Here is a 144179-nt window from a genome sequence, read left to right on the forward strand (position 1 = left end):
GCTCCAATCCTGTACTTGCAGTTCGCAGGCAACTCTTTGATGACAGTTAAAGGCTCGCAGTACTGTATTAGGATTGTAACTTATCAAAGAAGAACAAAAGTGTCCGTTGCAAAAGCGGAAACCACTGAGCTTATCCAAGTAGCCAGAATCGAAATTATTATCCGGTATTTTATGGCCCGGGCGAGACGCGGGTAAGACAACGCGGCGCAATACCCAGTTCCACTTTGAATAACATACCGCGTACAATTTGGCACAGAAGAAATGCATAGCTACATTGATTCGCTGCGGACTAGCAGGCCGAAGCGTCCCGATCGTCATAACACCCGTTTGAGCTGCCACTGGTATTCAGAGGGCCAAAATACTGCCAGGAATAGGAGTACCGTCGCATGCAACCCAGACCCCCAGCCCGGCCTACGAAAGGCCTCGTGCATTACGCCAAATCCCTCGCACACACTCGACTCCATCTTGAGCCAACCCCCGATGCATAGTTGATACATACCTCGCAACAAAGGCTGAAACAGTGGACCACCGCGCAGCCCGAGGAGTGCGAGGAAGAGGGGGGGGGGGGGGGGTGCTCGGCGTGCCGGCCGGACCTGCAGCGGGAGGGAATAACACAATTTAAGAGATGCCGCGCGCAAATTAAATCCGTTCCGCGATTGGGCCTCGAGGTGCGATGGCCCCAATGCTCCCTTGTAATACCGACCACCATCAACTAAACTGTGCATGGGATAGGCCTACCCTCGCACAGAAGTTACCATGCAACGCGTAAATAAATATGTCACACGAATGGGCCTCGAAGTAACATGGCCCCACGATACTAAACTCGCATTTGAAACAACACAACACAAAGAAATGCAGAGAACGGAAGTGAGAAGCCAGTGAATGCCGACGGGCGCTCACTGATTACTGCCCGGAAAAACCCCTTTTGCAAAGCCTGTCCCCAGCCCGACAATGATGCACAGCAGACATGCATAAACATTACTCGATACTCGACCCCGCCTACTCTAGCCCCCCCCCGACGGGGGGCGCGGGCACGAGAGGGGATAAACTACCCAGATCCCCGGGCACCAGGAATTAGAGCCGTCCGTTAAACATCGCGTCAGCGGAGGACACCCTGCGACCCCCAAATAACAAATTGAAACATGTAGCGGGCAGCTACTACACCGATGCGTGAAGAGAACTCATAGTCAATTAAAATAGCTGTGAGTGTTCGTGCCAAACCGAAGCTCACCAAATGCCACTACCTGGACCCGATAAAGAAATGTGACTTTCGGTTTCCAGACTGAGATAAGGCGAAAATAAACACGCTGAGTTATCTACAGAAATGCCTACAAAATGCAGATAAGGCTCGGGGGAAGTCGAACTCTGGCGTCTCCCCCTCGAAGTGTGGACCCACCCGAAATAAACTACGGCCCATACACATGAGATCATACATACAAGATGTTAATGTAACGGTGACACCGGTCATATAGCTAAAATTGAAAACATGTCCTATAAGTCAAGCTTGCAAGAGGGGAAAACCGAAGCATCGCCCAGGCCATGTGATGAAGGCAGCTGTACCAGTGATGCAAAATACTAAACGCGTGAACAGTACATGATACCTATCAAAGAATGAAAAGAAATCCCTCAAAGACGAAAATTATTGCAGTCATCCAGGATGGCTAGAACCCTGTTTCCCTGCACTAAAGACGCCAGCTTACAAGTGCAGCCACCTCCTCGCGCCAACAATAGAAGAAACACCAGGGGATAGCTTTCCAAGCCCGACCAGATGCAGGCTGGACACCACAAAGTTCCGCACCCGGCAGGCCTCCCAGGTTCTCCAAGATCCCCCTATAAAATCATGCACGTAAGGATTAGACACGTGGGGATACACCCGGAGGTCACTTTTCTGTGAGCTGTGTGCAAGGCGGGCAATACTGAAAGAAAACAACGCTCACTGATCCGCAGTAAACATCCATGCAATGCATATAACTGCCTAGTGCCTCTAAAACATTCACCCATAAATGCTATTGATATAAATTCCAACTAGCGAACACCTAAAATGTTCGTCTTATATGCCATTTAAACAATTAATCAGCCAGTCTTGCGGATCAATCGCCGAGGCGAGTATCAACCCTGCCGCGCCGAGACTCGAACCTTGGTCCCAGGCCCATTCACTGTTTCCGAGTCAGCCGCTCTAACCCGTGAGCTACACTTCTCCCCGCCACCGCCGAGGGCACAATGCACCTACCAAACCGCTCCGTTCCTTCTGGAAAACCCTCTCTATTGCCCAAGAACCTGCGAGGAACCGGACGGGCACCCAAATGCCAATAAAGCACAAGAAAGGCCCAAATTTAACCAAAGACCGTCCAACACCGGCCCGGCCCGCCCCCCCACCAAGACGGGGGACGACGGAAGGAGGCCGAGATGCCCCGCCACTCACCACGTGTACGAGACAGACCCGACGTCTTAAAATCCCGGCAACTCCTCGACGCGACCCAAGCAGAAAGACGAGGACAAAAGAGTGTCCCAACAAGGAACTACAACGTCCGGAGCGGCAAAGAGGCCTCCCCAGCGGGGTAGAGGTCAGAAATACTCTCGCCGGCTCCTCCCAGCCGCCCCGGACGTGCATCACCTACACAGTCTCCACCAACCAGGGGAGACTGCCATGGGTGAGGAACTGCTATGTCATGTGGGGGCGGGACAGCCCTCCATGACTAGGAGCCCGCCCTCCTAATGGCCACTGCGTGGCCTCGGGCAGGCGCAAATGGTCTTTAAAAGATGTGTGAAGTACCCGGGTGCGGCTGTGTGTGTGCGCCCGGGAGCTGTCTCAGCCGGGGCTGACACACACAAGGGGGCGGGGGGAGCCCTTTGATCACAATGGGTGTTGCTCGCCATAGCAAATCATACCTGCTCCGGCCCGGCCTCCTAGTCATGGACACTGCAGAGGGCACAGCAGGACTTTGATCAGTAGCGCATTTGCGCGCTACACTAGATTGACAACAATGGACCGGTAAGTCCATTAGAAAGTTAGAGGCATCCGTGCTGGCAAGTAACTCACCATCGTAGATATGCCAGCTTTTGAGCAGGGGGGATGGCGTCCACCCTGTAAAATAAGTGGGGGGGGGGGGGGGGGGGGCGCCGTCCACCCGCGTGGTCCCCCCACTCGAGCCCTGCTTGACCCTATGTAGGCAACACAACACAGGTCTGCCAAACCAGCACAACTTTACAACCATTTGTGACACCCCCAAGAGCTGGAAACGTGTGTCAGTACCTGGATGCGGAAGGCCACATTTTGTGCGTGACACTTTATTTTCTTTTAAAGGAGCCAGCAAGACACATCTTTTCAAGGCTATGTAGAAGACCCTCGCCATGGGAACTCAACTCTGGGAGCGTGTGTACGTGTCATTCATTCACGCATTCAATAGCATTGTATCTTCATTGATTTTCGATTGTTCTTTACAAGCTGACATGCAAGTCAAAGATTCTTTCTCTCTCAGTCAGTCATGAATCTCAGCAGCCTTTCATACGCAGTGTGTGAACCTGGCCGAGCAGCTGCCTGCAGTGGCTTGATGACCCTTTTCCTCTTCCTGTCAGTCTGCTGCATTCATAACTAACATGGCTATTATTGACAGATAAATACTTTTTTTCAGTCTGGGCCGGGCTCTCCACAGTCACATAGTTCTAAGGCAATGGATTCCTTTTCAATAGGTCCCTCTGGTTCGGTGTGAGTAGGCATTCCACATCTCCTCTCCAGATGGAGCAGCAGATGAGAGGTACAAGGAGGCAGATTATTAGTCAATCTGCCGAGGGGTAGAAGGATGTTTTAGTGCAGTGTTTTTTTATTGTTTTTTTTACTTTTGTTTGTTTGCATCTGTATTCACATTAATTTATGGAGTTTGTAAAATGTGGTAAATATGAGACAAATACAATATGCCAGTTCAACTTTAATGTTGCCTTTCAATTATTTCTTCTAGAGCAGAAATTATAATTATAATAATGCATAAGCCCTTGAAAACATCAGACTTTAGGTTGCCTACCACTGTATACATACCGTCTGACTAGGCCTGGGCGGAGTTTGTGGAGTTTTACTCCGCAGAACCCAGCGAAGTTCTACCAGCTCCAGAGTCTGTTAAGTCACGCTTCTCACTCCGATTTTTAGCGTCAGGAGTTTGTCCCATGCTGAAAAGTCAGCATGAACGTCACTATGTGTCACGCCAGAATCGCTGCTGCTTTCTGCCGTTTGAGTAGACATTTTACTCTATCAGCAGTGTCCTTAATGTGAGTGGCAGATTTCTCAATGCGAGTGGTTGTGACCTGCCGTGAGCGCCCACATGTAGAAATCTCACCGGGAGGAGGTCTAGCGCATGTAATTATTTCTCTCAAGTTCTTGCCAATTTAACGTTGGTGAGCAGCTCAAGAGAACAAGCATTTACAATGCAACGGTCTCGCCTTTGCAAAAGTTAGAGCTATTAGCATTTTAAATGACAACATTTTTATTTATGTGTTGGTTTTAAAAAACAAAACAGATAAATAAATGGCATTGTCATTTACAATGCCAATAGCTTTATCTCTCGCAAATGCCACACACACACAAAGAGCCCCCCCCACACACACAGAGCCCCCCACACACACAGACAAAGCCACACACACTCAGAGCCACACACACACACAGAGCCACACAGAGAGACACACACACAGAGCCACACACACACACACAGAGCCACACACACAGACCCCCCACACACAGAGCCCCACACATAGACAAACACAGAACCACACACACACACACAGCCACACACACAGAGCCACACACAGAGCCACACACAGAGAGCCACACACACACACAGAGCCACACACACACAGAGCCACACAGAGGGCATGGACATTCAGCAGTCTGAGAGGGCAGAAGGAGGCTGAATCATCACTCCTGAAAGAAACCCAACTAGCTGGCCGAGCTGCCCAGCTGACTCACAACCTCCGATAATGTTCGGCCACTATACGATAGACCCAGATGATCAAGTTGGTGAATCTATTCATTGCTCAAAATGCGAATCGAAAAAAATTAAATTGCCATCATCGCTTTTTTCCTCCCATCCAAGGCTACGCTCGTACGAGCACTGAGGAATACGTCCTGTCTTGGTGAGAAACATCATGCCCTGTCACCCACCTGGTGGCAGCGTAATTCATGCGGCTACTGAATGCGTGTGGAAGGGATCTGTGCATCAACTGGTTACTGCAAAATAACCACAAAGTGTGGCAGTACCTTAACACTACTACTCACAACTCCGCCTCTCGGACAGCAATAACTAGAACACCTTACAGACAGCAACAGCAGGGGCGTGCCTGCCAGCCGCAGCCGGGCACAGATGTGCCACAGCAACACCGATGACATCTGAGATGGTGACAGCTTCCAGAACCTATTAGACAGTGCCCGCCACCCGCGTGCCCATAAACTGGCAGAGGGCACAGCCAGGACTGCTGTCTCCACCAGCCCAGCGTGCCCACAGACAGCTTGTTCCACGACCATACCCCTGCACCGTGCTTGTCCCCGACCAGAGACGACACTGCTCCCCGTCCACCAGCTCTCAGTGTGCTTCCTGGCCGACGGCGTAGACTCCACCCCGTTGCACTTGTTCGCAGACCGAGTTTTGGCTGCCCCGCTTTCCACCCTGCACTTGTTCCCAGGATCACATTCCGCCAGTATCGTTCCGGCCCCCGGGGCTCAGCTCCACTCTCACCAGAGCCCAGTTTCGTGATGTGAACATGGAGGGGGTGGGGGCTGAACAACAGTGAAAGCTGCAGCCCCGCCCCTGGAACAGAGGAGGCGGGGGGACAGAAAAACTATCTGAGAGGGAGGGGCAAGTCTGAGGCGAGGAAGGAGAGGCAGGGCGGCAACATTGGCAAAGGGATGAAGAAAAGAGGGAGTGTTCAAAGGAAAACCAGCATTGGCAAAGCCAATCGGCCTGACTTTAACTGACAGCTGATTAGTTTCGTTAATGCGCGTTGTAGTAATGAAGAAAGAATATGGTGTTTGGAAAGCTTTATTGTTAGGGAAGATGCCGGGCCCACCTCACCCTGAAAAAAAAATGACGCGAAAAGAAACACCGATAAATAAGAGCGGAAAGAGGAGAATGAAGGGTTGCAGAAGAGTATTTGCAATACAGAGCGCTACAGAGGGCAAACAGTTAGGAGACAAAGACAGAAGGGAAGGATACAGGAGTACATAACAGAGACCAATAGAGAAGGGAAGGGAGGAAGTAAAAGGTGACTAACAGTGAGGCAACCGAGCACGAGACTGGTCAAATTACGTGCAAGGGAAGAGGAAAAGCAAGAGAGGTGGCCAAAGACAGCAACGGAGAGGATTAAGACAAAAACAAAGTGAACAAAGAATTAGAAGAGAGGTCGACGGGCCCCGGCGCCATCTTCGGAGGAATGAGAAAAACGAACCTTTGTGCAAAAAAAAAAAAAACAACCGCCCACCGACGCATGACGTACGAAAAGAGGCGGAGAGCGAAAAAAATCACCGAAACGTCCACGAATCTGCTCGGGCAATGACTGACGCATCTCTGTTCCAATGGCTAGCCTCCATTTATGGAGCTAGCCAAAGGAACAGAGAGGCGGGACAAAGCCGCATACTGCTTCTCAAAATATTTCGCCTGCGCGAACGCTGCTGCGCAGGGGACGCCAGGCGAAACCTAAAAAACTCTGCTCTGTGTCACTTTGCAGAGTTTTCCAGAACTCTGTGCTCTGTGTGGAGTGGGCAATAATCTGCGAACTCCACCGGCAGGGCTGAATTCTTTCCCCACCCCTACTTCTGACTCTGCCTTGCCTGATTCCGCCCCCTTTAGCCTCACCTCAACAGTGTCCCTATTTTAGGGTTCCCACAGTTATTGTGTTTCAATTCCATCACTGTTTGTAATGTAAAATAAAAAATAAAAATTGCGAGGGAACGGGCAGAAACTGGAGAATTATTTTGGAGATGCCACATTAATTAAGAAACGTATTTTTTATATTTCATAGCAGCCCAGGGAAAGAAAATATGGGTTGAAGAGAGTTGTGCTTACAATTAACCAGTATGTAATGATGGGGTAAAGGAATGGGAAGAGAAAGGAAAGGAGTGAAGCTAGGGTGCACGAACAAGAGGAGAATGTCAAAGAGAGCTCTATAAATAGGAAGAGTAGATTTAGTGCTTAAGGTGTAAAAAAAAAAGGGGGGCATCAAACTTATCTTACATGGCCACTGATCACTTCTACCACTAGTGCCTGCCATTGCCATCATTGGTGCAGTCCACTTCCACCACAAGTGCCACCCTGTTGCATGTCATTTATTATATTCATCATATTGTGCATGTATTCAATGTTATCTTTGCCTTTAGTTCAATAGCATGCGCTTTGTGTATTTGTTCACCTGTGTGCTACATTCCCTTAGGATTGCTTGTAATTTATGGTTCCACTCGGTTGCCTGCAGTTGCATCTGGAAACCAACCTAGGCGGACGCCTCAGCCGTGCTGCAATAAACCTACTTGTTTATATTTGGATTTTGCATCGTTTTAATACACCCATTACCTGCATTGACACTGCCCACATCCTTCACTGCTTTCGCAGCTCCATAGGCTGTTCCATGGGGTAGGGGGATCCCATGTGTGGTGAGGCGTAATACCTGGCCTGAATTCAACCTTGAGTGCAGTTAGTCTGACTTTCTCGAAGGACGAATGTTGTGGGCTAGTGCATTGTTCACCATGGGAATTTCTAAAATATGAAGTCAACTAATTTTAAAGCACAGTCTTTCAAATACTTTTCAAAAAAGTCATAGGTTTTGAAAGAACAAGACACATTCCAATACTTTCATGGTGTTCCAGGCCTTACCAGGTGTTTTGTAGATTCCCTGCCTTAAAGATAAGTTTGAGAAAAGGTTTCATTTTTAGCACAGAATCACTAAAATGTCTAAAATGCACACGTCATAGGTCATACAGGCGTTTTCTAAAGAAGCACATAGAATGTATCCAGTCTTACCTTCAATGGTGCATTTATAGAACATAAGCCCAGCACACACTTTCCAGAGGATTTTGGTAAATGAAAGAGATGTGGGCACTTTGCCATTTGAGATGAGAATGTCATGCTGGCTGTAGAATATTCCATTTTTTCTCCTCCCCTTGTCTCTTTATTGCTCAATTTTCCTTTTCTTTTTTTTTTTTTTATTAGCAACATAAGAATCAACAGTATACAAAAATGAGTCAGATTAAGAAAAATAATCTAGACATCTACAAGGTTAACGTTAGGATGGCATTAGATTATTTAACAAATTTCTAGTTAGATCCAAACAAAATATATACATGTATCATGACACATATAAAACAGAAGACAGTAATGATCTAGATTAAACATGATTTTTTAGATTAAAATATGAGAGACCTCCAGATCTTATTAAATTTAGCTAGAGATTTAGTACCCCTAATCCTGGCCAACGCTAATTCCATACTATGAATTTCATTAAGGAGAGACCACCATTCCATTATATGTGGGGGTTTAGGGGAAATCCAAGCGCGAGCAATTATAAGTTTAGCACAGGTTACCATAATAGTATATAAGGGTTTGTGTTGGATATTCCTACCATTAGTGTCTAACATAACTAACGCAGAGTCTAAGGGGGGTATATTCCCTAATTTCAGTGTTAATATAGTCGGAAAAGGTGTCCAGAATTCTGAAAGTTTAGGTCAGGTGTAAAATATGTGCACCAAATCTGCTGCGACCAACGCACATTTGGGGCACTTAGTACGTTCACTAAATATGCTAGTCGAGGCCCATTTGGTTATTCTTTCAGGGGTATGATAAAGCATACAGGTGATTTTGAATTGCAGCAATTTTAAGCTTGACGATGAGACCAAATTATTAATGTTACGTAGAGATGAACTTATTACTTCCGGAGTAATATTAGTCCCTAACATCCTACTCCACTTCTCTGATATTATATTGCAGTCTATGTTTCTATAAGTGTTGAGAGATTTATAACTGCTACTAATTAATGATTTAGTTTCCTGTGAATAGAAATTATCCCATATGCTTGAATCAGAAATATTCTTTAGTTTCATTTTTCAAGAAAAAAAGTCGAATAGCTGCAGGTACTTGAACTTCGTAGAGTCAGGGATATTATATAGTATTTTGAGTGTTTCAAAACTTAGGAGCCCTTGTGCTCCATACAAATCCCCTATCTTTTTTATTCCATGTGTTCCCCAAATGTTAGTTAATCCATCGTTGAATATTCCCGGTAAGCCGGGGTTTCCACACAAAATCAGATTAGAATGGAAAAAATTCATGTTACAGTAGGCCTGGATATTACGCCAAATTATGACTAGGTCCCTCGCTATCTTAAAACGAACTCTTTTGTAATAGTTGGGGTCATTAATTCTCCATAAGAACATTTTTGCATCTAGATCAAACATAAATGTAAGGAAATAAGGTTGCTTTTCTGTACCTTCAGAATTAAGTATCGTAAGCGCCCAACGAATGCTGCCCAAAAGTACAACTTAAAGTCCAGGAAGTTCAACCCTTCCATATCGATAGCACCTTTTAATAGTGTCATTGATCTGCGTGCTTTGCAATATCCCCAAATGAAACTACTCAATACCCCGTCTAATTTTTTTAAAAAGGAATTGCATAATGCCAAGGGAATAGAACGAAAAAGGTATAGAAATTTAGGTAAAATTATCATACGAATCAAGTTGATTCTGCCAATGATATTTAAAAAAAGTTTATGCCATTTTTTTAGCAAAATTATAGTATTTTTAACTAGGTCATCATAATTTAGTTTAATTAGATCCTTAATATTTGCAGATAGTTTAACCCCTAAGTAAGTAGCTGCCGAACACAGTCCAATTGTAATTAGCAATTATTTGGGTTTTGTTTAGATTTAATTTATAGCCAGAGACGTCCCCGAATCTATTGGCTTCTAATATGATGCCCTGCATCGCCTCACCGATATGGGTTGAATATATGGTGACGTCGTCAGCATAAGCTGTAAGATTCAATAAGTGAGGACCAAACTTAAAAGGGATAATAAGTGGTTGTATTCGTAGAGCGTAAAGAAATGGTTCAATTGATAAGGCAAATAGGAGAGGTGATAGGGGACACCCCTGGCGGGTTCCCCGAGCAATAGTAAACGAAGCTGATGATAGACCAGCATAGCTGATCCTAGCCATGGGATTATCATACATTGACTGTATCCAGTTCAGATATGTGCCCCCAAAACCAAGACCAGTCATAACTAGCCACAGGTAGTCCCACCCCACTCGGTCAAAAGCCTTTTCTGCGTCGAGCATAATCATACCGAGTGGGGTGGATTCCTTTTCAGCAATATCAAAGGCTGTAACAGCCAGATTGATATGTGCGGTGGTATCCCTGCCAATTACAAACCCATGTTGATTTGGGCTTACTATTTTTGGTATTATCGGGGCTAATCGAGTGGCTAGCACTTTAGCGAATATTTTAGCATCCACGTTAATTAACGAGATGGGGCGGTACGAACCGCACTGATCAGGTGATTTCCCCTTTTTTTTAAAAAAGACTAGTTTTACCTTATTCCAAGATTTCGGGGCTACCTTATTTTCCCCAATATAATTAATAACTTGGGAGAGGAGAGGTATAAGTTCCTCGGCACACCCCTTGTAAATTTCTAGTGGGATCGTGTCTTCTCCGGATGCCTTTCCAGCTGGTAAGGAGAAGATAGCCTTTCTTATTTCACTTGGACTGATGGGATTAGATAGTTGTTCCAACTCAAGGGAGTCAGGTTTCTCCTGAAAATCGTCCAAATATTTCTGAATATCCACCTCTGTCGGATGATTTTCTGGAGTGTATAGTTTTTTATAGAATGCAGCGAAATGTTCTAAAATTTTATTGGGTTGGTCAATTATATTATTATTAGGGCCCTTTAAATTCTTGATCAGAGTATTAGCTCGTTCATCAGCTATTTTATAGGCTAATAACTTTTCGACTTTATCGCCGCTCTCATACTGTGTCACTTGAAATTTGTGTAGTTTAATGCTACTTGCATCCCAGAAGATGGTTTTTAGGGCAGATTTCAGTCGTCCTAATTGTAGTTCCAATTCTGTTATATTCGTGGCTTGTCGACGAAGAGCCTCCGCTAGTAACAGTTCAATAGAAAGTATATCATTAACCAACGCTCTGTCCTTTTTAAACCGCTCGGAATTTTGATGATATAAAAATTGCTGGGTAAAGCCCCGGATACTCGCCTTACAAGAGTCCCATACCATTAAACATGTCGTGGAGTTAAGATTGATCTTAATAAATTCTGCAATATGTAGCTTGAGTTGTGAAATAAATAAGATATTGGTGAATAAGTGCCTGAGAAATGAAAATGTTCGGGGTGTTATATAACTCTTTTCAGTGTCAAAAGTAAATAAAATAGGGTTATGATCTGAATTAATTCTGGGGCAGAGTTCGATGGTGCTATTTCTCATCACTCTATCTGATGCCCAGACCATATCGATGCGTGAGCAGAGCTTGTGAGAGGCAGAATAGTATGTAAACCCAGGTGTAGTAGGATAGGCAGCTCGCTAGACGTCTTTAATGTTATGAATGCGCCCTATTTCAAGGATAGCAGCTCGTGTTTTCTGCATTCTATAATTTACATTGCCCCTTGTAGTATCAATCTTGTAGTCCATTATGCAGTTAAAATCACCCATGATGATTAATTCGCCTGCCCACTGCAATAATTCCATATTCAACTGATCAAAAATGTAAGCGTCATCAAAGTTTGACCCATAAACTATACAAAAAACATATTTAATTTTTTCCACCATTAGTTGAACGATAGCCCACCTCCCTTTTTTATCACAAACACTCTTCCCAACTTCTAGCTTAACACGTTTATCTTTCAAAATAGCAACCCCCCTTATAGATGCATTGAATTTCGAACAAATTAACACCTCAAGCCCCAAATATCCCAAGATTTTTCTATCAGCATATGCAACATGTGTCTCAGATAAGAAAACCAAATTGGGCTTATACAACAGAGCTATTTCTTCCCGGACTAAGCGTCTTTTTCTTTTACTATTCAGGCCAGCAACGTTCCAAGCCAAACATTTTATTCGAAGCATTTTAAAATAGAAAAAATTATAACAAGTATTTTGCCAGTCCTAACATTCCATGTCATTGCTATATTTGATACATAGCTCCTTAAGTGCTCTAGAGTTTCAGTTACATTTTCTTGTGTTGCTTTTTTTCCCCCTATGACCTCACCACCCCTCCATCCAGAAAGAACCCCCCCAAACATTCCTGACCCCCCACCCCTCCTACCCCTTCCCTCCTCCTGAGAAGGAGTACCCCTCCCAAATATACTAACCCAACTGCCGCTGTACTGGCAGCAAAAGAGACGGAGCTGCGGCCCGAGGGTCCAGCTGTATAATATTACCAAATCCAGACCATGTATCTAACTTTAACTTTTATCACGATATAGTAATATATAGTAATATATTCAGATTCAGCGTTTGATTCACTTAATTAATGTACACAATACGATCAGACTAGACAATGTATGCCTTAGTTCAGTCTAGTTTTGATTGCTGATCAGACATTATTTCATTATTTATTTTCCGATTTCCATTGATCCATTATTTGCTCGACCTCCCTTTCTTCCATACAGAAAAATGAGCGCCCGTTCTTTAGGACTTTTAGCTTAGCTGGTTCTTGCAAGTAAGCCTGACCTCCCAACTCTTTGATGGGGTCAATGTATTGTCGAAGTTTCCATCGACGATCCATCGTAAGTTTACTCAGATCCGATCGTACGAAAAACGTGACTGAGTCACTAGTAACCGGGGTGTTGGGTCTTGCTTTTGATGAGACTGCTTGACGAAGAAGAAAATTACCCAGAAAAATCAGGATAGGGTGCGGGTACTGACTGTTTTTATTTCTTTGGGTCAGGGGGAGTCGGTGGGCACGTTGTATCTGTGAGTCCCAGTCCCAATCTGATACCTCTGGGAAAGCTCTCTGAAACAAGTGGACGATGTATGCTCCTGGATCAGCTCCCTCGGCCCCTTCCGCAATGCCAAAAATGCGTAGATTTTGTCTACGTTGCCGATTTTCGAAGTCTTCAAGTTTGACTTGCATTTGGCAGATCCGAGCCTCGTGTTTGTTCACTATTGTTTCAGAGCAGGTTGTTTTTTCTTCTGTTAAGACGACCCTTTGTTGTAATTCTTCCATCTCTTGAGATATAGCCCCTAATTTCTGAGACATTTCATGTAGTGTTGATTGGGTCTTATTACTGTCATCCCGCATCTGCTGGTAGTGGGATTGCGCTTCATGTTTCTGCTCGTTGAGCAGTTGCAGGATCATTTGAAAAGACGAGACAGCCTCCCCATAATGATTACAATCAGTGGATGCTTCATTTCGAGATATATTTAGGGGGGTATGCCATTAGTACAGTCTACCCCAGTGATGCCATGACTAGCGGTTGTAGCTAAAGCTAGCGCAGGTATTCCGGATATTCCAGATACAAAGCTGGGGGTGGATATCACCCCTGGTATTGACATTTTGGAGGTAGGAGGAGGAGGAGAAAGAGCACCCATTGTTTCAGCCATAGCAATCACACTATCAGTTCCTTTCACCAATGACACCACAGAGATAATTTCATCTGCGGGGCAGTTTGTCTCCCCTGGAATAGCAGCTGCACCGGAGAGACTGTCCTCAGAGGGCTTTAATGCCAAAGGTTTAGCCTGTGCCCATTTCCTTATAGGGCTACTCTCTGCTATTGCTTTTATTGTAGTAGTTTTAGTTTTGCATGTAATCTTCTTCGTCTTATTCTTGTTTTTACCTCTCCCTTTCCTTATGCCACTCAGAAATTCCTTAGATGAACACGGGGGTGTGCTATTACCAAGTTCAGGGTAGTCAATATAATCCTCATCCGTCTCAGTATCTTCCAAGTGTCCCGTGAGATGCTCGAACAGAAGCTCAGCCGGTGTAAGTTGTTCACTCTCAGCTACTCTCTTCACATCTTGTATTATATTTTCCTCTCCTACAGCTGACAGCTGCCCTACCGGCCTTATCATCTCTTCTCTATCAGCTGTTTCTTTACCAGCAAAGTCATCCGATATCACTGCCGCTGATATAGGAGCCAACATAGATGGAAGAGATTCGGTGTTGGCTTTGGCAATAGCATTAGCGTTAATGTTAGTGTCTACAAGGGCCTCTAGTTGGACCACTGACTGAGCCTGTACAGAGCTTTTTAGTGGTGCTATATTTGCGCTGTTCAAAGTGTTGAGTGCACTCTCTAAGACAGTATCTGAGACAATAATTACAGCGTTATTCTCCCCCTTTGTTTGATTCACTAGGGTTTTGCCCTGTGTCCCAGGAGAGATGTTCAGTGACGTTATAGAATCATTAGAGAGTGCCTTTGATGCATTCTTATCAAGTACTGCAATAGGTTTGACAGAGGTTAGCAAAGTTTGAGAAGCTGGTAGACAGTTAAGTGGCTTACCGACGTTTGGTGCAGGTTTCTCCAGTTTACCTGGTTTCTTTCCGCCATCAGGTGTTTTTGCCTCGAACGTCTCCATGACAGTTCCTGCAATTGCAGGTACAGGTACAGGTACAGGTACAGGATTGCTCTCCGATCCTGTAGTCACCCCTGTCTGTTTTGTGGTACGTGTAATCCTGGTAGTCGTCGGGGGCTTTGGTGCCATAGCGAGTCTCTCTGAGGTAGGTACAGATCCAAAGCCTGAGCCCAGGCTTAGCCCCCAGTGAGTCTGTCGATTAAATAGACCAAACGCCGTCCAGCCCTTTGAAGTTATAGGGGAGATATGTCGTAGTCGGATGGTTCTAAGTATTGCCTTTACTCGGCTTTCAATCAGCCGCAGACGCCACATCCAGCCCTCACTGTTTAGATATCCGTTTTGGGTGTCCCCAGGATCAGTGCCTTGGCCCCTCTCGCAGTTCTCACTTTCTCCCTGGAGGGTCATTTTGCCAATTCTTTCTCGTATCCTGTCTCGTATGGCTCGTTCAGCTCGCAATCAGCCTCACTGCTCTCTGCGCAGAGCCTCCTCTCTGCTTCGCTCTGCTCGTCTCCCTTGGAACCTCCACCTCCGCCTTCGTCCCAGAGAACAGGTAGACTGTCACTGCTGCACTTCAGCCGGTTCCAGTATTTTTAGTATTAAGTGTTTTGCCGTCGTCACAGCAGCTTGCCGCCGCCAAAGCAACTTGCCCCAGGATTCCTCTGCCGGTCTCGGTACCTTAGTTAAATCTCCGTGAACCTTCAGCTGCCATTCTCTGTTCACCCACGCCACTACCAGAGCTGCAGCCGCAGCCGTAGCCGTAGCCGGGACCGCCCACACAAACAACCGGCACAAACAGTTGATCCAGGCCGGGCTCGCTTTTGTTCTTTTGGAGAAAAAGTCACATTAAATCATTCCTTTCAAGTTTGTTGAGTCTGTCTCACGTTTGTTCGCTTCAGAAAGGGAGCGTTTTTAGCCGTAGCCGTTTCATGTAGCAGTTCATGGTCAGAAACAGCCAGACAGAGCCAGACCCTCGCAGTAACCGCTCTCCGTATTGGCGGCGTCCGTCAGTCCGCCATCACTCGAGGATGCAATTCAATCAATTAATTTTCCTACAAAATAATTATCTTTCACTGTATTTTTCTCTCTACCACTCTCCCAGTTTTAAGCCTCGCCTGTGACAGAGCATGTGCTGCAGCATATGCTCTTGTTTGTGAGAGATATTGTTTACTAGAAATGCTTACCATTCGTGGACTTTATTGTCACTCTCATTTGCTACCTCCTCCTTAGGGTAGCGCATGCTGGCTTCACTTCTTCTTTCGGATGGAGCAAGGGCCAAGTATTGATCGCTTAATCTTGATCAGGGTCCTTCCACTGCTGGAGATGTGATTCAGGTACTACTTTTCTTTCTTCTTCCTCTTTCATATTTGTTGCTTCTTCCCTCCCTTCCACCTCCTCTTTTTGTCGGTGTTGCTTCTTCCTTCCCATTCCTTCCCATTTCCCCCCCCCTGTTGTCTATGCTGCTTTTCCCCTCCCACTCCTTTTGTCCGTGTTGATTTTTCCTTTCCTCCTCCACCCCCATTGTCTATGTTGCCCTCCCACCTACCGTAAGAAAGAAAAAGAACTACGATGTGGTCAGCGTGGGCTGCATCGCAGCATTTTTGTTTTAGCTTCCTGCATCATAGCACCTTATTTTTATAATGTTTACACATGCTGCACAGCAGGCAAAAAGCTATATAAGATGGCTAAAAGACAGCAGCAATGCAGATATCTGTCATACAGGCGAGACCTGTTGGTTTATACCAATGCTTGTTGTATGTATGGCACTTGAACTACCCTAAGGCTGCCTCGAAGTGCAGAGGGAGTTCAGAAGAGGGAAGAGAGGCAGTCTCAAAAGTGAGAATGAAACCAGGAGCAGGAAGTGTGAGAAGTTGACCTGGTGTATGATGTTCACTATTCTAGTGAACTATTCTAGTGAACACCTTGCACCAGTCCAAACAACCCTTATGGTGATGGTTGTAAAGTCAATCTTATAGACCAGCTATCCTAGAGGTAGCGTGGACAGAACAGTCTTAGGCTAAAAGACTCTTGAGGGCGTGTAAAGCCAGCTGTTTTACCATATGTACAGTGGCGGTTTTACCATTTGGGCGGTGGGGCGTTGCCCCACTAATAATTATCGGGAAATTTATTCGAGCGGCGTGTTAATAAAAACTTTTATTAATTAACGCGCCGCTCGAATAAATTGCAAGATAATTATTAAAACTGCGGGCGGCGTCATGTCTTAAATCACGTGACGTATGTGACATGGCTGGGACGGAGTCTGTGCTGCTGCTGCAGGTGCGCACTGCGCATGTGGTGTTTGCCCGGCTACCTTTTTCAAGCTAAGAACCCAGTGGGCTTTGAAAAGCAAGCACCGCTGAGTACGGGGTTTGCCTAATGCCACAGACCCATGTGGTCCCAAAATGAGCGGTTTTTTTTGATGCTCACTCCAATCCTTATGCTGCTCTCTTTAGAGAGCATCTCTCCTCTGAAGAGAGCAGCGTCAGGATTGGCTACTACTGGGCCGTTGTTGGGTTGTTGCAGTCTAGTCTGCACCGCGGGGGTGGGAGCATCCAACGTGGGGCAATAGCAATGCCCAATCACTGTAATGGCTTAGTGTTAAGCCATTCAGTGATTGGACAACATTCTGCACTCTGTAGTTGCTGGGAAAATCGGCCCGGCCCACGGCCAGTCACCCTTCCTCCTCCTCTCCAGCACAAGAGCACGTGCAGCACTGCAGTCGACTCGTGGTGGAGATCTTGGAACTTGGAGATTTAGAAGATCATCCCCCGACATCCAGTTAGTGACTGTGTGGTGGTGGTCCCGTGCGTGTCAGTGCTGGGCAATTATTGACAATACTGTTGTGATATTTTATTTGGTAGTCAGCATGGTGAATGCTAACAAAATATAAATGGTACAGTATACTTAATGTGTGTGTGCTATGAAAAGTAAAAATATAAATGGTACAGTATACTTAATGTGTGTGTGCTATGAAAAGGGCCACTCGAACTCTGACATTCTGCGGCTACAGCATTTTCCACAGACATAATTATAGATTTGCTCCACTTGCCACAGTATTATGCATGATTTTTAGCTTTCAGCAAAGAAAATTGTTTAGAGCTCAAACGGATCAAAAGTTACAGAAAAAGAAAAACTAGGCGAGTGTTACCACGCAGTGGCAGGCCTTGTATTGTGCATAGGCAGGTCCGAGTTGATCATTGCTGTATTTAACCATCAAACTCAAATTATTGAGGTGAAACAGTGAAGTAATACTGCTTCAAAACAAACCCTATAATTTGCCTTCTCTTGCCCTATAATTCAGTTAACATTGCCGCATAATTTGGTCCTCCGCTGGTACATAATTCTAGTGGCCCAAACTATGAGTTACAGGCCCATCAACCCAAAAGAAAAGTATTTCTGAATTGGTGACAACCCCATTCATAGCAGGAAACCACGCAGGTCTATTCGGAGACACTACTTTTCAATGAAATATTTTCAAAATAACTTGTCCCGCTTCCTAATTTTAATACATTTCAACATTTGTCATGATATGGTTGGAGTATTCTGATAGATTTCCATAATTTACAAATAACTTCTATGTGTTAAACATTTTATTTGTATTTCGTCCTCTTTTCTTTGCTGTTAAGGGGTTCAGTTTAGCATCGCTTGAAGAATATTAATACAGGGATTTTACCAGGCTGACGGTCCTGGGAAAGGAGATTGGGCAATGTAACGCTAGGGGGTCGACCTTAAATCTGGGGAACCGGGTTAGAGTCTCGGCAACCATGCTCAACAACATCCTGTGATTCTGGGCAAATCTCCCCGTGCCTAACAAAAATAAACGTGTCCTTGTGAACACATTGATTGATTGACCACGGGTGCTCATGCAAAGCGCTCTTATACCTGATTTCTTGGGGTCAAGTTCACGCTAAAACTAGAAAAATATATATATACATATTAATTCGATACCTGTTTAGAACCACACTATAGACAAAGCCTACATTTAGAGCGTAAGTTATGTCAAAATTGATGCCTATTTATTATACAGTCCTATTGTGTCTAGTGTATTATGTGTTCTTTTAAGACAGTTATATTTTTAGCAGGATTTTCTGATTGAAGCTGTATGTATTTGTGATGATTTTATAATGCAAATGCATCCCCATAGAGAGCACGGCTATAACTTCGCACGCCTGACTCTTGCACAAACAAGTTCCCAGGCACCTTTGACCTTTAATTCCGCATTACCATTGATGTTTTAAGTAACGTACAGACGTATGACGTGTTATTATTGTGGTGATCCTTTGGCACCCTTCCAGGTTACTGCTGCTTTGATCTCTAGTGATAATGATATAACTGCGCATCCAGATGTCGGTGACCTGGGGCAGTCTGGTTTAAGCATGGGCGGAAAATCCGTTACGCTCGCGGATTTTGCGGATTTTCGGGAAATCCGCAATCCGCGAGATTTGCGGATTTCCCGCAAAATCCGCAAATTCGCACGCAGCGGATTTTTTTGGCGGCGCGCGGCGTTGGTGATACAATTTTTGCGGCGCGCAGCGTTTATCATCGTTTGCCGAGTTGTTTTTTTTGATAGTTTGCGAGTGCTGTGCCATTTTGGATCTTGCTGTGTGATCCCGGGGGAATTGGCGAGCGCGATTACGTCATCGCGGCTTGCCAGCGATAGTTTGTCAACGCGAGTACGGCGAGATCACGTCTCGCGGTACTTCGCAATTGCGAGATTTGAGATGCGGCGAGCGAAAATATAAATTTGCAATTCTGCACAAGAAATCCACCAGCAAGCAGCATAAACCTTCTAGAAATGATGATTTTTATCTGAATAACTCCTTAGTTTGACATTTGCCTGCACTTTTTTAGCGAGGAGTCCATTTTGGGGAGGGGGGGCAGGGGGTGGGAGGAAGGAAGTGCCCCACAGTCTTCAACTTCCTGTTCCTGTTCAGCAGGCTCCTCCCAGTGCTTTGTCCATCTCCTGGTCACTTTTCATTTGGGTCTGGAGCTGGAAGGATTACTTTTTGTGGATGCTGCTGGATATTTGGATTTGAGGCCTTTTTGACTTTCTTTGGATCACTGTTGGATTAGAAATTTTACAAGTAAGTTTGTTTGGGGCAATACAGTTGCTGCAATTAAAATTTTGGAATTTTCGATTTTTGGGCTGTTTTGGGGCCTTTTGCCCAGGGGTACTCAGTGGTGGGTGGACTGAGTCTTTCTGTGGGGTGTCTTGAATTTAAACATCATGGAGGGGCTGGATGGCTTGGGATTGTGCTTATTTTTCAGTGATTTTCGTTTTTTTGGGCTGTACTTGTGGCCTTTTCACCAGGGGTAGTGAGTGTTGCATGGGCCTAGTCTTTCTGTGGGGTGTCTTGAATTTAAACATCATGGAGGGCATGGATGGAATGGGATTGTGCTGATTTTTCTGTGTTTTTCGATTTTTGACCTGTTGTTGGGGCCTTGACCAGGGGTAGTGAGTGGTGCATGGGCCTAGTCTTTCTGTGGGCTGTCTTGAACTTTAACATCATGGAGGGCATGGATGGAATGGGATTGTGCTGATTTTGCAGTGTTTTTCGATTTTTGGGGGTGTTCATGGGGAGGGACATGCCATGTGGCTGGTGGCCATTTTGAGTGCAGCTACAGGCACTGGCCATGTGCTGGCAGGCAAGTGGCCATTTTGAATGCAGGCTTTGTTGTTAGGCCTCCAACCATTTTGCCTACTTTTCAACCTTTATTTATGCCCAGGGGTAGTGAGTCTTGCATGGGCCTAGTCTTTCTGTGGGTTGTCTTGAATTTAAACATCATGGAGGCCATGGATGGAATGGGATTGTGCTGATTTTGCAGTGTTTTTCGATTTTTGGGGGTGTTCATGGGGAGGGACATGCCATGTGGCTGGTGGCCATTTTGAGTGCAGCTACAGGCACTGGCCATGTGCTGGCAGGCAAGTGGCCATTTTGAATGCAGGCTTTGTTGTTAGGCCTCCAACCATTTTGCCTACTTTTCAACCTTTATTTATGCCCAGGGGTAGTGAGTCTTGCATGGGCCTAGTCTTTCTGTGGGTTGTCTTGAATTTAAACATCATGGAGGCCATGGATGGAATGGGATTGTGCTGATTTTGCAGTGTTTTTCGATTTTTGGGGGTGTTCATGGGGAGGGACATGCCATGTGGCTGGTGGCCATTTTGAGTGCAGCTACAAGCACTGGCCATGTGCTGGCAGGCAAGTGGCCATTTTGAATGCAGGCTTTGTTGTTAGGCCTCCAACCATTTTGCCTACTTTTCAACCTTTATTTATGCCCAGGGGTAGTGAGTCTTGCATGGGCCTAGTCTTTCTGTGGGTTGTCTTGAATTTAAACATCATGGAGGCCATGGATGGAATGGGATTGTGCTGATTTTTCTGTGTTTTTCGATTTTTGACCTGTTGTTGGGGCCTTGACCAGGGGTAGTGAGTGGTGCATGGGCCTAGTCTTTCTGTGGGGTGTCTTGAATTTAAACATCATGGAGGGCATGGATGGAATGGGATTGTGCTGATTTTGCAGTGTTTTTCGATTTTTGGGGGTGTTCATGGGGACAGGCCATGTGGGTGGGGGCCATTTTGAGTGCTGGTACAGGCAGGCCCTGGCCATGTGCTAGGAGGCAAGTGGCCATTTTGAATGCAGGCTTTGTTGTTAGGCCTCCAACCATTTTGCCTACTTTTCAACCTTTATTTATGCCCAGGGGTAGTGAGTCTTGCATGGGCCTAGTCTTTCTGTGGGTTGTCTTGAATTTAAACATCATGGAGGGCATGGATGGAATGGGATTGTGCAGATTTTTCAGTGTTTTTCGATTTTTGGGGGTGTTCATGGGGAGGGACATGCCATGTGGCTGGTGGCCATTTTGAGTGCAGCTACAGGCACTGGCCATGTGCTGGCACTGGCAGGCAAGTGGCCATTTTGAATGCAGGCTTTGTTGTTAGGCCTCCAACCATTTTGCCTACTTTTCAACCTTTATTTATGCCCAGGGGTAGTGAGTCTTGCATGGGCCTAGTCTTTCTGTGGGTTGTCTTGAATTTAAACATCATGGAGGCCATGGATGGAATGGGATTGTGCAGATTTTTCAGTGATTTTCGTTTTTTGGGCCTGTACTTGTGGCCTTTTCACCAGGGGTATTTGAGTCTAGCATGGGCCTAGTCTTTCTGTGGGCTGTCTTCAACTTAAACATCATGGAGGGCATGGATTGAATGGGATTGTGCTGATTTTTCTGTGTTTTTCGATTTTTGACCTGTTGTTGGGGCCTTGACCAGGGGTAGTGAGTGGTGCATGGGCCTAGTCTTTCTGTGGGGTGTCTTGAATTTAAACATCATGGAGGGCATGGATGGAATGGGATTGTGCTGATTTTGCAGTGTTTTTCGATTTTTGGGGGTGTTCATGGGGACAGGCCATGTGGGTGGGGGCCATTTTGAGTGCTGGTACAGGCAGGCCCTGGCCATGTGCTAGGAGGCAAGTGGCCATTTTGAATGCAGGCTTTGTTGTTAGGCCTCCAACCATTTTGCCTACTTTTCAACCTTTATTTATGCCCAGGGGTAGTGAGTCTTGCATGGGCCTAGTCTTTCTGTGGGTTGTCTTGAATTTAAACATTATGGAGGGCATGGATGGATTGGGATTGTGCTGATTTTGCAGTGTTTTTCGATTTTTTTTGTGCTCTATAACTGAACTGATGTTCCTCTGTCTTCCATTTTTTTTAGGTGCACAAGACTCAAGAGAACCACCAGTGCCAGGAAGAAGTCCTGCAGCGGTGTGTGTGTGCAGCATAACGTCACGCGACGTCACGTCTGGCCTCAGACAACTCTACAATTCGTGCAACTGCGGCCTGCTGTCTGACCTGCTCTGAAGAAGATGGCCCCGCCCCCAAAGAAAGTTCTCCGTAGCTCCTCTAGCAAGAAAGTTGCTAGTAAGGAGCAGAAGAAGCAAGTTACCAAGGAGGCTGGTGTGCCACCCGCCACGTTTTTTGGGAGCAAAAAAAAAAGTACGCCTGCAGCAGCAGGTTCTGCTGGGGACCAAGCTGGGAGCAGCACCCCTGCTCCATTGGGTTCAGTGCCTCCACCACCACGCCAACTTAAGTCAAAGCCCTTGAGTGCTTCAGAGGCAGTCAGTGTACTTCTCCAATCACCATCGACCAGTGATGTTGGCTCATCGCAAGAAAGTAGCAGCAATGTCCCTAAATCAACACAGGTTGTTGTAACTCATCTGACAAGTGTTGAACAACCACAGCCACAACAACAACACCATGTGCAAGTACACGCCCAAGTACATGTGGAAGGAGAGGCAGCAAAAGGAGATGCGCAAGCAAAGGTGCATGGAGGTTCACAAGTGCCCACAATAGTTGTTCCTCCCGAAGTAGGGGCACATCAGGAAATCGACAATGAAGCCGAGGTATCATTGGAAGCCACTCCTCCTGATGATCATTCATTGTCTTCCACATCCCTAGCAAGGAAAAGATCAAGGGGGGTGTCTACATCTTCTTCAAGCCCACCTCGTTCTGATGCAAGTGATCTGTCTTGGGAACCACAACTGCGGTCTGACAGTGAGGCACACCATGATCTGACACCGGTACCTAAGCGTAAAAGGAAGGTCGTCCAAAAACTCAATCCTATGGAGTGTGATGAGGCTCAACAAGAAGTGACAGATACTGCTGGTGATGAAGCCTCTCACGATGACGACGAGCCAGTCATCACAAAGGTCACTGCAGCCCCACCGGGCATGCAGCAAAGAGACATTTTGACCCTATCCCGAGAAGCTGCTGAGCGTGATGATGATGTCGGCGAGGAGGCAATGGAAATGGAATCATTAGATTTGGAGTTAAGTAGTACACCAAAACCTACCGCTTCCATATTTCTTCGCAAGAAGGTACCCACCTCGTCCTCGACCTCAATTCGTGGTGGTGAAAGTGCAAAACGTACTGAAGTTCGGCAATCCACATCCTCCACTTCATCTGGCATTAGCAGCAGGACCACCACCACCAGTATCGCCGCCTCCTCCGGCCCCCGAAGACATTTCAAGTCTCCAGTTTGGGACTTCTTTAGTGTTTGCCCAAAAAAGGAAAACGTAGCCATTTGTAGCCTTTGTAAGCTTCGATTTAGTCGTGGTAAGCTTGGTTCTAACTATGGTACCGGAGGCCAGAGAGGTCATCTTGAGAGAAGGCACGCTGTCCAATGGTTTCCGCACCTAGAGGCGGTCAAGAAAGCCGGAATTGCACGTAATGAAAACGTTGATTTTTCATCTGCTGATGACGAGGAGGTAGAAGAAGACGATTCAAACACTTCACTTACACCCAGTACCCATGTCAGCAGCACACCCCATGGGAGCCACACTAAGAGTGTGGGAGAGAGTGAGACATCAATGCGGAAAAGTTCATCAGCGAGCGTAACTGGGTCGAAGAGATCATCATCATCCCGTAAATCATTGGTCCAGGGCAACATTAAAAAGATGTTGTTTACAGAAGCGCAATATGAACGCAACCACCCAATGACCCGTCTGTATAACACTAAGCTGGCTAAAATGCTAGCTCTGGACCTTCTCCCTTTTTCTTTTGTAGAAGGGGTTGGTTTTCTAGAATTAGTGACAGCGCTCTGCCCTAAATGGAAGGTTCCTAGCCGGTTCTATTTTGCCCGAGTTGCGGTTCCAGCACTACATGAAGATGTTCTGAAGGTGATTGGGGCAGCTTTGCAGAAGAGTGCTGTTCACACTATACATCTGACAACAGACATGTGGGCCAGTGGCGCAGGCGCTGATTACATGTGCATCACTGCACACTGGGTCTCTTTTTCAGGGGCTAAAGCAAAGCTAAACTCAGGTGTTGACACTAACATTGTTTTTAAAGGTGCTCGGAAACATGCAACACTAGCCATGTTTGGTTTGGAGAAACGTCACACAGCAGAAAACATTTTGGATGTCTTTAACACAAAGGTCCTTAACTGTCTGTCCCCACTAAAACGCAAGGTTGGTTATGTTTCCACGGACAATGGCGCCAATATAGTTAAGGCCATGAGGGACGGTTACTATTTCAGAGTGCCGTGTTTGGCGCACTGTATAAACCTGGTTGTCCAAAAATTCTTGGGTAATAAAGGCAGTGCAGCGTACAGTGTATTGGACACCTGCCGAAAAATGTGCAAGCATTTCAGCCATTCTTTTAAGGCCCGGAAGCAGCTGAGGAGCCTGCTATATCAACATCAAATGCCAGTGAAAGCACTCATCCAGGAGGTGGTAACACGTTGGAACTCAACCTTCTACATGCTTGAGCGTCTGTATGAGCAGTATACGGAACTCGATCAATATTTCCTTAAAGAGGGTGCAGAGGAGCTGAGGATGGGTGGGCCGCAATGGAACATAGTTGAAAGCCTGACACGCATGCTTCGTCCTTTTGAGTTCTTCACGCGTGCAGTCAGCAAGGAGGACTCTAATTTGGGAAAAGCTATCCCATTGTTGTACATGCTGGAGGACCAACTGAAGGAGGTGTGTTCTGTGTTTGGAAAAGATAAAAACCAAGACTCTTTGCTTCTGGCCGAGCAATTATTAGAGCTCCTACAAGGTGATGAACGTCTTAAAAAGATCCACTCAGAACAGCATTACATTTGTGCTACTATTCTGGATCCACGCTACAAAAAGGCGCTGGCAGGCCAAGCATTCTTTCCTTTTGATGATGAACATGTTCTAAAGTACAAACGTTGGCTAGCCTTGTCAGCCAAGAAGTTTGAAACAGAACGGCTGGAAATTGAAGGAAATGGCAGTACATCAGCAGGCCATCCCCAGTCAAAACAATCCACTTCTGCACCTGTGGCTGTGGCACAAGTGACCTCTCAGCCGTTAAAGACACCGGCAACCGGATCATCTGCACGAAAGACAACAGAAACATTGGAGGCTGAAGAGGATTGGCTAGCTCTGCGTGGGTTTGGTTCTCAAAAGGTCAGAGGCACAGCAAGAGCTAAGCAAAGTGGAGGAACCTTGGATGAGGACCTTGAGTCGATGGTGAAGGACTATCTGAATGACTCAACAGAGGTCTATGTTAATTCTGACCCATTGGCGTATTGGCATGGGAAAAAAGAATTGTGGCCACAGCTCACCAACCTGGCTTTAAACTACTTGTCTTGCCCACTCGCAAGCGTGTCTTCTGAACGGGTTTTCAGTGCGGCTGGTGGGATTGTAACTCCCAAACGGAGCCGCCTCTCGCCCAAAAATGTGGAGAGGTTAACAATGATCAAGATGAATCAGCACCTCATACCACCAGATTTCAGAGTACGAGAGAGCGTGCCGGATGAAGAGGAGGTGGCCAGCAACATAGATGAGGGAATTTCTACTCTGTCAGGTGACACTGAGCTCTCCCTGCCTGAATTCGCAGAGTATGATGACGAAGCCTTATTCTTATTCCTGGACCGTGATACCGACTTCGAGCCCTGAAAATGAGACAACGAATCAATAACTTTCTTTTTCATCCTTATTCACTTTTATTCCTGTGTGTCTGTCTTTCTTTGTTGTGCACAGTTAATATAATTCAAACTTTAATCAGATAATCAAAAAAACAAGCCCATCAGCAGAACTGTCTTCACTTGTTTGCTAATTTATTTGAAGGTGCCGCAGTCTGCATTCCTCAGGTTCACAAGTTCAGAAGAACATGCTCCTCTATCCTCCTCCTCCAGACTCCTATTTCCATCAAAGCAGAGGGCTGGTTTACGCCCAATGAAGAAAGACTCAGCACTTGTGGGGGTGTTGTTCTACCTCTTTGCAGGTGAGTTGACGGGTCTGGGGCCATTGCTGGGAAGCACTAAAAGTGGTTTGGACCAAATCCGAGGCGGAACATTTTTTGTGTTTTTGATGACTTGCTTGCCTTTGAGGTGCTCTTAGGGGGGGTTCCGTCTGTTTGTGGGTGAGTTTCGTGGTCTGGGAGCATTGCTGGGACACTCTAATCTTGATTGCATTTGCTTTTCAGGAAATCCTTCGTGCCAACCCCGACTTATGGCCTAGCTACGCAGCGCGTTTGGACCGAAGGCCCAGAAATATTGCAAGTATGAGATTTTGCTTTTGGCCTGTTTGGGGGTGTTATGCTTCTTGGCGGGTGGGTTGCCGGGTCTTGGGGCATTCCTGGGAAGGTCTAATACCGGGTAGAAGTGGTTGGGACAAAATCCAGGCCGATTTTTTTTTGTGGCTATTTCTGACATTTTGCTCTATGTAGCGTTTTCGGGGGTCCTGTTTGGGGGGCTTCCTGGTGTTTGTGGGTGAGTTTCGTGGTCTGGGAGCACTGCTGGGACACTCTAATCTTGATTGCATTTGCTTTTCAGGAAATCCGTCGTGGCAACCCCGACTTATGGCCTAGCTACGCAGTGCGTTTGGACCGAAGCCCAGAAATATTGCAAGTATGAGATTTTGCTTTTGGCCTGTTTGGGGGTGTTATGCTTCTTGGCGGGTGGGTTGACGGGTCTTGGGGCATTCCTGGGAAGGTCTAATACCGGGTAGAAGTGGTTGGGACAAAATCCAGGCCGATATTTTTTTTTGCTATTTCTGACATTTTGCTCTATGTAGCGTTTTCGGGGGCCTGTTTGGGGGGCTTCCTGGTGTTTGTGGGTGAGTTTCGTGGTCTGGGAGCACTGCTGGGACACTCTAATCTTGATTGCATTTGCTTTTCAGGAAATCCGTCGTGCCAACCCCGACTTATGGCCTAGCTACGCAGTGCATTTGGACCGAAGGCCCAGAAATATTGCAAGTATGAGATTTTGCTTTTGGCCTGTTTGGGGGTGTTATGCTTCTTGGCGGGTGGGTTGACGGGTCTTGGGGCATTCCTGGGAAGGTCTAATACCGGGTAGAAGTGGTTGGGACAAAATCCAGGCCGATATTTTTTTTTGCTATTTCTGACATTTTGCTCTATGTAGCATTTTCGGGGGCCTGTTTGGGGGGCTTCCTGGTGTTTGTGGGTGAGTTTCGTGGTCTGGGAGCACTGCTGGGACACTCTAATCTTGATTGCATTTGCTTTTCAGGAAATCCGTCGTGCCAACCCCGACTTATGGCCTAGCTACGCAGTGCGTTTGGACCGAAGGCCCAGAAATATTGCAAGTATGAGATTTTGCTTTTGGCCTGTTTGGGGGTGTTATGCTTCTTGGCGGGTGGGTTGACGGGTCTTGGGGCATTCCTGGGAAGGTCTAATACCGGGTAGAAGTGGTTGGGACAAAATCCAGGCCGATTTTTTTTGTGGCTATTTCTGACATTTTGCTCTATGTAGCGTTTTCGGGGGCCTGTTTGGGGGGCTTCCTGGTGTTTGTGGGTGAGTTTCGTGGTCTGGGAGCACTGCTGGCTATATATACTTTACTTTGCAAGAGGTTTGAAGCAAATCCATGGTGGCAGAGGGGACTTAGGGCCTAGCTGCAGAGCGCGCGCGGAGTGATTTGGGAAATTTGTGAAAAATTGACTAAGTCCCCATTTTTGTACTTTTGCTCTTTGGCTGTTTGGGGGTCTTCTACTCGTTTTCTCCTGGGTTGACGGCTCTGGGGCCATTGCTGGGAAGCTCTAATACCGGATAAAAGTGTTTTGGACCAAATCCCAGGCGGAATTTTTTTTGTGTTTTTGATGACTTGCTTGCCTTTGAGGTGCTCTTAGGGGGGGTTCCGTCTGTTTGTGGGTGAGTTTCGTGGTCTGGGAGCATTGCTGGGACACTCTAATCTTGATTGCATTTGCTTTTCAGGAAATCCGTCGTGCCAACCCCGACTTATGGCTTAGCTACGCAGCGCGTTTGGACCGAAGGCCCAGAAATATTGCAAGTATGAGATTTTGCTTTTGGCCTGTTTGGGGGTGTTATGCTTCTTGGCGGGTGGGTTGACGGGTCTTGGGGCATTCCTGGGAAGGTCTAATACCGGGTAGAAGTGGTTGGGACAAAATCCAGGCCGATTTTTTTTGGGACTATTTCTGACATTTTGCTCTATGTAGCGTTTTCGGGGGCCTGTTTGGGGGGCTTCCTGGTGTTTGTGGGTGAGTTTCGTGGTCTGGGAGCACTGCTGGGACACTCTAATCTTGATTGCATTTGCTTTTCAGGAAATCCGTCGTGCCAACCCCGACTTATGGCCTAGCTACGCAGCGCGTTTGGACCGAAGGCCCAGAAATATTGTAAGTATGAGATTTTGCTTTTGGCCTGTTTGGGGGTGTTACGCTTCTTGGCGGGTGGGTTGCCGGGTCTTGGGGCATTCCTGGGAAGGTCTAATACCGGGTAGAAGTGGTTGGGACAAAATCCGCGCGGAAAAGCCTTTAGTTTTGGCACTTTTTGTAACTTAGGGTTCGTTAGGGTTAGCCCTAGCAGCAGGATTGCATGTGTTTCGGGGTGTTCTAGATTTTTCCAACTGAGTTCTGGGGTCTTAGAGCACTCGTGAGAATGTGTAATTTTGGTTGCAAGTCATTTGAAGAAAATCCATGGTGGGAAAGGGGGGATTTGGCATAGTTAAAGAAAGCCTTTGCCACTATTCTTAACTTAGGGTTCGTTAGGGTTAGCAGTATTTCTATTGCATGTGTTTGAGTGGGGGGGATTTCGAGTCTTGGAGCGATGCTGGCTATGGCTACTTTTGCTTGGTTGCTTGCAAGTGGTTTGAATGCAATCCACGGTGGGTAATGGGTAATTAGGAAGGGGGTACTTCGGCCTACTTTTACTTTCAAAGTAAGTTTTGTCACCAGTTTTCTGCTAGGCCTCGTTTTTTGAGATTTGATTGGGGGTCTTCTACATTTTTGCGACTGGCTTTAGTAAGGGTCTGGGTGGGAGCACTGCTAGGAAGATCTAATTTTGTTCTAAAACACAGTTTACAGTACACCTAGCTTGAGGGGCAAGATCCGCTACATTAATTTGCCCATACTTATTTATCCTTCAAAAGGTGACTCAGAGTACGCACTTTCAAAAATATTGTACTGTCTACTAGGAAAATCAAATTGTGAATTTTTGCACTCCACAGCCTACATACCTTATATTTATTTATCAGTGGTGTTGTAATATTATATCACTTCCTGTTTTTCGTTGAATAATTACAGGCCGGGTTTCAGTCTCTGCAATGGGGAAAAAAGGATGGAGTCAGGCTTCACAGTAGTGAGCCACAATTCAGCATCAGGCAGGCAGTGGACAGGGTGTCTTCTGGTGACCAACATCGATGGACGAAGCGTCGGCTGCAATGGAGGAGTGCCGCTAATAGGAGGATTTTTTTTCTGCAGGCAACTTACTTACCACTTCCAACAGGACCACTACAACCACATAGATACAGTATCCCTTGCCTTTTTCTCTGACTGTGACTGCATTTCTTGGCTCTCTCTCGGCTTCTACATTGATCCCTTAACACATCACTTAGTCCACTCCACTATCACATCTGCACCACACATAGTCATTTGTAAGTGCTCCTACGTAATTCGCAAGTCGCAGCACGCCCCAGGCCGTAGAGGACTGGGATGGCCCCAATGATGAAGCATGTCACCAAGGGGCAACCCTGGTGAGTGAGGGGACACCTAGAAAAAAAGCAATTTCTCCTTTTCTATCTACTATACCTTCCAGACCAACCCCACTGAGTGTTGTTGTGAATGGATTTATAGTGACCAGCAAGGCTCTCGGGTATCTGGCTACAGAGACCTTATGTTGAATATCGTTATCAATAATTTACACATAGGCCCTTTACTGTTGCATTCTTTCTTCCACAGTTGTCGAATGTACTACTTACTTTTCACTGACATGCATGCAGTAGTGCATGCACTTTCAAAGATTGATGGATAGGTTTGTACCCAAAGAATTGTTTATGTTCAATTGTTTGTCTATGCTGTGCTTTTTTTTACAGGGTGTCTTCTGGTGACCAACATCGATGGACGAAGCGTCGGCTGCAATGGAGGAGTGCCGCTAATAGGAGGATTTTTTTTCTGCAGGCAACTTACTTACCACTTCCAACAGGACCACTACAACCACATAGATACAGTATCCCTTGCCTTTTTCTCTGACTGTGACTGCATTTCTTGGCTCTCTCTAGGCTTCTAAATTGATCCCTTAACACATCACTTAGTCCACTCCACTATCACATCTGCACCACACATAGTCATTTGTAAGTGCTCCTACGTAATTCGCAAGTCGCAGCACGCCCCAGGCCGTAGAGGACTGGGATGGCCCCAATGATGAAGCATGTCACCAAGGGGCAACCCTGGTGAGTGAGGGGACACCTAGAAAAAAAGCAATTTCTCCTTTTCTATCTACTATACCTTCTGTCAGGTTACGCAGCCCCTAAGCGCCTACCGTACTATGAAACTACATTTCCCATGAGTAGGCGGGAGACTTGCAGGAAGTTTATCTGGGGAACAGACGCGCTTCCTGTTGCGCGTTATTCTGGTTTCTGTTCTGCACCGGCATGAGAGCGGACGCTCTGCATGCTTTTCTATCGTGTCTCCTGTGGACTATCACCTTCCCCCCCCCCCGAGGCTCAGTGGGGAGCGCTTCCGTGTTCTGTCCTTGGCGGTAGACGGACTTCACGCGTCTTCAGGTAAAGCCGCTCTAAACTCTTCGGCCGCCCGTGCGGTCAGCTGATTACTGCCTGAACGGATTGTTAAGGGAGGTTCTGTGACTGTTTTCTAACAGAATTCTACCTTTGATGAATTCCTGTTTGGTTGAATTGTGTGTGGCGGAGCACAGTGGCGGTCTATACCACGTGTTAGCGTTCACATCGGGGATCGTTTTTGTACTATTAAAACGGAGCGCGGTAGTAAGGACAACTACGCGTCTCCGTTGTATAACTGTGTATTTCAAAGGACCTCCATAACTGGGCATGTAGTGAGGTAACTACAGGCTACCCCAGTTCTCTTTGTGTAGTGCACCGTGGGGTGTGTTGTTGGAAGAATTCAGTGGTGGTCGCAACTACGTTTTTCTGTTTGACCTTCACCAAAGATTCTCTACTGGGTCATTACTTAGAGAGCGCAGTGTTGTAGTTCTTGCTTCCTACACACTACCGTTTCCCTCTTCCTTTTTGTTGGACCATACATCTTTGCTTTGACTATTTGGAACCCCCTTTGTACATTGAGTCCTCTACCATGTTTGTGGTATGTTGTGAGTAGTGGGTTTGATGTCTTAGTATAACGCGAGTGTGTTTGGTGCGACAGGAGTGTGTTCGTTAACTATATGTTTATGTGTTTCTTAGGCCTTCCTCACAGATTGTGGCAGAAGGGCTATAGTATTTCCTATCCAAGGTCATGTTTTCTTGGTGCTCAGGTACTTGTCTACTTCCTTGGTTATTTAGTGAGACTATATGAGAGTACCCTTGTATGTTAGGACAGCACTTCACTGATGCCTGTCTTGTCTTCTGTTACAGGTATCCTTTCCCTGCTGACCCTACCTTTACCCATCCCACATTTTTTATTTTAGTTTGTTATTTTTCTCCCCCGCCTAATGGCTCGAACACCCTGTGTTTACACTTCTGGGTGTTGGTGACATTTGGAGGTGGAACCATATTTGCATCGACTGGATCACGGCGAGTAAACCTGACACCTTCCAGACCAACCCCATTGAGTGTTGTTGTGAATGGATTTATAGTGACCAGCAAGGCTCTCGGGTATCTGGCTACAGAGACCTTATGTTGAATATCGTTATCAATAATTCCACACAGGCCCTGTACTGTCGCATTCTTTCTTTCCACAGTTGTCGAATGTACTACTTACTTTTCACTGACATGCATGCAGTAGTGCATGCACTTTCAAAGATTGATGGATAGGTTTGTACCCAAAGATTTGTTTATGTTCACAATAGTTTGTCTATGCTGTGTTATTTTTTCTTGTCTCCCAAAACCTTTCCCAAAAACCCCCGTACCCATCCATTTTTCAAACCCTAACCCTCTTCCCCCGGGCTGTGTGGTTTTGATTGATGTGTGACTAAATTATTATTACAGCAATAAATCCACACACTTGCTGGGGAGGATAAGGTGATAGCAACAGGCTGGTGAAGAAATCCGAGGATATATTCTTACTCTGCTTGACAAAGAACCATTGCTAATGTGAAAGAACTTCAACCGAATTAGTAGTTATACTTTACCATTTGTTAGGCTACAATGTGGCACTGCTCTACTGTACTTCTGTCACCTGCTATATTCTCAGTTGTACCGTTGAATTGCTCAGGAGGACAAACCAGATTTCATTTTCTTTTTTTTCATAGGCATGCAACTGCCACTGTGTCACACCACTAGTACCACCGCTATGAGGAAATTTTATCTGACCAAGATTGCCAACCTTATTCGGTGTTTCCCGTGGAGCCAGCCCTGGGTCTAGCCCTACTTTCAAACACAAATTACAGGTAAGATAAGCGTTTGGTGGTTTGGGGGTATAATGGAGTATTAGTACGAGAGACGAGAGACTGAAGGTAGTACTACTAAAGTCCTAGGACTCTTGGATTCACTTCACTTAGTCTGTGAGAGGCACTTAGTGTTGAAAACATTTGGGCATTTACACTTAAAGGAAGAAAATGGAACTAAACTTTCAGGAAAACAGTCAACGTTAAACCCCCACCCACCAGGCAAGCAGTAAAAAACAGGTATGCTCAGATAAAGTTTGAAAAAGTATATTTATATCCCTAACAAAATAATCTCCCGCAAGACCCTCCCTAACCCCAACGATTGTCCTTCAAAAGTCCCCAAAAACCCAACTCCCAATTCCCACCCCCCAAAAGTCTCTAAAAAAGGGGCAAGGGACACTATGGGTGGATGCTGTTAACTTTTTGGGCCAGGGCATCATGCTCCTCGCGGAGCAAGGCGAGCTCCTGCTGAAGGCGGGACACCATCAGGGTAGTGCGGCGCAGGCGTGCCTTCACTGCCTTGCAGGTGCAATGCCTGTGAGAGGCAGCTGTTGGCCTTGCTGCTCGGCGGTGGCGTTTGCCTTTGGCAGCCCGGCTCAGTCTGGGTGGACCACTGTGCTGGGTGGCAGCCCGTGGGGCCACGGAGGCCGATGCAGACGACGTTGTTGTTGTTGTCGACTGCACACTTTCCTCGTCCTCCAGGGCCACCAGCCGCCGATATTCCGCAACAGTGGCCTCGATCCTCCGTTGCCGGGCCGCTCTAGCCAGCTCCTTCCTCCTTGTTCGTTTGGAAGGAGAACCTATATGAAGAAAGAAAGACATAGTCTGTAACCAATGCTCTTTAAGATTAACTCAATCATTCAGCAGAAATTTGTGTTGCAGTACAACTAGCAACTTGCAAGCGCATTACATAACTATTGAGGCCAGTATCTATCTAACCTCACACTTCTTCATCCTTGCTCTAACATTAGTGGGAGTTTAAGGAACAAATTCTACGAGCACTGTGGACTTCCATTGGAGTCGACTATGAAAGTACACCAGTCTTATTCTTCTTCTTATCTCTTGTTTTGGAAAATTGGTACGTTATTTTCTGCAAGCCGGCATAATGCCAGCGCAGTAAACTTGCACCCGAGAAAAAGAGACGCACGCCATGAGGAGTGACCTAGACTTGCGTTGCCGTTGCGTTACTGTACCCGTCCAGTACATGCAGGTGGTGAAGCTCTTACTTTTCTATTACGGGTGGCACTGAGAATACTCTGTTACAACTCAAGGGCTACTGCTTAATTAATTTAACTTTCACCCTACAGTGGAAATGAGTACTAGAAATGGAAAATTGAAGAAGATAAATAATCTGATTATCTATCACTTCACATGGGATGTTTTTGCTTATATATGGGATGACTTTAGGTGCTTTGCTTTTTATTGAGTGACCAGTGATACATCCACACATGAATGACTGAGTACTACTAAACTTATTAAGAGAGGTAGGGAGTGGCCACCATAATAACCGGATCTATGCAGTGCTTGCAATACAAACTACTGCTACTATTTATGGTAGTATTTGGACAAAATTAAAAGTTCTTTTCCTTGCCTTTCCTACACTGGAACGGACGTGCGGGTGCAGTGTTACATGCTCTTCAAAGTTACACTTAGTTCATCCACTGACCATCTACTCTCTCTAGATCATGGGTACTCACAAACTTTCTCTCAGGGGCTACATTTACAGTGTAGTTTGGGGCCGAGGGCCGCACTGGTGGGGGCGGAGTCAGAGGGGGCGGGGCTAAAGCAAAACGATAACTTGTGACCATGAGGTTGCACACAGGTCCCTGCAGCAGATGCCCTCATCCACTGAGCCACCAGACCCAGCATTTACATACATCTCTCTCCCTCCTGCTCTCCCTCCTGCCCTCCCTCCATCTCTCTCTCCCTCCTGCCCTCCCTCTCCCTCCCCCTCTGTCATCTCACTGTGTGTGTGTCTATCTGTGTCAGCCTTCAGCCCGGGTTGAGACCGCTTCCTCAACGCGCACACACAGACAACAACACCAAAGTACTTAACAGGTCTTTAAAAGACCATGAACATATTATTGAGGCTTTGTTTGTTGTAGCGCCCCTGCTTCTCCACCCTGACAATCATTGCTTGCCCGGCCCCACAGAGCAGAGGCTTTGTTCTATTTCACCTCTTTGTGGCCTTGCATCTCCACTCTGCTCTGTGGGGGCCGGGGGAGCAGTGATTGTCAGAGTGGAGATGCAGGGGCGCTAACAGGTGAAATACAAAAAAGCCTCTGCTCTGTGGGGGCCGGGGGAGCAGTGATTGTCTGCAAGGTCTGCGCACCGCCAAGAAAGGCTTGCCGGGCCACCACCGGCCCGCGGGCCATACTAGGAGTACCCCTGCTCTAGATACACATATGCTATCTAAGAGTCAGATAGTAGCATGATCCAGGTATATGGACACATACAGTTTCTGTGTCACCCACCCAGGCTGTTGTCCTTCCACCCATCATTGCTTCATCATTCACCCAGCCATGCATCTCATATTCTTGCCTTCCCAGCTAGTCTTCAATCTCAATAAGTAAGGAATATATAAGAGCTTACCTCTGGCCGCCACCACCACCGTCTCAACTCTCACAGCCGCCGCCTCCTCCCCTGAAGAATCGCCCTCCGCCTCCGTGTCGAGCACCACCACCTCCACACTGGCCCCGCCACCAGATGTTCCACCTACAAAGTACATTTAAGAATGTTAGAATAAAGCACTCACTAGTCTTTGGTCTAGGAATGAAGACATGTGAAAACAATGTAATTTGTGACTGTCTACGTTAAAGTTAAAAAAAATGTCCCTTTTTCCAGGGAAGGTTGTCTTGCTGCACTTTTTGGCACAACTGATGAAGGCTGTTTTTTTAACACGCACCATTTTTCTCCACACAGACAGAAGATGGACTTCTAACAACAAGATCAAGTTGAAACCAGGTGAGAGCTCGGCTCGACCACAAGAAATGTCTTCAATTAATCGTCAGCACTAACCACTTTTCCATTATCAGTTAAACGTTTAGTTTTATTATGACTTCATTTTAATAAATGTGTTTACTTTTAATAAAGCTTTTAAACTTAAATACAATCTGTGTTTTTTGGTCCAGACTAGAGTGACTGAGCGAAAGGTTTTGCAATTTTTGCAAGCATGAGTCCAGATAGAACACTTCAAAAGACATTATGGACAATCCCAGAGGACTGCACTAAGTTGATAGAGCTATTGCTGACTAGAATCATGGGAGTTTCGCCAACCGTGCAATCTTAGTTAGCTACACAGACAGACTAATAAGAATAATCTAGTAATACCACAGGGAGTCATAGTAGAGGCAGGATAAGAATTTAGATATAGTCTACAAGAAGAGCAAAGACAATTTTGAAAAAAGTCAAATGAGGAACGCTAGTAAAAATAGGTACTAGTCTAAAATGAAAACTTACTGGGGCCAGCAGAGGAGCCCTCGCCTGCCCGATCCTGGCCCTGTTGAACAGCATCCGCCGCCTGCTGCTCCTGTGTCCTCCTCTCGCCCCTGGGGGGAGCTGACGTACAACATGAAAGAAAGAACAGAAAACATGGATGATTGTTGCTTGTCAATGTCAACGAAATCAAACATTTCAAAAGAACAATAACAAAATATTTCCGCGAAATTATATTGATTATGGTTACTTTTCATTTATTTGCGGACCTGTGACTTCGAAAGTCACGTAACTCACTAAACAAAGTACTGAAACGTTCACCTAGGACTGGCAGGCAGCAGTCCGCAGGCAAGACGCAAAGTGACAGACAAACTCCATTGTGATTTCAGTCAGATCAGTGACAACACTAACAGTTGCCTGCTACATTACCAGTCATTTAAATAGTCAAACTATCAATCCACCGCCACTATTTTTCTTATTGTCAGGGGTACAAAGGAAGGGGCAGATTTAAGCCCTTGAGGCTCTTTTGCGCCGTTCTTGCATGACTTTTGTGACGCAGCAGCTAAACAAAAAAGGGCGCCATGGTGCGGCGTATAATATTATAACAACGTGACGCATTTGGGAGATGCATCCCGTTATAAAGCCCTGCGCCATCAGGGGGCGTTCCGGCGCAAGGGAGGGCATTCCTGCGCTGGAACACATCCTAATAGTGGCTGAGGGAAATCTACAAAATATCAATCAGTCACCTTTAGGACAATGATGCGTCACACAAACCCTGCACCTGCTTGAAGCAGACGTACGGCTTGACCCAGCATTGGGGAGATAGGGTACCCCAGAGCATTGATGGAGCTGCGCCATCGTTGCGACGCAACTCCAGCAGTAAAGCTTCGGTGACGTTTTGGGCCCATGGTGCGCCGCATTGCAAATACGGCGCACCATGTTTGGTGGTGGTAGCGGGCCGCACAATTAATGGCGCATCCCTGCTACTTTGCAGGGATGCGACGGTAATTGCAATTCTGCCCCTTAGGGGCATACTTACTTACGCGTTCTGGCGCATCTCCAGAGATGCGCCAGATCAAATGCGTCACGCAAAACTACCCTTGCGACACGGCAGATGTGCCTCATTTACAATGCGGCGCGCCCTGGCGCAAGGGTAGGCACTTGCGTGACGCATCTCGTCACGTAAGAGCGGCGCATCGCTGGAGTCACGTCGCCAACGCAATGCAACTCCAGTAATGCTCAGGGCCACCCAATACTTAACATGCTGTGTCAGTCCTTTCGCCTGCTTCGAGCAGACATAAGGAATTGAATTGACGTAGCAGCGTCGCAGAAGTGCCTGCGTTAAATCTTGTACATTTCACGCAGGCAATTTTGCGAGGCGCACAGCCGCTGGACCGCCCACCCTGCGTACTAGGAACGCACCCATTGTGGTGCAGGCCCATGGCTTTATAACGTGACGCATCTCCCTAGATGCGTCATGCTGTAAATGACTCGCAGGGATGCGGCACGTTTACGCCGCTGTTGCGTCACGCAAGGCAACGTAAACGTGGCGCAAGGGGCTTGTAAATGTAATCTGCCCCCTAGTGTCTAGCATTACGCAGTTCTGTAAAGTACACTCATACATAATAGTTACTCAGGCCAATGAGACCACGAAATAGAAAACAAATAAGCATAGTAGCAACGCCACTGAGAAGGAGAGCAGTGCACCTGAAATGCACAGAAGATTTTGAAATATAATTTAACTACAATGTAATCGTCATCAGCGGCATTATTGGCTTGCTCCATGTAAAAAACAAATATTTGCAATACAACAACACAGAGCAGGAGAAAACATCATAGTAGTGAGTGATTAAATGGCTACTACTACTCACCAAGCCCGGGGATCTCCAAGCCGAGCTGGTCCAGCAGGTCGCGCTCGCGGTCCAGGAGGTCCGTCCAGCGATGGGTGACCTGGCTGTAGGTGCGCTGGACCCCGTAGAGGTGGGATATGGCCCAGCACACCTTCTCCCACCGCTTCCGGCGCTCCCGCATGTTGTAGCCGCCGGCCGCGATCCTGCCGCCTCCCGCGATGGTCCTGGGCAGGCGGCGCTGGACGAAGTAGACCAGCGCGCCCACTTCCTCCGGGCTGAATATCTCCCGTCGCGTCACCTGCTCCCCCCTCAATCTCCCGCATGCTGTCCTGCCACTGGGTCCAGCACTACTCCCCGCCGCCGCTGCGGCCCTCAAGTGCCTGGGCAGCTTCACGGCGCCTGGCTTGACCATGGTCTGGGCAGGTAAGGTAGGAAGAAGTAGAAAATTAAGAAAGAATAGGATAGGGAAGAAGAAAAGAAAAGAGTTTAAAAAAGTAGTTTAAAAGTAAAGAAAAATAGCAGAAAAGACAAAAATATACAGCTAGGAAAAGAGAGGGATAGATAAGAAGCAAAATCGTAAAAAAAAAACTGAAAACAAGCAAAGGATGGCAAAGATACCAAGAGGATTAAACACCATGCCCAGACACAGGAAATGAATGAAAAACAAGATGGCCGGCGCCCGTTCACGAGCGCGAAAGTAAGTTCGCGCGAGATTTTCCTCGTGATCTCGTGCGAACCTCTAGATTTCCCGCGCGATCTCGTGCGAACCTCTACTCGCAATGCGCTTACTGCGCGAGATTATACATAGCGGGCGGAAACGGAAATACGTCACGCAAACAAAATGGCTGCGCCCGTACTCGACCTTGGGGTAAATTCGCGTGTTGCGCTGCAAGCGGCTCGCGAATACTGCAAAAAAACTCGCGAAACAACAAGCCGCAAAAAAATAAAATGCTCATTCGCACGAATTGGCGGCTTCCGCGGTCGGTTTCGCACGACGCCGCGCCCCGCGAATAGCGCGAAAAAAAACGAAAAACGATTTCAGCAAAAGCAAAAGCAATGAGCAGGTGCAAAAGGTCAACCTCATGATTTGTAACGATTCTTTGTAGTGCTTCCTGAGGGGGCCCTCCAGAATTCGGTTGCCTGCTTGCAACTATTGTGTGACCCTGCTCTGACCTTAACTGTATGCCACAAAGGTCCTGATTTACAGCTAAAGGAGCAGACAAGCAGGTGCCAGGCTGGAACTTTAAATTCTTTCAGTGACACATTAAGTAGCCCCTAATTCATTATTGTCAGTTGGGGCAGGGCAGGTGTTGTTAATAAACTAACCCCAAATTAATTCATGTCAGTTCAAGCAGGGCAGGTGGGCTTGCTTTTCCCCCCCATCTTCTACAGTGATGATGAACCAGAGGGTGGCATTGATGTAACAGAGGGTGGCATGGGTCAAAGAGAGGGTGCCAGTGGTAAAATAGAGGGTGCTGGGAGGCTGTGATGATGAACCAGACGTAGAAACAACATAGTCGCGACCGTTGCGAGCCGACAAGTAAGTTCGCAATTGCGAACTAGTACCAAATCCTCGCGAACTGGCAGAAACAATTGCGAACACACAAAAAAAAAAAATCCGCAAATTCGCGGATATTCGCGGATTTTGCGGATTGCGAGTTCGCAAATCCGCAAAATTCGCGAACGCGAGATCCGCAAAATTCGCCCATGTCTAGTCTGGTTGTCTTTTCTACACCACATGCCAGTGCCACCAATGCAACGTCTAAAACATCACAGACTACCCTGCTTACCCAGAAATGTTGCTCTCCTAAAAAAAAAGATCACATATTGACTATCAGTTTGAAAAAACTCTGCACCAAGGCTCACATGAGGTATAGACAGGCCATCCGTATGACCATTTCCTGCTCCTACTGTCCTCTCAGTGATGCACTAGGGAGACCATTTTCGCTCACTGTCAGAGTGAGGGTCTCACACCCTGAAGACCAGTCTCACCAGCTGAGGTGAGTTTGTTTCACATCTCAAGAGCACTGTGCAGTACTGGTGCTGGGTCACTCAGCATGTCTCATTTAAGGGTATGTCTTATTCCCCACCATCTGTTTGAGTACACTGTGTGTTGGGTGATCTTCGATGTGGTTATGCTGAATAGGCAGCTACCTATGTTATATGACACCACTTTATTTATTTTTTTTTTTTTTTTTGAAGACCTTTATTTAGCAGAGCACAACATACAATATTCCCGCCTACAACCCAGCGGGCCGGCCAATCAATCAGAGCATCGTTAATACCAGAACATGAGAGACACAGCCCCTGTGCCGTCAACTCGGGAGTACGGCGGCGTTGTAAAGTGCTTGTGCTTGCAAACATGAGGCATTAGGCAGGATGATGAAGGTCCATTTTTAGTTTAGTGCATAGGGTAAAGACAACAGATTCTAAATGTCTTTTTTATAAAAAGGGGGGAACAAACAAAGAACAAGCTCCCCTTTAACTTGGTCGTTAAGTTACTTCACAGTTAGGTACAATGCAGTTCCGGTGCATGAGCAATGTCTAATCACACTTAAGTGCTTAGAGTCAGTGAGTAAGAAGATGTATTATAAGTCCAGCGAGCTAGCCTGCGTGGTCGGAGGAGGCTCGCAGATGTTGCCCCTGTAACCGTTCCACCTGGACCAGACTTCCACCCACTTACGGGGACAACCTCTAGTTACATACACTGTCTTCTCCTGCAACATACACCAGTCCATGTCACATTGCCAATCTCTCAGCCTCGGTATGTTAGGAGCACCCCACAGTCTAGCAATATTTCGTTTTGCCACCATTTGCCCAAGCGTTACCCAGAGTTTCCCTTTAGGCGACAAGTCAGTGGGTTCCCATATGTTAAGAAGACATCTCTTGGCCTCTAGACGAATTTCAACCTCCCACACCTCTTGCATGCAGTGCACCACCCTCCTCCAGTACTTTTGCACTTTTTGACATCCCCACAATATATGAAAAAAGGTACCCGTTGCCCCACATCCCCTCCTGCATAGCCCGTCCCCCCCTCTTCCCATAAGTTGCAGCCTCGTACAAGAAATATAAATCCTATGCAGTATTTTCAGTTGAATTAGGCGCATTCGGGCCGATATCGCCACCTCGCGCGGCGAGGCAAGAGCATACATCCATTCTTCCTTGTCAATTTCCAACCCATCCGCAATCCATTTCTCTTTCAAGGGAAGTAGCAGGTCGGGGGGATTATTAATCAATTTTTTGTATGTGAGAGAAATGGCGTGTTCTGGCATGTGGCCATCTAGCAGTCTATCCTCAAGGGGGGAGACTTGTGGCAGTTTGGTGTGGGGTAGAATGTTTGTCTGAAGGGAGTGTCTCACTTGCAGATATCTGAAGTATTCGGTGTGTGCCAGCTCGTACGTGTCCTGCAGAAGAGCAAATGTGTGAATACCTGTAGGACCCCAGATGTCTTTTATTTGCGAGATCCCAATCAGGTCCCATTCCCGGAACCCTTTTGAACGGCCCAAGTAGCCTAATTTGTCAGAGGCCCAGAGAGGTGTAGCCATGGTGAGGACCCCGGACCATCCCAGTTTTTTCTGAGCCGTGTGCCAGATCTGTACCAAGTGTTGTGTAGGCCCAGTGAGTTGATGTTTGCCCACCCTAGAGTAAAGTGCGGTCTCATAGTTCCCCCCAGGGAGCAGCCATCTGTCCATCCCGTATGCCGGGTCATTCCCATCCCCATAGGTCCCTTGATTAATGGCTGCGAGATGGGCCGCCCAGTAGTACTTACGGATGTCGGGGAGGGCTATGCCACCATCATACCATCCCAGTGTGAGTTTGGACAACGCAATGCGTGGGGCGCCTGCCCACAGGAGGTCACGTTGCGCCGCCTCGATTGCTGTGAAGTAGGCATTGGGCACCAGGTCAGGGTAGTTTTGGAGAGCGTAAAGGAATCTTGGCAGCGCCATCATTTTAAATAAGGGACACCACTTTATTAATGTAATAACTGCACTTTCACAATTGCTTTATTAACCTTTATTAACCTTCCTGCTTTCTCAAATTTGCTTGAAAATGCCCCATTTGTCCACTCTTTTTTCAAAAATTTTCTCGGGGGAAATCCAGCCGAACCCTCCTTAGGGGATTCGGGCTCGCTCGCTACGCTCGCTCACTACGGTGCAGTATGATTATCATTTTACGCCTCACCACTTTCAAATGTCACCAGCCGCCACTGCATATGTAACCCCTTGAATATCAATTGAAAGGACACCACACAAGATATAGATCAAATATATATGTATTTATTTACTAACACACTCCTCTGAACTCTTTATAAGATCAGAGGCAAAAACAGCACATCACAAGATACTTAGTCAGAATACTGTTAAGTTGCACAATTTACAGTTAGGCCCTAGGGGCGAAGCAAACCATATATTAGGAAAGTGGTATAAGTACCACGTCGAGAGAAAAGGGAAGGCCTAGGGCCTAGAGAATTGCTGGGGCTACACTATCTGAACCTTAGGTTAGGAGTAGGAGGTCCACAGGCGGCGTGTGCAGTGTCTTTACACACACGCGTGAGTCAATACAAAGTGAATGGAAACTTAGAAGTTAGATAAAGAAGGATTTAGGACAATTCCGGTTTAGCTAGGAGGAAACAACTGAAAACCTAGACACATGGATAGTCAATACCCTTGGGAACACCGTAGTACTCGATTTACCTCACCCACGGACGGTGGGTGCATAGGTGTGAAGATATGTCGGGTTTCGTCGTTGAATCCTATGGAGCCTTGGAGATGCTGCAGGCGACCAGGAGGAAGATGTCTGGGTGGATCCAAAGGTGGATCGAGGATGAAGAGGACCTGAAAGCAGAGGGGACAGAGTCTGGGTCACTAGCCAGTGACCGGGTGGAACCAGGAAGGAACCAGACGATGTCGAGGAGCAATCAGGTGCTGTCTTGAAGCTTGTTTTTGCAGCCACATGAACCAGGAGGCGTCGACGACGACCAGGTGCTGGAGAGGAGCTGTCCCACGAAGGTTCTCGCAGATGGAGGGGTCCAATGCCGGATTGGGGTCAACGAGCCTTGGCAAAGCCAACCCACGCAGGATTAAAAGAAGGCTTCTGGTGCAGACCTGCAGGGTCTGAGGTACCTCACCTTTGCAGGGAGGCACGGGCCAGTCTGGAGCAACCAGACCAGCGAGGTGATTCAAAAGGATTGTCGTCACAGAGGCTACTAGCCAACGGGCCAGCAACCGGACAATGCGTTGAGCAGAACACAAGCAAAAGAACCCCACGCAGAACTCGTGGGGTGTGGAGGGCTGATCTTCGATGCAGGTGGAGCTCGGGTTTGGGTTTTTCAGTCCCCAGTGTACAGCTTCGAGGATGCCTCAGGAGCTGCACAGGTAGTAAGTTGCAGGCTTTTCAAGATGTCCTGTCCCACGTGTCTCGTCGCCTCCACGGATCTCAGCTAAACTACAGACGTGAAGAGAGAGTCAGAGAGGTCTGGAAGTCTGGGTCTTGTCAGGCTCTGTGCTCGGGTTCCGGAGGGAACGTCGACAAAGCAAGCCGTTGATTTGCTGGATGGTGCCTGGTTGCCCAGGGTGGTCACTCCTTGGCCACAAGGGAGATTCTTCAGTCTTAAGCTACAGCAGAATGTCGAAGGTCCAGAGTTTTGTTTTGTGTTTCAGTCAGGATCTAATCTAAAGTCTCAGGACTCAGCTCCAACCTTTATACAACTAAAAGGGGCTGGATTACTGACTAGGTCCCTCCTGTGGGTGGAACCAGGAAGGGGGGTGGTTACACCCCCTTTCCTTTGTCCAGTTTTGCGTCAGAGCTGGGGCTGGAGTGCCCCAGCAACCGGTTTGAACTGTGGTATGCACGGAGCACCTAGTGTGCCCCAGGCAGTGTCTCAATCTATTCAGCCCTCCCTGTCCCAATACACAAACTCCTGTCTGGGGTGGTGCTCGCACCTCTCCAGGCAGGAAACCTATTATCCAAACCTCCGTGACTGGAAGGACTCCCAGCAGCAGGAAGTCAGACTTGTGTCTGTGGCAGCAGCATCGATTTTGTGACGCTGGGGCTCTGGTTAACTTTAACCGGGTACAGTAGTTACAACATGTCTTCTCCCTCTAGAAGGGTAGAATGCTAACCCCGTCACCAGAATTGGCAAGGGGGTAGTATTCCAAAGTGTATGACACCTTACACGACACGACAATTTTAGATAGAATGCATCTGTGCTGTAGGTCTGATTAGCAGGCCCACAGCCATATCTAAGTCAAAAACCAGTAAAGCAAAGCAAAACGTGGGGGTGACCATAGGAAGCAGACCCTACTCTCCTACACAACCCCCCCCCCCAAACTTAGGGACATTAGACTAACCTTGACCAGTTGCGTCTTAATGTTCTAAGTGGAAATATCTGGCGAGTCAACCTGCATTTGCATGGTCAGTCCCAGGTCTAAGTTCCACTGTAAAGTCCATCCCCTGTAGGGAAATGGATCACCTAAGAAGTTCGGGGTTTTCACCATTCATCTGATTTAGCCATAAGAAGGGCTTGTGGTCGGTCTGAATCTTGAAGTGAGTGCCAAACAAGTATCGCCTCAACTTCTTCAGGGCCCAAACCACAGCAAAGGCCTTCCTCTCTATAGCTGGCCAACGTTTCTCTCTAGGGGTCAGCCTTCTGCTTGTGAAAGCAATGGGCTGGTCTTGACCATCTATATTCAGTTGTGAAAGTACAGCTCCCACACCCAACTCAGAAGCATCTGTTTGCACTATGAACTTTTTGGAGTAATCTGGACTTTTCAGAATAGGTGCAGCACACATGGCCTGCTTCAGGTCATCAAATGCCTTTTGACAGCTAACTGTCCACTGAACATTCTTTGGCATCTTTTTGGAAGTTAAATCATTCAGTGGTGTCAAAATGGACCCATAGTTTTTAACAAACTTCCTGTAGTACCCAGACAGGCCCAAGAAAGCTCTGACCTGTGTCTGGGTGATTGGAGGAGTCCAGTCTCTGATGGCCTTGATCTTGCTCTCCAACTGCTGAACCTGACCCCCACCTACCAGGTGGCCCGGGTACACAACCTTGCTCTGCCCTATCTGGCACTTTGTGGCCTTGATAGTGAGGCCTGCCCTTTGCAGGGCCTCTAAATCATCCCTCAGGTGGACCAGGTGATCCTCCTAGGTGGAGCTAAAGACAGCAATATCATCTAGATAAGCTGCACAATAGTCATTCAGTCCTGTGAGAACTTGATTCACCAGCCGTTGGAAAGTGGCAGGTGCATTCTTCAAACCAAAGGGCATTACCACAAATTGATAATGTCCTCCTGGGGTCGAAAATGCTGTCTTGGCTTTTGCATCCTCAGCTAACCTGATTTGCCAGTAGCCTGCTGTCAGGTCAAATGTGCTCAAGAACTTGGCAGAAGCCAATCTATCAATGAGCTCATCTGCCCTGGGGATTGGGTGGGCATCTGTCCTAGTGAGAGCATTGAGACCTCTGTAGTCCACACAAAACATCATCTCTCTCTTACCATCTTGGGTGTGAGGTTTTGGCACCAGGACTACTGGACTGGCCCAAGGGCTCTCTGAGGGCTCAAGAACTCCCAGCTCCAACATCTTTTGGACCTCTGTCCTAATGCAGTCCCTGACATGGTCAGGTTGCCTGTAGATTTTACTCTTGACAGGCAGATTGTCACCAGTGTCCACCTCATGGGTGCACCAGCTTGTCTGACTTGGGGTCAGGGAAAACAGATGTCTGAAGGACTGAAGAACTTGTCTGCAGTCCTGTTGCTGATGTTCAGAGAGGCTGTCAGCAAAGACTACACCATCTACTGAACCTTCATCAGGGTTCTGAGTATGCAGGTCTGGGAGAGGGTCACTCTCTTCCTCCTGCCCCTCATCTGTAGCCATGAGCAAGCCCATGTCTGCCCTGTCGACAAATGCTTTAAGGCTGTTGACATGAAGCACCCTGTGGGGGCTTCTGGGAATCCCAAGGTCTAATAAGTAGGTGACTTCTCCCTTTTGTTCAACTATTGTATCGGGTCCAGGCCATTTGTACTGGAGTGCTGCTGGGGCCACTGGCTCCAACACCCACACTTTCTGTCCTGGCTGGTACACAGTCAGCACAGCCTTTTGGTCATGCCAAGCTTTCTGGAGCTCCTGGCTGGCCTCAAGGTTTTTGGAAGCCTTCTCCATATACTCAGCCATCCTGGAGCTGAGACCAAGTACATAGTCCACTATTCTTGCTTAGGCTTTTTGAGAGGTAACTCCCATCCTTCCTTCACAAGACATAGGGGTCCCCTTACAGGATGCCCAAACAAAAGCTCAAAAGGGCTATAGGCAACCCCCTTTTGTGGGACCTCTCTGTAAGCAAACAGAAGGCAGGGTAAAAGGATGTCCCATCTTCGCCTCAGCTTTTCTGGTAACCCTTTTATCATCCCTTTGAGGGTCTTGTTGAATCTCTCCAAAAGCCCATTACACTGTGGGTGATAGGGGGTGGTGAACTTATAGTTGACACCACACTCCTTCCACATTGCAGTCAAATATCCTGACATGAAGTTTGGACCTCTGTCAGAGACAACCTCCTTTGGATACCCCACTCTTGAGAAAACTCCAAGTAGGGCCCTTGCCACAAAGGAGCTGCTGTGGTACTCAGGGGAATAGCTTCTGGATACCTGGTGGCATGATCCACTACCACCAGTATAAATCTCTGCCCAGATGCTGTTTGGGGGTCCATTGGTCCTACAATGTCTATCCCCACTCTTTCAAAGGGTACCCCCACCACAGGTAGTGGTATGAGGGGGGCCTTTGTTGTGCCACCTGATTTGCCACAGGCTTGGCAGGTAACACAGGAGCGACAAAACTCCTTAGTATCTTCTGACATGTGGGGCCAGTGAAAGTGAGGGACAAGCCTGTCCAAGTCTTGTTCTGGCCCAGGTGTCCTGCTATGGGAATATCATGGGCCAAGGTAAGAAGGAAGCCCCTATATTGCAGAGGTATGACCAACCTCCTGGAAGCACCAGGCTTGGGGTCCCTAGCCTCTAAATAAAGGAGCCCATCATCCCAAATACACTTTATGGGTACCTTGAGCATTCCCAGCAGTCTCAGCAGCAGCTTGCTGTCTGAGGGGTTCAAGAGAGGAACAATCTAATTGGGCCTGCCTCAGATCTGCCCTGGAAGGTCCCCCTGTCCCAAGAAACTCAACATGGTCAGGTTCAAGCTCTTCTAGGACAGTTACTTTATGGATCTCAGAATCATCCTCCTGGGAGGGCTGATCCTCAACCTGAGGCAGGGGGAAGGCACACCCTTAACCCTCTTGTTCTTTCTCTTGGTTGGTGTCTGGTCTATTGTTCCAAGATCCAGCACCTGTTCAGGTAAGCACTTTTTGGCCTGTGACCTGGTCACAGCAAGGACATGTGCTGATATTCCCAGCATTTCTGCATGGGTCCTATACTCCACCTCAGACCAAACTAAGGTTTCAAGATCATTACCTAACAGACACTCTACTGGAAGGTCTGAACTCGCCACAACTCTTTTGAGGCCAGTTACCCCTTCCCAGGAGAAGTTAACAAATGCCATACTATGGGAGGTAGTGGCATTACTAGCGTTGGTCACTAGGTAGGTCTCACCTAGTATGATCTGGTCAGAGTCCACAAATTTTGGTGTCACCATGGTGACACTGGCACATGTGTCCCTGTAGGCCTGAGCCATCTTGTCATTAATAAAAGGTGTCTGCCTGTACTTGCTCAGATTACTGGGACTTACAGTAGAGGACACTGCTATGTCCCCATCACAGACAAGAACAGCCTGAGTTGGTACTCTGACTAAGCCAGAGTCCATCTCAGATCCCAGGGTCAACCCTACTACACCCTTCTGCTGGGAACCACCACTAACAGCTGGACTAGGGGGAACAGTTGCCTTAATGGCAATGGTGGTTGGTGCTGTGCCCTTTTTGGTGCACTCACTAAACCAGTGAGAGACTGATTTACAGTATCCATACCAGGGCCTCTTTTGGCCTTCTTGTTTCTGTTCTTTTTGGAGCCCCCTCCCCCTGTGCCTTTTGGGGGCCTGGTAAAGACTTCTGGTCTTTTGGTTTCTGCTCATTACCCTTCTGGTCTGCCTTTTTTCTGATCACCCCCCTGGTTCTGGTTTTTCTGCTTAATCCTGGTTCTGACCCATTTGTCTGCCTTCTTTCCCAATTCTTGGGGAGAGGTCAGATCAGAGTCAATCAGGTGTTGATGCAATAACTGGTTATGACAATTGTTAAGGATTTGCTCTCTCATGATCAAATTATACAATCCTGTATAGTCCTTAACTTCACTTCCCAATAACCAGCCTCCCAGAGCCTTAGTGGCCCAATCAACAAAATCAGTCCAGTCCTGAGTCTGTGTCTTCTGGGTATCTCTGAACAACAACCTATATTGTTCAGTGGTTAGGCCAAACCCATCAATCAGAGCACTCTTCAGGGCAGAGTAGTTGTTAGCATCCCCATCACTAACTGTGAGGAGCTTGGCTCTACCTTTTTCTGCAAAGGAGAGCCATAGGATTGCTGCCCACTGATTTTGGGGTACCTGCTGTACTTTGCAGGCCCTCTCCAAAGCAGTTATCCACTTGCGGATGTCATCCCCTTCTTTGTAGGGGGGCACAATCTTGCTTAGGTTTCTATTCTCATAGGACCTATATTTATCCTTCAGGATATTGCTGCCACCAGTGGGTTCTAGCCCACTCTCTCTGTGCTCTCTAGCACGAGCAAGCTTCTCTTTGGCCAAGGCAACTTCTAATTCTTGCCTCTCAATCCTTAGAGCAGCCTCTCTCCTTTTTGCCTCATGTTCTCTCCTCTGAGGGGAGGTCATCCCTCTCTGAGCAGGGCCATGAGAGCCATTTAAAGCCTGAGACAGGAAATATTCCCTGGAGTGGGATCTTCCTCTTCTCTGCCTCTGGTTAAGCCCACTTGGGGGTCTGTATAGGGGCTGCCCATACTGACTCCCATGTATGCTTAGGTTAGCCTGGCTAAGTCTTCTGACTGGGACCTGGCTGTTTGCCTCTAGATCTGAATCTTCCCCCTCTACCTCCTCTTCTTCTTCCTCTGGTACAACAGTATCAGCATCATCATCTGAGGAGGGAAGGACTTCATCTGCACTACCTGAATCACCTGGCTTAGGTGGTTGTTGAGCATTATACTCTTCTAAGAGCTCAACCAGGAATCTGAGGGTAGGGTTTGAACCCTGTTTTAGCCTTCTAGAAGTACACAATTGTCTCAATTCTTGGAAGGCTAAGGCTTCATATCTCGAAGCAGTCCTCAAGGGATCTACCTCTGCATGCAGAGAACCACTGGGGTTCCCTGTCTGTGACATGGTTTCTAGTGAGGTGGGGTGTTGCACCTACCTACACTATTTGTTTTCCTACAGAACCTTTCTAGGAGTTGTAGTCAGGGTGTGCTAGGCCCAGGCTCTACAACAGCTAAGTTCAGTAGAACTTAAGTATACTAAGACTTGTTTTTATATGTACCTATGTGATCTTTTAAATGATATCTCAAGATTACAAGTGGTAAAACAACAGCAAGCTCTAATCCCAACCGCTGCACACCAATGTGAGAAGTTAGCCTGGTATATGATGTTCACTATTCTAGTGAACACCTAGCACCAGTCAAAACAACCCTTATGGTGATAGTAGTAAAGTGAACCTTACAGACCAGCTATCCTAGAGGTAGCGTGGACAGAACAGTCTTAGGCTAAAAGACTCTTGAGGGCGTGTAAAGCCAGCTGTTTTACCATATGTTACCCCTTGAATATCAAATGAAAGGGCACCACACAGGATATATATAAAATATATATGTATTTATTTACTAACACACTCCTCTGAACTCTTTATGAGATTAGAGGCAAAAGCACATCTCAAGATACTTAGTCAGAATACGTTAAGTTGCACAATTTACAGTTAGGCCCTAGGGGCGAAGCAAACTATATATTAAGAAAGTGGTATAAGTACCACTTCATGAGAAAAGGGAAGGCCTAGGGCCAAGAGAATCGCTGGGGCTACACTATCTGAACCTTAGGTTAGGAGTAGGAGGCGCGTGCAGTGTCTTTACACACATGCGTGAGTCAATACAAAGTCAATGGGAACTTAGAAGTTAGATAAAGAAGGATCTAGGACACTTCCGGTCTAGCTAGGAGGAAACAACTGAAAACCTAGACACTTGGATAGCCAATAGCCTTGGGAGCACCGAAGTACTCGCGTTACCTCACCCACGGACGGCGGGTGCATAGGTGTGAAGATGTCTCCGGTTTTGTCGTTTAATCCTATGGAGCCTTGGAGAAAGATGCTGCAGGCGACCAGGAGGAAGATGTCCGGGTGGATCCAAGGGTGGATTGAGGATGAAAAGGACCTGAAAGCAGAGGGGACAGATTCTGGGTCACTAGCCAGTGACCGGGTGGAACCAGGAAGGAACCAGACGATGTTGAGGAGCAATCAGGTGCTGTCTTGAAGCTTGTTTTTGCAGCCATGCGGACCAGGAGGCGTCCACGACAAGCAGGTGCTGGAGAGAAGCTGTCCCACAAAGCTTCTCACAGATGGAGGGGTCGACCGCTGGATTGGAGTCAACAAGCCTTGGCAAAGGCAACCCACGCAGGATTCAAAGAAGGCTTCTGGTGCAGACCAACAAGGTCTGAAGTACCTCACCTTTGCAGGGAGGCAGGGGCCATTCTGGAGCAACCAGACCAGTGAGGTGATTCAAAAGGATTGTCGTCACAGAGGCTACTAGCCAACGGGCCAGCAACCGGACAACGCGTTGAGCAGAACACAAGCAGAAGGGCCCCACGCAGAACTCATGGAGCCTCGAGGGCTGATCGGTGCAGGTGGACCTCGGGTTCGGGGTTTCTCAGTCCCCAGTGTACAGCTTTGAGGATGCCTCAGGAGCTGCACGGGTAGCAAGTTGCAGGCTTTTCAAGATGTCCGGTCCCATGTGTCTCGTCGCCTCCACGGATCTCAGCTATGCTACAGACGTGAAGAGAGGGTCAGAGAGGTCTGGAAGTCTGGGTCTTGTTAGGCTCTGTGCTCGGGTTCCGGCGGGAACGTCGACAAAGCAAGCCGTTGATTTGCTGGATGGTGCCTAGTTGCCCAGGGTGGTCACTCCTTGGCCACAAGGGACATTCTTCAGTCTTCAGCTTCAGCAGAATGTCGAAGATCCAGAGTTACGTTTCGTGTTTCAGTCAGGATCTAATCTAAAGTCTCAGGACTCAGCTCCTACCTTTATAGAACTAAAAGGGGCTGGAATACTGACTAGGTCCCTCCTGTGGGTGGGACCAGGAAGGGAGGTGGTTACACCCCCTCTCCTTTGTCCAGTTTCACGCCAGAGCTGGGGCTGGAGTGCCCCAGCAACCGATTTGAACTGGGGTATGCACGGAGCACCTAGTGTGCCCCAGGCAGTGTCTCAATCTATTCAGCCCTCCCTGTCCCAATACACAAAGTCCTGTCCGGGGTGGTGCTCGCACCTCTCCAGGCAGGAAACCTATTGTCCAAACCTTGGTGACTAGAAGGACTCCCGGCAGCAGGAGGTCAGACTTGTGTCTGTGGCAGCAGCATCCATTTTGTGACGCTGGGGCTCTGGTTAACTTTAACAGGGTACAGTAGTTTCAACATGTCTTCTCCCTCTAGAAGGGGGGAATGCTACCCCTGTCGCCGTTGGCGAGGGGGTAGTATTCCAAAGCGTATGACACCTTACACAACATGTTTGGATAAAGCCAAACTAAAGTTAGCATTAACTGCGAGGATTTTAATGCACTTAAGAGTATATGGTATGGCGATATCATAGAACAGCTATAAGGACATGGTTCCGAAAGCTGCAGACAGGCTCAGCTCATGCTAGAGCACCATCGCACACATAACCAAGCACTCTGCCTCCAGGATTGTTAAGGCCTGCCATAGGAGTGACTTATAGGTTACTATGTGTCTATATATAAGTAGGTATAGGAATACTATACCTAAGCAAGGAGTGATTACACGACCTTGCCCAAGCTGAGTGATCAGCCAGTTGTGTCTATTTTTGTGGCCAGCCATGGGTGGCATAATACATGCTGCAGCCCCTGGTAGGCCTTGGTTACACCTATGCCCTGAGTACCTAGGGTACACTTCTACAGGGGCTGACAAGGTGAACCAATTCCCAATTGTGGATGTACCTAGAGTAAATGGTGTAATTTTAGAGAGAGTGCATCTGTGCTGTGGGTCTGATTAGCAGGCCCACAGCCATATCTAAGTCGAAAACCAGTAAAGCAAAGCAAAACGTGGGGGTGACCATAGGAAGCAGACCCTACTCTCCTACAGGGAGTAACAGAGAAAAGGGGATTAGGGTGAATGGACCTTCTTCGTTATCTTTCTCTCGTCTACTTTATTCTCTCCTCTCTCTCACTTTCTTGCTTCTTTTTTCTCCTTTTCCCTTTTTTTCCTTCTTCTCTCACTCTTCTCGCTTCTCTATCTACTCACCTTTCTCGCTGCCTTTTATTCTATCACCTGTCCTACTCTTTGTGTCCCTCCCTGCCTCCGGTCTATTTTGTGCAAACAACCATCTCTCCTTCTCTCTTCTTCACCATCACTTTCTTTTCACCTCTTTCTCCTGCTGCTCTCAAAGTCTACTTTGCCTATCACCCTACTCTAGTTTTTCTTCATTTCCTTCCTCTTTCCCTCTTCCCTCAATCTTTCCATTCTTTCTCTCCCCATAGTATGTGCTTTCTCCTTCCCCCATTTGTTACACTCCTCCATATTTCCCATGTTTTATTGTCTCATTCTGTTTCTTTTGCTTGTTCTACCCACTCCTCCATCTTTGCATCTAACCTCACTTTCCTGTCTCTCTCACTGGCTGTCTACCCCTTTTCCTCAAATCCTCCTCTTTCTCATGCTTCCTATCTCTCATTTTGCTCTCACCCATTCTCAATGCCATAGCCATTCTTCTTTTCCTCTCCCACCTTCTCCCTCTTTCATTCTCCCTCTTCCATCTGTATTTTTCCAACACTCTTCTCACATACGGCCCACAACTCTTTCTCATATAGAGTTCCTCATGTATCGCTCACTCTCTTTTGCTTCTGCTTCATTGCTGTTCCTCTCTTTCACTCTTGTTTCTACTACTCTTTCTCCCCTTGAGCCAGTGCTTCATTTGTAAAAATATGAATGCCAAGGGCTGAGGTATTCCACTGCACCAAACACCACTCATAGCTTCTGCCATTGCTGCTGACGGGTATTGGAGGCTGTTCAATTGGGTATCATTGGATTTGCCCCTCACTTGTCGTGTCGCCATATTCGGGTCCGGTCGAACAACAGAGCGGTCATGGGGTATGTGCCCAGCAGGGGATTGCAGGGTGTGGTTCCTCAGTCCACTGTGTCTTGTCCTTTGTGGCTGGGTAATTTTGGAGCTCTGGTTTTTGTCTGCAAATTCTTTCCAATGGAAGGTGTGCTGGGCGGCTGACCAGGTCAGATGTGTTCCTCTCGAAGCGTTCTTTTTCCTTGCCCGTGTCTTTGTTCCTGTTTTTGCTGCATGGTCTAGTTTTTTAGGGTTCAGCTTGTTGCCCACAGGGATGTATGCCAGGCTGCCATACTTTTGCTTGATTATTTCTTACTGACTGCTTGTATGATGGTCACAATGTTCTTTCATTTGGACTATGGCACTGTTGTATGTGTTTCTCCCCATTCTGTTGCTTCCCAATTGGTTGCAGGTGGTCAGATTAGCCATGGCCTATGTGCTTCTGGTGGTTCTGGGATGGCAGAGGCTCCTGTGGTATCCCCTCTTGTTGGTCTTGGCTGTCCAATCCCATTGGGTATTTCCTTATCATCTGTGCCCCCTACTGAGTCCTCCAGTCACGGCCACAATGTTGCAGTCGTAGCGCCTTCGGGCCTGGTTGTTGTGGGGTTGGGCCTGATAACTGGAGGGTGTTCTAAGATGGTGGCTGATATATTTCAGCTATTCTGACAACCTTCTGACTTGCACGCTTCTGCCCAGCAATGGGTTGGTTTTGGTGTGATCGGATGGGTTTGGTTGTTGATGATGTTCAACCCATGTCAGTGCTTGATTTTCTTTTGTCCGATGACTTTGGGTTGTGGTTTACCTATTTTGCTCTTCAGGCTCAGTGTGAGGCTCTGGGGGCATTTGGGAGTCCTTATTTTGGCTCTCTAGATCCCCGCCTGCCCCTCTTTCTGGAATCTTTGGCCTGTAACGCACAAGGCCTATGATGGCGGCAGCTCTTTAGGATTTACCTTTGGTGTTCTCTGCCTTGCAGGGCGAGCCACTTGTTCCTCTGGTATCAGTTGGACGGTAGTTCTTCGCCCTTGAGGTGGTAATTTTGGTGGCCTTCTTGGGATCCGTAGTCGGAACCTTTTTTTATTGCGTTTTGTGGCTACTGAGTTGGGCTTTAGGGCTCATGTCCACTTTGTTCCAATGGTTGCCTCGCCTTTCCACAGGTATGCATTGTTAGTGTTCTATGTGTTTTTTTGGTCCTGATCCTCTCTCTGGTGTCAAGATTTTGTTCCATCTGTTGGGTGCGTTTACAGTGTTGTTGATTTACCTATCCCAGATGGTGCAGTTCTAGATAGGAGTTGGTTTCTTTGTGCCTTTTAGCCCGGTGTGGAATGGGTTGATACCCTCAGACTCCACTCTTAGTTAGTTGATTATACGGTGTCTTCTGTTGGGCTCCTGATTTCCTGGGTCGAGTTGTGGCTGGATTCGGGGTAGGTCTGCTGTATCTGTGGCTGTTTCTTTGACTGCTTTCAAGGGGGTATTCATGGTGGGTGTCTGTGTTGCAGCCATGTGGGTGACTCCAATCCAGCGTAGGTCCAGGAGGGCTGCATCCATGAAAGCTTGTCTGGATTTCTGCCTAAATATGTGCATTCAACTAATTTCAGTTAACTCATTTTCATACTCATGGTTATAATGAAAAAAATAAATAGACCCGACCCAGAAAGGCATAGGCTGGGCCCTATTGTCTTCTATCTTTCAAGGTATATACTGACCCATATTGAACAAGACAGAAGACAGAAAATATTAATGAGCTGCTGCTGCAGTCATCTGGAATGTCACAAGAGCCACAACGGGTAGGGCACGCATGCACACTACTTACTAGGTGGAGCACTTCTGAAACACCTATCAAAATAGCTTCTCGTGATTTGGTGAGGAGGAATGGGGATTCCTCGGGGAAGCAGTCACGGATCCGGTCTACGTACATGCCATCTCCCCCTATTCTGAACGAAGAATCCCTCTCCCCATTGTGTTACATTTGTCTTATGATATCCAACTTCTGAATGGGCCCACTCCCTTGCTTTTCTCCTCCCCTACACAAACTATTTTCTCTCTCTAAATGAGTTCACATCTCCTACTATGCTACAGCTCCTTCCCTAACAGCTTTGCCTTCCGTTTCTTACAGATTTGTTTTATTTTTGGTTGCTTAGTTTGATGCCTCCTGCAGGCCATCTCATTGCCGTCATCTGCTCTCCAATTCATGGATGGAGTTTGTTGCTTTTGTGGTTTTGTATTTAATACTGTGATAAAGTTATGATATATATCTTCTTCAGTGCTACAACTCCACTGCCTTCTACTTTACATTCAATCCACTAGAATTTAATTACCCATATTTAATCCTTATTTATGTCTTTGTTGTGCCAGTCTCAGTTTTAGCTTGTGTCTGCTGTCTAATGCTTTGCATGGCCGATTAGTGTTTTTCCACTTATCCAGTTACACAGCTATTAAGCTCACTACTTCCAGCGACTGTTGAGCATCATGTTACCTCGCTGCACATTCAGCTAATTATGACTAATTGTGATTTTATGATGCCAGTGTTGTAACTTGTATCAATGCATTTACACTTTATTCCTAATTGTGTAGTGCTTGAATGCCATTTCCCCGCATTGCAATTAAGCTCATTGTGACTGTGTGTCTCATATTGCTATAAATGTTATGTACTTGCTGTTTAGTCCTGCCCATTGCAAGCCTCGTAGTTCTACAGCAATCTGAAACCCGTTTGAGAAGATTTCGCCTTAATGTTAAACAATAGGTTACCAACAGATTATACCAAGACGTATCTTGTCAGGGAAGAAATATTTTGGTAGTCTAGAAGGCAGTTGTTGATTAGTGCTACAGAGGAAAACGTACAGCTCCAGTCACATGCTGTACTTTATTCTAAAGTTGGATGACAAGCTTTGCAGAGGGACGAGTTACTTGGCAGGCTTTTTTCTATGCTGACACAGTGTAAATTGGTTTGCACAGGAAATGTACGACGATTCCAGCTTTCAAATCTGGCAGTAGCTATAAGTGATTCTTTTTTGGGCGGTGCAGATTCAGAGTGCAGATTCAGAGTGCAGATTGCAGATTGTGAGTGCAGGGTGCAGAATGCAGATTCAGAGTGCAGATTCAGAGTGCTGATTCAGAGTGCAGAGTGCAGAGTGCAGATTGTGAGTGCAGTGTGCAGAATGCAGATTCAGAGTGCAGATTGCAGATTGTGAGTGCACTGTGCAGAATGCAGATTCAGAGTGCAGATTCAGAGTGCCGATTCAGAGTGCAGAGTGCAGATTCAGAGTGCAGAGTGCAGATTCAGAGTGCAGAGTGCAGATTCAGAGTGCAGATTGTGAGTGCAGAGTGCAGATTGTGTGGCTGTGTGTGTGTGGCTGTGTGTGTGTCTCTGTGACTCTGTGTGTGTGTGGCTCTGTGTGTGTGTGGCTCTGTGTGTGTGTGTGTGTGTGGCTCTGTGTGGATAGCTTTTTTTGTAGGTGGCTCTATGTGTGGGTGGCTCTGTCTGTATGAGGGTGGCTCTGTGTAGGGGGCTCTATGTGAATGACTGTGTGAGTGGCTCTGTGTGGGTGGCTCTGTATGTCTGTGTGGGTGGCTTTGTGTGTGTGGCTCTGTGTGGGTGTAAATGCAATAGGTCAGGCATTTGCGAGCAATTAAGCTATTGGCATTGTAAATGACAATGCCATTTATTTATGATTTAAAAAAAAATGTCATGAGCAATGCCAATAGCTCTACCTTTAATAATGCCGAGACCATCACATTGTAAATGCTTGTTTTGCTTTGCTTATATGTACTCTGGCGGGCAGCTAAAGCGGTCTCCAAATTAGACAGGCATAGAGTGTTTTGGGCTAGTCTTCGATTTCACCACGTGGTGGCAGCTCACGCCTGCATCATTAGTCGCCTTTAGAAGTGGATTCTAGCAACAACTTCATGGCACAGGACTCGGAAGATGCCTACAAACTGTACAGGCAGACAGAACACTTCAGTAGAGATGTCTTCGGCAAATATCCATTTACTGAGTTACTTCCGCACAAGTCAGTTTTGCCCCGCAAAGTAACACCTTCATTTTGTAAAACATTTCATTAATCACGCCTCCCTTCCTAATCGCATATATAAAAACTCAATTTTAAAGTAATTCAAGGAGGCTCAAGGAAGGTTATGGTCGTGGAAGGAATAGTCACAGAAGTCAAAATATTTTATTAACTGTCAATTTAAAGCCAGTAGCATGGACCAATAAGCAATACTGAGCCCACTTTAATGGCAGAAACCATGAAGCGCTTTTTTTGTCAAATCTGTTTTTATTGTTTTAAAGTTACATTTGACAGCACAGGCATCACTTATCTCACAGTCATATACAGGTTATTGGTCAATGCATTAGCGCATGGCCAAAATATGTTACATATCGAGCTTTACTATGAATGGAACAAACAATGCTCACCCAAGCGCTAACTGAAACTACATTTCGCCAGTCCTGATGCAGTCTCTGAGGCTACTATTGAGGAAACCATGAAGCACTTTTTTTGTGTGAAACGCTAAAAATCTTTCCACAAGTTTGAGATTTCGCAACTTTCAGTACTACTGAACTTGCCGCAAGAGATAAAGGGCCACATGCATCATCCTGGCCTTTTGCGAATTCCAAATAGCGAAAAATAGAGAATCGCAATTTGGAATTCGCAAAATGGGATGCATGTATATTTTCGCAAAATATTTGCGATTCGGTAAAAATCGCAATTTTTACCAAATCGCAAATATTATGCGAATTCCAAAGTGCGAATTCGCAATTCCCATTGATTCCTATGGGCCAAAAGGCCCATAGGGATCAATGGGAAGGCTTTCACAAATTGCGATTTTCTTTTTGAAAATCGCAATTTGTTAATGCATTCCAAGGGTGCAGAGGGGGGTCCAAAGCACCCCCCCTGCACCTCAGAAATGTAATTTGAAGTGCATGTTTCACACACACATGTCCTAATGTGTGTCTGAAACATGAAAGTTTAAAAAATGCATTTTTGAGCATTTTCAAAACTTTTCGCTAATTACCACGAGGTTCAACCTCGTGGTAATTTGCACCTCCTAATTGCTAATTCACAATTAGAAAAACAATCATGCATTGCTTTTAAGGAATCGCAAATTTGCGATTCCTTAAAAGCAATCGCATTTTTGGAAATCGCTAAACATAGCGAATTTCACAAAAATGCATGATGCTTCCCAAAAACTTATTTAGGAAGTGCAAACGGCCGAATTTTCCGATTCGCACCGTTTGCACTTCCTAAATAGGTTGATGCATGTGCCCCCAAGTGCTTTTACGGGCAGGAAGGGAACAAGCGGCAGTGGTTTGATGCAACTGAATGGCTTAAGTATTAGTAGTAGTTACAACCAGTGCTCGAGATGAGAGCCCCATATTATATCCACGGTAGAGTACAGTGTAGCTTAATAAGAATGTACCAATTAGCTAGCAGAGTATTATTTGAAACAGTTCATTTCTAAAAGAAAGCCCCTGTCACTAGAACGTTAAACGTACAAGTGACATGCGTAGGGCACAGAGTGAAGTTGAAAAGCACAGTAGGCAAATTCAGAAATCCTTACATTTCGAGCAGCAAATCCGAGTGCTGCCCTAAGGATGCTTGCAAAACTGCCCCTGGCACGGAAGAACATGTTTACATTTTCTTTTTTATTACACATCGATACTGTAAGAAAAAGCCACGTCTGTACCACAGAGTTGTCTTGTGTCCAGAAAAAACTACCTGCAGAGGGGCACAAAGGAAGCAGCGGCTGGTGACAAGCGCATGCATGCACAGGATGAGTTTAGAGTGACTCGGTCCAGAGTGAAAAGGCAGTAAGTGACACATAATTACACTCTACTGAATAAGACATACACACCCATAATACCAAACAGTACCACATAATTACACACCACATAATTACACACTACACAATTCAATATAAATACACTCTACATAATACCACGCAGTGCCACATAATTGCACACCACATAATTACACTCTACTAAATGCAAAAAAACACTCCACATAATACCACTCAGTGTGACATAGTTATACACTACATAATTACACTCTACTCAATGCATCAAAACACCCCACATACCACTAAGTACCAAATAATTAAAGCCATAAAATTACACTCTACTACACGCAACATAAATACACTCCACATATTACCACTCAGTGCCACATAATTAATTACACACCACATAATAACATTCTACTCAATGCAACATAATACACTGCATATAATATCACTCAGTGCCACATAATTACATGCCACATATTTACACTCTACTTGATGCAACATAAATAGACTCAACATAATACCACTCAGTACCACATAATTACACATCACATAATTACACTCTAATCAATGCAACATGGATACACTCCACATAAAATACCAATGTGGCACATAATTAAACACCACATAATTACAATATACTCAATGCAACATAAATACACTCCACAAAATCCCACTCAGTGCGACATAGTTACACGCCACATAATTACACTTTACTCAATGCAACATAAACAAATTCCACACAATTTACTTATTTATTTATTTAGTAAGGAGTTTTATATAGCGCTAGCCTGACCCGAGGGTATCGGAGTGCTTCACAACAGTTTTTGAGCAAGATTCAAACAATAAGCAGTATTCTACATATAAGTTCGGAAGTCCAAGTGTGCTGAGCAGCATTTAGGTAGTACGTGAGTCCTGAGATAACCTCATAGAGTGCACGTTGTCTTGGGGTTGAACCAATTAAGGGGGGAAGGAGCAGTTGGGGATCGAATAGCATGGAGGAGGTAAGTCTTAGAGCTAAAATGTCAGGAAGAGACGACGAGCAGGTGATAGCGTTTTGATGGCGGCTATCCATTCGGGAGGGAGTGGTTGAGGAAAAGGATTATAAGTTGTTGTTTTTAATTTGTGAAGGACGGGATGGCCCTGATACCGAGTGGGATGGCGTTCCAGATTTTGGGTTCCTTTCCGGCGAAGGACCGTGCAGCAGTTTTTGTTTGCGTGTTTTCATGGGGATGAGTAGTAGGATACTGGAGCTCCTGAGGTTCCTTGTCTGACCAGCCATCTTGAGTTTGGCAGCCAAATACTCAGGTTTTCCTGTGTGCAGGGCTTTATGTGTGAGGCAGGCAGTTCTGTATCTGGCACGCAGTCCGATTGGGAGCCATTTTAGTTCTCTGAGTGCTGGTGAGATGTGATTGTACTTCCTGATTCCAGTGACCATTCTAGCTGCTGCTTTGAGAGTAGTTACGAGGGGGGCTGGGTGAGATTTTGTTGTACCAGTGAAGGTGGCATTCCCATAGTCGAGTCTGGATAGCATCAGTAATTGGGTGGCTTGTTTGAGGTAGTTGGTTGGGATGAATGGTTTTATTTTGTTAAGTAACTTCAGGCTGACAAAGGCACTCTTTGTGGAGTTCTAGATGTGATTGGCCTTGTCAAGTTTTGAGTGTAGGATAATTCCTAATGATTTAACGGAGTGGGTCAGAGTGTGTTTCCCGTTAAGGGCATCAAAATACCACTCAGTGCAACATAATTAAACGCCGCATAATTGCACTCTACTTAATGCAACATAAATACACTCCACACAAATGCATTCTATACCACATACCACCAATCAACTTAAATGCACTCCACACCATGACACAATTTAACTAAGCATAATTTCACTCAATACCACAGTTCCAGGCCACACAATTGAACTCCACACATTTCGAATACACACCACATAATTCGACATCAAACAACATATTTAAAATCCACAAGTCAACGTACCTCAAATGCACACCATATAGTGTCACCACCTGAACTCCAAACATCATTCACCACCACCATTTTGCATCAGCGCACCACCTAAGCATCACAACAGTCTGCCCTTGGAATCTGGCATCTGTTGATTCTCCCCTAGTTTCCGTCTGCTGCTCGTGCTCTAATTAAATTACTGTTTGCCAACCTCCACTCCCCTGTTATTTATGTCCCCATCCACCATAACAAATAAATCATAACAAACAAGCATGATAACAGGCAGGAAGAAGTTGCCAGCAGTGCAAGTACAAAAAAATAGAAGAAATTTTTTATGTTAAAATCTTTTTTAATCAGGTTTTTCAGTTATATATAATTTTGTCTTCGTTTCTATAAAGGTAACAAAATTGCTTTACACTTTTTATCATAACTTTTCAACATAATACACAGCAGCCACAATACTCTACAACATAGCCAAAAGTTCTGGCTAAACACATAAGACCCCAAAGCTAAGATCTATTGGCTATGCCAATGCTTGTTTTGTTGTTGTTGTGGCTTTGTAGACAGGATGTGCTGTGGGTGACTTCCTCTTTATAGGAGTGATCGAGGAAGAGGAGGTTGGCCATATTGGAGGGATGGGAGACTATTCTGCTAACTTTTAGTTTCGCAGTTTCTGTGGGAGGCTAAAGCACTTTGTGTAATTACTGTGGCGAGGAAGGCTAGGACTCAAAGTAATGAAAATTACCAGTAAGTCACCAGGGCATTACATTGCATTTCAAGCTTGGAGGCTTTCTATGGGTGGAGCATAGGCGTTTCTCTGCATACGCTCATGGATTTAATGCAATTCCATATTTTTAAAGGTTTGTAAACCTGGGACGGTATCCAATCTGTATGCCTCCCTGAGGATGGCGTAACAAGGGGAAATATCTTTGTTTCTCCTCTTTATTTCCTCTTTATGTGTGCAACTCATTCTGCATCATGCATGGAAAGATGAAAATGCCTCTAAAGATTGTTTTTATGACGAAAGGTATTTCTTCTTGCACAAAAACAATCCTGGCCATAATGCAGGAACCCTTGCACTATGGTGCTCTCTCCATTTCAAGCAACGCAGCAAGTGCCCTTGCAGTGCCGCGTGAAATAATAATAAATATGCACAGGAGGCACAGTTTGGCACAGTGGGAGTGGGCAGGACACTGGCAGCACGTGCTCGTGTGCTGCTTCAGGCAAGTCACAAGTGCTCTTAGTACTTCACATATGCTCTACCTACCCTAGATCAGGCCTGTTCTAGCCACCTCCTTTTGGAAACCACCAAACTGCATTATGTGCAACCCTCCCCTCCCAACTAGGAAAACACCCCCTTCATGAATGAACTCTTGTGATAGGAACGCGGACCCTCCATGTTTAGAGTGTCCCCCCAAACCCAGAAGAGCTGAATTCTCCATCCCTTCCAGATTATAGAAAGCCCGATTCAGAGTTTTTTCTACGTCGACTTATGCAAGGTTTTCTATTGAAAGACTGGAGCCACAGAGCACACAGGAAGTTACTAATTTCCAAATCTCTTGTGAATATAGCTCGACCAGTGGCAGGTCAGGGATTGGCGCTCCTTTGCATGCCCGGATGCTCTCTGGCTCATGCTTGTGATATTTAAAGTCAGCTGCATGAATAAAGACGTGTGCAGAGGCTGGAAGAGGGCGTTCACTGCACACGAGGTCTACGGCATCCTCCTGTACCCCAACAGCTGTACGATGACCCCCACCGCGCTGACCTTTGGACTCCTGGTCCTCGTGGCAGGTAACCCAACAGAGAACACCCAATAACCACCGAAGGCTCAACCACTCTTCGTGGCGAGAGCTGTAGACTGTCCACAACTTTCTATGCTTGTGTGTGTAGGTGTGGTGTTTGTATAGACTTGTATGTGTGTGTGTGTAGGTGTGGTGTTTGTATAGACTTGTATGTGTGTGTGTGTGTGTAGGTGTGGTGTTTGTATAGACTTGTATGTGTGTATGTGTGTATGTGTGGTGCTTGTATAGACGTGTATGTGTGTGTGTGTAGGTGTGGTGTTTGTATAGACTTCTTACCGATTGTTATGCTAGATACATACACCTTTTTCCTTAATCACAATTAGAAATCTCAAGAAATAAATATTTACATGCGGTGTCATCTGCTCCATTGCCTGATGTAAAACGTGTCATTCCAAAGGACTGTGGAGGTGAACGAATGACAGAGACAATGATTTTGAAGTAATTCTCTCTTTATTCATCCAGGTTCCCGGGCCCAGCATTCGGTCACTCAGGAGCCCTCAGTGACTGTGACCCCGGGACAGACAGCAACAATCCCCTGCACCCTGGGAGGGGGACTCACTGTCAGTGGCAATCGGGTTGCTTTTTTCCAGCAGAAACTGGGGAAGGTTCCCTGGTACCTGCTGTATTACTACACGGAGTCCATCAAAGGAAAGCTCCCTGGGGTTCCGGACCGCTTTGTGGGGTCTGGTTCCGGCTCCGTGGGGTATTTGACCATCAGTGGGGTCCAAGAAAAGGACGATGCTCATTATTACTGCCTAACATGGAGTGGGAGCCAGTGCACAGTGACCCAAGGCAGGGGGAAGTGAGACTGAAACCTCCCAGGCTCCCTGGGGGGAAGGGGAGGGGGGGTCACAGGCTCCGGGGTGGGGTCACAGGCTTCAGGGTTCAGGTCCAGCCGTGCACAGCCAGACAGAGAGTTCTGTCCCAGACTGGCTGGCTGCCACCTTATTAGTGAGTTAGTGAAGTTTTTAGGTCTCGCCTTTGCAACGCACATGCGTGCAAAGGCAAAAAGACCTTTTCCGAATGCCATGGCTTTTTCACCCAAGCACGTGCATGCGTTCCATTGCCTTCAATGGCAATGCGTGCACATCAGGACATTCACTTGCAGGAGCGCGTGCCGCCATCTGGAAGCAATTATCGCTTCCGCAAGTGAATCGCGCCCACCCCCCGCCTCTCCTCCCGCCGCACGAGGCGCGCGTGTTTGTGCTTGTTTATTAGGGCTAGGCAGCTTCAATCTGCTGCGGGCCGCATCTTTCTCGAAATGTTTGTCTATTATATACCACGCGGCATCTCAGCAAAGACTGGGCATGCGCAGCATCTTCATGGAAGGGATACGTTGTAGACCAATAATCATCAAATCGTTAAGTGATAGCGATTGGTTTGTTTCTTTATTTCAATAAAGGCTTCTCACTTTGTTAGACGCGTAGGGTTGTTAGTGCAGTTTTCCTTGGCTTTTTTATACGATCGAAGATTATGGCAAAATGTAAAGAATTGTGTTGTACTTTCAGTTTCTCGCATGTACAGCGGTTAAAACATTGTGTCACAAAGTTATGCACACTGGAAAGCAGACAGGTTTAATGTCGAATCCAAATGAATGGCATCTTCGCATTCAAAGTGGTCCTTCCTTCAAGCCATCTTGCATCGTGATCATGCCATTGCCGACGATGATGATGAGAGAGATTTATAGAGCGCGACAAACACCTAGGCCTGTTTAGTTGCTGCCTTTGATAGGTGCCGAGCAGTGTGGACAGAGGGGTAGAATTATGCTGTAAACAAGCACGTTTGCAGCAACAATGTTGCAGCAACGCACAGTTCATTAATTGTCATTTAAAGGCACATCATAAAACAGGCTTTTTGTCATTGGCCAATGTATCTCGTATAGATCTGATTCAGTACAGATGGCAAAAAACACTAGGCGGTGCATTGTGGGGGTGGTAGTTTTTTTGTGGCAACAGCTATTTTGAAAGTTGAATTCAGCTTGCGAGTGTGTATTTTAGTTATCCCAGGGATTTTATAAACAAGGCAGGGGTAAGAGCGTAGAGATTGTCTAAAACATTAACTTCATTGTTTGAATATCTTGATTACCACTGTGCTCATGTAATTTGATACTTTGTATGAAATGTTTTTAAGTTATTAAGGTGGTTATATCACATGTTTTGCTGCTACCTTTTTTAATTCTTGTTTTTTTTATTGTATGATGTTTATTGTCAAATTTCCTAATAAATATATATATTTTTTTTTAATATACATTTTCTTGTTTGTCAGTATATTGAGGCTTCTGCTTATCAATGGTTCATGTTTAACCTGATTTTTGACAGGTTAGTGGTTGCCTAGGGATATTTTTTACTAAATTTGTAGTTGCCCTGTCCTAGGAACTCCATTTGGATTCAGGGGGTCCCTGGTACTTTAATCAATAGTAACTATGCTAACAATCTTGTTTCTAATATTATGTCTGCTTGTATTAGTTAAGGTGCTGTGCACGAGAACACGGCATTAGAAATAAGTATTTCAAACTTGCTTGTGTCTCTTTTACTCCCTGTTTTGGACTGGTATGAGAGTATAACAAAATAGTGTTTTTGTTTTCCACAATGCCTGAGGTAACCTAAGTTGCATGTTCTGGGTTGTCTAACCATTGGTATTTTTGCCATAGGACGAAGAGCCAATGTGACAATGATGCCAGTCTGGTAGGGAATTTTGGGAACTAAGGTGAGTATTGGCACACCCTAATTCACTAAGGTCCTAAGTCTCTGTGCACAGTTCTGTGTAGGAGCAGAATCCCTGCAATACCACCACGTCCACCACCACATTCACCACCACCACATCCACCACCGCCACATCCACCACCATCATAATGTCCACCACCACCACCACCTCCACCACCACCACCACCACGTCCACCACCACCATGTCTTCCACCACCACTTCCACCACCACTACCAAGTCCACCACCATGTCCACCACCACCACATCCACCACCACCATGTCCACCACTACCCCATCCACCACCACCACATCCACCACATCCACCACCACCACATCTCCCCCACATCCACCACCACCACGTCTACCACCGCCATGTCCACCACCACCACGATCACCACCACCACATCCACCACCATGTCCACCACCACGTCCACCACATCTACCACCACGTCCACCACCAACACGTCCACCACCACCACATCAACCACCACCACCATGTCCACCATCACATCCACCACCACCTCCACCACCACCACGTTCACCACCACGTCCACAATCAACAAGTCCAAAACCACCACATCCATTACCACCACAACCACCACGTCCACCACCACCACGTCCACCACCATCACATCCACACCACGTCCACCACCACCACATCCACCACCACCACCACGTCCACCACCACCACGTCCACCACCAACACATCCGCCACCACCTCCACCACCACCACATCCACCACATCCACCACACCAACGTCCATCCCTACCATATCCACCACCACCACCACATCCATCACCACCACCACATCCACCACCACGCCCACCACCACGTCCACCACCACATCCACCACATCTACCACCACCACATCCACCACCATGTCCACCACCACGTCCACCACATCTACCACCACATCCACCACCAACACGTCCACCACCACCACATCAACCACCACCACCATGTCCACCATCACATCCACCACCACCTCCACCACCACCACGTTCACCACCACGTCCACAATCAACAAGTCCAAAACCACCACATCCATTACCACCACAACCACCACGTCCACCACCACCACGTCCACCACCATCACATCCACACCACGTCCACCACCACCACATCCACCACCACCACCACGTCCACCACCACCACGTCCACCACCAACACATCCGCCACCACCTCCACCACCACCACATCCACCACATCCACCACACCAACGTCCATCCCTACCATATCCACCACCACCACCACATCCATCACCACCACCACATCCACCACCACGCCCACCACCACGTCCACCACCACATCCACCACATCTACCACCACCACATCCACCACCATGCTCATCACCACATCCACCACCACCACGTCCACCACCACCATGTCCACCACCACCACATTCACCACCACCACCATCATTTCCACCACATCAACCACCACCATGTCCACTACCACCACAGTGTCCAGCACCACCACCCGTGATGGGTAAAGTGTCACTGGAGGGCAGGAGTAGGGTATTTTGGGAACTAAGGTAAGTAATGGCACACCCAAATTCACTAAGGTCCTAAGTCTCTGTGCACAGTTCTGTGTAGGAGCAGAATCCCTGCAATACCACCACGTCCACCACCACATTCACCACCACCACATCCACCACCGCCACATCCACCACCATCACCATGTCCACCACTACCACCACGTCCACCACCACCATGTCTTCCACCACCACGTTCACCACCACTTCCACCACCACTACCACGTCCACCACCATGTCCACCACCACCACATCCACCACCACCATGTCCACCACTACCCAATCCACCACCACCACATCCACCACGTCCACCACCACGTCTACCACCGCCATGTCCACCACCATATCCACCACCACCACGATCACAATCACATCAACCACCATGTCCACCACCACATCTACCACCACGTCCACCACCAACACGTCCACCACCACCACATATACCACCACCACCATGTCCACCATCACATCCACCACCACCTCCACCACCACCACGTCCACCACCACGTCCAATCAATCAATCAATCAAGCATTTATATAGCGCGCTATTTACTCGGAGGGTCTCAAGGCGCTTGGGGGAGGGGGGTCCACTACTGCTCGAACAGCCAGGTCTTGAGTTGCTTCCTGAGGGAGAGGTGGTCTTGGGTCAGGCGGAGGTTGATGGGGAGGGAGTTTCACGTCTTGGCAGCCAGGTAGGAGAAGGATCTTCCTCCAGTTGTGGCTCGTCGGATGCGGGGAACGGTGGCGAGGGCGTGGCTGGTCGATCGAAGTTGGCGGGTGGGAGTCTAGAAGGTCAGGCGATCGTTGAGGTATCTGGGGCCTTGGTTGTGGAGAGCTTTGTGTGCGTGGGTGAGGAGACGGAACGTGATTCTCTTGTTGACGGGGAGCCAGTGCAGGTCTCTCAGGTGTCCGGAAATGTGGCTGTGTCGGGGGATGTCCATGATGAGTCGTGCTGAGGCGTTCACCATCACCAAGTCCACAACCACCACCACCACAACCACCACGTCCACCACCACCACCACATCCACCACCACGTCCACCACCACCACGTCCAACACCACCACCACGTCCACCACCACCACGTCCACCACCAACACATCCACCACCACCTCCACCACCACCACATCCATCACACCAACGTCCATCACTACCATGTCCACCACCACCACATCCATCACCACCACCACATCCACCACGACGTCCACTACCACATCCACCAAACCTACCACCACCACCATATTCACCACCACATCCACCACCACCACGTCCACGTCCACCACCACCATGTCCACCACCACCACATCCACCACCACCACCATCACTTCCACCACACCCACCACCACCATGTCCACCACCACCACCACCATGTCCACCTCCACCATGTCCAACACCACCATGTCCACCACCACGTCCACCACCACAGCGTCCAGCACCACCACCCGTGATGGGTAAAGTGTCACTGGAGGGCAGGAGTAATAGGAGTGTCAAACCTGCCTGTACATGGGACTTTTAAGGATGCATTGGGTGCGGGAATAGGGGGTAGAAGTCTTACACTGGACCCAAGATACATTTTAAAGATGCACAATGTCACAGGGGCTCCTGTAAAAGCACTCGCAGAATCTCTACCTCACAGTGGCATACCTGCATGAGCCACTCACTCAAAACAATCATTGGCATAACCAATAGGTCTTGCCTTTGGGACCTTATAAGTGTTTAGCCATGAATCACTTGATGTTGTTGCACCAAGGATATTGTGCTGGATAACTAAACACTTATAAGGTCCTAAAGGCGAGACCTATTGGCTATGCCAATGCTTTTTTTTTAACACCGATTTTATTAAGTTTGCAGTTTTGGTGAAAATCGCCTTATATTCCATTGTGTACACATTAGTCAATTAACATCACAAATATCTGGTAAATGACACGTTTTCATTACAGATAATAGGACTACAATGACTGCATCTACATATATAGGCAGCAGAGATGAAAAAAGCAGAGATGAAAAATAAATCGGATATGCGTTATACATGTACAATCGATATGTTAACCACAATCATGACTTTAGTGTCTACCATCCCACTGTTAAGCAATAAATCTGTGTTGAAGGCAAAGAAACAACAATGAAGAACTGTGCTACCAAAAAGTAAGTGTCTGTGTCAATTTCCATCTGGTTGGTCAGGGCAAGGGCACCATGACCGAGGGGGGACGGGAGGGGAGGAGGAGGAGAAGGGAGGGAAGAGGGCAGGAGTTGGGGAGGAGGGTGTGAAGGAAGGGATTAGGCCGCGACTTCAGCATTACATCAGTCATCAGCGATATCTGCATCTTGTCTTTTGAAGCGTTCTAGCAATTGAGCCCATTCCAAAGATATTGGTTTCTTACTCAACCCTTTGTATTCTTCATGTTGCAATGCCACCCTCTCAGCAGTGGCCCATTTTATAACCTCTTCCAGCCATTTCCATTTGCGTGGCGTTCTGCACGATTTCCATCGCTGTGCAATAAGTCTCTTGGCCAGCATTAAGATGAGACTTGTGATGTGGCGCAATTTAATTTAATTTAATTGTGGGTTTATATAGAGCTAGAATCGACTCCCGGAGGAGTATCTCCGCGCTTCGACCGCTGGGGAACCCGTCCTGGCTCACCCTGAGAGATGGTCCCTAATGGGTATCTCTAAGGTGCGACCAAGCATCCCCGGTGGTCTGGGGGGGCCGTTGTGAAGATGAGGCAAGCTAATGCCCAGAGTTGCCGAGTGTGGTCCCTGACTGGAGTAGGCATCGAGGCGAGAATTATCGAGCCCCCTGACCCTGGTCCACGACCCTGCCGCGTCGGGAATCAAACCCTGGTCCCGGGCCGTCCTCTACTTACGGGTCTGCCGCCTCTAACCAGTGAGCCACACCACTTCAATAACTTTGCCTTCTTTCGAAGGGGAAGAGATCTAGGAGACAGGCCTCAGTTGTATTCCAAGAGGATCGCTCAGAGATATGTGAGGCTCTGTATAACCTCAGTCCCAAATTCCACAAGGGAGTGGCACATCCAAAACATGTGCATAAAATCTGCCTCCAGGATACGACACCTAGGATACTCCGATGAGGAATTGGGGTACATATGCTGTTTCACCCGAGGTGTGAGGTAGGCTCTGTGCAGTACAAACAGTTGTATTGTTTTAAGAAGGGCATTTCGGGAGAGCCGCCTAGGATTTTCAAGGACCTGTACACAGTCCTCTGCCTTCCATTTTTGACGAAGACTCAACAAGGAGACTTCCAGATGGGGCCATAAGCCCCGATACAACCACCTAACCAGATGGCTACCATGTCCCATTGTAGCGCCTGCAACAATCCAGCAGTCTGGGGATCTTTCTGATCCACTAACCAGTACCTACACACATACTGTGTGACCCCAGCATGTATTAAAAACAGTGGAGGAGGGGTCGAATAAGTCTGCGTAAATTCTTCTTGTGGCATTAAGTTCCCATCTAGAAATAAGTTCCCTACAGTCTTCGCAACGGCCTCGACCCAACTGTGGATAATATTCTCTGTAACGTGGGTAAGCCGCACAATGGTATATTTGGGGCATATGGTACAGGTATGCTGGTATATTTAATTGCCAATTTCCAATAATGGAACACAATGTGTAAAAGAAATGAAGGGTCCCTAACCCAATTTGCTCCAGTGCATAATAATGATTGTAATGTCCCACCTAGTAAGCGTTAAAAATGGATAGAGATCTTGGGGTCTGGAACAAATACAGAGGGATGCTGTGTGCACCACTGGAAGCATCTCCCTCCACACTAGAGTGATGATTAACTTGATGTTGAGTGGTCATAAATATACATGTAAAAGCTGGACGTCGCAGATGTTGTTGGTTGGTGAACACAAAGGGAATGCTCAAAACCCTTGCACTGTATTGTTTATGATTCAATGCTTATTATTTGGTTTTTCTTCTTGAATAAAAAAGATTTTAAAAAAATAATGTATCTAGTGCTCTGTAAATCCAGGCACGAAGGACCACAGGAAGATTTGTGAATTCACACAGTATTCCAGGGAGCATAATCATCTCAGAAACGGCGATTCGGCCTGCAGCGGTTAAAGGCAAGGTTTTCCAAAATGCTACTTGGGTTCTGAGGCTATTAAGTGCATGGACAACATTTCCATCTACGGTGTCCAAAGGAGTTCTGTAGATATGAATCCCTAGATATTTAAAGGTAGCGGGTTACACCCTGAACTGCATTAGGCCAAATTGAAGCGCGGGGAGAGTGTATGTATTGTAAAAAGAAAAAGCCACTGATTTGGAGGCATTAAGGCGCAAACAAGATATCTCCCCAAATTGTTCAAACAACAAGGCGATAGATGCCATCTTTACAAGCAGATCTGCAAAATAAAGCAAAATGTCGTCTGCATAAGCTAAAACAGAATGACATAGCAGGCCAACCGCGATGCTATATGGTGCCATCGCGCAATGTAGCTGGGTTGTCAGAGGTTCTAAAGCAAGCACAAACAGCAAGGGCGACAACGGGCAACCCTGCCGTGTACCCCGAAACACATTATACGCTGAGGAGATATTGGTGCCGGTCTTGGCCCTTGCAGTGGGTAAAGTATAAAGTAGCTCCACCCACTTAATAAATGGAGGAAGAATCCCATATTTAACCAATGCAGGCAGCATATTTGACCAACTTAAAGAGTCAAATGCCTGACGTATATTTAAGGAGAGGCAACCCGCACGGGGGAATCGGGTCGGGCAGAATACAAGAGGGCATAAAAGCGGCCAATGTTCAAAGAGGTGCAGTGTTTAAATATGAAGCCGCACTGGTCTGTGTGGATCAGAGTGAGGAGTAAGGGGAGCAGTCTCGACGCCAAAAGCTTGCTAAGAATTTTATACTCCGTATTAAGGATTGATAGGGGCCTATACGCAGTGGGATCTGACAGAGACTTACCAGGTTTCAACAAAGAGGTCACTATTGCCTCCCTAGTCATAGCGGGCAAGGTACCCTCTGTGAAGGGGGTAGTGTACAGTTGTAGCAATTTAGGAACTAACAGTGTTGCGAAGGTGGAATAAAACTTGATTGGGAACCCGTCAGAGCCTGGGGTCTTATTACGGGCAAGTCCCTGTATTGCATCACAGATTTCGGGAGCAGTTAGGGGGACCGCCATGTCCGCAGCCTGTGCTGCAGTAATAGTGGGAAGTACTGCCCAATCCAGGGATGCTGCTGTTGTATCTGTCACATCATGAGGGGGGAGGCATAAAGGGCTGCATAATAGTCATGGAATGGTTTATTAATTACTACCTGTGTGGTGAGCAATGTGTGGTGGTTAATATGTATGGCCAGAATAGATGTAGGGGAGGACTGTTGCCTAATCAACCTAGCCAGTAGTGTGCCCGACCTATCTGATTCCGCGTGAGTGCACAGTGTGTATGCACACAAGTCTATTACCCGCAAGTGTTCTAACAACTAGGCATATCTAATCCTGGCTTCTAGAAGGTACAGCTTTTTCACTTCGTCAGACTGAGCAGCCACTTCTAGTGTTTGTAACCAGTCCTCCTGACCCATAAGATCCCATGTGGCCTCCCGCCTCCCGCCTCATCCCTACCAGTGTCCACATAGAGTCTCCCCGGATTATCAATCACATTAAATGCCTCCCATTCAACAATCCTAGACGTCGCCGTACCCTCGCGGTCGTGGTCAGTAAAGAATGTGGTAATGGTAGTGCCTAATTTATCCCGGTATATCGGGTCCTCAAGTTGTAGCGGTTGAAGGCTCCACGTAGGAATTGGCGTGGGGGTTGGACCCCAGTTGAGTACCAACTCCAGAGGATTGTGATCCGAAATAGTTTTTCCCAAATATGTGGTGCGCACAATCATAGCGAACAAGTCTGGGGAGCACAGGATATGATCCAGGAGTGTGTAAGAGGAGTGCAGGTAGGAATTGAATGAGTATTCACGCATACCAATGTGTTGCATTCTGCCTGCTTTCTGAACAATGGTAACAGAGGGACTTGTCCTGCAAGCTGGAGGATTACCAAAGCCTTGGGGAGCCTGCCAGCACTATGAAAATCACATCTAGTCATCTTGGAGTATTGGAGCTACTCCCCTGCAGCCCGCAGGCACCGACAAGCAGAGTCCGGTCCACCGCCTTCCAGCTCCCAGACCCAACTGACACCACAGATGACCAGTGTAGGAGAGTAGGGTCTGCAATCCTATGATCATCCAGATTTTTTGCTTTTGCTTCACTGGTTTACGACTTTCTCGGGCTGTGGGCCTGCCAATCAGACCCACAGCCTAGCTGTTCTCTCACTAAATTGACATGTGTACCTTAGGTGCATTATCCAATTGGGACTGGGCCACCTTATCAGACCCTGTAACTCAGGGCATAGGTGTACCCAGGGCCTCCCAGGGGCTGAAGCATGTATTATGCCACCCCTGGATGGCCATCTAAATCTGACACAACTGGCTGCACGACAGCTGGGGCAAGGTGGTGTACTCACCCTTTGCTTTAGATATAGTATACCTATATCTAACCCTAAAAATGGACACACAGATTCCTATCAGTCACTCCTATGGCAGGCCTTGACAATCCTGAAGGCAGAGTGCTTGGAATCGTGTGAAATGGTGCTCTGGCATGAGCTGAGCCTGTCTGCAGCTTGCGGAACCAAGTCCCAATGGCTGTTCCATGATAACGCGTATCATATACTCTTTAATACTAACTTCGGTACCGCGTTATCAAAACATGTCGAGTAAGGTGTCATACGAATCGGGATACTGACCCCTCACCACTGCTGGCGACGGGGTTAGCATCCCACCCTTCTAGAGGGACACGACATGTACGTAACTGTGAACCCCGGTTAAAGTTAACTGAAGCCTCAGCTCCACAAAATGGATGCTGCCACCACAGACACGAGTCTGACCTCCTGCTGCTGGGAGTCCTTCCAGCGAGGAGAGCTTGGACAAAGGGTTTCCTGTCCGGGATCCATGGGAAGATCTTTCTCAACATCTGCATGGTCCCAAAGCAGGAGCCTGCTAGCGTCTTCACTTGTTCCTCCATTGAGAGCTGATTATCGATCTTTATCCCTAGGTTCTTCGCCCAACTTCTCGGGGAGGGGTCCTCTCCAAATTATGATGGCCACCAGTCTGAGGACCACAGGTCAACAGCCGTGTCAAACAGGAGTATCTCTGTTTTCGAAGAACTTAGTTGTAATTCTACTCATCCAATCTGCTTTGGTGATCATACACCTTAAAATGTAGCTTTTGTTTCAGCAGGATCATTCTCTATATGTACAATCAGCTACGCATCATCTGCGTAGGATATAGTTTCAAACCCACAGTTCCTGATGATAGAGGCCAGGGGGCAACATATAGATTGAATAATGTGGGACTCAGTATAGAGCCCTGTGGTACCCCCTGTCCACTGCAGCTGAAGATGGCAAAAAGGATTCTAGCTGAACAGATTGAGTCCTATCAGAGAGATAACTCTGTATCCATTTTAAGGCTAAGCCTCCGACACCAATCTCTCGCAGCCTGTTTAACAGAATACGGTGAGAGATGGTGTCAAAGGCTGCCGACAGGACCAGCAGCACTAACATAGCTGGAGAATCCCCGTCAAGCGACATCCTAAGCGTATCTGTGACTTCGAGCAAGGCAGCCTCCGTGCTATAGGATGCCCGAAAGCCTGACTGAGAAGGATCAAGTATCTTATTTTGTTCTAAATAATTAGAGAGGTGTTGATTTATTATTGTTTCCATGACTTTGGACCAGCATGAGAGAAGCGATATAGGTCTATATTCCTGTGCGTCCGTAGGTTCTGCTAGGGCCTTTTTTAGCAGAGGTTTAATACGCGCTACTTTCCAGTTACATGGAAAAGTGGCTGTGACTAAGGAGAATTTACATATTATCTGCCAAAGTGTCTGCCAGCATCGGGGCAAGCTCGTTCATGGCCCTAGGTGGTAATGGGTCTAAAATCAAACCTGATTTGGCTTTGGCTAGTAAGGCACCCACCTGTTCTCCCGTGATGATGGGAAAGTCTTCTAGGATCGGTGAACCGGGGATTGCCTTAGAAGTCTGACTCTCATAAATATTTTCTACTGTCCCAAAGGAACAATATATGGTGTTAATCTTGTTGGTAAAATGGGACACTAAATGATCACAGAACTCCTGTGTTGCCGGCGGGAGTGGGTTATTGGCCCGTGGGCTTGTAAACTCTCTTAGAATAGTAAAAAGCTCCTGTGATGAATCTTTAGCCTCCATAATCCGGGTGCCTAAATGAACACTCCTGGCTGCGGAGCAGCTGTTAAGATACACTCTTTTGGCCGTGTTCATCCTTTGCCGATTTAGACTTTCTCCACCTTCTTTCTAGTGATCTACATACGGCCTTTTCCTTTTTTAGTGTGGCTGTGTACCATGGAGCAGGGGCTACTCTGGCCTGAATTCTTACCATCTTCACCGGTGCTATCGCATCAAGAGCCTCTGTGATAGAGGCCTCAAATTGCTCTAAGGGCAAATTACAGTCGTTCTTGCTCAGTGATACAGGGGGGTATAAAGTCTGCTGAACGCTGAGGCTGTTACCCCTTTCCAGGCTCTACATGATTCTGTGCGAGGTTGCGGACGTTCACATGACCTCAATGGGATCTAATAGAAGCGTAGAGCTAAGTGATCTGTCCAGTGTACCTCTAGCGGGGGTCTACTCTTATGTCTGGCATATTAGAAAAAATAGTATCCAGTACATGGCCTGCCCGGTGGGTAGGGCTAGTTATTCTGGGGAAAAGCTCCAAAGATTCCATGGCTGCAAGTAGACTTGCAGATTCACTGTTTGTACACACCTCCTCTGCTAATAAAAATGTGGTTGCTTGCAGTATGAAAGGGGCTAGCCTTTCTAAAAGAGAAGTGCAGAATTCTCTTTTATCACTTCCCGGTGGATGGTACACTAGAGCTCCTATCAATTCAGTAATATTTGCTTGCTGCACTCTAAAAATCAGTAGCTCTACTACCACAAAAGAGAGTGTTAGCATTATCTACTTTAGTCTCTGCAAGTCACTTGTGCACACACTGGACTCCCTGCACAGTGTAGGTCTTTTTATTACACTATATAGAGATACAGCTTCCTACTATCAACCATTTAAGAAAGAAAGATTTAATTTAAACCTTCAACATGGAGCTTCGTGAAGAAGGCACATCACCCATTAACATGTTACCAGGATTTTAACTTCCAATCTGCGGGTAACAAAGGGATTTCTGCAACAAGATCATTAAGACACTGAGCTATCTTCCATGAAATGCAAATTTGTGATCTTTGTCATATCAGCATATTCTCCAAATAGAGGTCAGGAATCCTTTATGAGAGTGACATGTCAGAAGATACTGTTTTTTCCAAAGTGGTGCTAAGTGTGGGCTGTGATTGGAACTTGGCTGTTAAATGGGTACAAGGAAAAACTGGCCCATTTTGGGGGCATGATGGCCTTTTTGAAAGAGGGGCACTGATGATTGTTTGACATGTGGCTGCTAGAAGCCTGGATCTCATAGACATTCCCCGTTACTGGGACACACATAACCCATGTGCCAGATTGGATTTACTTCAGGTAGACCACAGTTTGTGCTCCTACTTAGGCATAGCTGAGTTAATCACTGTTAGACCATGTGCTTCTAAAGTGGGGGTTTAAAGATGAAAATGTAATGGGGACACTGGAGGCTTAATAGGTACTAATTAGAGATTTGGTGACTAAGGCTGCTAATGCTGATCAAATCAAAGGGTTTCTGGAGACTGCTTTATGGAAGTAGCATGGGATTCCCTTAAAGAGTAGTTAGGGAAAGATTCATCTGTGAAGCAGCTTGTCTTAAAGCTAGGCCCACTCAACATTTGCATAATTTATTTTGCTAAATTGTGGCAAACGTCCCCAAAATGACTTGATATGACCCAATATTACACAAAGGACCCACTTCTGGCTTTTTCACTATTTTGACTACAATGTGATCAACAGCTGCGTGCACCGGGTTCGTTTGCATTCTTCCCATGCTCCCACAATAGGATTTGTCCATGAATGAAGCATTAAGTCTCAACGTGGCATAATGTTGTAGTGTCCGACATTTCACTTAACAATTGCACCGCAAAATACAGAGTAATAATGCAAGACTATGCCTGCGTAAATCGAATCTGGACTTGGCACTGCTATTGGAGGTCTAGATGAAACTAAGAGGGACTGAGGATAAAGAAAATAAAACCCAATCCCAAAGGCTGTGGGAGGGTACTGGTGTGGGGGAGAGTACTAGTTTTATGGGAGTAAGTGTGGTTGATGGAAGGCAATAATGCACCTGTAGCAAGAATGGAACAAAAATACTATGATGGTCAGTAAGTCAATGAGGGATGACAAAATTTGGTAACAAGTAAATGAGGATGACAAATTGAACTAGCCCTGGCCGTATATCAAGCTTTTCTATGGGAAGTGGACTTGGTAGTTGGACATGCCAAATATTATCTAAGTAGAGCTGGAGTCTACCTGGACACATCATCACCTCTACAAATGGTTCAGCTAGAAGAAAAACACTCAAAAAAAGAAGTTCCTTGATGTGATTAGGCATTTGCACACTTAAAATGCTCTTGGACTAGATGGCTTTAGCACACCCTTCTTCAAATGCTTCTCATTCATCTTCTCAGGCTCTGAACTTATTTTGTGTATCCATTACCTCTGTCATGCTATTCCCAGGTACTGTAAGAAACAGCAGCTCATCATCAACATATGTGACTATAATATGCGTTTCATGTGTGTTGGACTTAGCCCTCTCAGCAGGGTCACCCCAAGCCTTTTGCCTTTAATCCCGTACTTTGCTAAACCCGATTTTGCTGGCTTTTAGGACTGTGTACTATTACCACTGCTAGCCAGTACTAATATGCTTGTACTCACTGCATAAAATGTGGTACATTTGGCTTACACCAGATTGGTACATTTAATTTACTTGTAAGTTCCTATTATATGGTACCCCGGTTACTTAGGGCCTGTAAATTAAATGCACTCATTGTGTCACCCACTAAAGTGACCTTTGAAAACATGGCTCAGGCCTGCCACTACAGTCTCTAGTGCAGTTTTAAACTGCTATTTCAACCTGGAAAAATAAACCTTTTGGGCTAAGCCTTTCTTTTTAATAGACATAAGTCCGATCTAAGATGGGCCTTAGTGGATCAAAGGGCAGAGAACATTGTAGTTAAAAGAGTGGGCCATGTGGGTCTACATTTCACAAGTCTTGGTGGTGGAAATCTCCTATATTCGTATTTCACTTAGAGGCGGGCAGAATATTTGATTAGAAGAATTTATTTATTCTGTGTTACTCTTGTAGCCTGACAAGCTGTAAGTGAACTTAAACTGCGTTTTACTTGCCTGTGAGCAAGAGACTGCCCTTTGGGTGAATGGCATGTTCAGTGGGAGCCAGTGGTTCAAGCATCCGGGCGTCTCTCGCTATTGAAGAGGAGAAGTTATCGCTCGCTCCTGTGCTTGGGGAGGCGCCTGTAGAGCTGCTGGCGCGTCTGTGGTGGAGAAAGCAGGGACCATGTGTGGGACTTGGAACCTGCATAACTTACCCCAGACTGTGGAGACCAAGCGATTTGGTTGATGCCCAGTGGAGCTACCATATAGCTAAAGAGGAGATGGGCTGTGGACTCCACCACCCCTCCACCGTCACCTACCCAGCCGGACCTTAGGCAGATTTTCCCCTTGTCTCTATGTCCTAACTTCCTCCTACCCCTTTACCCTATCCCCTTACCCTTACTTGCTCCATTCACCTTGTCCCCTATGTTCTTTAAATGCTTTTCTTTATACTTATGTAACTTTTAACTGATGTAAATTGCAACATTATTGTTCCTCATGTAAAGCGCGCTGATTCCTTCGGGTCTAGCCAGCACAATATAATAACTCATTAATTAAATATGTTCCCATTTAGTACTCTTTCTCTCTTTGTCTACTTCCCTAGCTCCTATCCCCTCTCCCTTAAATCTCTCACCTTGCCTGCTACTCTGCCTAGCCCCCTGTCCTTTGTGCCCTTTGACTAAGCACTCCTTCTCCCCTTGTTGGGGAAAGATCCAATATTTAAACTCTGGAGTCTCAGCGATCCCGCTGAGAGAGACCACTGCGCCAAGGGAGCCACTCACAGCTGGAGTATGGTATGGCAACCCTTACCAAAGCACTCCCTCTCCCATTTTTGGGGAAGGATCCAGTATGTAGGCCTTGGAGTCTCAGAGACCCCTCTGAGAGAGTCCACTGCGTAAAGGGAGCCTCTCGCAACAGAGATAGGGAAGTGACACCACTTCCCATGGGATCACAGCTTACAGGACTTTGGACGTTGCTTTGACTCCTCTACCGGTTTGTGTCCTCGTCGCCCTTCCCCTCCTCTTCCCATGTGGTGTCTCTCACCCTCCCCTCCTCTTTCCCACCTTCATTATCTGTTCCTCCCCCTCCTCCCCTGAATCTCTCCCCTTGCCTGCTTTTTCCCTTACGTATTTGTGCTTATTGTTTATCTCGACCTTACCATTAACTATGTTGCCATGCTCTAATAACTGTGTAACCTTTGTAATGATGTAATCTGTAACTATGATCTGATACTCAAGTAAAGCGCTTTGATACCTCCGGGTCTAGCCAGTGCTATATAAAACCTTTAAAATAAAAAATAACTGGATGGGAGACTGGGAGACCCTGACCCCTGCGAAATGTGAGGCTAGTCTCGAGTGCATATCAATGTTGGAATGAGGCAGTAGATACTGGTGCTGTTCTACTTGTAACTTCCAAACCTCGGTCTAAAGCCCTAGCACCAGTAAGTGCCTGGTGCTGGGGTCACAATCAGGGCTCGAGCCGGGGGTACACGCAGGTACATGGCATCCCCCCATTCTTTTCACAGGGTGGACGCCGTCCCCCCTGGCAAGAAGTTGGGCTCCACGGAAATTTGCTGAACTTGTCCCAGTGTAATTTTCAGACACTGGGACATGTTTAGCAGCGTCTGTATGTTGCCTGCTTTCCTTTCCCAGCAGCAACGTGCAGGCAGTGAGGGAGCCTTTTTTCACCTCCAGCTGGGCCGAAGTTATGGGGCTATCCGGCCTCCTTTTGTTTGTATATGCTGACTGTGGAACCCCTGGAACCTTACATTTAAATGTAAATGCCACAGAGGGAAACAAAGGCACACAGCTTGCTTTCTCTTCACAGGTACTTAAGAGAGGCATGCTTTTGCCTTTGTTATGTCCCTTTACATAAATGCAGACACTGTAAGACTGTCAGATGGGTTAGTCTGTCCCAGTATTTGCACAAATAATTTAAATAGTACTATTTTATTTCTTTTATAGCGCTGCATCATGACGTCATGAGGTCATTTGCATATTGTCTTAATTGGTCAGTCCCCACACTTCTTTTTATAGGACCTGTGCCCTGGTCACAATAGATGCCAAGCATCGCCAGAAGGGCTCTGCTAGGGAGCAGTAGCTATCCCAGAATTCTAAACAAACTCTGTTCTTCCATTACAGATATTGGTCCGGATGAGAACTCCGAAATTACGAGAGTTCGAAACGCGTAGACCTGTTTTGTTATAAAGCCAAACTTAATGATTTAGTAATTAAGACAAATACAAACTGCATATATACATTTGTGCTGTAAAACAAATACTGGCTTTTTGTTGTGAATATTGCAATTCCAACATTCTTTGAATCATTTATGTTTTGTTGTGGTTGTTTGTATTGGTTAGAGTGATGAATGAATGTGGATTGAATGGTGAATAAAATGTAATGTCGTGTAAATACAAGTTGTGAATTTTTTGATACATATCAAATTTTGTTGTGTACACCAGATTTTAAAATGTGTACAATAATTTAAAAAAGTACTTATCAAAATAGAAGTGATCAACTGAAACTAAAAAATAATAAAAAGAATTATAATTAAAAACAATAAACATACTGTCTTATCCGTATGTTTTGACCAAATAATTGTCTTATTTAGAATTAGCGACATCGGCATTTATTTCTGTTCATTAGCTGCTAGGGGAGCAGCATTTCTTATTGTTCAAACCGCAAGCCCTTACCATGTGTGTGTTCATGTTTTTGGGAAAAAGCTAACTGTCTTATAAGTGCACTCGGGCATACGATGATTATTGAGAGAACCAGAATTCACTATAGTTACACGGATGAGGCTGGTGGGCTGGAGGAGCGGGCCATTTGCTTACACACAGCAAGATGAACAGGTCTGAAAATAAGAATTGCCTGAGTAAATGCAGAATTACTTAATACAATTTAATAGGGCCATTTTAATATGTCTCGTTACAAAATAAAATCAACAACCCTGCTTTAAATTAAAGCCAACATTGCTGGATGAAATGTAGGTAGGTAGTGCTTAATAGGATAATACACTACAACAATGCAATTAAAGAGCAGTTATACATATATGCAGAGCTCTGCAATAGAACATACTGTTCAGCACCTTCATTTATCAGGTTTGTGACATCTGTATCCAACATATATGAATCAATAATGGCCTTTTGCCTCAAATAGGCCAGATGATTGAACCGCTGCCTCAGGACTACACGGAAGTGACCATAAGGCCAACAGAAATCAAGAAAACAACCGCAATGCCAAACTTAAACCAATCACAAGGGGCAGGAGAAATTACACGTAGGTGAAGCCAATATACAGATTACTTTAAGTCTCGCTGAGACAGCGCAATCAGCGCATGCGCTGCCAAGGCGAGACCTAAAGAATGACAGTTGCATTCACAGTTTTTACACAGAAAGCGAGAAGAAGTGTTTGAAGCACAGTGCTAAGGTTTCTGAAGAATGTCCAGGGCCCAGTGACTTGTGGAATAAGCTATGCAATTATATTCTCTTTACTGCCAGGGAGAAATCTCATTGACTGTAGAACAAGTTCAAAGAATCCGAGCTGTGACGCCATTTGATTCTCATTTGCAAATTCAGTCATTTTTTAATGAAAGCTGTTACACTTATCTGGGCTGAACTCCAAGGAATTTCACAGAGTGAAACTATGCAAGTTCTGCCCACCCCTAATTTCATTACTGCATTGCCTATCTCTCCTATTGGTTAACATTGGGTCACCTTATTCCATTAAATAAGTGATAACTTTTGATTTGGGGAAGACAGGGATATCTTGTTTGGACTCAAATGAATTGTAATTTAAAATACTCTTTAATGGTAATGTTGGAGTTTTGTCAAAATTCAGAAAATTACACTTTTAAAAAGTTGACATATTCTTATTTTGAGTATTTGTGCCTTCTACCATGACTGTGAATGTTGGGGGTTTGTGTATTCTTGACAGACAGTAACACAAAAGGACTGGATGTAAGCAGGATGGGTCATCGAGCTAGGATGAATAGGGGCAGAGCTATGCCTAGCATCTCTTGTGCTTTAATAGGTTTGCCTCAAGCACACACAAAGGATCCTGACCCTAGCCTTCTGTCACCCCAGACTTCTTGGAGCCTTGACATGGGAAAGGAAGAACTTTCCAGACCTAGGGGCCTATTACGATGGAGGATTTTCCGCATCCTCTGGGCCGGCGGAAGCCACCGCCGGCCCGGAGGTTGCGGAAAATCCTCTGCGAACCCACCAAAGACTCACTGCCACATTAGGATGGCTGGTGGGTCCTGGTTTCCGTCCGCAGCTTTTCCGCCGCGGTTGACTTACAACCACGGCGGAAAAGCTCTAATATGGTGACGGTGTCTCTCAGACACCGTCAGCCAGATTAGGATGGCTGTGAAACATGCTTTTCCACGGCGGAAAACTTCACCTTTGCCCGTTGCGGGCCCCCTAGGTGAAGGGGGGTTGGGGGTGCACATGGGGGGGTACCTATGGTACCCCCCCTGCATTTGAATGCAGAAAGCGGCAGGCACCGCGCGGTGCCTGCCACTTTCTACATATAAATGCAATGCGTGCATTTTTAGCATTGCTGCGGGTGCAGCTTGAAGCTTCACCCGCCGCGATGTTAAATATAGAGGATGTGACCGCCAGGGTGGCGGTCACATCCTAATTGCACAGGAGGGAACTCCGCAGCCCATGCGGAGGTTCCCTCCTACTCTATGGTGGCGGACAAACTCAGATCCGTCTGCCATCATAATCGGCCCCTAAGTGTAGGAGTAAGACAGGGTATTCCTCCTGTGAGAAGTTGGCCTGTTATATGATGCTCACTAGTTCTAGTGATCACCTTGTACCATGCCAAGCAACCCTTATGATGATTGGTTGTAAATCAACCTTATAGACCAGCTATCCTAGTAGCGTGGACAAAGCAGTCTTAGGCTAAACTCTGTAAAGGCATGTGAAGCAAGCTGTTTTACCATACACAACCCTCTTGAATACCAAATGAAAGGACATCACACAGATATATATTGAAAATATATATATATTTATTTACTACAAAATCCCCTATAATCTTTATGAGCACAGAAGCAAATGCGTTAAAACAAAACACAGTTTAAATACACAAAAGTTGCACAATATGGATGAGCCCTAGGGCCACCTAAACCATATACTAAAATAGTGGTATAAGAACCACCTAGCTGAAAGGAAGTAGGCCTAGGGCCTGGGGAATCGCTGGAGCTGTTCGGGACTAACAGTGAAGAAGTCGGGAAAGGCCCGCGGGACTCGGGTGCAGTGCGGAAAGTGTACGCATATACCAATGTAAAGTCAATGGTGCATAAAAGTTACAAAGTTAGTTATTAAGGAACCTTCCGGCTGACCTAGAAGGACAAAACTTTAGAACTAGGCACTAGAGGTGTTTACCAGTGTAGGAACACCGGCGTTGCTGAGTTACCTCACCCACAGGAAGCGGGTGCACAGGTGCGAAGTAGTGTCGGGATTCGTCACGCAGGTCGATGGTGCTTGGAGCTGAAGATGCTGCAAGCGTCGAGACGAGAAGAGTTCCGGTGGATCCAAGGGTGGATCTGAAGCGGTGAAGACCTGAAAGCAGAGGGGACAATGTTCAAAGTCACTAGCCAGTGACTAACGTGGAACCAGGCGATGTCGGGTGCAAACAGGCGATGAGGTGCAGCTTGTCTCCACAGCCACGTGGACACGAAGAGGTCGAGGACGTCCAGGAGTCGATCACGAGCTGTCCCACAAAGGCTCTAGCTGATGGCGGTGTCGGCAACTTGATTGGAGCAAACAGGCCTTGGCTAATGCAAGCCACGCAGGAAGTGGAAAAAGCTTATCACTCGGACCAGCAAGGTCAGAGCGGGTGCTCCTTTTTACAGGAATGAGGGCAAGTCTGGAGCAACCAGACCCGCAGTGTAAATTGTAGGTTTCGTCGCCAAGATGACCGCTGACCACGTGGCAAGAGGCCGGGATGGCGCGTCGAGTGGCACGATGCAAAAGGACCCCACGCAGATCGTGGAGATGCTGGGTGCTAGGGCTGCTCGGTTGTGGGGCTTCTCAAACCCTAAGGCACAGCGTCGAGGGTGCCTCGGGTGCTGCGCAGTCAGCTTCTCGGGGGTCTTTCGAGATGTCCGGTCCCATGCCTCTCGGTGCCTCCATGGGTCCCTTCTTTGCAGGGACTGTGGATCGGGCTGTGAAAAGTCTGGGAGTCTGGGTCTCGTCAGGCTCTGGGCTCGGGCTCCGGCAGGAGGCGGTGGCAAAGCAGACGTCGAGTTGCTGGATGGTGCCTGTGTTCACAGGCTGGCCACTACTAGGCCACAAGGGAGATGCACTTCAGTCTTCTGTGCTGCAGAATGTCGAAGTCCAGTCGTCTTCTTAGTTTCAAGTTGATTCAGTATGATCTGAGGTGCCATGGCACTGCTCCCACTCTTATTCCCAATCTGAGGGGTGGATCACCTGCTAGGTCCCTCCTCTAGGTGGGACCAGGAAGGGGGGCGGTTACACCCCCTTTCCTCTGTCCAGCTCCTCGCCAGGCCTGGGTCTGGAAAGTCCCAGGACCGGTTTGGACTGACTTATGCACGAGGACACCTTGTGTTCCCCCGGGCATGTCTGATTCTATTCAGCCCTCTCCTACCCAATACAAAAAATCCTGTCTGGGGTGGTGCTAGTACCTCCCAAGGCAGGAAACCCTTTGTCCAAGCCTCCCTCGCGGGAAGGACTCCCAGCAGCAGGAGGTCAGACTTGTGTCTGTGGTGGCAGCATCCATTTTGTGATGCTGAGGCTCTGGTTAACTTTAACCGGGGTTAAGGCTATGTGCATGTCGTGTCCCTCTAGAAGGGTGGAATGCTATCCCCGTCGACAGAACTGTCAAGGGGATAGTATTCCAAATCGTATGACACCTTACTTGACATGTTTTGATAAAGCCAAACCAAAGTTAGCATATAAACGCAAGGATTATAATGCACTTAAGAGTATATGGTATGGCAATATCCCGGAACAGCTAAGGGAGTTGTTCCCAACAGCTGCAGACAGGCTCAGCTCATGCTAGAGCACTATCTCACATGAAACCACACACTCTGCCCCCAGGATTGCAGGGGCCTTCCATAGGAATGGCTTAAAGGTTAACATGTGTCCAGTTAAGGTTAGATATAGGGATACTATATCTAAGCAAGAGGTGATTACACCAACTTACCCCAGCTGAGTGATCAGCCAGTTGTGTCAAAATATTGTGTCAGTTGTGCAGCAAAATACATGCTGCAGCCCCTGGTAGGCCTTGGCTACACCTATGCCCTGGGTACCTATGGTACACTGTTACAGGGGCCTATAAGGTGAACCAGTTCCAATTCGTAATGCACCTAGAGTGCATTGACAGTAATTTAGAGAGAGAACAGCAGGCTGTGGGTCTGATTAGCAGGTCCACAGCCACATTAAGTAATAAACCAGTGAAGCAAAAAGCAAAAATTTGGGGTGACCATAGGATAGCAGACCCTACTCTCCTACACACCCCCCCCCCTAAACGCAGGGACGTTAGACTAACCTTGACCAGTTGTGTCTTCATGTTCTAAGTGGAACTACCTAGAGAGACCATCTATGTTGCCATGGTCAGTCCCTGGGCGGTGCCCCACTGTAAAGTCCATCCCCTGTAGGGAAATGGACCACCTGAGTAGTTTGGGGTTTTCACCCTTCATCTGATTAAGCCATAAGAGGGGCTTATGGTCGGTCTGAATCTTGAAGTGAGTGCCAAACAAGTATGGTCTCAACTTCTTCAGGGCCCACACCACAGCAAAGGCCTCCCTCTCAATGGCTGACCAACGTTTCTCTCTGGGGGTCAGCCTTCTGCTAATAAAAGCAATGGGCTGGTCTTGACCATCTACATTAAGTTGTGAAAGCACACCTCCCAGTCCCAACTCAGAAGCATCTGCTTGGACAATGAACTCTCTTGAGTAGTCAGGACTCTTCAGGATAGGTGCAGAGCACATGGCCTTCTTCAGGTCATCAAATGCCTTCTGACAGTTTACTGTCCACTGAACCTTTTTGGGCATTGGTCAGATCATTAAGAGGAGTCACAATGGACCCATAGTTCTTAACAAACTTCCTGTAGTACCCAGTCAGGCCCAAGAAAGCTCTGACCTGAGTCTGGGTAGTTGGAGGGGACCAGTCCTTTATGGTCTGGATCTTACTCTCCAGTGGCTGAACTTGGCCTCCACCCACAAGGTGGCCCAAGTACACAACCTTACTTTGCCCTCTCTGGCACTTTGTGGCCTTGATAGTGAGGCCTGCCTTTTGCAGAGCCTCTAGCACTTCCTTCAGGTGGACCAGGTGATCCTCCCAGGTGGAGATGAAGACAGCAATATCATCCAGATATGCTGCGCAAAAGTCATCCAACCCAGTAAGGACTTGATTCACCAACCTTTGGAAGGTGGCAGGTGCATTTTTCAAACCAAAAGGACATCACCACAAATTGGTAATGTCCTCCTCGGGTAGAAAATGCTGTCTTGGCTTTGGGGTCCTCAGATAATCTGATTTGCCAATAGCCAGCTGTCAAATCAAATGTGCTCATATATTTGGCAGAAGCCAACTTGTCAATGAGCTCATCTGCCCTTGGAATAGGGGGTGCATCTGTCCTAGTGACAGCATTGAGTCCTCTGTAATCCACACAGAACCTCATCTCTCTCTTGCCATCTTTGGTGTGAGGTTTGGGGACCAGAACCACTGGGCTAGCCCAGGGGCTCTCTGAAGGCTCAATAACACCTAATTCCAGCATCTTTTGCACCCTAGTCTTTATACAGTCCCTGACATAGTCAGATTGCCTGCAAATCTTGTTTTTACAGGAAGACTGTCACCAGTGTCCACCACATGGGGACACCAGTTAATCTGACTGGGTGTCAATGAGAACATATGTCTGTATGACTGCAAAACTTGTCTACAGTCATGTTGCTGATGTTCAGTGAGGCTGCCATCTAAGGCCACACCATCAACTGAGCCATCTCCAGGGTTCTGAGTGAGCAGGTCTGGGAGAGGGTCACTCTCTTCCTCCTGTCCCTCATCTGTAGCCATGAGCAAGCCCATGTCTGCCCTGTCAACATATGCCTTCAGTCTGTTGACATGGCGCACTCTGTGGGGGCTCCTGGGAGTTCCTAGGTCCACCAAGTAGGTAACCTCTCCCTTTTTCCCATCAATTGTATGGGGTCCAGACCATTTGTCTTGGAGTGCTGCTGGGGCCACTGGCTCCAACACCCATACCTTCTGTCCAGGCTGATACTCAGTCAAGACAGCCTTTTGGTCATGCCAAGCTTTCTGTAATTCTTGGCTAGCCTCAAGGATTTTGGATGCCTTCTCCATATGCTCAGCCATTCTGGAGCGGAGACCAAGTACATAGTCCACTATGTCCTGTTTAGGCTTTTTGAGAGGTAACTCCCATCCTTCCTTCACCAGACATAGGGGTCCTCTTAGAGGGTGCCCAAACAACAATTCAAAGGGGCTGAAACCAACCCCCTTTTGAGGGACCTCTCTGTAAGCAAACAGAAGGCAGGGTAGAAGGATGTCCCATCTTCGCCTGAGCTTTTCAGGTAATCCTTTGATCATACCCTTTATGGTCTCGTTAAATCTCTCAACAAGCCAATTACACTGTGGATAATGATAAGGAGTGGTGAACTTGTAGTTGACACCACATTCCTTCCACATAGCTGTCAAGTATCCTGACATGAAGTTGGCACCTCTGTCAGATACTACCTCCTTAGGAAACCCCACTCTGGAGAAAACTCCAAGTAAGGCCGTGGCTGTTGTGGTCCTAAGTGGAATTGCCTCTGGGTACCTGGTGGCATGGTCCACCACCACCAGTATGAATCTGTGCCCAGATGCTGTAGGGGGATCCATTGGACCTACAATATCAATCCCCACTCTTTCAAAGTGAACCCCCACCACAGGTAGTGGTATCAGGGGGGCCTTTGTTGTGCCACCTGCTTTACCACTGGCTTGGCAGGTTACACAGGAGTGACAAAACTCCTTGGTGTCTTCAGACATGTGAGGCCAGTGAAAGTGAGGGACACATCTGTCCCAAGTCTTATTCTGGCCTAGGTGTCCTGCTAAGGGAATATCATGGGCCAAGGTGAGAAGGAAGCCCCTAAATTGCAGAGGTATAACCAACCTCCTGGTTGTACCAGGCTTGGGGTCTCTACCCTCTGAATAAAGGAGCCCATCATCCCAATATACTTTATGGGTACCTTGAGCATTCCCAGCAGCCTCAGCAGCAGCCTGCTGTCTGAGGGGTTCAAGAGAAGGACAGGTTAACCGAGCCTGCCCCAAGTCTGCCCTAGAAGGTCCCCCTGTCCCCAGAAACTCAACCTGATCAGGTTCAAGTTCTTCAGGGACAGTTCCTTCAGGCGTCTCAAGATCATCTTCCTGTGAAGGCTGATCCTCACTTGTAGGCAGTTGGGAAAGCACAGCCTTTACCCTCCTGTTCTTCTTCCTGGAAGGTGCTTGGTCCATTGTTCCAGGATCCAAGACCTGAGGTTCAGAGAGGCACTTTTTGGCCTGTGACCTGGTCACAGCAAGGACATGTGATGATATCCCTAACATCTCTGCATGAGTCCTGTACTCAACTTCTGACCATAGAGAGTTCTCCAGGTCATTGCCCAACAAATATTCAACTGGGAGATCAGCACTAACCACAACTCTTTTTAGGCCAGTTACCCCTCCCCGGGAAAAGTTAACAATTGCCACACTATGTGTAGTGGTGACATTGCTGGCATTGGTCACCAGGTAATTATCACCTGGCAGGTATTGTCCAGGGTCCACAAAGCTAGGTGTCACCATAGTGACACTGGCACATGTGTCCCTGTATGCTTGAGACACTTTTTCATTAATCAAAGGCGTATGCCTGTAATTGCCCAGATTACTGGTGCTGACAGTAGGGGTTGATCCAGCGTCACTATAGAAATTCTGTCTCTCTATAAACCTCAATCTCTACCTAATACTCACCATACCAATCAAAACCAAGGCCCATGCAACTGAGACAGAAAAGTATGCAGCTGAATCATATGGCCTAATTAATCACTCTATCTTAACAAACTATATACATAATTTACAACTGCAGTATAACATTTTATTCATTGACTCTAGTTAAACATTTTAATTTGACCAGTCAAAATATTTCATCGAGCACTCAAAAAGTCCAAACAGAAAAAGTGCTATCTTGCATCAACTTTTAATCTTGAATCCTTCCAATTAACAGGTTTTCATTGGATACATCCTTTAACTTAGTACAATCTTCTTCCTATATGCAGCCACGTAATCTTGCAGCCAACACGTGTTTCGTCTGGTCTTAATAGGACCTAAAGACTTCCTCAGGGCTGCAACCCAAACAAAATATAATATTGCCATTAAGTTCACGCTGTTTGTGCCATAGAGTATTTACATTAAAGGTATCACCAGAATTATTAAGGATACATCCCTAACAGTGTTCCCTGTAACCCGCGCGGGCGCGCGCGCGCGCGCGCGCGCACCTTGCTTACCCCCGAGCGCGCAGAGTCCCGAGGGAAGCGCGCACACATCCTGTGAGTGCTTTCGCGCCACCGCTTTTAAAACGCGAGCGGCGCGAAAATGGTAATTCCGGCTGTGGCTGCGGGCTGTTTGTGGCCCTTCGTGAAAACATTTGTTAATGGCAGCCCCGTCATGCGCTGCAATTATCAAACATTTTCACAATGGTTCACAATCAGCCCCCAACCGCGCTCCCTTAAGAGAAGACATTTAGCAAGTCCAAAAGCACGGACTTGCTAAATGTCTTCTCTTAAGGGGGAGCGGTTGGGGGCTGATTGTGAACCATTGTTAAAATGTTTGTTAATTGCAGCGCATGACGGGGCTGCCATTAACAAATGTTTTCACAAAGGGCCACATGGTTTGTGATGCGAGAGGGGAGGGTTGAGGATGAGATCAGGAGACACATAGGGCAGATAGCAAGAGGGAAACATACACGCGATTTCGCAAGGACTGACTGTGCAGCATTTATAAAGCATTCTCAAAGCTGCCAAGGTTTCAGATTACTTTTGTGTGACTTTTTCATAATTTCAGTATAAATATGAGTGACATTAGACGACTATGAGTGACACTTTCTTTCGAGCAAAATCAAGCGATGAAGACACAGGAACAATGGATCTACATGCACTCACATAGCAGCTGCATTAAGAAGAGTAAATTGAAAGGGAACTGAGGTCATTTCAGTCATTGGGGTTTTGAAAAAGAATGCAAGGCCTAGGTGTATACAGTCATATAATCATAAAAACGTACTTTTTAAATAGCACTTCCTTCTGCATTTCTATAAAGAATGGATTTTGGTGTAACAACTTAACAACGCTCAATATACAGGCCTCTTGAAGAAGGACACTTTCATTTGCCTCTTTCGGATTGCAGGTAGTGGTGTTTAAATTACTCCAGTGTTTACAAGCAAAACGTAACTCGAGTAGCTGCTGTACAAACACGCCTCTCAAATAGTCAAGCTCTGACTAATATGTAGAATACCCGAACCCCTCTATGTTTGCTGCAATACAAGACTCATACCTGTTACTCAGCTGTGAAACGTTGGCACCGTCGGCGGGTACTAGCCCAGGGTGCAGTGGAGTACGCTACCAACAGTGCTATGGCCCAACCCTTGCCTGCTCTATTGCTTGATGCTGGTCGCCTACTTCTTCTTTCTGATGTTTCGGGGGCCAGGCCTGGGCTTTCTCGCTGCTGGAGCAGCCTTGCGAGGACGACGTGTGAAGGGCCACTCACAAAGCATTGCTCACCGATCATCTCTGCGTGGCCGATACCGAGCTGGAGTCGTGTCTGGTGCAGATGCTGTAGGCCTGCACCATGGGTGTGTCCGTGCTGCGCAACGTTTTGGGTGGTGTGCAGAGGCCTCTGCAATTTGAATTTACAACACCATGGTCAAATATGCATTGGCCTAAACAATGGGGATTGAAAGCTTTTCCTGTTTCTGGAGTTTGTGTTGCACAGAATGTAAGATTTTATAATCATGGTGAGTTTAAATATTTACAAAGTATGTAAAATGCTACAGTGTCCAGAAACACTGATGGCTTGACTGAAAACAGATGTCAGCAAACATGGGCAGGACTGTGTTCACATTTAGAGCACAGTCACACACACACTCGGGTGGCTGCAGCACTGCACCACTCCTGTCTTACTTCACATCACTTGTTGTAGCTCAGGCCGCAAGCCACCACCGCAATTACCGTTTGAGCCTCACCTGGTCAAACTCAGTGAGTCCTCGAGTCAGCAAAGCCTGTAGTGTGCAATCCAGTGACCGTCCTTCAGTCAAGTGTCCCTCTCGGTGAAGGCAATTGAGATCGCCGGGGCCCGGGTAAATTTACTGCAACTGCACTGACTGAGGCAGCTGAGCCACACGGCCGAGGCAGCCTGCACGCTCACTCAGATTCCCCCGCCGACTAACTTCCTGTCAGTTCCTGGCGGCAGACGTGATGCAGGAGTACTGCACATCCGGATTTTATTAATCCCGGCCCCCTGGTGACACCGGTGATCATGATTGGCTGCACGTATCGGGACTAGGGCAGGCAGCCCGCACTGGCACAGAAGTGCTACTCCGATACATTGTAGCGCCGGCTCTCAGAGAGCTGCGCACTGCTGTTAACTGTTTGCTGGGACACAGGCGGCCGGCACCTCGAGCAGCAGAGAGAGCCACACCGTGACGGGCACAGTGACAAGCACCGTTGGCAAAATGCGTGACATTTCATTTCAGTGCGGTGATGCGGATCACAGCACCGGAATGCGTGGGCGTCACACATGTTGCGTGACGCTTGGCAGGACTGCATTCTGCATGCTGCACTATTCTTGTCTGGCCTGCTGTAACTCAGGATAATCGTCCTGAACATATCTGCCTTGGACTTTCCTAGCCCGGGTTGAGGCCATCTCAGTCCTTGGCTTCCAAGGCACTTAAGTTTCTCGTACTCGCTGAATATGTTTGGACTGTGGTTCTTAGAATACCTGCAAACCTAGGTATGGTGCACAGAAGATCAGAGCATCTGCAATAATTACAGACTTGCGTGGCTACCACTACAGAGTCACACAATATGACGCACAATAACTATGCCTCAAGCAAGGGTGAAAATAGGCACTTCCCAGCATTACTGGGCGAGGCCAGTCTGTGCTGAAGTTGTATTTCAAAGGTGTGACCAGGAAATACTGTAACTCTCCTAAAAGTTCCTAGGTCAAACTGTACCTATCTCAGAACTGTCACAAGCTCAGCCTCCTTAAGCCTGCCATTGCCTTATCTTTTCCCCATTGACAGCATGCCACTCTTACAACCATCCCTAGACACGGTTGTGCAAAATGAAAGCAAACTAGTTTCAACAGCTTGCGACTGAATGGTAGAACCTTCAAAAGCAAGTACAAAGAAAACGAACACGCTACTTAATTAGTAATAAAAAACAAATTACATAGTAATAATGGTACTGCGTGAGCGCAGGTAAAGATGGAGACTGAACTCTCTGACAGACAAGAGCAGGTTTCCTACTGGCTGTGAATATGGCTATGAACCAAAGGAAGTATAGTGGAATCAGCACATGCCTTCAAGGTTCCTTAAGTTCCAACCAGAAGATGGATGATCTCAAATATTGGACTTGCTGTTCCTCTACCTGAAAGTAAGAGAAGCACTGACAGCACACACCACTAGTGACAACACAATCAAAGAATCCTCAACCCTGGAGGGTAGGCTACTAAGGGAACCATTGGCTAAGAAAGCCATCTCCCTAATACATTGAAAAATAATGTCTAATTCGCTGGAGGGAATGTCCACACTAAGGACTGCTTGGGAAAAAGATGTGGACACACTTGAGGATGGGGAGTGGGAGGAGGTGCTCCAGGCCCAGAGGGTGATAGCGATAAGGCCAGAGTTACATCTGGCGCAGCTGCAATTGCTGCACAGGGCATACAACAACGGGGTTTTCATCTATAACATGGGTAGGGCAGGCTCCAGTGTGGGCAGCAGGGGATGCGTCACACTTAGAGTTCCTACACACCATGTGGGCTTATGAGAGAATCCAGCCCTACGCCGTTCCAGTTGGACAGGGCTTCTACAGAGCAACAGGGACAAAAGTAGAGAATACCGTCAATATGCTGATACTCCGTATGTGAGGTGGTGATGATCCTCTGCAGCACACCAAACTGCTGCTAATGGTGGTACTGGCACTGCAGTGGCTAAGAGGAACACAGCCAGAAGTTAGGGGGTGGGAGTGCCAAGCACAGACATTCAAGCCTGGGCGGAGGACTGGGCAAAGGACATGGACTGGTGCATGATGGCAGAGAAACCGGTACATACAGGAAGGGGATGCTCAAAAAATGGAAGGTGTGGAACCCATGGAGGAGGAACAGGGGCATTGATAAGTCTTCTTGACCAGGGCTAGAAGGGAGCATGCAGATGGGCCTACTGGATGGGGGTGTGTCTAAAAAAGTGTTGGACCTCTTCGCTCAGTCAGGAAGCTAAAGAAAAATACAAATTAGGAAGTACACTGAATAAAAGCCCTGGACTTGTCACAGCACATGGCAGCGGAGAAGCCCCTCTCTGGAGGTAAAGTTAAAATACTTGCTATTCGTGCCTTGCTTTTAGATAACTTGTATGGGGGCTTTCCAAGAGTTATTGTTTCGTAATTTAGATTGCGCTTCCAACCAAAATTGGCTCCTGCTAAGAGGTCCTAGGTGCAAAAGGTTACCTCAAGATATGCCTAAAGGTTATTCCTTTATTAGTGAGTAGCAGTACCACAGACACTCAAGCATGCACTGTGTACCTCAGACACCTACGAATGCACCGCATGCCACAGACACCTATTCATGCACCGTGTACTGCAGACACTCGTCCATGCACTGCGTACCACAGACACTTAAGCATGCACCATGTACCACAGACACTCATGCACGCCCCTTGTACCACAGACACCTGTGCTCGCACCGCGCACCAGAGACACTTATGCATGCACTGCGTGCCAGAGACTCTTATGCATGCACAGTGTCTCACCGGCACCCATGCTTTCGGCTTCTGCTATTGTTTGATACTTATGCACCTTCCTCGGCAGGCACAAGGCATCTGTCCTCAGGAGGAAGGAGAGCGCACTCTGGAAGCATTTTCCTTTTCTATTCAAAGTGAGATTTTCTTGTCAACCAGAGGTAAACATCCGAAGCCACAGAGAAGAGATGTATGAAGGCTTGTCGAAGAGTTCACATTTCTGCCCCAACCTCTGGGGCTGATCTGTTCTATGTCTGTGTGGGCCCACATGGGCCCCTTAAACCCTTGGCTGTTGCCAGCCAGGACTCTTCTGCAGGAGGGTGAGAGGGTGAACCATGCCCCTGGCACTTTTGGCTAGTGCCAGCCAGGACTCTTCTGCAGGAGGGTGAGAGGGTGAACCATGCCCCCTGGCTGTTCTATGTCTGCTGTGCGGTCTGAGCCCACGTGGGCCCCTATCAGCCTTGGCTGGTGCCAGCCAGGGCTCTCATCCAGGAGGGTGAGACAGGCCCATGCCCCCTGGCTGTTCTATGTCTGCTGTGCGGCTGGTAGTCAGTTTCCAAACACAGCGTGTGCTAAAGTACGCGCTGCGTTTGGAAACTGTCTCTACTTTTTTATTAGCAAAGCGCGGGGCAGAATGTAGCCTTTTGTTTAAGTATTGCCGTTAATCGGAGCCCGTGAAGGGGCTCTGATTAACAGCGATACCTAAACAAAAGGTCACAGCAGCTGGGGAAATGAGCAGAACAGAAGGCAGGAGGGCAGAAAGGCACAAAAAACGAGTGGGACATAGGCCAGAAAGGCACAAAAAACAAGGGAAAACGAGTGGAACAGAGGGCAGAAAAGCACAAAAAATGAGGGAAAAACAAGTGGAACAGAAGGCAAAAGGGGCACAAAAACGAGGGGAAAACGAGTGGCATAGAGGGTAGACGGGCACAAAAAACGAATGGCACAGAGGCAAAATACAGAATACAGAAATATAGGGGCAGCTTAGAACGTAAGGCAGAACGGGCAGAGAGACACGGGGCAGCTAGGGGTACAGAAGGAAAGACTGGGCAGAGAGAGCACGGGGACATTTCTCCACCCAATGAACTGTGCTCCAGTTAAGAATATTTATTAAAATCTTATGATGGTACCACCATTGAAGCCTTGTGCTTTTCTAAACTTGAAGTATACTTGCCAGTGTAACCAATTCATGTCATGGCGTGCTTATCCAATTTGCAAACTGCTCTTAAGACCCTTATTGTGCCGCTGCATGTGTGAAAATGCACCATCTTTTCACTTTTTAAAGTAAACTTTTTGAGTGCCATTTGGCACGCAGACACACGCGTTTTGGTTCCTGGCGCACATAGCCATGGTTGCAGCGCACAGAGACCCTCCACTGCCGCACACAGAGGAAAAAAATTAGAGGGAACATTGATCCCTAACCTCAGGGGTGCTCAAAAGTAGAAAGGAAAAAGAGTTTAGTTAAGGCCTAACACCAAGTAGGAATAATAGGCACCTTATTTTTAGTGTATTTGTAGTAGGTAAAGTGTTATTTCCTACTTTTTATCATGTGAGTTAAAAGTTTATAAAAAGTGGTTTAGTTGTAAAGAGAAAGGTGAGCATGCTTCTGGGTTTCATACCTGTATTTCCTCAAATATATAGATATACTGGCTATTAGTCATATTCTGGTCAGGTAAGAATCTGTATAAGATAGTAAATAATATGAGACTTGATAAGTATTACATGAAAATGGTAGCCTGTCGGAATTGCGTGGTAAATAGTAAAGGGTTTTCTCACCTTATGGTAAACTTGAAGCGTTTAGAAACACGGGTCTGAAATGGGTTCGTTTCCAGGTGTCTGTATTCTTCACCTGTAATATTAAAGTCCGCGATTGATATTGGGCTTATCTGTATTATCGGTACTATACTAACGATCACTCGAATCTAACATACTTTAGTATTTCGAGTATTATAATAAAGGGTCTTTTATCATACCCTTCAATCACGCGTTAGACGATAGGTCTAAAATAAACTCACCAATGGACATAGCTAATGGTAACGACTAAAATAATCAAGACCAGCTCAACGTTTTAGTCTTTTATTTTTAAAGTTTAAAGGTTTTAGTTTCAAAATCTTTATTAGCTCCTCATTTATTATTTTCAAACATTTTTTACTTTCAAACATTTTTTATTAAATCAGAATTATTCATTAGTCAATTGGCACAAAAGGTCTGGCACTTCAAAATTGCACAAAATTAATTAATTAAAATAAACATCAACCCTAATTCCCTATGTTAAGCTTTCTGACCTGAAAAAGAAAACATTTAATATGCAATCAGTATTCTTACGTGTCCTAAGAAAATCGGACAGCACTTCGCCCTCAGGAACAGTCAGCCCCGCTCCCCTCAACGGGCCAAGGTCTTATACTTTTTCTAACTCACTAATCTAACTAAACAATATATTTTTAATAATTTCCAGCACCCTGATTGGTTGCTGCCTGTCAGACCACCAAGAGGCCACCACTTCCAAATATCAAAACGTCACTTGTCATTGTCCATTGACATGAAGCGACACCGGCTTCCGAAGGATTGATACAGTATCCAAAGTTATTTCACTGTTTCCTCCATAGCTCGGCCAAACCATCCCTTGTCACTTCCTTGGCCATGTAGAAATAACATCCAGAGCACATTACGCACAAGTCTCTTTGTTTAGGCTTCAGTTTATTTCAAAGAATAGTTTTTGTGGAAAAGCTTCAACATGGCTGTGCTTGGCTCTGCTCACATTCAGGCTAACCATCATTTTCCAGAACTAGGCCTCGAGCCTTTCTCTCGGGCTAGTATTCAAACAAACACAAAAGGAATCATTAATACAAGAAAAGAAAGTCGTTCTGTTACCCAACCTCTATCACTAATGTTATCCCATTAGTACAAGACACCTAGCAGAAGCACAAAAAAAACAGCACATTTATAATCTACCTTTGTTCATAAAATCCAGCAGGTTTCTTCATAAATCTGAAATGATAAAAAGAAATACAAACACAACATAGATAACAACATAACGTAGACAATAGCACATATAAATTAAGCACATGCCATCAATAAATCAGCTGCATTAATGTTGACAAAGACAATAGGACAAGCAAAACAACATTAGTTATATATTATTAAACGCACTAGCAAATGTAACAAGAGCACATTTATCATTAAACCCGCGTGTAATGCAATGATGATCTTTTAATCTAAATTGATTAAATACAACAAACATGCAATAACACATTAATATATTAGTTCATGTTACAAGGAATTAATTTCACGAGTCAGAATAAAATTATTTCTGAAACTCGCTCCATCAACTCCTTCATCTGGTGATTTCAAAATCACCAAACAACACCCAAAATTTAGAACATTTTGAACCCAATTTAGAAACGTCACATTTTTAGTTCTTTCAGTATTAGTCTCCCTAAACCCCTGTTTCTGCCGTCTGCTCAACACTTTCAAACTGAGCCCTTCGCATCTCTTCTAATTCGTATTCCTTCTCTTGTTCCTTTCTAAGTTTATAAATCCTCCTCTTTTCTTTCTAATGTTTCTTTCTCTTGTGAATCATGCAAGTAATTTTTAACAGCAATATCACCATAAAGATGACAATTACTGGACAGAGCACTTTGCCGATGATTGAGCCACCAATCTCTGAAAACCATTCTTTAATTGCCTCAATCCTTTTGCCTATTCGTTCAGTGAAATTTTCTTCCTCCAGGGGTTCTATCTCCTCATGAAATTCTGTTATGTTTTTAATAAGCGACTCTATATTCTGACTCTTATCAGGAATATATGTACAACAATGCTGGACATGTAAAACCCCACAGACTCCTCCCTCTTTTGCAAGCAGAATGCCTAATGCAAGACGATTCTGCATAACCATGCTTCTAGTAGCAACAAGTTCTGTATTGACTAATTGGAAACCACTTGCTGTATCTGTAGACAATCTATCTACAATTGTGGAAACTTTTCTAATTTTGATTGAATTCATGGTAATTCCTACCATAGGAATGACTGCACCAAAGATGTCTCCCAAGACTTCTGTAAAACTTTCTCTTTTGTACCTATTCAGGTGTTCTCCAAATTCATAGGTACCCTTTTCATCTCTGTCAACATGGAAAATTTTGGGAAAAACTAACCCAAGATAGCAAGTCCCATACCAATGGTCTGGGAGGCTAAAATATGCCTTATTGCCACAAATAAAATAGATTCCAGGAAAAATTGGATCTTTACCACCTTTAAATCCCCATCCCCCTATGATACGATAAGTATCCTCACATTGACTAGCACCAACAAAAAAGTTATCATAAAGTGTGTTATCTCTTCTAATGCAAAATTTACCACTAACTGGTTCATCTATATGTATGGCTGCATTTGTGTTAACACCATTAAGCTTGGCATCCTCCATTTGCCAATACTTAGACTTGGCATGTTTAAGCACCTCATTTCTTTTGTAAACAGCCTTTCTCTCCTCAACCATATTCAGGAAAGTCTTTTCTTCTGCTCTCTTTTTGCATGTTAGATTATTTCTATAAGCATATTCATAATTTAGTTCATTCGTTACTAAAAAGAATTCCCTCATCTGCTTAGCAGGCTTGACTTTATTTAAGCTATTTACAACTTTGAGGTTTGCAAAAACCTCATCAAAGTCCGAGTAATAGTACTCTAGACGGCCTGTTTGATAAAACAGACTAGCAATTACACTGCAACTGATGCCATAAGTGAGAGGTAACATGTTATAAGTAACCCCCTCTGAGACAGAATCAGGAAGCTTCACACAGACATAGCAATCCTTTACATTCATTACTTTAACATATTCAGACAGAAGCCTAGAAAATGAATTGCTAGAAAAATCTCCAACAGATCTATCTTGATGGATCTCTGGATTATGCTCAATAACTCTGCTAGACTTGCCAGCATGTTTTTCATGTTTAGTTTCTACTTTACTTGTTATATTAGTCCTAAGTTTCTGTTTATCAATACCAAAAGGATATACTACAGCTAAAATTAACCAAACCAGTATTAAGAGAACCACACAAATTGAAGACATTTTGCAACATCTTTTCAAAATGGAGCACCTTGAAGTATCTGAACTAGGCATTTTAAAATGAATAAACAAAACAAAAATTTAAAATAAGTATTGAACTATAAAACTAAATCCCCCCCTTTTAATTTTTTTTTAAAGAACCCTAAAACAGCTTTTCTTCGACCTTGTGTCACATGAATGTGTATCTTTCAGCTAAACACTATTTCTTCGACCTTATGTCACTGTCACCTAACATATTTTCTTCAGCCTTATGCCAGGAATTAAAAACCCTTATCCAAAAATTAAACAACTTCAATCATTGTCACTAGCTTCTTCCAAATCCTCTTGACTACTGCTTCCTACCTCAACAATTGGCGGGATTATGATGTACGTCCACTCTGGGGACTTATACTTTTGATTTGGCTTTATTACTCTTTTTGTCTTACGAGTAATTACTTCAATTTTCTTATTCTTTTCGTCTTTCTTATCAGAGTCTCCTCCCTGACTAGAAATTTCGTTGATCTGTTCTTTTGATTTCTTCACCAGTTTGAATTTCAGGTTTTCTTCTGGCTAAATATCTCCTTTTCTCAAGATTTTCTTTTTCGGCACGTTTTCGTTACTCTCAGCTTTCCAAGCTCTTTTTCTGAATTTTCTTATTTCAGACTCTTCATCACTCCCATCTGTGTCTGTTTCTGAGACTTCTAATCTGTATTTAGGAACTTCTTTACATGGCAGCTTCACTCTATTAGGAACATCATCCTTACAGCTGGTACTTGGTAATTCTTCTTCTTCTTCAGGGATCACCTTCAGCTTCCCAGTTTCAGAATTCTTGCTCCTGCACACAGAGCTAATCCTTTGCCTTTCAATACTCTCCTTGTTCAGATTTTTATCCTGCTCAGAGTCTTTTTCTTCTGAATCTTCTTTCTCTTTTTGAGATTCTTTTTCTAACAGATCTTCATCAACATCTTGATGTTCAGTCACAATTTCCAGATCTTTTTCACTCAAGGTCTGATCTGCATCTAGATTCTCCAGATGTTGATCTTCTTGCTGATCATCAGATTCTTGATCTTCAGGATCACCTTCTGAATCAGAATCAGTTGTTGTCTCACTTTCTTCGTCAAGATTATCAGGAGGTGGTACACGAATGGTATGGCTTGCAGGCACCCACCTTTTCAGACCTCTACACTTAACAGCATTTGTTGTGACAAGAATTACTTGTCTTGCCCTTTGCCATCTAGGTACTAAGCAGTTTCTCCTTCGATGCACTTTTGTTCTCACCCAGACTCCAGGCAACAGATCATGAGCTTGTTCGTACTCCTTAGTTATTACATCTGTTCCCACCTGATGAAATACAGAATTAACTACATCAGAAAGGTTCTGACAGTATTCAATGATTGCACTATCATTAATACTCAAAAGCTTGCCAAATGGAACAAATGCTTGCCTCATCACTCTGCCCATCAAGATATCATGGGGACTAAGGCCTGTCTTTTTCTCTGGAGTACTTCTTAAAGACATTAGAACAAGTGGAAGTGTGGAAAATAATGAACTTGATGTACATAAGCAGTGTTCATTTGCCCTTTCCCATTCCCTTCCCTGTACATCAACCACACCACTCCGCCAGTAAAAGCCCGTGCCCCCATGTACCTGATAGCCATTTTAGGCACCATGCCCTTTTTCCGCTCACCGGAATCCCCGGCTTCCCTCCTGCGCGTATTTTGAAACCCCCCCCCCCTCTCTCACATACATAGACCATGAAACCCTCTCCCTCTACGCGACTCTGCTACGAAACGCAACCCTCCTGCTTGACCCACGTCAAGTCCCCCATTTCCTCTTGAAGAAGCATCCCTCGCCTCAGCTGACATAACCCCCCCCCCCAGCTGTATCTGACCGCCCCCGTTCTCTCATGTGCGGGTCATAAGATCTCTCTCTGTGTGCAACTCAGTCCCTGTGCGCACCCTGGCTCTCCCCCCCTCACTCACATGGTCAAGTCATAAACCTTCCTCTTCTGCAAGACCCTATCCTTGGGAGTCACGGCCACGCCTGACCAACACCTCCTTTCCTGTTATCAATAACCCCTCTGTTAGTAAACCCTCCCTCCGCGATGGACTGTCCACACATGTCCGAGGCCATCGCTTAAGCCGGAAGATACTGTTTATTGCCCCTTATTGTATGGAGTCACTCCTCTTCAAAGAACCCACTATTGATCCTGGCTTCCCCACTTCTTGGGATACGATCAGGCGCACATATCCTAATAATCAGCGGAACACTCAGCCGCGTCATTGCCCCTTCTCTTATCGACAGTCCAAGGGTCTCTATTGTAAACATATGTGGGGTGGGATTGACACGAGGATTATGGGGATGTCTTTTCTTTGTTTCACAATGTCATGATTGTAATGCCAAGTGTTTTGTAAGGTATAAAAGACGATGTCTCAGCTCACTTGGCAGAGCACCTCCTGAAAGACACTGTGTTTAGTGTCCGAAATGACAGGCTCTCCTCATGAGTAATAAATCATGTTCTTGTGATTCCTGCTTCCAGCGCCCATCTCTTTATTTGGTAACTATTCAGAATGGGAACTAAGAGGCGACTTGCGCCAGCAGCCCGGGCATCGATACTAATCTGGGCTCACTTTCCACAATTGGCGTCCCAACGCGGGGTCCATCAGTGACATAAGGTCCAGTAAGAGAGATCCAGACAAAGAGGTGAACATCTAAATGATCGGAGTATACCTGCCTTGAGAGGGCCCTCGTCCGGCTGCCGATTGAATGAGCTTCACCGATTCTGAACGGACCTCTCTCGAGTGACCTACTGTCCTGACTGGAATCCCACAGGAATGCTGCATAGAGTAAGAGAACGATCGGGCGCTGGAGGAGGAAGACGAAGAACTGTCCGTATGGTCCGGTCCGGGTAAGATTAAGTAGGGTGTTTTTACGCCTGATTGGTAGGGTGGTTTTTTCCATCTGATTGATTGATTGATTGTATTGGAATCGGTATTTGAATACTGATATTGTTGTTATTGGTTCATTTAGCTTTGGATGCTACTTGAAATATTGGTTCTCTTCTTGAGAACGAGACATTCTCTGTTTGCAAACAGCGGTGAATAGGAACGTTCGTCCCTCTTTGCAGATAGAGAAGGGTAGGTTATGCCCCTTTTTGATTCGTCAGGCCTACCTTTCTCCCCACTGATTGTTTGATATCGATTAATAATCGATTGTTGCTCTTTGAGATCTTCCCTGTCCACAAAGAGACGAATAGAAATATTCTGTCTCCCTTTGCAGATAGCGAAGGGCAGGTAATGCAGACGTTTGTCCCCGTTGTAATCCGTCATGCCTGTTTTTCTCCCCACTGATTGATTGATTGACTGGACATTGTTGTCCAAGGAATTGTTCGTTTGAGGTATTTTCTGTTTGCAAATAACGTAGAATAGCAATATTCTGTCTAGTCTTTGCAAGTAGTAAAGGGTAGGTTATGCCCGTTTATGATTCGTCAGGCCTACCCACTCCCCACTGATTGACTATTTATTGGGGGTAGCTCACCTGGTCCGCCCAGGAGGCTGCCCTAATGGAGGGACATATGCTCCCCACTCATTGACCATTTATTGGAGGTAGGCCATCTGGTCTGTCCAAGAGGCTACCCCAGTGATTGGAGGTACATCATTCGGTCCGTCCAGGATGATACCATAATGAAGGGACATGTGTTCCCCTCTGATTGATAATCTAGTTCCACCCGGACCATTTATTGGAGGTAACTCACCTGGTCCTTCCAGGAGTACCCCTAATGGAAGGACATATAAAAATGAAGTGATCACCGTACCCTACTAACAGAAAACTTTAGCTCGAAACACCCTAAGGAAAAGAAGGAAAAATAAAAAGAAATCGGGCTAAGTCAGTAACCCCTGATGAGCTTCCGACTTCACTAAAAATAAGAAACATTAGGAATAGTTCGTAATGAGAAATATAAAATGGCGAAAGCTTGACGGCAAGACAGCCACGAGGTAGCTAGGCTCCACTGCCTATTCCTGCTCCCAACATGTCTGCCTCATTGCCCACCACGCCCAAAGAACGGTAACATGAAATAGATACAAATCAATAAAACACCTACCCCCATTCCGGAAGCTCCCGAAGTGCTGCAGGTCCGCGGTTACGCCCATCCGGAAGGCGAGGCCTCAGCGTGTGCAGAGCAGGGCCTGGCTGGCCGCCATCGGAAGGGGAGGCTGTAGGGCGGACGGCCCGAGGAATCGTGGAGGTCTCTCCTTTTCCCCTCTTCTGCTGCCCTGCAGGCCACGGGGGGGAGCTGTCTTGCCTCAGCCACCGACCACCCCCCACCCCCTCTCTTGCCTGATCTGGCCATCGTCGAGGACCGGAGCTAAGGCCAGGTCGGACAACGCCTGAGAGTTGCAGGTAGTCCCGCCACATGGCCACGCCTGAGAGTTTCAGGTAGTTCCGCCACATGTCAAAAAGGGGGGGATGTCTTGCCTCAGCCACCGACCCCCCCCCCCATCTTCATCAGCTGGCATGGCCAATACCGAAGCACTGGAGTCGAGGAACGGTGCAGGGTCGCTGGAAGGGGGAGGCGGCGCGAACGAGCCTCCCCCACCTCCCTCCAGGTGGAGGCTTCCAGCGACACCCCAACGCTCCTGCTTAAAGAGGGTCCACATCGAAAAGCAGGTTTTTGCCCGGGACGGGCGCACGCCCCGTGCCTTCTCTCCTCAACTTTGAAGATTCTATGAGAGCCGGGGGGCCCCCCGACCCCTCCGCATGGGCGCCCCCGTCCCCCTCACTGGGAACCGCGACATCGGCGCACTCCTGCCAGCACCAGCCTCAGTTTGGAAATGGCTAAAATACAGCAGAGGTACAGACTTGTTCAGTTCCGGTGGAACATCAGAATGACCCGGTAGGAAAAATTGTTGCCGCCCTCCCCACCCTTTGACTGATGGTCTATATTGCTAGACTAGTACCACATTGCGAAAAACTTTTGAACTACCAATGGAAGGTTCTGGTCCTACTACGAGTCAGTGGAGGCAATCTGACTATACTGGGACTTGCCTGACCTCGCCCAAAATGGCGCCGATACAAAATAAGACTTTCAAAAATCCTTGTTGCGCCCTGATTGCTCATCCTTGATGCCCCAAGATATGTATGCAGTTTTTTGGACAATGAAAGTAGATAAGATGGATATTGAGTATGTGTTTGGAAAAGAAGGCGATATAAGATGGATATTGATCACGTGCTGGGACGATGAACTGATTTAGAGTGGGCACTAATTATGGGTTGGAAACAATGAATTGATATAACATAGGCACGGGTTGAGCATTTTGAACAATGAATTGATATACGTAGGTCTCGAGTAAATAGTAGGATAATGAGATGATATTATTGAAAGCCTGACATGCATTATACTTGCACCTCAGGAAAGTTTGATATGATTTTCATTACACTACTGCACTTTATGAAATAAATGGCCACCGATTTCGTTTCCCTTATGCACAGTTCCAGTCTGCTCCGTAGCTGGCCCACTGGGTTGTAGGCCCGTATTTGTGCACCAACCTTTTCATTAAAGTTTTTGAACACGCAAATATTCACGTAGTGTTTGTATTTATGAATGTTATTGAAATGTATGGCTACTGTCACCGACATAAGTAAAATACATGCAGTATGGCTAAGGTTGGAGGTTAAAAGGGTCCGATACTTGGCAGCTACATTATGTGTCACGGACAGCTGGAAAAGTGTTTTTAGACGCCCTTGAGCGATACCTCAGAAATACCACCTGACCGCCACCCTTGCACACGACCTATAAGGCCACGATCGTGTGATCCATGTAGATACACAGACCATCGATGATTATCTATCTGATGCTACTGATCCCTCTGGGCTTAAATGCCGAGATGGTAGAGAATGCGGCCCGTGGAGATAGGTTGAGTATGTGGTAGGTAAAAACATTTTCGGATTTATGCAAGTTGATGTATTTTGAATGTTGCCCCCACCCCCTTCCTTCTCCTCCCTTCTGCAGGTCACGTCGGAACGTCGGCTGAGGTATGGAGGAGTGGTGATCGGACAACCGACGGAAAAGGAAGGAGGGGATTTGAGCATAGTACCTATGCTAGACTTAGAGACGACTGTTCCTCCTTAGAACGTAGCGACTGGGTGGATGGGCTGACATAGAAACTTGACGGGAACTGTATGACGGAAATTGACTCGAATTAGCACGTTAGATAATATAACTATGACGGTTAACTAGATAGGGAAAGGACAAAGGAGAATCCTGGGGTAAGGATTCCCAGGCACCACCCGTCTGGGAAGTTAGAAACGTTGTTGATGTTCGAAATGTACCACCTCCTTCTCACCCTCTTATAGATATAACCAAGCTGTCTGACTGTTCTCCTGATCAATACCCTCTGTTGCCTCAGCCTGGAGAACTTCCAACCCAAAAGAAGAAACTCAAAAGTGGTTTAAGATCCACCTATGGGCAATAGCCCGACCAGGTTAATTTCTGACCGGCTGACCAAGGTGTAAGTATTGGCAATTGGGAGCGCTCGCAAAAATAGCAAACGAGAAGAAAAGGAGGAAAGGTAAAAAGAACTCAGCCCATGGATAAATAGGATATTAACAATGAGCAGCATGCGCAAGGAGATTTTTTTGTTTGGCCAACAACTGTTCTATGTTTTGTCGTGAATCTTTCTTTTTGTGTAAAACACGTACTGTTCTCCTCCCAACCCTTGTTTGAGTTTGTGTATGTGTAGTGTAGGGATTTATGTCTTCCCTCTGTTTTGTGTTTCCGTGTTACCTGACCCTGCTGTTCTGTGTTGTGAGCGCACTAAATGACCTATTTTCGTACATGTCTCCCTCTCTCTCTCTCTCTCTCTCTCCCCCTCTATCTATCTCTCTCTCTCTCTCTACATGTCATACGTGTACTGAATAGCTCGTTTAGGTTGCGGATGACTCTCACTCTCTACGAGAGTCCCCCTGATCCATCTTCCTTTTTGATAAAATTGTGCCCCGCTGGCACCAGTCTGATTGGATACTTATCGAACACGAAGGTGTTCAGCGAAATTGACAGAAAATAAAATGATTGTAATTTGCCATATTACTACCCCTCCTTTCTGCAAAATGAATGAACTCGAATTGGCTAAGAAAGAAAGGACAGGTGAGACGACAGAGGTCCCCTAATCTGGCCTCCTTAAAAAGGGGAACTATATGTCAATGGCACCCTATTTCAGTCCGTTAGAGACAAGCGCCAACGCCTAGATTGACCCCCAACACCCAGATTGCCCCACCCTCTTTTCACCCAAGCGCGAATGCCCGTAGCATCCCCGCCCCACCTGATGGACCCCAGTTGCTGTCCTCGATACATAATTAATGACCATGACCAACTGTCGCCCCTCGAGAGAAATGCGTTATCGCTGCCCTATGATTATTGCACCCCCGCTCTGCTTGAAAAATGGTTAGCCTGCTCTAATAAGGGAAATGTAAGACTGCTAAGGCTCGGGTTGGAAGGACGAGTCTCCCCTGAATGTTTATTTTTATTTTTTTTGAGGAAATGCGCAAGTGATAGGAATCTGACCTCTGTCCATATGTATCATGAATGAACGCCGACTAGACTTGGTACAAGCACAGTAGAAATACCCACATACTTACTTCACGATAATAGACTTCTGACCATAACCAATGAGCATGACCCCAAGGTGCTAGGATTGCGAGTGGAATTCAAATGTTAAAAATCTCTTCTCCTGCCAGTTCTCTAAAACTTGTTTTTACCCATTCCAAAGAGATACGATCATCGGAGGAGAAGGGTCGGATGTGGCGCACAGCCTGGCTGGAGATCACGAGACACATGCGACCTCGACCAAAGGTGGAGCTGCAGCACAACAAGATACGGGGCGAGGCAGCACTCTCCAATGTGGTAAACGAAAGGATGAAAGGCTGTCCTGAAGCCCTCTCTCCGCCTACCCACACGTGCCTGAAGCTTCCGTCCCCCTCTTCAAGCCCGGTTGATGGGCTTGCCCGCTTGTTATCCATTGCTCCCTTGGTCCCTTTGGTGTGTCCCGGAAAATCTGCCCCCACTCTGTCCTCTCACTCCCATCGACTATCGAAACCACCCACCCTCTTTTCCACGTGACTTTTTGTCAAAAGGAAAAACAGCATTTAGGTGGAAATGGGGTTACGCCACAGGAATGTAGGTGCCGCGCATAAGGCACCATTAAAAGGATTGGTTAAGGAACAGGACTGTGGTCTAACAGCAGAGGACTGACCGCACCCTGCAACGCGTAAGGATGGATCCGAGCTGGACCTATAGCTCCACCGCCGGTGCTCAACAGCGCCAACAAAAGGACACGGACTAGAACCTACCAGTGATGGCTCACTGCTAAAAAGACACTGTGACGAAGAGATCTTATTTGGACTGAATTCCTCCCTCAATTACTTGGTCAAAATGTTCATTGGTCACATTTTTGAGAAGATCGGAAGCATTTATGCTGTGAAGTTCGTTTGCAAATACTATTTCCTATGTGCTGTATTCTGCCAATCACACCATCTGTTCATGATTATATGCGATATGTTAGTATTGACAAATGCCGTTTCGTCAACCACACTTGTTTATATGTACGCCCATTTGCTAGGAAGAATAGGGAAAATGAACTTTGTTATGTAAAAAGCGGCGACTGTGAAAAATAATGAACTTGATGTACATAAGCAGTGTTCATTTGCCCTTTCCCATTCCCTTCCCTGTACATCAACCACACCACTCCGCCAGTAAAAGCCCGTGCCCCCATGTACCTGATAGCCATTTTAGGCACCATGGCCCTTTTTCCGCTCACCGGAATCCCCGGCTTCCCTCCTGCGCGTATTTTGAAACCCCCCCCCCTATCTCACATACATAGACCATGAAACCCTCTCCCTCTACGCGACTCTGCTACGAAACGCAACCCTCCTGCTTGACCCACGTCAAGTCCCCCATTTCCTCTTGAAGAAGCATCCCTCGCCTCAGCTGACATAACCCCCCCCCAGCTGTATCGGACCGCCCCCGTTCTCTCATGTGCGGGTCATAAGATCTCTCTCTGTGTGCAACTCAGTCCCTGTGCGCACCCTGGCTCTCCCCCCCTCCCTCACATGGTCAAGTCATAAACCTTCCTCTTCTGCAAGACCCTGTCCTTGGGAGTCACGGCCACGCCTGACCAACACCTCCTTTCCTTTTATGAATAACCCCTCTGTTAGTAAACCCTCCCTCCGCGATGGACTGTCCACACATGTCCGAGGCCATCGCCTAAGCCGGAAGATACTGTTTATTGCCCCTTATTGTATGGAGTCACTCCTCTTCAAAGAACCCACTATTGATCCTGGCTTCCCCACCCCTTGGGATACGATCAGGCGCACATATCCTAATAATCAGCGGAACACTCAGCTGCGTCATTGCCCCTTCTCTTATCGACAGTCCAAGGGTCTCTATTGTAAACATATGTGGGGTGGGATTGACACGAGGATTATGGGGATGTCTTTTCTTTGTTTCACAATGTCATTATTGTAATGCCAAGTGTTTTGTAAGGTATAAAAGACGATGTCTCAGCTCACTTGGCAGAGCACCTCCTGAAAGACACTGTGTTTAGTGTCCGAAATGACAGGCTCTCCTCATGAGTAATAAATCCTGTTCTTGTGATTCCTGCTTCCAGCGCCCGTCTCTTTATTTGGTAACTATTCAGAATGGGAACTAAGAGGCGACTTGCGCCAGCAGCCCGGGCATCGATACTAATCTGGGCTCACTTTCCACAGAAGAGCATCTGTCCATTTCACTCCTGTGGCTAGACACATTTTTGAAATCCTATTTTTTATTGTTCCATTTATCTGCTCTACAACACCTGATGCTTCTGGTCTGTATGCACAATGCAGCTTCTGTTCAATGTTTAAAGCTTCACAAATCAGTTTTAGCAATCTGTTTTCAAAATGCGTTCCACGATCACTTTCAATAGTTACCGGAAAGCCATATCTAGGTATGATCTCCCTCAAAAGCAATTTTGCCACAGTGACTGAGTCATTATGACGTGTTGGGAAAGCTTCCACCCATCCTGAAAACAGACAAACAAATACAAGCACATATTTCAGCTTATTGTGCTTTGGCATGTCAATGAAATCCATTTGTAATCTGGTAAAAGGACAACCCTCCCTTCCTATGGTTCCCAAACTTACAACAGTTTTCCTGTTTGGATTCATTTGTTGACAGGTCAAACATCTTTGGCAAAGTGACTCTGCTATGATTCTGAATTTTGGACTGAACCATGTTTCTCTGAATAGTCTGATCATGGAGTCTCTTCCTAAATGCCCTGGACCATGGTACATCCGTGCCATGTCAGCGATCATGCAATTTGGCATTACAGGTCTGCCATCTTTGTAGACCCAAACTCCATCTTCCTCTCTCTGTCTGCACTCTGCTTTTAACCATGTGTTTTTCTCTTCTTCATCTGCCTCATCTTGTAATTCTTTTACTCCCTGCCATGTTTCAACTACAGATATTAGCATGAGAGAGTTCAAAATGTGACTTTTGTCTTTTTCCCGATTGATTGAGTAATTATTCTTTGCACAGTACCTTGCAATTTCATCTGCGTAAGCGTTCCCTTTGGTAATGTAATCCTCACCTTTTTTATGAGCTGCACATTTTACGACAGCAATTTGTTCTGGTAATTGAATGCCATCGATCAATCTTTTGATCAATTTTGCATTTCTGATTGGCGTTCCCGCAGAGGTCAAATAACCCCTTTGAGACCAGAGCTGACCATAGTCATGAACTACGCCATACCCATACTGACTATCAGTCACTAAGGTGACTTTTTTACCAGCTGCTTTTTCACAAGCTCAAATCAAACCAATTAATTCTGCAATTTGGGCTGAACGAATCCCATCAAGAGGTGAACCCTCTACAACATCTGAAACAGTACATACTGAGTATGCTGCTCTCAGAATTCCTTCGTCTGATCTTAGACAGGAACCATCAACAAAGTAAACCAAATCAGATTCAGGTAAAGGAACATCTTTTATGTCCTGACGAGGTTTAGTGCAATAATCTACAACATACAGGCACTCATGATCAATGTCTGTTTCATTGTTTACTTCCATAACAACACCAACCGGCAATAATGTGGAAGGATTTAAATTCACACATTTTGCAATAGAAACATTATCTGATCCCAGAATTGTTTTCTCATATTTTGTCAACCTGTTACTGGTTAGATGCTGAGTTTTGCTTCTGGTAAGAAGAATTTCAACTGAATGAGGTACATATACTTTTACAGAAAATCCCATAATGATACCCTCACTTTGTTCAAGACTTACACTTGTTGCAGCCACTGCTTTTAAGCAACCTGGCAAAGCTTTCGCAACAGGGTCCAAAACAGCTGAGAAATAAGCAATTGGTTTTCTCAGTTTTCCATGTCTCTGGATCAGGACTGACAGTGCACAACCTTCTCTTTCACTGCAGTACAATTCAAACTCTTTTTCATAGTCTGGCATACCCAAAGCTGGAGCTTCACATAAACTTCTTTTTAATTGTTCAAAAGCTTCCAATTCAATTTTTGACAATCTTATTGGATCTTTTATGTCTGCTTTTGTCAGTGTTTGTAATGGCTTTGCAATTACCAAAAATCCACTAATCCATTGACGACAATATCCAACCATTCCCAGAAACATTCTGACCTGTCTTTGTTTTGTCGGGGGCTGAATTCCTGGAATCATTTTAATTCTTTCAATCGTCACTTGTCTGATTCTGAAGTAATCAGGGTTCCCAAGGCCTACATGCTCCGAAGATAACCCACTTACAATCAAGAACTGTTGGCACGGAAACTGTAAAAGGCAAATAACAAGTTTATTAAGACCCCATGGGGTGGTGGTACACTCAAACAGCACCCTTCGGTAATGCAAGAGGTATCACCCCGAACACCGGTGTGACCCCGATTTATATACAGTTTTGGGGCAATAAAAGATAGGCGGCACAAGTGAGAACACATTTTAGAGACATATATGGTCATGTTTTGGAACACCGCCAGCTCATTGGAGGGGGCACAACTCCGCTGGTCAGTTTGGCGCACATTCCTAAAGGCTTACTGGTCAATTGGGACTGCGCATGTGCAAGCTTGACCAGTACTAAAAATAGCCTGTTGCTGGGCAGACTGAAGTGGTCAGTGAAACGGACAATGGACTAAAGGGCACGCCGGCCACGAGGCCGCTTATGATCTAAGATGGCCACTGCAGTATTCAAAATGGCGTTCTCGTTTTCAGCCAAGTTAAGGAGGACAACGTGTAGTTTCAGCTAATCGCTAACGCGGCCATGCCAATTACGACAGACGACCCTTTTAGCGTTTAGCTGAATCTACCTCATAATGAACATAATCAGGATGTTCGTCCTCGATGTCAATTAACATTATTTGAGTTACCTCTTTATGAAGCATCACTTTGTCATGGGCAAGAGCTCGTCGTGATGGTATGCAAACTGATAGGCACATAGAACATAAGGCTGGGCCACATTGAATACATAGGCACATAAAAAATACTGCTCCCACAATTATACATAGAATTGTCAATAGTTTCCAGCCCCAAGTAGCAAGCATGGACCAGAACCATCCTGAAAGTGTCCAAGTTCCATTGTCCGGATGTATCTCAGCTGCGATCTTGTGGAGCTTAGATATCGCATCATAAACAGATGGAGAATTGTCTGGAATATAGACACAACAGCTGCTTCCGATAATTCTACATGCCCCCCCACGATCAGCCAAAACTACGTCCAACACCATCCTGTTTTGAAGCGTAAAGATCCTAGAAATCTGTAGTTCCTCGGTAATGTTTCCCAGGGCAATGGCAGTGTCATTCGCTACCGCCTCAACAACACGTGTCAGTCGTCTTATTTTCCGGCTGTTCAGTGCGGCCCCCACAAAGGAGAATAGTCCCAAATTAAAGTCCACATACTGTTGCAAGGCAGTGTCAGTCTAGTCAATGTCATCCAGAACAACAGTTCGCTTAACCCTATTCAAGACGAAATCGTGATACAACGTGTAATCATTGTGATACATTGGTGGGGCAATGAATACAGGAGGTAGTACAAACGATACATAGCATGTGCCCAACCACCCCAATGGAAGCTGATGGTAACCATTCGTTCCACAAATAAAATACGTATTCCGTGATGCAACAAATGAGATGCCATTCGGGCTATCAAAAGTGAGAGTAGTATTACATTCACTTTTCCCCACTGCAATCGAACCCTTATTTCTGATACATAAATCGGCTTTTGTGGCAATGACATTAATGACATGTGCACTTGATACATTAATATTCCTCTGGTTGCTGTACACACGTGGGGCAGACACGTTATCGGGCCTGTACTCTTCCCATTCAAATCGAGTACCCTCAGCCCGTGGAAACCCATCCTTGTCATGGAAACATACTTTATTCAAACGGAAAAGCACCCCCCCTTTGGTTGGCCATCTCAAAGTAAAGATGAGGGTGTACCAGGCGTTGCATGATCCATTATGTGAAAACGGGAGTGGAATAAGTGGGGTGCCCCCTCTCTTTTGGTGCCCCGGCAACATCCCACACACCCAACAGTTTGAGGTATTGGTCATATTATGTGTGTGGTGAAGAATCTGAATGAAGCTGTTATTTAGATACGTTTGCCTATGACGTTCTTCATGAAAGGGTAATGTAAAATGAAAATGTTCAGACGGAGCCGGGGTAGTCGGCAGCAAATGTTCACGTACAGGCACCACAAGTTCAACTACCCAGGCTATAACAGCTATCACCGCAATAGTCAGGACAAAAAGAAAGGCACCCAATACTTTTTTATCTCGTGATGTTGTTGATGCCATAGTTTCAGAAATGTTCGTGCAAAGTCTCAAATAGCACAAATTGTTCACACAGTCTCAGATACACGTGCGTGTATACCTAAAAAAGAAAAATACGGTGCTGAACTCCGAGGTAGCCGTTGTTTTCTTCTACGGGCCAAGACGGGTGTCGCTACACTGGCAGAACTGATCCCCCCCCCTTGGAATTCCCGGTTTCCGTTTCACAAACCTGGAGCGGTAACCAACCAGTCATAAAAACAAAAATCTTCTTATCGAGGGCGCAAGTTGTAGCGCTCTCGTCCGGCAACAGCGTGGTCCGGGAAGGCTCCCTCTACTTCGGCCGACGTCACAGCTGGGCTCTTTTCTTTATCCAAGATCTCTTTGTAGTCGGTCAGCACAGCAGGAGTCACCAGATCCGGAGAGACACGGCGGCAGTGTGTCGAATGCACCCACCGCTTCCTGTTGGTCACTCGTACAGCGGTTCGGGTTGCAAGGAGGACCTGTTCGGGGCCCTTCCACCTGGGCTCCAGACTGCTTGCTCTCTCAAACGACCGAATCATTACGTGGTCACCAGGGCGGAGATCATGGCCCTCTCCAGTAGGGTTGTCAGGGAGCGCTTCTCGAACCTGTTGATGAATAGAGAGTAAATCACTTGTTAATCATGCCAAATAGTCGTTCATCATAACACAAGGCACATCATGTATTAGTCGCGGCTTATGCACCCCCCAGATATTCATGGGGCGCCCAAACACCACTTCATAGGGCGTAAGGCCAGTTCGTGAATGGGGTACTGATCTAAGAGAGAGTAGTGCTAGCGGCAAAGCGTCTGGCCACTTCAACGATGTAGACGCCACAATTTTGGCCAGTTTAAGCTTCAACGTAGCATTGTACCGCTCGACCAGACCTGCTGACTGAGGGTGGAATACAGCGTGGAACTTCTGCTGAATCCCTAACCCCTTCAGTACATATTCCACAATCTTTCCAACAAAATGAGGCCCATTATCGCTCCACAGAAATTTACAAACTCCAAAGCGAGGAAAGAATTCCTTAAGCAACACCTTAGCTGTTGTCAAAGCCGTATTGTCTTTCGTGGGGAAGGCCTCAACCCATTTGCTAAAGGCACATACCACCACTAAGACGTACTTCAGGTTGTTGCAGCGCTCGAGTTGGATGTAATCCATTTGGAGTACCTCAAATGGTGCAGAAGGTGGAACGAACCCTCCTTTCGGAGTATGGGTCTCCTTTCCAGGATTGTGCTGTAAACAAACCAGGCAGGTCTGCACTACTCTCTTCGCAGTGTTAGCAATCTCAGGATGTTCCCAAACTCGTGTTAAAAGCCGAGTGATTGCAAGAGCTCCGACATGTGCCAGTCCATGTGTCATCTGGACCATCGCCTGCAAGTAGGCCGCAGGCAATTTCCACTTCTCCATGTCTTTGCTTCTCCAACAGCCCTCATCATCTAGTACCCCATCTGCTGCCCATGCCGCAAGTTCAGATTCAGTAGCTGACTTTTGAATATCCAATATTTCTGCTCTAGCATCACTCCATCGCTCAGCCTGCGATTGTATCACGTACATGAGGGAGCTAGTTCGGGACATAGCCGTTTGTCTTGCTATGCTGTCTACAAAGGCATTTCCTTGGCCCACTTTATCCGTGATCTTTTTGTGGGCACTGCACTTCACTATCGCTACTTTCTTTGGGCCAAGCAGCGCATTTAGGAGATCACGCACTAGCTCTCCGTGCATAATGTGTTCTCCGTGAGATGTCAAAAACCCACGTTCTCTCCAGAGTAGCCCAAAGTCATGTGCCACTCCGAAGGCATACCGGCTGTCCGTGTATATGTTCACACATAGACCAGTACTCAATTCGCAGGCTCTTGTTAAGGCTATCAGCTCTGCTGCCTGAGCCGATTTTTGTGGTATCCTGGCTGTTTCTACCACTGTCTTAAGTGTCGTGATCGCATAGGCTGCGGAAGTCGTACCATCTGGCAGCCTTACACACGATCCATCAACCCACAGTTCCCCATCCACATCTGGGAGTGGGACATCCTGTAAATCGACACGACCCTTTGTCTGTTCCTCGGTCAGGAAAACACAATCATGATGTTTTTCTTCCTGACCCTCCTCGGCCGGATAGGGCAATAAAGTAGCAGGGTTCAAAGTAGCGCATCTTTTCAGTGTAATATGTGGCGCCAAAAGTGTCAGCTCATATCCTGTTAGCCGTGCACTCGTAAGGTATTGGGTCTTTGTTTGGTTTAGCAGGGCATCTACTGCGTGAGGAACTAACACCAACAGTTTGTGGGATAACACTATTCCCTCACTCTGTCGTATGGCCACTGCTGTTGCTGCTACCGCTCGAAAACACCCAGGCAACCCTCGTGCTACAGGATCCAGAATGGCAGAGAAATATGCACATGGTCTCTGCTTATCCCCGTGTAATTGCACCAACACTGACAATGCGCACCCATCATTCTCGTGCACGTACAATGTGAAAAGTTTTGTGTAGTCTGGTGTGCCTAACACAGGTGCAGAACAAAGGGCCTGCCTCAACTGTTCAAAAGCCTTCTGACATTCATCTGTCCACTCAAGAGGCATTGGTGTAGCTTTGGACAGTAGCGCTAACAAAGGTTTTATGATATGTGAAAACCCCATGATCCATTGTCTACAAAAAGACGTCAACCCTATGAAGGCACGTACATCTCTCTGCGTGCGGGGGACTGGTGTGTCTAAGATTGCTTGAATTCGATCAGATGTTAATGCACGCCCCTCCTTAGACAACAGATGACCGAGGTAGGTCACCTGGGGTCTACAATATTGAAGCTTTTTCTTCGAGACCTTATGATTGTTCTGTGCCAGAAAGGAAAGCAACGCAAGTGTACTTTGTTCACATTGTGCATAAGAGTCAGCAGCAAGCAGAAGGTCATCCACGTACTGGATGAGAGCAATGCCAGACTGCAATTTAAAAGAATCCAGCTGCCTTTTCAAAGCCTGGCTGTAGATGCTATGGCTTTCAGTATAACCTTGGGGAACACGACAAAATCTATACGATTTATTATTTAGCGTAAAGCCAAACAGGTATCTGCTATCAGGATGAACAGGGATGGAAAAGAACGCATTCTTTAAATCAATGACACTAAACGTGGTGGCCGTTGGTGGAACCAAGGTAAGCAAGGTCGTAATATCGGACACCACCGGGTATTGGGGAATGACAATTTTGTTGATCTCTCGCAAATCAATAATAAAGCGATAGATTTTGCCGTCAGTGTCTCTCTTAAGGATCGGAAGAATAGGACTGTTGCAAACATTGTAAGGGACCTCCTCCACAACCCCTGCAGAAATCAAATCCTGAACAATACGTGTCAATGCAATTTCACCTTCTCTCGAGATCTTATATTGTGGCACTCGTGGTAGAGGGGCCCCCTCCTTAACAGTAATGTGTATTGGTGGAATACGCATCTCTCCCACATCCGTATCTGAGGTCGCCCATAACGTGTGCGGTAGAGAGGCCAAAGCTGGAACATCTAAGATGGCGTAAAACCTATCGGGGTCAGGATAATTGTCATTCAAGATAACCCGCACTCCCTCAGGGGCGCAACGTATCGTTGCTCGAAAATATTTAAGCAAGTCGATACCCAGAATATTGTCTGGTGTATGGGGCGATAACAAGAATTGACCAAAACTAAAGTATTTGTCAAGACATAGTGCAAGAGGTTTGGACAATGGGCTGGGGGAGGGTGTGCCATCAAACCCTACACATGTAATCATCTCGCCAGACAGGGGAGCCCTCGGAACCAAGTTTTTCGACAAAGCGCTACGTGTAGCCCCTGTGTCGACAAGAAATTGATCAGTAGAACCCAGAATACCCGCTGTTACATATGGACCCTGCTGATCTACCGGCACTTCAACTGATTCCTTACCCCATCCTACGCAGTCCTATGCATGCACATAATCCTGGTGTTCCACATTCTCTCCCTCCGAAATCTGATATTGATTCCGCCTATCAAACATATTTCGTTCATCCTGGCCACGGCCCCTCTCCTCAACCCTTCCACGATCACTTCCGCTACCTCTTGCTCCCGTATAACCTCCTCTCGACCTTCCACCTCCTCGACCACGCTGACTACGCTGCTCACGAAGTACCGGACAATCTTCGGCCCAATGCCCAAACTCCTTACAATAAGCGCACTGATCCTCCGCAATGTCCGTACGACCATACGACGTATTTCCTCCACCCCGTCTACCTCTATCATTCCCTCTACCCTGTGGTCCCCGAACCTGCGCCAACATCATCTTCGTTTTCAATTCCTTCGCCTTTTTCTCAACACTTTCTTTAGCCTCCAATTCCTGCCGCTCATAATACTGAGCCATAGTTAACAAGGACGCAGGGGTCGCCGTGGCCCAGGAACTTTCACTCGACTTCAATCGTTTTGCAATCTCCGGTAGGAGATTAGCCACATACTTATCTACAAACAGATGCCGACCCGTATCGTCTGTTAAAGATTGACCACTGTAATCATGGAACGCCTCCTCAAAGCGTGTAAAGAAATCTGAGACCGTTTCATCGGATTTTTGCTTGCACGACGTTAACATGGTCCAATCAATCTTTTTAGAGGGAACAAGCGTCTTTAATTTAATCAAGATAGCCGCCGGAAGATCTAGAATTAACTGACAAGGCTTACATGCCGGTTCCCTATCTAAATCGGCAGCATTTATTTCTTTCCATGTGCCCCCCAATACTGTTTCATCATTATTTTTGCGAATTTGCCTCCACATATCAGGTGGTAAAATTAGCCCAAAGAACAAATCTATATCCACAAGAGTCATCACACAAGACGAAATAGCCCCTTCCACTCCTTCATAAAATGCCGCCGGATTTTTCCGAAGATCCGGTAAAGAATTTTTCAATGCCATAACATCTGCTCTATTCCAAGGCGTGTATACCCAGTTATATACAAAATACCCTTTCGCATCTTTTGATAATTTATCATCATCTGTACCTTCCCCTTTAGGTGGAACATACAAGGGCGCAGCTTCACGCATAGGCATAACATGCAACGCAGAACCCTTATCTGAACCACGGAGAGAACACTCCTTAGCCTGCCCGTTATTCTCCAATTCGGACTCCTTTTGCCTCCTTTTCCGCTCCTCCCGCAATCTCGTCGTTTCGTCCCGCAGCTGGATCAGTTGCGTAAATAGGTCGTCAACATCTGCAAGATCAAATACACCTTTAAGCAAATTCTCACGATACACTGACAACGATTTAGGTTCTAACGTGACAGAAAGTTCACGATACGCCGCAACAACTTCATCTGACAAACTAGATAAAAAATACATTAATTCAAGATCCGACCACGCCCTTTTCTCCGCAAGCAACTGATCCTGAGAGACGCACTTCTTATTCACTTTACGAGCCCAACTACGTAAATGCGCGGACCTCTCCGCAGTAAACCTGAGAGCAGATATCCCCTTCGGTTCCGACTTATCCTGTCCATCGTCCTCTGAATCTGCAGCTGGTGCCGTCGGCGAAACGTACGGAGGCGGTGACCGATCTAGCAATGAAAAATCATCAATTTCATTATTAAGGACAGGATAAAGCGGTCGGCGAATAGGAAATTGACCAGTCGTTTGCAATTTACGTTCCCGTTCCTCCCTCTCTTTCTTCTCCTGAGCCTCCTTTTCCTCAAGCTGTAAAGCCTTATCCCGAGCAGCCTTGCGCTGCTCTTTGTCCGCCAAGGCAACTTCACGCTTCATTCGCTCGCGCACCGCTTTCTCCCACATTCGCACACAGTCAAACATGTTTTGTCTAGACCTGCGTTGGAACAAACATTGTTCCACAAACTGTACTTTTCGTAAATCGAACGACCCATGTAGAGGCCATTGTAATTCGGGATCGGCCTTGGTATACTTATGCCATAATTTGCTGTACATAATAGGGGGGAGGCCTAGTTTGATATACATTTCACGATTTGGTGTTCCCTCTGGGGGAGCCGGCTGTGCTTCCGCTAACCTAATTGTGGTACCCTCTCCAAGACAGCACATCCCTCGGAGTGTGCTGAAAACAGGCATGTTCAAAAAGTATCACCAAAGCGTGACACCGTACAAAATGGCACTTACAGTACTTCGCACAACTGTGCCGCTCAGAGGAAAAAAACAAAGTTAGAGAAACATCTCTACATGCCTGCCTATGTGAAGTGCACTACACATATAAGTTCAAAGATCACAAAATCACAATGTTAGCTAAATCAAATCAAAACGTAGATCATAGGACTTCGGCAAGCGTCCGAGGACTACCTTACCGATCACAAATCATAGAACTTCAGTAAGCGTCCAAAGACTACCTTACCGAACACAAATCTTACCCAAATTCTCAAATGTCCAGATTCCAACTGCCAAGGTCTTGTAAGCCAAATCAGCCAAACGGCACTTTCTCAGCAACGCAGACACTCGAAAACTCAGTCGGAGACCGGCGCCACCTGGAAGGTCAGATCGGAAGGAAAGGAAGAAACACCGTGGCAGCCAAGACTCGGGTCACTCGTGGCAGCGCGCGTCCATGGCGAGTTTCCAAGCCTTCGTCACGACCTCTCCTTCGGGCATATTGGTCGCCGATGAGTCCCTTCGTGGTCGCCAATTTGAAGTAATCAGGGTTCCCAAGGCCTACATGCTCCGAAGATAACCCACTTACAATCAAGAACTGTTGGCACGGAAACTGTAAAAGGCAAAGAACAAGTTTATTAAGACCCCATGGGGTGGTGGTACACTCAAACAGCACCCTTCGGTAATGCAAGAGGTATCACCCCGAACACCGGTGTGACCCCGATTTATATACAGTTTTGGGGCAATAAAAGATAGGCGGCACAAGTGAGAACACATTTTAGAGACATATATGGTCATGTTTTGGAACACCGCCAGCTCATTGGAGGGGGCACAACTCCGCTGGTCAGTTTGGCGCACATTCCTAAAGGCTTACTGGTCAATTGGGACTGCGCATGTGCAAGCTTGACCAGTACTAAAAATAGCCTGTTGCTGGGCAGACTGAAGTGGTCAGTGAAACGGACAATGGACTAAAGGGCACGCCGGCCACGAGGCCGCTTATGATCTAAGATGGCCACTGCAGTATTCAAAATGGCGTTCTCGTTTTCAGCCAAGTTAAGGAGGACAACGTGTAGTTTCAGCTAATCGCTAACGCGGCCATGCCAATTACGACAATTCCCTTTGCAATTCTGTGACCAAGATACTTTACTTCTTGTTTGCAAAACTGTAATTTCGCAGGTGATACTTTATGTCCCTCATCTGCCAATCGATTTAAAAGAGTAATTGTGTCAGTTACACAATTTTCTCGTGTCTTTGCTGCCACAAGTAAGTCATCAATATACTGAACCAATGTTGAATTTCCAGGTAAAATTAAATCTTCCTGGGATTTCTTTATTAACTGATTAAAGATAGATGGACTCTCAGTATACCTCTGTGGGATACGACACCATGCTAAAATGCGATTCTGGAACCTAAATGCAAAAATTTGCTGGCTCTCTGGATGCAGTGGAACTGTAAAGAAGGCATTACATAGGTCAATGACCGTGTATCATTCTGCGCCATGCAGAATCTGATAAAGAATTACCGCAGGGTTTGGAACAATTGGGCAACATGGAACAACAATTTGGTTAATTTTCCTTAAATCCTGAATAATTCTGTATGTTCCGTTTGGCTTTTTAATACTCATAATCGGTGAATTACATGGGCTACTCTTAATCTCTTTTAGTACACCTTGACTTATGAACTTCTCAATCACTGGAATGACACCTTCAATTGTCTCAGCTTTCATTTTGTATTGTGGAACATTTGGAAAATCTATTCCCTGTTTTACAGTAATTTTTACTGGATCTACATTTTTCATAAGACCCATATCATTTCCAGTTTGGTCCCAAATTTCTGGTTTGACTGGCTTTTTGAGCTCTTCTGGCAAATCATTTTTGTCAAAGACAGGAAATAATAATTTCCTTTCTTCTTCAACCATCAACATTGTCAATTTGTAAAGACCATCTACTTCTGATGTTTGTAACTCAATGCCATCTGGTGAGCAATATATCTTGCAATTCATCTTGCTCAATATATCACGACTCAACAGATTTACTGGAATACTGTCACAAACCAGAAACCTGTGTTTATCTTTGTAATTTCCAATCTCAACTTTTACAGGCTCTGTCAGACTTGTTTTAATTTGCTGATTTGCTACACCTACAACTTGGATGGACTCACCAGAGAGAGGAAGGTTTTCTATTTCTGTTGATCTAACAGTAGAACGGGTAGCACCTGTGTCCACAAGAAAAGTGATATCTACATCATTCACTTTACCATTAACAAATGGACCAGACTGATCTACCTCAAGAGTGGGACCAAGTACACACTCTTCTTCCTCTCTCAGGCACCGTCATGAGTAATCCTCTGATGAATCACTCTCTTCTTTATTTTTCATCCAAAACTGCTGAGAAGCATTTGACATACTCATTTTTGACCCATTATTTACCTGATTACTTCCACAGAAACCTGTTTCTGGTGTAAACCTTTGAGCATTTACACAGTTTGGAAATGGTGCTTGTGGAATCTGGCTCTGCTGAATTTGGCTCTGCAGAATCTGGCTCTGCTGATTCGCTACCTGTCGCTGCTGACTTAACTCGTTTAATTGCTGCTGTAGCTGTTGCTGCTGATTTAACTCACTCTGCATCTGTGGATTTAATGAAGTATTTTTAAAATTTCTGGGCAGGTTTTTACACTCGCGCTTCCAGTGTCCATTTTCGCCGCAAATTTTTTTAAATTTTTTTATTTTTATTGCAAAATTATATAGCGATATCATCACCGTACACATATATGCCTACAACCCTGAGGCCGGCTGTCAGTATGGAGTAAGTATAATCACAGCAAAGACCTTGAAACCTCGTCCGGTTGTAGAAACAGTATCAATTATCAAGATGATCAATTGTATGGAACGAATGTAATTTACAGTAAAAATACAATTTGCTTTTTGTGTTTTTTGTTTTCATATTAAACGTAAACTAAAAGAAACTGCACACATGAATCAGTACGACAAAAAAGGTATTCTTAGCGTGTTATCTAGCATCGTGGTTGTCCTGCGAGGGACCAGTTGTGCAAATCTCCCAAATCCACATCCCGCCCACACATTCCCCCCGTTAAATCCCATTGTTACATGACCAGCCCCGTTCCCTCCATGTAAATAGCCCACCATTGGCCTCGGCCCCTATTCAATGTTCTCCTCGTCGTCAGAACCTTCAAGATCCTCTTCCGTCAATGGCTCACAAATATCCCCCCTATATGAGTTCCACGGTTGCCAGACCCCATTCCATTTGCGCGGGTTATCTCTTAGTTTGTAGACTGCTCTTTCTGTTAACATAAGCATGTCCATGTTCCTGATCCACTGCGCCAGTGTGGGGAGGTCCGCCGATCCCCATTTCTGTGCGATATCTCGTTTGGCTGTGACAAGCCCTATCGTGGTCCACACCCTTTCATAGAAAGTAAGATCTGTAGGCCCCCACACATTCAGTAAACATACCCGTGGGTCCAGTGTGAGTGAGGTGTGGAGTGTCTGTGCAATGGTGCGTAGAACCCTCTGCCAATAACTAACAACACATGGGCATTTCCAAAGCGTGTTTGTATGAACATGCCCTCTGCCCCGCAGCCCCTGAGACAATACGGGTGGTCCGCTCTCTGCAGTTTGTGTAGTGTTGTTCGGGTGTAGTAGATCCTATGTAAAATCTTTAACTGTACCAAACGGAATTTAGATGATATACCTGCCTCACGTGGAGACGCCATGGCTGCGTTCCAGTCGGACTCGTCTAGGTCTCCAACGTCAGTCATCCACTTTTCTTTTAGCTTCTCCAGTGGGTCAGGTAAATTGTTGATTAGCTTACGATATGTTAATGAGGTTGCGCCTTCCTGCATGAAATCTGTGAGCAGACGGTCCTCCAGCGGGGAGGATTCTGGTGGAGATGTGTCTGGTGGGATCGCTGCCTGTAGGGCGTGTCTGATCTGTATGTATCTATACAGCTCGCTATCCCCCAATTCGTACTGTTCTTGAAGGGTCGCGAACGAAACCACTCCCTCCCTAGTCCACATGTCTCCCACGGTCGATATCCCAATGTTGTCCCACTGAGTGAAGCCCTTAGTGCGTCGTAGATGACCCAGCGCCTTGGTGTCCCACAAGGGCGTAAGCTTTGTGATGGTCTCATCCCAGTGTAACTTCGCTTGTGCCTTGTACCACAATTGAACGGTGTGTTTAGTGGGCCCTACGAGTTTTGCCGCAGTGCCCCGATGGTACAGAGGTGCCAGTAAGCTATTTGTACCCAGTTGTATCCTGTCAAAGCATGGGCGGAAAATCCGTTACGCTCGCGGATTTTGCGGATTTTTGGGAAATTCGCAATCCGCGAGATTTGCGAATTTCCCGCAAAATCCGCAAATTCGCACGCAGCGGATTTTTTGGGCGGCGCGCGGCGTTGGTGATACAATTTTTGCGGCGCGCGGCGTTTATCATCGTTTGCTGAGTTGTTTTTTTCGATAGTTTGCGAGTGCTGCGCCATTTTGGATCTTGCTGTGTGATCCCGCGGGAATTGGCGAGCGCGATTACGTCATCACGGCTTGCCAGCGATAGTTTGTCAACACGAGTACGGCGAGATCACGTCTCGCGGTACTTCGCAATTGCGAGATTTGAGATGCGGCGAGCGAAAATATAAATTTGCAATTCTGCACAAGAAATCCACCAGCAAGCAGCATAAACCTTCTAGAAATGATGATTTTTATCTGAATAACTCCTTAGTTTGACATTTGCCTGCACTTTTTTAGCGAGGAGTCCATTTTGGGGAGGGGGGCAGGGGGGTGGGAGGAAGGAAGTGCCCCACAGTCTTCAACTTCCTGTTCCTGTTCAGCAGGCTCCTCCCAGTGCATTGTCCATCTCCTGGTCACTTTTCATTTGGGTCTGGAGCTGGAAGGATTACTTTTTGTGGATGCTGCTGGATATTTGGATTTGAGGCCTTTTTGACTTTCTTTGGATCACTGTTGGATTAGAAATTTTACAAGTAAGTTTGTTTGGGGCATTACAGTTGCTGCAATTAAAATTTTGGAATTTTCGATTTTTGGGCTGTTTTGGGGCCTTTTGCCCAGGGGTACTCAGTGGTGGGTGGACTGAGTCTTTCTGTGGGTTGTCTTGAACTTAAACATCATGGAGGCCATGGATGAATTGGGATTGTGCTGATTTTTCTGTGTTTTTCGATTTTTGACCTGTTGTTGGGGCCTTGACCAGGGGTAGTGAGTGGTGCATGGGCCTAGTCTTTCTGTGGGCTGTCTTGAACTTAAACATCATGGAGGGCATGGATGGAATGGGATTGTGCTGATTTTTCTATGTTTTTCGATTTTTGACCTGTTGTTGGGGCCTTGACCAGGGGTAGTGAGTGGTGCATGGGCCTAGTCTTTCTGTGGGGTGTCTTGAATTTAAACATCATGGAGGGCATGGATGGAATGGGATTGTGCTGATTTTGCAGTGTTTTTCGATTTTTGGGGGTGTTCATGGGGACAGGCCATGTGGGTGGGGCCATTTTGAGTGCTGGTACAGGCAGGCCCTGGCCATGTGCTAGGAGGCAAGTGGCCATTTTGAATGCAGGCTTTGTTGTTAGGCCTCCAACCATTTTGCCTACTTTTCAACCTTTATTTATGCCCAGGGGTAGTGAGTCTTGCATGGGCCTAGTCTTTCTGTGGGTTGTCTTGAATTTAAACATCATGGAGGCCATGGATGGAATGGGATTGTGCTGATTTTGCAGTGATTTTCGATTTTTGGGGGTGTTCATGGGGAGGGACATGCCATGTGGCTGGTGGCCATTTTGAGTGCAGCTACAGGCACTGACCATGTGCTGGCACTGGCAGGCAAGTGGCCATTTTGAATGCAGGCTTTGTTGTTAGGCCTCCAACCATTTTGCCTACTTTTCAACCTTTATTTATGCCCAGGGGTAGTGAGTCTTGCATGGGCCTAGTCTTTCTGTGGGTTGTCTTGAATTTAAACATCATGGAGGCCATGGAAGGAATGGGATTGTGCAGATTCTTCAGTGATTTTCGTTTTTTGGGCCTGTACTTGTGGCCTTTTCACCAGGGGTATTTGAGTCTAGCATGGGCCTAGTCTTTCTGTGGGCTGTCTTGAACTTAAACATCATGGAGGGCATGGATGGAATAGGATTGTGCTGATTTTGCAGTGTTTTTCGATTTTTGGGGGTGTTCATGGGGACAGGCCATGTGGGTGGGGGCCATTTTGAGTGCTGGTACAGGCAGGCCCTGGCCATGTGCTAGGAGGCAAGTAGCCATTTTGAATGCAGGCTTTGTTGTTAGGCCTCCAACCATTTTGCCTACTTTTCAACCTTTATTTATGCCCAGGGGTAGTGAGTCTTGCATGGGCCTAGTCTTTCTGTGGGTTGTCTTGAATTTAAACATTATGGAGGGCATGGATGGATTGGGATTGTGCTGATTTTGCAGTGTTTTTCGATTTTTTTGTGCTCTATAACTGAACTGATGTTCCTCTGTCTTCCATATTTTTTAGGTGCACAAGACTCAAGAGAACCACCAGTGCCAGGAAGAAGTCCTGCAGCGGTGTGTGTGTGCAGCATAACGTCACGCGACGTCACGTCTGGCCTCAGACAACTCTACAATTCGTGCAACTGCGGCCTGCTGTCTGACCTGCTCTGAAGAAGATGGCCCCAAAGAAAGTTCTCCGTAGCTCCTCTAGCAAGAAAGTTGCTAGTAAGGAGCAGAAGAAGCAAGTTACCAAGGAGGCTGGTGTGCCACCCGCCACGTTTTTTGGGAGCAAAAAAAAAAAGTACGCCTGCAGCAGCAGGATCTGCTGGGGACCAAGCTGGGAGCTGCACCCCTGCTCCATTGGGTTCAGTGCCTCCACCACCACGCCAACTTAAGTCAAAGCCCTTGAGTGCTTCAGAGGCAGTCAGTGTACTTCTCCAATCACCATCGACCAGTGATGTTGGCTCATCGCAAGAAAGTAGCAGCAATGTCCCTGAATCAACACAGGTTGTTGTAACTCATCTGACAAGTGTTGAACAACCACAGCCGCAACAACAACACCATGTGCAAGTACACGCCCAAGTACATGTGGAAGGAGAGGCAGCAAAAGGAGATGCGCAAGCAAAGGTGCATGGAGGTTCACAAGTGCCCACAATAGTTGTTCCTCCCGAAGTAGGGGCACATCAGGAAATCGACAATGAAGCCGAGGTATCATTGGAAGCCACTCCTCCTGATGATCATTCATTGTCTTCCACATCCCTAGCAAGGAAAAGATCAAGGGGGGTGTCTACATCTTCTTCAAGCCCACCTCGTTCTGATGCAAGTGATCTGTCTTGGGAACCACAACTGCGGTCTGACATTGAGGCACACCATGATCTGACACCGGTACCTAAGCGTAAAAGGAAGGTCGTCCAAAAACTCAAACCTATGGAGTGTGATGAGGCTCAACAAGAAGTGACAGATACTGCTGGTGATGAAGCCTCTCACGATGACGACGAGCCAGTCATCACAAAGGTCACTGCAGCCCCACCGGGCATGCAGCAAAGAGACATTTTGACCCTATCCCGAGAAGCTGCTGAGCGTGATGATGATGTCGGCGAGGAGGCAATGGAAATGGAATCATTAGATTTGGAGTTAAGTAGTACACCAAAACCTACTGCTTCCATATTTCTTCCTCGCAAGAAGGTACCCACCTCGTCCTCGACCTCAATTCGTGGTGGTGAAAGTGCAAAACGTACTGAAGTTCGGCAATCCACATCCTCCACTTCATCTGGCATTAGCAGCAGGACCACCACCACCAGTATCGCCGCCTCCTCCGGCCCCCGAAGACATTTCAAGTCTCCAGTTTAGGACTTTTTTAGTGTTTGCCCAAAAAAGGAAAACGTAGCCATTTGTAGCCTTTGTAAGCTTCGAGTTAGTCGTGGTAAGTTGGGTTCCAACTATGGTACCGGAGGCCAGAGAGGTCATCTTAGGAGAACGCACGATGTCCAATGGTTTGCGCACCTACACGCGATCAAGGAAGCCCGAATTGCACGCAATGAAAACGTTGATTTTTCATCTGATGATGACGCGGAGGTAGAAGACGATTCAAACACTTCACTTACACCCAGTTCCCCTGTCAGCAGCACACCCCATGGGAGCCACACTAAGAGTGTGGGAGAGAGTGAGACATCAATGCGGAAAAGTTCATCAGCGAGCGTAACTGGGTCGAAGAGATCATCATCATCCCGTAAATCCTTGGTCCAGGGCAACATTAAAAAGATGTTGTTTACAGAAGCGCAATATGAACGCAACCACCCAATGACCCGTCTGTGTAACACTAAGCTGGCTAAAATGCTAGCTCTGGACCTTCTCCCTTTTTCTTTTGTAGAAGGGGTTGGTTTTCTAGAATTAGTGACAGCGCTCTGCCCTAAATGGAAGGTTCCTAGCCGGTTCTATTTTGCCCGAGTTGCGGTTCCAGCACTACATGAAGATGTTCTGAAGGTGATTGGGGCAGCTTTGCAGAAGAGTGCTGTTCACACTATACATCTGACAACAGACATGTGGACCAGTGGCGCAGGCGCTGATTACATGTGCATCACTGCACACTGGGTCTCTTTTTCAGGGGCTAAAGCAAAGCTAAACGCAGGTGTTGACACGAACATTGTTTTTAAAGGTGCTCGGAAACATGCAACACTAGCCATGTTTGGTTTGGAGAAACGTCACACAGCAGAAAACATTTTGGATGTCTTTAACACAAAGGTCCTTAACTGTCTGTCCCCACTAAAACGCAAGGTTGGTTATGTTTCCACGGACAATGGCGCCAATATAGTTAAGGCCATGAGGGACGGTTACTATTTCAGAGTGCCGTGTTTGGCGCACTGTATAAACCTGGTTGTCCAAAAATTCTTGGGTAATAAAGGCAGTGCAGCGTACAGTGTATTGGAGACCTGCCGAAAAATGTGCAAGCATTTCAGGCATTCTTTTAAGGCCCGGAAGCAGCTGAGGAGCCTGCTATATCAACGTCAAATGCCAGTGAAAGCACTCATCCAGGAGGTGGTAACACGTTGGAACTCAACCTTCTACATGCTTGAGCGTCTGTATGAGCAGTATATGGAACTCGATCAATATTTCCTTAAAGAGGGTACAGAGGAGCTGAGGATGGGTGGGCCGCAATGGAACATAGTTGAAAGCCTGACACGCATGCTTCGTCCTTTTGAGTTCTTCACGCGTGCAGTCAGCAAGGAGGACTCTAATTTGGGAAAAGCTATCCCATTGTTGTACATGCTGGAGGACCAACTGAAGGAGGTGTGTTCTGTGTTTGGAAAAGATGACAAAAACCAAGACTCTTTGCTTCTGGCTGAGCAATTATTAGAGCTCCTACAAGGTGATGAACGTCTTAAAAAGATCCACTCAGAACAGCATTACATTTGTGCTACTATTCTGGATCCACGCTACAAAAAGGCGCTGGCAGGCCAAGCATTCTTTCCTTTTGATGATGAACATGTTCCAAAGTACAAACGTTGGCTAGCCTTGTCAGCCAAGAAGTTTGAAACAGAACGGCTGGAAATTGAAGGAAATGGCAGTACATCAGCAGGCCATCCCCAGTCAAAACAATCCACTTCTGCACCTGTGGCTGTGGCACAAGTGACCTCTCAGCCGTTAAAGACACCGGCAACCGGATCATCTGCACGAAAGACAACAGAAACATTGGAGGCTGAAGAGGATTGGCTAGCTCTGCGTGGGTTTGGTTCTCAAAAGGTCAGAGGCACAGCAAGAGCTAAGCAAAGTGGAGGAACCTTGGATGAGGACCTTGAGTCGATGGTGAAGGACTATCTGAATGACTCAACAGAGGTCTATGTTAATTCTGACCCATTGGCGTATTGGCATGGGAAAAAAGAATTGTGGCCACAGCTCACCAACCTGGCTTTAAACTACTTGTCTTGCCCATTCGCAAGCGTGTCTTCTGAACGGGTTTTCAGTGCGGCTGGTGGGATTGTAACTCCCAAACGGAGCCGCCTCTCGCCCAAAAATGTGGAGAGGTTAACAATGATCTAGATGAATCAGCACCTCATACCACCAGATATCAGAGTACGAGAGAGCGTGCCGGATGAAGAGGAGGTGGCCAGCAACATAGATGAGGGAATTTCTACTCTGTCAGGTGACACTGAGCTCACCCTGCCTGAATTCGCAGAGTATGATGACGAAGCCTTATTCTTATTCCTGGACCGTGATACCGAGCCCTGAAAATGAGACAACGAATCAATAACTTTCTTTTTCATCCTTATTCACTTTTATTCCTGTGTGTCTGTCTTTCTTTGTTGTGCACAGTTAATATAATTCAAACTTTAATCAGATAATCACAAAAACAAGCCCATCAGCAGAACTGTCTTCACTTGTTTGCTAATTGATTTGAAGGTGCCGCAGTCTGCATTCCTCAGGTTCACAAGTTCAGAAGAACATGCTCCTCTATCCTCCTCCTCCAGACTCCTATTTCCATCAAAGCAGAGGGCTGGTTTACGCCCAATGAAGAAAGACTCAGCACTTGTGGGGGTGTTGTTCTACCTCTTTGCAGGTGAGTTGACGGGTCTGGGGCCATTGCTGGGAAGCACTAAAAGTGGTTTGGACCAAATCCGAGGCGGAAATTTTTTTGTGTTTTTGATGACTTGCTTGCCTTTGAGGTGCTCTTAGGGGGGGTTCCGTCTGTTTGTGGGTGAGTTTCGTGGTCTGGGAGCATTGATGGGACACTCTAATCTTGATTGCATTTGCTTTTCAGGAAATCCGTCGTGCCAACCCCGACTTATGGCCTAGCTACGCAGCGCGTTTGGACCGAAGGCCCAGAAATATTGCAAGTATGAGATTTTGCTTTTGGCCTGTTTGGGGGTGTTATGCTTCTTGGCGGGTGGGTTAGCGGGTCTTGGGGCATTCCTGGGAAGGTCTAATACCGGGTAGAAGTGGTTGGGACAAAATCCAGGCCGATTTTTTTTTTTGCTATTTCTGACATTTTGCTCTATGTAGCGTTTTCGGGGGCCTGTTTGGGGGGCTTCCTGGTGTTTGTGGGTGAGTTTCGTGGTCTGGGAGCACTGCTGGCTATATATACTTTACTTTGCAAGAGGTTTGAAGCAAATCCATGGTGGCAGAGGGGAGTTAGGGCCTAGCTGCAGAGCGCGCGCGGAGTGATTTGGGAAATTTGTGAAAAATTGACTAAGTCCCCGTTTTTGTACTTTTGCTCTTTGGCTGTTTGGGGGTCTTCTACTCGTTTTCTCCTGGGTTGACGGCTCTGGGGCCATTGCTGGGAAGCTCTAATACCGGATAAAAGGGTTTTGGACCAAATCCCAGGCGGAAAATTTTTTGTGTTTTTGATGACTTGCTTGCCTTTGAGGTGCTCTTAGGGGGGGTTCCGTCTGTTTGTGGGTGAGTTTCGTGGTCTGGGAGCATTGCTGGGACACTCTAATCTTGATTGCATTTGCTTTTCAGGAAATCCGTCGTGCCAACCTCAACTTATGGCCTAGCTACGCAGCGCGTTTGGACCGAAGGCCCAGAAATATTGCAAGTATGAGATTTTGCTTTTGGCCTGTTTGGGGGTGTTATGCTTCTTGGCGGGTGGGTTGGCGGGTCTTGGGGCATTCCTGGGAAGGTCTAATACCGGGTAGAAGTGGTTGGGACAAAATCCAGGCCGATTTTTTTTTTGGCTATTTCTGACATTTTGCTCTATGTAGCATTTTCGGGGGCCTGTTTGGGGGGCTTCCTGGTGTTTGTGGGTGAGTTTCGTGGTCTGGGAGCACTGCTGGCTATATATACTTTACTTTGCAAGAGGTTTGAAGCAAATCCATGGTGGCAGAGGGGAGTTAGGGCCTAGCTCCAGAGCGCGCGCGGAGTGATTTGGGAAATTTGTGAAAAATTGACTAAGTCCCCATTTTTGTACTTTTGCTCTTTGGCTGTTTGGGGGTCTTCTACTCGTTTTCTCCTGGGTTGACGGCTCTGGGGCCATTGCTGGGAAGCTCTAATACCGGATAAAAGTGTTTTGGACCAAATCCCAGGCGGAACATTTTTTGTGTTTTTGATGACTTGCTTGCCTTTGAGGTGCTCTTAGGGGGGGTTCCGTCTGTTTGTGGGTGAGTTTCGTGGTCTGGGAGCACTGCTGGGACACTCTAATCTTGATTGCATTTGCTTTTCAGGAAATCCGTCGTGGCAACCCCGACTTATGGCCTAGCTACGCAGTGCGTTTGGACCGAAGGCCCAGAAATATTGCAAGTATGAGATTTTGCTTTTGGCCTGTTTGGGGGTGTTATGCTTCTTGGCGAGTGGGTTGGCGGGTCTTGGGGCATTCCTGGGAAGGTCTAATACCGGGTAGAAGTGGTTGGGACAAAATCCTCGCGGAAAAGCCTTTAGTTTTGGCACTTTTTGTAACTTAGGGTTCGTTAGGGTTAGCCCTAGCAGCAGGATTGCATGTTTTTCGGGGTGTTCTAGATTATTCCAACTGAGTTCTGGGGTCTTAGAGCACTCGTGAGAATGTGTAATTTTGGTTGCAAGTCATTTGAAGAAAATCCATGGTGGGAAAGGGGGGATTTGGCATAGTTAAAGAAAGCCTTTGCCACTATTCATAACTTAGGGTTCGTTAGGGTTAGCAGTATTTCTATTGCATGTGTTTGAGTGGGGGGGATTTCGAGTCTTGGAGCGATGCTGGCTATGGCTACTTTTGCTTGGTTGCTTGCAAGTGGTTTCAATGCAATCCACAGTGGGTAATGGGTAATTAGGAAGGGGGTACTTCGACCTACTTTTACTTTCAAAGTAAGTTTTGTCACCAGTTTTCTGCTAGGCCTCGTTTTTTGAGATTTGATTGGGGGTCTTCTACATTTTTGCGACTGGCTTTAGTAAGGGTCTGGGTGGGAGCACTGCTAGGAAGATCTAATTTTGTTCTAAAACACAGTTTACAGTATACCTAGCTTGAGGGGCAAGATCCGCTACATTAATTTGCCCCTACTTATTTATCCTTCAAAAGGTGACTCAGAGTACGCACTTTCAAAAATATTGTACTGTCTACTAGGAAAATCAAATTGTGACTTTTTGCACTCCACAGCCTACATACCTTATATTTATTTATCAGTGGTGTTGTAATATTATATCACTTCCTGTTTTTCGTTGAATAATTACAGGCCGGGTTTCAGTCTCTGCAATGGGGAAAAAAGGATGGAGTCAGGCTTCACAGTAGCGAGCCACAATTCAGCATCAGGCAGGCAGTGGACAGGGTGTCTTCTGGTGACCAACATCGATGGACGAAGCGTCGGCTGCAATGGAGGAGTGCCGCTAGAAGGAGGATTTTTTTTCTGCAGGCAACTTACTTACCACTTCCAACAGGACCACTACAACCACATAGATACAGTATCCCTTGCCTTTTTCTCTGACTGTGACTGCATTTCTTGGCTCTCTCTCAGCTTCTAAATTGATCCCTTAACACACCACTTAGTCCACTCCACTATCACATCTGCACCACACATAGTCATTTGTAAGTGCTCCTACGTAATTCGCAAGTCGCAGCACGCCCCAGCCCGTAGAGGACTGGGATGGCCCCAATGATGAAGCATGTCACCAAGGGGCAACCCTGGTGAGTGAGGGGACACCTAGAAAACAAGCAATTTCTCCTTTTCTATCTACTATACCTTCCAGACCAACCCCACTGAGTGTTGTTGTGAATGGATTTATAGTGACCAGCAAGGCTCTCGGGTATCTGGCTAAGTACAGAGACCTTATGTTGAATATCGTTATCAATAATTCCACACAGGCCCTGTACTGTCGCATTCTTTCTTCCACAGTTGTCGAATGTACTACTTACTTTTCACTGACATGCATGCAGTAGTTCCTGCACTTTCAAAGATTGATGGATAGGTTTGTACCCAAAGAATTGTTTATGTTCCATTGTTTGTCTATGCTGTGCTTTTTTTTACAGGGTGTCTTCTGGTGACCAACATCGATGGACGAAGCGTCGGCTGCAATGGAGGAGTGCCGCTAAAAGGAGGATTTTTTTTTCCTGCAGGCAACTTACTTACCACTTCCAACAGGACCACTACAACCACATAGATACAGTATCCCTTGCCTTTTTCTCTGAGTGTGACTGCATTTCTTGGATCTCTCTCGGCTTCTAAATTGATCCCTTAACACATCACTTAGTCCACTCCACTATCACATCTGCACCACACATAGTCATTTGTAAGTGCTCCTACGTAATTCGCAAGTCGCAGCACGCCCCAGCCCGTAGAGGACTGGGATGGCCCCAATGATGAAGCATGTCACCAAGGGGCAACCCTGGTGAGTGAGGGGACACCTAGAAAACAAGCAATTTCTCCTTTTCTATCTACTATACCTTCCAGACCAACCCCACTGAGTGTTGTTGTGAATGGATTTATAGTGACCAGCAAGGCTCTCGGGTATCTGGCTAAGTACAGAGACCTTATGTTGAATATCGTTATCAAAAATTCCACACAGGCCCTGTACTGTCGCATTCTTTCTTCCACAGTTGTCGAATGTACTACTTACTTTTCACTGACATGCATACAGTAGTTCCTGCACTTTCAAAGATTGATGGATAGGTTTGTACCCAAAGAATTGTTTATGTTCCATTGTTTGTCTATGCTGTGCTTTTTTTTACAGGGTGTCTTCTGGTGACCAACATCGATGGACGAAGCGTCGGCTGCAATGGAGGAGTGCCGCTAAAAGGAGGATTTTTTTTCTGCAGGCAACTTACTTACCACTTCCAACAGGACCACTACAACCACATAGATACAGTATCCCTTGCCTTTTTCTCTGAGTGTGACTGCATTTCTTGGATCTCTCTCGGCTTCTAAATTGATCCCTTAACACATCACTTAGTCCACTCCACTATCACATCTGCACCACACATAGTCATTTGTAAGTGCTCCTACGTAATTCGCAAGTCGCAGCACGCCCCAGCCCGTAGAGGACTGGGATGGCCCCAATGATGAAGCATGTCACCAAGGGGCAACCCTGGTGAGTGAGGGGACACCTAGAAAAAAAGCAATTTCTCCTTTTCTATCTACTATACCTTCCAGACCAACCCCATTGAGTGTTGTTGTGAATGGATTTATAGTGACCAGCAAGGCTCTCAGGTATCTGGCTACAGAGACCTTATGTTGAATATAGTTATCAATATTTCCACCCACGCCCTGTACTGTCGCATTCTTTCTTCCACAGTTGTCGAAAGTACTACTTACTTTTAACTGACATGCATGCAGTAGTGTATGCACTTTCAAAGATTGATGGATAGGTTTGTACCCAAAGATTTGTTTATGTTCACAATTGTGTGTCCATGCTGTGCTACTTTTTCTTGTCTCCCAAAACCTTTCCCAAAAACCCCCGTACCCATCCATTTTTCAAACCCTAACCCTCTTCCCCCGGGCTGTGTGGTTTTGATTGATGTGTGACTAAATTACAGCAATAAATCCACACACTTGCTGGGGAGGATAAGGTGATAGCAACAGGCTGGTGAAGAAATCCGAGGATATATTCTTACTCTGCTTGACAAAGACCCATGGCTAATGTCAAAGAACTTCAACCGAATTAGTTATACTTTAACATTTGTTAGGCTACAATGTGGCACTGTTCTAGTGTACTTCTGTCACCTGCTATATTCTGTATTGTACCATTGTATTGCTCAGGAGGACAAACCAGATTTCATTTTCTTTTTTTTCATAGGCAAGCAACTGCCACTGTGTCACACCACTAGCACCACCGCTATGAGGACATTTTATCCGCCCAGGATTGCCAACCTTATTTGCTGTTTCCGTGGAGCCAGCCCTGGGCCTAGCCCTACTTGCAAACAGAAATTACAGGTAAGATAGGCGTTTGGTTGGAGGTAGTATAATGGAGTATTAGGAGAGACGAGAGATTTGATTGACAGTAGTACTACTAAAGTCCTAGGACTATTCAGGAAAACAAACTTACTGTTATGTTAAACCCCCACCCACCAGACTCAAAAGCAGTAAAAAACAGGTATGGTCAGATAAAGTTTCAAAAAGTATATTTTTATAGCCCTAACAAAAGAATCTCCCGCAAGACCCTCCCTAACCCCAACGATTGTCCTTCAAAAGTCCCCAAAAATCACAACTCCCAATTCCCACCCCCCAAAAGTCTCTAAAAAAGGGGCAAGGGACACTATGGCAGGGTGCTGTTGGAATTAGCAGCCAGGGCATCATGCTCCTTGCGGAGGGTGGCAAGTTCGAAGCGGAGGCCCTCCACCACGTTCTTATAATTATGGACCTCCTGCTCCAGGTAGGACAGTCTGAGGGATAAGCGGCGCCGGTGTGCCTTGCAAATCCTGTGAGGGGCAGCTGCTTTCTTTGCTGCTGGGCGGTGGCGTTTGGCTTTGGTAGCCCAGCTCCGTACCGCTGGAGCACTGCGCTGGCTGGCAGCACGCACGGAGGAGGATGCAGCTGTCCCAGTGGACGTTGTTGTTGTACCAGACTGCGTCTCCTCCTCCTCCAGGGCCACCAGCCGCCGATATTCAGCAACAGTGGCATCCAGCCTCCGTTGCCGGGCCATTCGAGCCAGCTCCTTCCTCCTTGATGGTGTCTTGGATTTGGAAGGAGCAACTACATGAAAAAAGAAAGACATAGTCTGTAACCAATGCTCCTTAAGATTAACACAAAATGATTGAGCAGAAAGTTGTCACAGTACAAGTAGCAAATTGAAAGCACAGTGCATAACTATTGAGGACAGTATCTATGTAACCTCCGACTTCTTCATCCTTGCTCTAACATTAGTGGGAGTTTAAGGAACAAATTCTACGAGCACTATGGACTTCTATTACAGTCGACTATGACAGTACACCACTCTTATTCTTCTTCTTCTCTCTTGTTTAGGAAAATTGGTACGTTATCTTATGCAAGCCGCCATAATGCCAGCGCAGTGAACTTGCACCCGAGAAAAACAGACGCACACCATGGTGAGTGAGACAGACTTGCGTTACTGTACCGGTCCAGTACATGCAGGTGGTGACGCTCTTACTTTTCTATTACGGGTGGCACTGAGAATACTCTGTTAAAAGGGCTCCTGCTTAATTAATTTAGCTTTCACCCTACAGTGCAAATGAGTATTAGAAAAGGAAAATGAAGAAGCTAAATTATCTGATTATCTATCACTTCACATGGGATGTATTTGATGACATATGGGATGACTTTAGATGCTTTGCTTATTATTGAGTGAACAGTGATACCCCCACACATGAATGACGTACTACTACTAAACTAAAGTTATTAAGGGAGGTAGGGAGTGTCCACCGTAATAACTGGATATATGCTGTGCTTGCAGTTGCTATACAAACTACTGCTACTATTCATGGTAGCCTTTGGACAACGTTACAACTTCTTTTCCTTGCCTTTCCTACACTGGAACGGACGTGCGGGTGCGGTGTTACATGCTCTTCAAAGTAACACTTAGTTCATCCAGTGACCGTCTACTCTCTCTAGATTCACATATGCTATCTAAGAGTCAGATAGTACCATGAATGATCCAGGCATCCATCCATTCAAAGTATATTGCACACATACAGTTTCTGTCTCACCCACCCAGGCTGTTCTCCTTCCACCAATCCTTGCTTCATCATTCACCCAGCCATGCACCATACCATTTTCTTACCTTCCCAGCAACCTCGGGGACCAAGCAAACACATATCATTCTTCTTTGCCAGTCATCATTACATTTCTCGTGCTTCCACACTTACTTACACCCTTCTTTCGCTCTTCGTTCATCCCATCCATCAAGTTCACCTCAGATCTGATTGGGATTCTTCTCGCCAAAAACTTCACAGCTAAGTCGAAGTACATTTAGAGGAGGCTACTACCTGCTTTTTTTATAATACACCCGTGCAGAAAGCACACTCTGCAGTCTTCAATCTCAATGACTAAGGAATGTATAGCTTACCTCTGCCCGCCACCACCGTGTGAACCCTCACAGGCATGCCCTTGTCCGGCACTTGCACCGCCTCCTCCCCAGAGTTGTCCTCCTCGTCCAATGCCACCACCACCTCCGCGCTGGGCCCGTCTCCAGATGTTCCACCTACAAAGTACATTTAATAATGTTAGCATTCACCACTAACTACTATATAATATTTGGTCTAGGAGGATGAAAGAAATGTGAAAAAAAGTGTACAATTTAATAGTTTTTGACTGTGTACTCTAGAGTAAAAATGTCCCTTTTTCCAGGGAAGGCTGTTGTCTTGCTGCACTTTTTGGCACAACTGATAAATGTTTGCTTTTTACTTTTTAACACGCACCACTTTTTCTCCTAACAGACAGAACCTTGACTTCTAAGAACACGAGCAGGATCAAGTTCAAACCAGGTGAGAGCTCGGCTCGACCACAAGAAATGTGTCCAATTAATCGTCAGCACTAAGCACTTTTCCATTTTCAGTTACACGTTCACTTTTATGACAAACTTGAATTTAATAAATGTGTTTACTTTTAATAAAGCTTTTAAACTTAAGTAGACTCTGTGGTTTTTGGTCCTCCAGACTAGAGTGGATGAGCTAAAGGTTTTCGAATTTTTGCAAGCATGAGTCCGTGCCTCTGCCATCGGTGACTTTGGGAGCTAAATGACTCTGCCACACTATCTAGTCAGTAAGGAGATTGGGGGTTCAACTACAAAGTCTGTTATCACTGAGGTATGTGGAAAGTCCTCCTATCCAAACCAAAAGTAAAGTAGTATCTTATTATTTCTTGGTGGTGGTCATTCACCTTTTTATTGTTGGCAATGGTCAAAGCATAAACATTTAGAATACTTGAAAAGACATTATGGACAATCCCAGAGGACTACACTCAGTGCATACAGCTATTGCTGACTAGAATGGGAGTCCAATGGAAATGCCAAATGTGCAATCTTAGTTAGCTACACAGACAGACTAATAAGAATAATCTAGTAATACCACACGGAGTCATAGTCGAGGCAAGATAAGAATTTAGATCCTGTCTACAAGAAGATCAAAGACGATTTAGAAAAAATCGAATGAGGAACGCTAGGAAAAAATAAGTACTCTATATTAAAATTAAAACTTACTGGGGCCAGCAAAGGAGCCCTCGACTGCCCGGTCCTGGCCTGCATCGACAACAGCACCCTCCTCCTCCTCCTCCTGTGTCCTCCTCTTGCCCCTGGGGGAAGCTGATGTACAACATGAAAGAAAGAAAAACAGAAAACATGGATGATATTTCTCAACCAAATCAAACATTTAAAAAAGAACTAACAAAGTAACAAAATATTTTTGCGAAATAGCAAATAGGGAACGACTCCACGGGATATATTATTGACCAATCTCATGTGGTCGACTACGTCATTACTTTAGTATTGCTTGATTTGCGGACCGTCGAATTGGAAACTACCCTATGTAACTCACTAAACAAAGTACTAAAAAGGTTTGCCTAGGATTGGCAGGCAGCAGTCCGCAGCACGCAAAGTGACAGCCAAAGTCCATCGTGATTGAAGATCAGCGACAACACTAAAGTTTCCTACTACATTCACCAGTCATTAAAATACTCAAACTATTAATCCACCACCACTATTTCTTCTTATCGCCATGTGTAAAAAGGAAGGACTGGACTTGAGTCTGTAGGGGCTGATTTAGAAGGCCCTTGCGGCTCTTTTGCTCCATTGTTGCGTGACTTTTGTGACGCAGCGACAGCACAAAAGAGGCGCAATGGTGCGGCGTATATTAACAACGTGACGCATCTGGGAGATGCATCACGTTGTAAAGCCCTGCGCCAATAGGGGTGTTCCGGCGCAAGGGAGGGCGTTCCTGCGCAGGAACGCATCCTAAAAGTGGCTGAGGGAAATCTACAAGATTTCAATCAGTCACTTTGAGGACAATGATGCGTGACTCAAACCCTGCGCCTGCTTGAAGCAGACGTACGGCTTGACGCAGCATTGGGGAGATAGGGCACCCCAGAGCATTGATGGAGCTGCACCATCGTTGCGACGCAACTCCAGCAATGCGCCGCCTTTACGGCACAGATGCGTAACGCTTTGGTGACGTTTTGGGCCCATGGCGCGCCGCATTGTAAATACGGCGCACCATGGGTGATGTTGGCGTGACGCACAATTACTGGCGCATCCCTGCAACTTTGCAGGGATGCGCCGGTAATTAAAAATCTGAACCTTAGTGTGTAGCATTACGCAGTTCTTTCAACTACACTCATACATAATTTCACAGGCCAATGAAATGAACACAAAATCTAAAACAAATAAGCATAGTAGCAACACTACTGAGAAGAAGGAGAGCAGTGTACCTGAAATGCACAGAAGATTTTGAAATAAAATTTACCTACAATGTAATGAGCAGCATTATTGCTCTTGGTAAAAAACAAAAATTTGCAATATAATAACACAGCAGGAGAAAACATAGTAGTAAAGACATAGCTACTACTACTCACCAAGCCCGGGGATCTCAAGGCCAAGGAGGTCGAGCAGATCTCGCTCACGGGTCAGGACATCCGTCCAGCGGTGGGTGGCCTGGTTGTAGGTGCGCCAGACCCGAGAGTGGTGGTAAATGGCCTGGCACACCTTCTCCCACCGCTTCCGGTGCTCCCGGGCCCCGTACCCGGCACTGATCCTGCCGCCTCAAATGATGGTCCTGGGGAGGCGGCGCTGAACATAAAAAATGAGTTGGGCCACCTCCTCCGGGGTAAAGATCTCCCCCCTCAAACGCCCGCACGGGAGCCGGACACGGGGTGCGGGACCCTTCCCCTTCTCGGGATGCTTCCCGGCTCCCTTCACCATGGTCTGGGCGGAAAGGAATAAAGAAAATAGAATAGGGAAGAGAAGAAAAGAAAAGAGTTTACAAAAGTAGTTTAAAATTAACCAAAAGTAGCAGTAAACACAAAAATATAGGGCTAGAAAAATAGAGGGATAGATAATAAGTAAAATAGATCAAAAAAAACTTCAAACAAGCAAAGGATGGCAGAGATTGACAGAGGATACAAAGACCATGCCCAGAACCATAGCAATGAATGAGAAACAAGATGGCCGCGCCCGTTCACGACCGCGCGGGTAAGTTCGCGCGAGATTTTCCTTGCGAACACGCGCAAGACTGTACTGGCAAGCCGCGGACTATGCGAGATTACACGTCGCGCCCGGAAACGGAAATACGTCAGGCAAACAAGATGGCTGCGCCCTTGAACGACCGCGAGGGTAACTTCGCGTCTTGCGCTACGAGCGGCTCGCAAAAACGCACAAAACCTTGCCAACTAACACGCCGCAAAAAAAACAAATTGCATATTCGCACGAATTTGCGGCTTCCGAATCCGAAACCCGCGAAATTGCAGAAAAACGAGTTTTTCAAAACTGAAAGCACTCGGCAGGGGCAAGAGTTCAAACTCATCATTAGTAACAATTCCCGGTAGTGCTTCCTGACTGGGGCCCCTCCAGAATTCAGTTGCTAGTTGCAACAATTGTATGACCCTGCTCTGACCCTCACAGCAGGCTCATACAATAGCTACAAGTAGGCCACAAAGAAGGTCCTGACTCCTGGGGAAAAAAAATGCACTGCAACAGAAAGCAAAATTACAGATAAGGAAGCAGGTGCCAGACTGGAATTTTAAAACAGTGACACATTAATAAACTAACCCCAAATTAATTCATCTCAGTTGAAGCAGGGCTGGTGTGCTTGCTTTTCCCCCCCATAATCTACAGTAATGATGAACCAGGGGGTGGCATTGATGTAACAGAGGGTTGCAGTGGTGAAACAGAGGGTGCTGGGAACCTGTGATGATGAACCAGACGTAGAAACAACATAATTCGCGACCGTTGCGCGACGAAATGTAAGTTCGCAATTGCGAACTGGTACGAAACCCTCGCGAACTGGCAGAAATCCTTGCGAACACAAAAAAAAAAAAAAACCGCAAATTCGCAAGAATTCGCGGATTTTGCGGATTGCGAGTTCGCAAATCCGCAAAATTCGCGAACGCGAGATTCGCAAAATTCGCCCATACTTAATCCTGTCTGCTTTGAATGCTGGGTCATCCTGCGGGGCGTGCAACCACTGATTAAGGATCTTGAGCTGGGCCGCCCAATAATATACTTGCAGATTGGGCAGTGCAATGCCTCCGTCGTACCAGCTCCTATTTAGCTTTGTGTGCGAAATCCGAGGTGGCCGGTTCCCCCAAAGCAGACTCGTGATCTGTGCTGTTACTCTCTGTATGAAGCTGGCTGGTATCAAGTGTGGGGCATTTTCAAGAACGTACAAAAAGCGCGGCAGGGCCATCATTTTAAACAATGCTGCCCTGCCCAGCAATGTCAGTGGGAGTTCTTTCCAGTGTTGCACATCAGTACGGAGTCGGAGCAAGGGAGGCTGCAAGTTGAGCCGTGCGAACTCCGGCTCGTCTCGAGTGATGTGGATTCCCAAATATTTAAAAGAGGAGGGAGCTATCTCAAGCGGACAGGAGTCCGGCAGTGGCGGGAGTGGCCCTTTGAGCTCAAAAAGTATCGACTTCGCCCAATTGATGGTATAACCTGATACTCGTCCATGTGAGTTACAGATTGCTAGGAGGTTGGGAAGGCTGTTCTCTAGGTCAGTAAGGTATATTAACATGTCGTCCGCGTAAAGGGACACTCTGTCTTCCCATTGTGGATCCCATTGTATCCCCTTCAGCAGTTGCGTAGTACGGATAGTGACTGCCAGCGGTTCCAGAACCAGAGCAAAAAGGAGGGGCGAGAGTGGGCACCCCTGTCGCGTGCCACGACCTAAACGTATGGTCCGAGATATGTGGCCGTTCGCTACTACCCTGGCCATGGGATCTTTATAAAGCATCCGTATCCAGGAGATAAAGACTGGACCAAAGCCCATACGTGTGAGCACCGCGAAGAGGTAGTTCCACTCCACCAAATCGATCGCCATCTTGGCGTCAAGTGATAGTATCGCTGCCGGTTCCCGCAACATTGAGAGTCTAGCCACAACTCCGTGTACCCTGCGAAGGTTTAGGGCCGTGCTTCTATGCGGCAGGAAGCCGGATTGGTCCGGGTGAATCAGCTGACTTAAGCATGGCATAAGCCTGTTTGCCAGCACTTTTGCTATTATTTTGGCCTCCGGGTTTAGGAGGGGAATAGGCCTGTACGATTTACAGTCGCTGGGTTGTTTACCCGGTTTCGGGATAGCAACGATAGTCGCCATCCGTTGGTCCGGGGGCAATGTTCCCTTCTACCTACTCTCCTCATACATCTGAAGAAGGGGCGTACTTAGGAATTCAGACATGGTTTCAAACCACTCAATGGGCACCCCACTGGGGCCCAGAGCCTTACCTGAGTGGAGGGAGTTAATGGCTTATCGAATTTCGTCGATTTTTAAGGGGGCATCGATATCTTTCGCCGCCTCTTCTGTCAGTTTTGGCAGAGGCACACATTCGAGGGCGTCCTGGGCCTCATCTTCTGTCACCACTATCGTTGGAGTGTATACGTCATGGAAGTGATCAGCCAGGGCTTCTACTATGTCCCCCGGTTGGGTGTGGACAGTGCCATATGAGTCTGTAATTTGTAATATATTTCTACCCCCCCCCCCCTTGTTTTTTGTCTAGCCATGCCAGGAGTTTACTAGCTTTATCCCCTATGTCATAGACCCTGTGTTTGGTCGCGGCAATGTCTGCCAGTGTCACACGTCTCAAGTGGTCGTTGAGGCGGCGCTGGTAGGTCATGAAGTGTGTCTTCCGATGGGTCTGCTATATGGGCAGTGTTGGCCCTCTCTAGGCCCAACTCCAACTCCAATGCTTCCTTCCTGTGTGCTTTCTTGTGGTTCGTTATTGCTGCAATAGCCTGACCCCTGAACACCGTTTTGTAGGCTTCCCACAGTATGGAGGGGGAGTCCACTGAAGACTGGTTCTCCTCAAAGTAGAGCAGGGTCACCTTCTTCAAATCTTTCCTAATCTGTGGGGCTTTGAGATACCCTGGAAAGATCGGATACACCCTCTTGCGTTTGGTACCTGCGCTAGTTACGGTCAGAGTGACCGGCGAATGGTCCGAGATGCCTCTCGGCTGTATCTTTGTCTCGCTAACGTTAAGGAGACCGTTATTCAGTGTGAAAAAGTAATCTATCCTCGAAAGACTATTGTGGGTCGCTGAGTAATAGGAGTATTGTTGATGATCTGGGTGCAGTGTACGCCACACATCCACTAAACCCTGTGCATCCAGAAAGGACTGTAGCTTGCTAGGACCATCTGTTTGTGTTCGTGAGGGGAATCGGTCGAGGGTGTCTGTGAGTGTCATGTTGAAGTCTCCACCTATAAGCAAATCCCCTTCAGGGAGTTCCAGCAGGAATTTGCCGAGGTCCGGCAGAGCTACTGAGTGTAACGCCGGCGGGATATAGACGGAGACCACATTTAGCAGTTTACCCCCCCACTGGCCATGTACTGCTGCAGAGCGGCCTTGATCATCAGTTGTTGTGGATTTTACTATGAATTGGGAGGATTTTCTTAGCAAAATACCAGTGCCGCGTGACCCTAAGGTAAATTCAGCGTGCGCTATCATGTGATATCCCCTCCTATCCAGAGCCCGTGTGGCCGCCCCCAACATGTGTGTCTCCTGCAAAAGAACTAGGGCGGGTCCCTGTCTCTTAATGCCCTGTAGCACCAGGCCCCTCTTGATCTTGTCCCCCAGGCCCCTAACGTTCCATGACATGATTTGCAACAGGGCTGGTGTGGTGTGGTTATCTATCCTAGCCATAGGAAAAACTGGTGGGCGGTCACGAGGCCTTCTCGCCATGTGCGAGGTGGTGTGTGGAGATGAGTGCAGGGCAGATGTGACTCCTCCCAACCTCCTGTCATCTAGCCGACCCCAT

The sequence above is a fragment of the Lissotriton vulgaris genome, chromosome 11 (genome assembly GCF_964263255.1).
Source record: "Lissotriton vulgaris chromosome 11, aLisVul1.2, whole genome shotgun sequence".
Lineage (NCBI taxonomy): Eukaryota > Metazoa > Chordata > Amphibia > Caudata > Salamandridae > Lissotriton > Lissotriton vulgaris.